The sequence below is a fragment of the Anthonomus grandis genome, chromosome 1 (assembly GCF_022605725.1).
Source record: "Anthonomus grandis grandis chromosome 1, icAntGran1.3, whole genome shotgun sequence".
Lineage (NCBI taxonomy): Eukaryota > Metazoa > Arthropoda > Insecta > Coleoptera > Curculionidae > Anthonomus > Anthonomus grandis.
In genome coordinates this window covers 38,372,118-38,516,296 of record NC_065546.1, presented here as the reverse complement: position 1 = coordinate 38,516,296, position 144,179 = coordinate 38,372,118, and the positions used below count along the sequence as shown (strand labels likewise).

General features: G+C 32.5%; 2 protein-coding genes, 1 long non-coding RNA gene and 1 pseudogene across 5 annotated transcripts; 2 read left to right on the top strand and 2 right to left on the bottom strand.

The window, feature by feature from the left end:
- Nucleotides 1-4,257: 4,257 nt before the first annotated feature.
- Nucleotides 4,258-15,149, bottom strand: LOC126742299 (uncharacterized). 2 transcript variants are annotated; one of them, XM_050448948.1, is made up of 8 exons: nucleotides 14,993-15,149; nucleotides 14,523-14,701; nucleotides 14,241-14,452; nucleotides 14,086-14,182; nucleotides 13,768-14,027; nucleotides 13,448-13,716; nucleotides 4,526-4,732; nucleotides 4,258-4,469 (listed from the first exon to the last, which is right to left on the bottom strand). In XM_050448948.1, exons 5-8 carry the CDS (start codon nucleotides 13,926-13,928, stop codon nucleotides 4,264-4,266), a joined length of 843 nt encoding a protein of 280 aa, XP_050304905.1. In that variant the 5' UTR covers nucleotides 13,929-14,027; nucleotides 14,086-14,182; nucleotides 14,241-14,452; nucleotides 14,523-14,701; nucleotides 14,993-15,149; the 3' UTR covers nucleotides 4,258-4,263. The 2 variants fall into 2 exon arrangements, with proteins under 2 accessions (XP_050304905.1, XP_050304897.1); XM_050448940.1 differs by having other exon boundaries at nucleotides 14,086-14,452.
- A 7,265-nt stretch (nucleotides 15,150-22,414) lies between these two features.
- Nucleotides 22,415-23,906, bottom strand: LOC126743428 (uncharacterized). The gene is made up of 3 exons (XR_007662868.1): nucleotides 23,840-23,906; nucleotides 22,580-22,818; nucleotides 22,415-22,525 (listed from the first exon to the last, which is right to left on the bottom strand). It is a non-coding gene; the product is annotated as an uncharacterized LOC126743428 (long non-coding RNA).
- Nucleotides 23,907-29,635: 5,729 nt separating this feature from the next.
- Nucleotides 29,636-101,328, top strand: LOC126737180 (protein singed). Of its 2 annotated transcripts, none has more exons than XM_050441955.1 (8): nucleotides 29,636-29,895; nucleotides 53,714-53,939; nucleotides 62,325-62,530; nucleotides 62,591-62,822; nucleotides 62,879-63,112; nucleotides 92,206-92,362; nucleotides 92,421-92,722; nucleotides 100,793-101,328. In XM_050441955.1, the coding sequence occupies exons 2-8, from the start codon at nucleotides 53,720-53,722 to the stop codon at nucleotides 100,993-100,995; spliced, it is 1,554 nt and encodes a 517-aa protein (XP_050297912.1). In that variant the 5' UTR covers nucleotides 29,636-29,895; nucleotides 53,714-53,719; the 3' UTR covers nucleotides 100,996-101,328. The 2 variants fall into 2 exon arrangements, with proteins under 2 accessions (XP_050297912.1, XP_050297909.1); XM_050441952.1 differs by lacking the exon at nucleotides 29,636-29,895 and adding an exon at nucleotides 39,627-39,799.
- Nucleotides 101,329-107,702: 6,374 nt separating this feature from the next.
- Nucleotides 107,703-109,047, top strand: LOC126733528 (uncharacterized; annotated as a pseudogene).
- The last annotated feature ends 35,132 nt before the right edge of the window (nucleotides 109,048-144,179 follow it).

Below are 144,179 nucleotides of genomic sequence, written 5' to 3'. Positions count from 1 at the left end.
GTTTACACCTGTGCTAACGGTTTCGAAATCGAGGCATGGTCCTATTTATCATAATGGTTTATTTATTGTAAATTGATAACTATGTTGTAATTTTATTGATAAATAAATTTATTTTCAATTTAATTTTTTACGACTCCAGAACTTTTTAGTAACTTAAATGGTTGAGAAATTAACAATTAGTTATTCCCTAATTTTAATAAAAAACACGCATTTTTTTTTTCGAAAACCGCTAGAGATAAGTATAGGGTCGTATGATTAAAAAAGACTCGAAACAAAACAGAAAATCCAAATATCTAAAAATATATAGGGTATTCTATTTAAAAAATTGCAATTTTCCTATATAAGCGGCAAAGCTGCATAAACGGCTATCGTACCATCGTTGGTCAATCAGCAATTACACATTTATCATATATTACACATTTATCAAAATTTTTATTTCAAACACTACTTATTTCAAAATAATAAGACAGATACATGTTCTTTGTACTTCAAAAACTTTCCAAACTAAATGCAATTTTATCGAGCAAACTTTTTAAGACCATTTATTCATTAGCATAATATCGTAATAACTTTGGAAACACTTGAAATATTTGTATATTTATTCTGTAGTAATGTAGACGAATTCCTGAGGATGAAAACATTATTTTTGAGTTAAGAGTTTTGGTAAAAAGGGTAGTTTTGGTTATGATTTTGTTCTTCAATATATCAAGATTATTCTGACAAGGATTTGACGTTTGACGTATTTCTTATCAGTCATTTTATATACTTAGTTCTTAGTTAAAGACAATTTTGTTAACCAAGGCTGCTATGAGCAGCATTAAATTCTGGGTTAAGGTTTTGGGCATTATTTAGAAGCCACTTTTTTAATTAGCTACTATCATTCAGTAGATACAGAATAATCAATGGAAATATTCATAAAACCTTTCCAAATATTCATATAATGTTAAATCCTTTCTGAAAAATTGGGAAAACTCATGGAACATATTGGAATTTTATTGGGTCAACATCTTGTTATAAAATCATTTTTATAGTAATTGGGATTTGCCTCGATTTTTTTTTATTTCCAAAATGATCAATTAATTTAATTTTCTGGTACTGAATGACCATAGGTCCCACTTTTATGGTATAAGTACAACCTTACAAATCAGTTTAACGTAGTAAAAGTAGTCAACTTTAACTTCATATTCTTAGGCCCAAATGCCACTCGATAGTAACCCGCACGTTTAATTATTCTTCAACTAAACTCTTTTAAATTTAAAAACGTTAGGTCTGTGAGAACCAGAGCGTGATACGTTAATTTTCGAAAAACTATGGTCGTTATTTCATCGCGATGTATAAAATTTGTTTTATCAGATCGTTATGTGCGCGTGCCGTTTTCGCTTTAGCGATTTTTCGTTGGCTTATTTTAATCTGGCATGCGATTCTTCATCTTACACTAATTAGCACTGTATGCTGTAGTATAATTTGTGTTTTTATTATAACATTCTTTTACAATTTATTCCATATCAATATTTAACCTCAGTATCGGGTTCCGCAAAGAGAAATAATTTTTTAAATATCTGCATTTTCTCTATTAAGTATCTTATCAACCAACCAAAATTATACTAATTTGAGATATATAAGAATCGTCAGTTAATGAAGGTGTATTAACCCCTTCTCATTTTTTTTTAATTAGCTAATATAACACACGTATTTAAGATGTTAAAAGATGCGTGTGTTACGCTCTGGTTTTCCTGGTTATACGCGATTTTCTTAATTAGCGTTAATTTTATTTGTAACAGTATTATATGCTTTCTATGTGTTCAGGTGAGAATTATCATAATTTATAAATTTGGGAGACTTAATAGGATAATTTAGGCTCTCTTTTATGAATTTTTAACAGAAAGTAAAAAATCATGTATTTGTCTTTAAATTATATTTCGAGTATTTGATATATTTCTTACTTCAAAATGCCAGTGATGGCAGACTATTACCTAAAAATAGGAATTTAAACAACTAACAAAAGTGAAGACTAAAACATGTGTAGTTCCTAGCGTCATCAATTTTAAATGGAGAAATTGTTTAACATAAACTCCTCAATGCTGCAGAAGGCATTTTTGAGTAGGAGTTAGGACCTATTTTATGGCATTGCTTTAACCTGGTAGTGCCAAGCAGTTTACATGATGATGTGTTTACATGTTCGAGCAACTTGTTGTAAAAGAGTGGAAAGTAATAGTTTATGGACAAACGACTCCTTTGAAATCTTATACTATAGGTCTAAAAAAGTAATTTTAAATAGTAATCCCATATCGCAGTAATTTATTGTAAAAAGTGTGAAATTCGGCCACTTCGTCTAGGGAGTCCAGGACAGATTACAATAATACAATTTAAAAATTTTTAGGGCTTTAAATTATACCTATAGCATCTCCTTATTCAAATATTAACATAATATTTTTAAAATAACATATATTTTTGAAATCCAAAGAAAGAAGGTTTTTGCTTAATATATAAATATAAAAGATACTCCTTTAAAAAATACAAACTGTATTATATTTTAGAACATTTCCTGGCGATTTAAGGTACACTATACAGCTTTTATATTTGAAGTTTACCCCATGTAATAACCGAGTAAGGCTCTGCCTAAATATAAGAAACAACCCTGTATAGCAAACAAATTATTCCTACATGGGATACCTTGCTGCAAAGACAGGTTGAAAAAATACAGGAATAGAATATGTTCGTGAAACCCTCAGGAAATGCATCCTTAAAAATGTCGGACTAAAAACAAGGAGAATGGAATACCTGAAGTCCATGAATTAATCCATGAAACTGGATAAATGAGATGTTGCACTTATAAAGTGCCAGATAAAGACTGAGTAGATTCATCAGCCAAGTGCACAACCAAAGGTTCATCAAATAAAGATAAGCGAATTACTGTAATTTATGGGATAAATAACTGATTTATTATGCCAAATTCTTTAGCAATGTTCGCCAAAAACATAGAAACTTGACTGGTCAATTATTTTACAATCATTCTACATCAGAATTATTTAAAAATTGATTTAAAAATTAATTATTACCCAATCTACCTACAAATAGTGTAATAGTAATAGTAAACGAAAAAGCAATTGCTTAAAATAATAAAGTAATTTTCAAACAAAAATTATTATTACTGTGACAGTTTGGTGGAAGAAATGGGTCATACGGTATTGAGATTGTTTCATTATTGCATGTTTAAACCATATGAATGCATATGGTATGAATTAAAAGTAAAGTATATTTATATACAGTGCATCACAAAAGTTATGTCTAAATTCATTTAAAATTCAGGGGTGTGTTCGAAAATAAAACGCTCGGATCCGTCGATTTTTATTTCAAGTTGCGCATTTTTGTACGTGAAGTTTCTATATACAGGATTGCTCAAAAATAAATTGCGACCATCAACTTAATTTTTTCAAATAAAAGCACCTTTTTTTATTTCATTTTTGAATTCTAGACGTAGAATTCACGTGGAGTTCTACGTATGTATCATATCCTATACCTAAAGTCAACAGTTATCGAAAAAAAGACGATTCATGTAACAAATGAAAAAAGAACAAAAATTAAGTTAAATGTTCAAAATGGTTGCCATTCACGGCTTGACAATATCCAAGGCGATCAATAAAGTCTCGTTGCACATTTTAAATCATTTCCGGAGTTATGGCGCGCACTTCTCTGCAAATTCTCTCTTTCAAGTCGTCTAGATTATTTGGCCTATTAACAAATACCTTCGACTTGAGGTATCTCCACAAAAAAAAGTGCATTGGTGTTAGGTCAAGCGACCTAGCAGGCCATTCGATGGGTCCTCTTTTTCCTATCCACCGATTGGGAAAGGTTTCATCCATGCCACAATTGTTGTTACGTGGGCATCAATTTTTAATTTATTATATACGCTGAATACAGGTATTTAATGATTTAATTTAAAATTAAATGATGAAAATGTAATTATTAAATGATTTTAGTGAAAGCTCCTTGTTTACACGTTTATGTTTTGTAATATGTATTGTTTTTCAAATTGTTTCAATTCTCTCCGTACACCTTCAGTTGGCTTCTTGTTATAGAGTTCGTGCAAAAAGCAGTGGCAACTTTTTGTCAAAAAGAAGAAAGAGATAATAAAAAAGAACAAAGAAAAAAGCAAATGGCATAAAATCCAAACACAATAAAATGGAAAAAAGACCGTAGAAATACCTGCATACAAACAAAATATCCATACTGTCACCTTTAACAAAAAAATACTAATTTCTTTTAATAAATAACTCTATTATGGCTGCTACGAGTATAACCGCATGGCCCGTCATGCGTCTCACCCTGATCACAAAGCAAATTCTTCTTACATGGCAACTTAACTCTACTGCTACGTCCCGGAACAGTCTTTTTCGATTCCCTGACTTTTAATGAGGTAGTCCGTCTTACCTGAGCCTCTTGGTTATAGTAAAAACTAGAATCGGGATCTATAAAGCAATTGTTATTGAGCATGAGCAAGGACTTTAATTTATCTGTGACAAACCTGCGTGATTGTAGTTATTTGGGTCAACGTATTGGCTATATCTAGGAATTGCCGGAGCGAAATTGTTATGGGAAATATTGGAGTATTTGGATAATGGAACTGGCTGCCTTTGGTCGCGGAGACATTGTCCCATTGCCGTTCTGGTTTCCCTTGGAAACCTTACTAATTCCGGATCCGATTCTGGGCTTGAATCTGACCAGCTGTGATCTGAAAATGAAAAAAGTGAGTCGTAAATTATCGGTTTTCTTTGTTCCAGGAATATTTTTAGAATTCATTTCAAAATCTGCCAAGCCATGTCTCATTTTCATGAAGGTCTTATAGAAAGTACATTGTATAATAATTATTGGGTAACTTTGTAATAAAGAGACTCATCAGTTTTCATATGACAAAAAAATCAGTAAAATTGTTACATAAGTTTTTAAGATATTTGAATTTTTGTAAAGCCTCAAGATTTTTGTTCATCGAATCCACTGAAATCCATTGACAAAGTACTCCGTAATTCCAAAATGATTGCATTTACGAAGAAACTTATAAGACCTTTTTGGAAGAGAAACTCATCAGCTGTAAATTAAAAACTAAAAATCTAAAACTAATAAAATATCAATAAGATAAAATAATTACGCGAGTTTTAAAAATATTTAGATTTATGTAAAGCTTTTGACAAAATTCAAGATTTTTTCCATTCCTTTAAGAAACTGCTCAACAGCTCCGATGGTGTTGTGGATACGATTTTTTTGTGAACAAATTCATTAACTTTCAGATAAAAGTAAAATCAACTACAGGAATTTTCAAAATCTTTAGATTTTTGTTAAGCATTTAACGGTTTCAAGAATTTTTCAGACCATAAAAAAAAAATACTTTATACAGGGTGCCTCAGAACTATGGGATCAAACTTCTGGGGGTTGTTCAGTGCAACAGCAGAATCCATTTGAGTATAGGAACCCATGTCCGGAAATGCGTCACAACGCCACTATGGCCCTAAGACGCGTTAAAATTTATAAAAAACATTAATTACCTAAATAGGATCTGCTGCATTTATTTTTACCTTTTGTACATGATACCATAACAACAATTGTTTAAAATCAACGCTTATCAATGTCATGTTTAAAAATGTTATAGCTTACAATTTTTAAACATTTATTGCTAATGGAAAACTTTACCAATCAAGAATTGGCGGATATGCATTTGACATACGGAGCAACAAACTGCAATGCACGAGCAGCATCGCGGTTGTATCATGAACGTTATCCCGAACAACAGCATCCTGGATACAAAAAGTTTATTGCGGTTCATCGGCGGCTCGCTGAGACAGGCATGTTTAAGACCAAGATGCATGGTACTGGTGTTGCTGGAACCGTAAGAACGGTTGAATTTGAAGAAGAGGTGCTTCAGCGAGTTGCCGATGAACCATCAAATAGCACACGTGACGTCGCTAAGAATATGAATACGAGTAACGCTTCTGTCTGGCGGGTACTACACGAGCAACAACTCCATCCTTACCACTTCCAGAAAGTTGAAGGTATGACTGCAGCCGATTATCATCCTAGAGTTCAATTTTGTTGATGGCTTCTGGATCACATCGTTGCACAACCAAATTTTTTACGATATGTTTTGTGGACTGATGAAGCCTCTTTCACAAGAGACGGTATTATTAATAGTAGGAATAGCCATGTTTGGGACGAAGGAAATCCTTATGCAATTTTTCAAGAAAACATCAGAATCGTTGGTCTGTCAACTTATGGGCAGGCATTGTTGATGATTATTTAATTGGGCCATACCTTCTACGGGAACGGTTAACAGGACCTATTTATCTGCGTTTCTTGGAGGAAGTTCTCCCAGAACTCCTTGAAAATGTTCCACTAAACGTTAGACAGCAAATGTGGTTTCAGCATGATGGAGCGCCGGCTCACTTTGCTGTACAAGTACGCGAATATTTGGCTCAGCGGTTTGGGCACTGTTGCCAATTGCCAGAGGTGGAGCAGTTTCTTAGCCTCCTAGGTTTAACCCGATTTAACGTCGCTCGATTTTTTCTTGTGGAGACATGTAAGGTCTTTAGTCTACGAAACTCCAGTAGAATCAGAGCTAGACTAAATTGGACGAATAACAGCAGCATTTGAATTCATTCAAAACGAGGATCAAATTTTTAGTGTAGTCCGCCGAAATCATGTGCGCCGTTTAAATCGGTGTATTGAGGTTGGAGAAAGACATTTTGAACAATTGTTGTGATGGTATCATATACAAAAGGTAAAAATAAATGCATCAGATCCTATTTAGGTGTAATTAATATTTTTTCTAAATTTAAACGCGTCTTAGAGCCGTAGTGGCGTAGTGACACATTTCCGGACATGGGTTCCTATACTCAAATGGATTCTACTGTTGCACTGAACAACCCCTAGAAGTTTGATCCCATAGTTCTGAAACACCCTGTATTTGCAAAAAATTTGTAAAAATCTTTTTGATATAGAAGCTCATCACCTTTTATATGATATAAAACTAATAAATTCGTTACACGAGTTTTCAAAATATTAAAACTTTTGTAAAGCCTTTGACAGTTCAAGATTTTTGTCATTTTATTAAAGAACTACTCCATAACTTCAAAACAGTTGTATTTCAAAGAAACTAGTAACAATATTTTTGGTAAAGAAACTCATCAGCTTTCATGTGACTACGACTATTTTTCAATCCATTCGGAAACTTCTCAATAACTCCAAAACAGGTATATTTACATGAAAGCTTGTAGCGACCTTTTTGGTAAAGAAACTTATCAACTTTCATATGAAATAAAAACCATTAAAATAACTAAAAGTTTTCTTAAAATAGTTAGATTCTTATTGAATGTTTGTCAATATCAACAAACCATTGAAGATTTGTCATTCCATTGAAGAGCTACTCCATAATTCCAAAACATGGTTGTATTTACAAAGAAACTTGTAAGCAAATTTTTGGTAAATAAATTCATGAGCTTTCATTAACTAAAGTTGTTTTTCAACCCGAATTTTCAAAATATTTAGATGTTTGTATTTAGATGCCTTTGGCAGTATTAAGATTATTGTCATTTCATTGAAAACCTACTCCATAATTCCAAATGGTTGTATTAGCAAAGAAACTTATTTTTGTAGAAAGATATTTTTGGTGAAGAAAACTCGTAAGTTTTCATATAAAACTGGAACGAATGAAGTCATTATACAAGTTTTTTAAAATATTAAGATTTTTGTAAAGCCTTTGACAGTAGAAGATGTTTGCCATTTTATTAAAGAACTACTCCATAATTCCAAAACAGTTGTACTTCAAAGAAACTTATCAACTTTCACATGAAATAAAAACCATTAAAATAACTACGTTTGTTTTTTCATAATAGTTTTTACAAAAATCAAAATATTTTTAAATATTTTGATTTTTGTAAAAGCTTATTTTTTAAAACTATTGTCAATATCGAGTTTTCTGCTATTCTTTGACAAACTTCTCAATAACTCCAAACCTGGTGTACTTTCAAGGAATCTTGTTGGTACCTTTTAAGTAAAGAACCTTATCGACTTTTATATAAAACTAGTGTCATTAAAGTTGTTATAGGGGTTTTCAAAACATTTGGATTTTTCTAAAACCTTTGACAATATCGAGATTTTTTCTCAATTCTTTGAGAAACTGTTCAATAAGTCCAAATTTAATGTATTTTGAATTCCATCGACTTTCATATAAAGCAAAAACCTTTAAAATGGTTATAAGGGTTTTCAAACTATTTGCTTAGAGATTTTTTGCTATAGAGCCTTTGACAGTGTAAAGTTTTTTGTCATTCCATTGAAAAACTAGGGGAAGGGTGAACAAAATGACATAGGGTTTTCAAAAATCAAAATTGTCTATGAACAAAAAATATTTTAACTCTACAAAAGTAACAAAAAAAGACAGGCACCTCTGCTCTATTTTCCAAAATAAAAATCACTAAAAAAACTCAAAAAGAAACTCTCATTTTAAAGTATTTAATTTAAAAAGGTAAAAGTTCGTTTTACCCTCCTAAGTGGGTAAAATGACATACCTATTAAATATTACCAAAAATTTCTGTAAAACATTAATTATCGCAACACAGTTCACAAATAAACATCTTAGTTTTTTTGTCGACTCCAGCACACTCAGCGGGTGCCCATTTCGAACAAGCACAACATTGCAGCCAAATTTCCTTTGCCTTTGACCTTTTAAATTTTTCCACACAGTAAATGCAAGTACAATCTTCGTCGTCTTCTATTAAGAATGAGTTGTTTTTCGATTCAGAGTCAGTGTCAAGTTCCCTGACGCTTTCTTGGCTTCCTCTTTCCCTGGCCTGAGATAAATGGTTCTACTGGAATGGGACTCAGATCGGAGACAGTATAACGGCAAGTAAACTTTTATTTTGTTGATCTGATGTACTGGGGATTACTTTTTGAAGATTGGTTACGTCCTTTAAATTGCCCATCCCGCTTGAAGTTTGTAGAGATAGTGCTGCGGAAGGTTCTTCAGTTAGAGTGTTTTTTATATTTATATTACCTTCAGATTCTGGAATATTTGTTGTCTCTGCTGCTTGAAACATGTATTCTGGAAATACATCAGGATTTAGTGGGCATATTCCGGTTTTAGAAAAGCCGTTGGTTGCAATTTTAAATAGTGGCAGCTTTTCCATATGCTTCAGTAAGTAAGGCACCTATTTGAAATTGCGTTACAACTCTGCCTGGGTGTGCCTTAAGCCACTTGGTTATAGCTTGATCGAAATAGGTTTTTAAGGAACCGAAGAATGAAACATCAAGGGACTGCAGTCGGTGGGTGCAGTGAGGAGGCAAGCAGAGCAGAACAATACCATGTTCTTTGGAGAAAATCAGACCATCAAGGTACTTATGGCTGGAATGGCCATCAACAATTAAAAGCACCTTTTCGTCTGATGAGGTCTTCGTAAACTTTTGAAAATGTTTTAACCATTGCAAAAATACTGGTCCAGTCATCCAATTAGACTCCTGAGCAATGCCAAGAGTCCCTGGGGGAGCATTATCAGTAAGTTCGTTCTTCATGTTTTTTCTGGGAAATATTAAGGCTGGTGGGATAAAATTACCATTGGAACTCATGCAGCAAACAACGGTTATATGGGATTCCCTTTCGACACTGGTTATGGCTCCTACTTGCTTACGACCTGTTGTTGCAAATATTTTTTGAAGCTTTTGTACAGTAGAGAGTGCTGATTCATCGACGTTATATATGTTAAGTGGGTTGATATTTTCTTTTTTAATCACCCTTTCTAGAATCTCAAAAAAACGAGCAACTTTTGGTTTGTTGAAAGCCTGGGCTCTAGCAGCAGATGTCGCCTCTGGCTTACGTAATGCTATATTCGGATTTCTTCTTCGGAATTCTCGCAGCCAATCTTTTCCTGCTGTTTTCTTCTCACGGTTAAAGTTGTGTTGAAAGCCATTTTTAAAAGCTAACTGGTAGGCCAAGCTTAACACATCCTTCCTTGTGAGTCCAATAAATCTTGACTCTAGAAGTTTTAGATGTTTAATTAACTGTCGTTCTACTTCTGGTGGAAAAGTAGGCTTAAATCTACTAAGGCGTTTTTCCCCCGTCTTTATTGTTTTATTTGTTTTTAAAGCATGTCTTCGTAGGGTTGCTTGTGGTACCCCGTAAGTCTTAGATGCCTTTAACCAGCCCATTTCACCATTTGTTCTTCTTTCCTATTTGTTCTTCTTTCGTACAATCGGGGCATGACAATCTGCAATAACAAATAAAAAAATTATTTCTATAAATCCGGCAAAATGACATACTATGTCATTTTAGCCGACAACGCACTATGTCATTTTACACGACTAGAGAAAACAAAAAATATATTTTTTTTTAATATTTGCCTTTGTCCTCTTGTAAATCTCTTATTACTAAATGTTAAAAAAATAGTTTAAATAATCAGTTAAAATAAAACAACTTACCTAGCGAAATGTTGTCTAGTATTATAACCAAATTAAACAAAGCGCGAAAAATATTTTTGCACCACAAATTTAGAAATATCGAGCGTACACCTCCGTTAGTGAGCAGAGACAAACTAAAGTGGTTGGAACCTGTTGAGTAAATAATTTATGATCTAATTTAGCGCATGCGTATATTCTTACGACGTTAGCAAGTTACATATAATAAGTATGTCATTTTACCCCAATATGTCGTTTTGTACACCTTTCCCCTACTCCATAATTCCAAAACGTTTGTATTAACAAAGAAACTTGTAAGGATATTTTTGGTAAGTTTTCCTATAAAACTAGTCAATGAAGTTGTTGTACGAGGTTTTCAAAATATTTAGATTTTTGTACAACCTTTGACAGTATCAATATTTTTTCAACCCATTGAGAAATTTCTTAATATCAAAACGGGTGTATTTACAAAGAAGCTTGTACAAATCTTTTTGGTTAAGAAACTCATCAGCTTTCATATGAAACGTGGCATTTCTTATGAATTTATACAGTGAGGACGCGCCAGTTGGAACAAATTCAACAGTTCATAAAAAACACAAAACAAAAAAAAAGTAAAATTCTCAAATTAATGTTCAAATTGTTGACCATTAACTTCCTGAGAGTAAAGTCGATATTCAAATTCTTGTAATATTTTACTTATTGTTTGAGGCCGGATTTATTGTATTTCGGCTCTAATTCTATTTTTTAATTCTTCTAAGCTTTCAGGTTTATCAAAATAAACTTTAGATGAGTACTTAGCAGGTCATCTAGCTATAAGGTCTGATGATGCTTTATTAGCGAAACATGTCACCTGAATAATTAAAAAGACATTTTGAGACTGAGAGGAGTTTTCATCTTTTTATCTATCCATGAGTTAGCCATTGCTAGATCAAAGAAATGGAAAATGACCCTTACAGTCCATTTGTTTGATCTGGCTCGAATTCTATAATAGCTAATCATTCGGTCTATTAAGTCTATTCCTCCCATAAAATCGTTGTATTTAGCAACAACGTAAGGTCTTTTAACCTGAATGTATTTAGAGTCTTTCTTAGACCACCTTTTACACTCATCGCTAGGTTGAATTCCTAGAGCAGTAGATCCAAAAGTACAGATTTTAGATCATACCATTGTACAACTACTATTTCGCCATCTTGTCTTACAATTTGTTCCGAGCTGCCTCTACCTATCTTGGCCATCGTTTTTTCCGAAGTTAAATTTGCTGCCGCTGGTATACGAGATTTCATAATGTATGTCATTCATAATGTAATTGTACTGGAACACAATATTTCTCTTGTTGACGAAGATATTCGAGAAGTGGTTTTGTCGTGAAATATCTATCGCAGTACACATGACTTCCAGGAAATAATGTCCTTCTAAGGCGAACAACAGCAGAAGGTCCAACACCAAGTTGTTTTACAGAATCATCTGGAAAAGTATCTTTTACTTGATATAATTTAAAGTCTACGACAACACCATCAGGGACAGCAACAACAAAATTTTTCAAGCCCTCTGGATTTGGCTTTAACGAACTACTTCATTTTACAAGTCCAACCACTTTCTCTCTAGATAGCTGCAAATACCCCTGCCATACTGCTTTTATAATAGGATATACTTTCCAAAATTTGTCAGACCTGCGTACCTCTTCAGCGATGCTGCCATCAATGACGATTTTAAGGTTACTTCTTATAGCAAAAAATCTATCTCGAGTCATTGTATCTGCAATAGCTAGTGGTTTTTGCCTAGTAAATTCTGATTTTGGGATATTTTAGACAGGACATCAAACAAACTATTCCAAAAAAATTTTTAATCTCATTAAGAGTCAATTTAAGAGATACTCCTTTAAGTTCAAAGTACCTTGCATTGGTGCAATCACACACTTTTTGGAATAACTCATCTTCAAAGTACATGGCTAAATACGATTTTGCAGTCCAATCATACCGGAGCTCTGCGCTGCATTCACTAGAGGGGCCTTCAAAATTTTGAGGTGCAATAGTATCATCTCTTCTCCAAGACTTTCGCTTTACAGGATCCACAGATTGCTTGGGCATTTTTAAGTTTTCTCTCAGGACACTAAGACGAATTCTATCTTCTTCATCCTCCTCACTGCTGCTTACTAGTTTTTCATTAATTATTTCTTCTTCTTTCCCCATTAAATTATGCATAGTTTGAATTTCTTCTTCATCATCAGACATTTCAATGTCAGAGTCATCATTTCCAATGATTTTTAGTATTTGTTCCAATTTTTCGTCATCTTCCCCTGGCCGAAGCACTCTTTGATTGCCAAAAATTCCTAAAATAAATTTTATTAGTTAATTTAAAATGTGCATGAGATAGACCCAATGTGCATTTAAATGGACGCGAATAACTTAGGGTAATACAAAACTTATTTAATTTTTTTATTATTGTAATGTTATTTAAATTTGTCTATTAAACATTTGCAAATAAAAACTTTCACAAAAATTATTACAAAACGTTAAAAAATAGGCTACATACCATCATAACGAGAACCACGTGCAGCCGCCATCACAACAGAAAACAAACAACTCATTCCCAGCACATGTGCACAATTAAAGTCGACCGAATCGGATTGGGCGGCAGCACCGAAATGTCCAACGTAGTGGATGCGAGGTCTAAGATGTCTAAATAATAAATTAACGAAACTGGAAACATAACACTGGCATGTCCGTTTAAATGGACGACGCTAGGTCCCAGGAGGATAAATATAAAAATTGACGTGCCCGAGCGTTTTTTTCGAATTTTAAATGAATTTGTTCCGACTTTCGCGTCCTCATTGTGTAAAAACATCAGTACACGAGTTTTTAAAATATTTAGCTTTTTGTAAAGCCTTTGACCCTATCAAGATTTTTTTGAATACTACTCAATAGCTCCAAGCACTTTGAAAGAAATTTGTATGAAGCTTTTTGGATAAATGAATATAACGATATTCATTTTTTATATAATTTGTCATACTCACCACTCGCAAAGTTTGAATACTTTACAGGCTCTTTGATATGGGGGCAATTGTTCTTCACCCGATCCATTATTTTCATATAACCGCATGTGATCTCGTTTTTTCTCGCATATGCTTGACCACTTTTTTCCACACGACTCTGATAATTACCAGATTTAACTTTGCCTAAAAATTGCGTGGCCTGAGGTGGCTTAGGAGGTACTCTCAGCACCTTATCCAACTTCTCCACTTGAGATTGCACAAAAGTTTTCCCTTTTGGTTTCACAAATGACCTGAAATTAACACCTAGAAGCTCTCATAATAATTTATTTACTTAAACATACTTTTGCGTTCTTTTTGTCGGTTCTATAGTAACATCTTTGGTGGGCGCCTCTTTTAAAAAGCTCTCGGAAGAGAATGAATTTGATTTTCTCCCTTCTTCTTGGATCGTGCTGCAGTTTTTTGGTTTTAGTAATAAATTTCTTTGGGAAGCATAATGAAGCATTTCTTTGGACTTTAGTGGCCACAGCAGCTCTGAGGTGCTGGTTTTCCTATTGACTTTGCCAGGTATGTTGCAGTATGTGGATGAGTTGTCTGGTGATGCCTGGAAAAGTTCATTTTGTTACATAAGTTTTATGTGCTTAATATGTATAGGGCTATACCTTATTACTTGATTGAAAGGATTCTTCAGAAGTGAGTTTTACACCTTCATCGGAATCAGAGGCATTTCTTCTGAATCTGGTTCGTCCAGGATTACTTCTATCCTCAAGGTTATTAAGAAGACTTTTCATTAATTTATGCTTGGGAATGTTCTTACCCAAACGGCAAGCTTTTTTATTTCTGTATAACGTTTGAACTGAGGAAGTGTTCTTTTGTTTCATTATAGGAGTTTCCACCTGGCTGCTGGTTGGAGTGATTTTTTTGAAGTTTTCAATTATTTTTGGAATTATAATAGTGGTTAATGAGGAGTTTTTGGATTTATTGTCTTGTTCAGGAGATGGTGACTTGGGACGTCTTACAGCAAACTCACTTGAAATGAGGAAAATAGATGATTAGGAAATGAGGTAAAAGTGCATTTTATTATACAAAGGGTGTTTACATAATGGATTTTTCAGTACTGCGATTCCTGCAACAGTTTTTACAAGCTTCCTCCGGATAGTTCCGGATTTTATCCTGGATCTCGTAGGACTGTACTGGTTTTTTCAGGTCAAAAGGGGGTCTGTTGTTATACTTGCTTACAACCATTCTTCTTGCGAAATTTTTATCTGTGTTCATAGCCTAAAAAATAAACGACTTTTGGAGTAATGACTCATATTTTGTCCAATTAGTTCGACCATTCACCGATTAAAATTTCAAATTTTAAGATCAACGGTATCGCGCATCTAGTTTTTTACGCTTTAATTCCCGCGGCCGTTTTGTTGTTGCGGAAATGGAGTCCATTCGCGATTTTATCATCTAATCATCGGGTACGATCGCGCTTTTATAACATTTTGAAAGGGAGGCGTTTTTACGGCCGATCGCATCGAAATCTGCATAGCGAATTCTATATATAAAAGATTTACTACGTACCTGCCGAACTGTAAAGGTAACACTAAAACGGGAAGAATTTTAAACACCCATACCCATCTAAAGCTATGGAAAATATTAACTATTCACTGTCATTTGACGGGTTCTGCGTCAGTGTCAATTTAGATGTGATTTGTTAAATATGGGTGGGAACAGGTAATTTTATTTAATTAAAGCTTTTCAGGTTTAAGAGGTTCCACATGCCACTACAGGATCGGCAGACAAATACCAGTGCTGCCTAAAGTATTTGAAAAGATTATTTATAGGCAAATCATTAATTATTTCTGATTATACTGGTTAACAAAATTGAACTCTTTTTTTGCCACATGAACTTTGATGCTAGTTTTTTATTATATGGGAAATTTTCTATCATCCATGGTTTTTATTTGATAAAAAATATGAACTTTAAAGGAAAAATTTGATTATATTTAAGAAACACAAATAATAGTTTAAGTAACAAGGTTTAAATCAAAGATTTTCTAGAATATTTAGCTTCTGGTTGGTCCCTATCAATTGTCTAATAGTAGTCCGCCCACATCCGTGGGTTCCACCTATCCTGGTAGCGTTTTTCCATCTTTGAAATATCTTGATAAAACCTTTGCCCATGTTCAACACTTACAGCCCACAGAAAATGGGTTTTAAGTGACATATTGTAACCCAAATCTTGTAGGCCACTTCCATGGTTTCTCAAAAAATTCGCAACCATGTTTTTAAAGCACAACCAAGCTGATTTTTACAAGATTAATATTTATTATTTAATAATCTTTTATTAATTCTCTGATTTGAGTCCCACAAAGATGAAAAAAAGAAGAATAATAAGAAAAATAAGAAAGAAGAATAAAAGAAATTCATCATTTGAGGGACACAATTATTGGACAAGGCAACCAACACCAACCATAATAGAAGAAGCGCACAATATTACAATATTACAATTACATCAATAGAATCCAAATTTCCATGCCACAAGTTCAAAATAACAAAAAGGATAAAATACCTAGAGACCAACTTAAGCAAAGAGAACCAAAACGTATAAAAACAATTTATACAAATTTTAATCCAGAACATGAATATACACTCACGCATCCGTGAACCCAAATAACTATGCCTGTGGATACAGAATATACTGCAGCAGAACAAAGACAAGCTATAGTGAAAAATTAAACAACTATACACTTATTGCGACAGCGGAAACTATAGGCAACAGGGAAGCAACAGGACTCTTTTCGCAACAGGAAACCCAGTTAGCCATAATAACAGACTCACTGAGTGCGCTAGAAAATATATCAAATATAGGAACCAAAAAAGATGCAGATTACATAACACTAAGCACCAAACAAGAAGTAAGTATTGAGAACAGGAACATCAAGTTAATATGGATGCCGAGCCACGCTGTAATAAATGGAAATGAGATAGCAGACAAACTTGCAGCAGAAGGAAGACAGAATAATACCATAGGTGAACCAAGTAAAATCCAACATTCAAGAGTTCTTAAACTAAAAGAAAACCTATGGAGAAAATAGATTTTCATATACGACCTACACCATAGAAGGCAAATGGTTTAACAACACCAAATACACAAACAGGGCCACTACACTCATAAGAATGAAAACAGGGCACTGCACCACGCCAGAACACTTCTCTCACAAAGAAGACCCACAATGTATTTGTGGACAAAAAAACACTAAATCATCTCCTTATCAGATCTCATTCCACCAGAAAAAAAAATTAATGTAATTTCTAATATTTTGATTTTACCCCAAGTTGAATATTAACAAAACACGCGAGAAAGAAAGTCACAAAAGTCGGAAATTCTAACATCAACTCCTGTCAAAGAGGAAATTGCACAAAAAGAAAATACAAAAATAGACACTACAAGAAAACAGATTGTTAAAAAAAAAATTCGAGTCGACATCGAGCCAAAAAGTAAAATGAACAACGGCGAATGAAAACCCAACAAATAATTATTATTTATTAAGTGATCATAATAACACAATTATTCCATGCTCAGGAAATATCTCTACGGTTAATCATACTTCTTACCTCAAAGTCCTTTTCTTCTGGTACGTGCACCAACATTAGTAACATAAAAGATACAAATTTAAAGATATCAAGACATATGTCAGCTGAAACCCTGTCGCAGCATTTTAGTATTTATTTGTTATTTTTTTATAGTACAAAATAACAACTAGTTTAACAACTAGTCTTTTTAGAATTTCGAGTTTGGATTCGACACCGAGTTCTACATATCTTAAATGTGACTATTGCGGCTTTTTAATTAATAGTCAGTGCCAGAATTATTTGGAACATCAAAGTTTCCAAATATACAGGGCGATTGATGGTTAATGGTACCTTAGACGTTTACGGAGAACGGAAAATAGATTTTTTTTTGAAAATTTGGCATCATGGGTTTTAGCTAATGATCTAACGATTAATATTTTTAGCGATGTAGCGTTGCTGCTTATACCAAAACGTATTGTCTTCACTATAAAAATTTGTTCTACATTATACAGAATCCATCAAAATTAGTGATTTTACCGCTAGTTACTAAAACTGTGAAAAATGCATTTTTTAAATGGAACACCCTGTATATTATAACATATTCTAAAAGAAAATTTAAATCCCTTTCTAATAAGGTATCATATTCCTATATCTAAGTAGTTTCTGAAATAAAACGGTTCCTGAAATAAAAGCAAGTTTCTGTAAACATCGGAATATTTTGACATATTTGCCTTACGCGGCTATGAAAGGTCATGACCAAATAATGCTATGCTATTGACGTTTGACAGTTACATTTAGTTGATCAATAATAATAATACACGAAGGTGTTTCTATAAAATAGTTAACTAAAAATTAATTGAAATGGAAAGAAATAGTTATTCAAATAAAGTTTTATGAATCTATTTATTATGGATAATGTGACAAAATTGTAGCAAAAACATGCCGAAAGTTCAACGAAATGCACCCTAATTTACAAAAAATGGATCAAAGAAAATTTGTGCGAATACAAAATACAAAATTTGTTTCATAACTTAAGAATGATTTAATTAGTTATCCTAAGATTATAAGTAATTTACAATAAATTTTCAAAATGATGTCATTGACTTCTAAGCACTTCAAAATCCTGCGTTGTACAGCATGTGTTATCGCTGCTTGTATTTCAGAAGGATCTTGTTGGCCAATGCAATTGATAAGTCGTTGACGTAGTTCCTGTTTACTTTTCTTTTTTTTTTACATCACTTACTTCCGGTGTCTTGTAATCACATTACCCGCTTCAAATTACCCCGAAAGTAAAAATCAAATGGTGTTAGATCAGGTGATCTCGCAGGCCAATCCCATGCTCCCAAACGCCTTAACCAGCGGTCATCGAATTTCTCAAATAACTCGTCAGTGCAATGAGCGGGTGCCCCATCCAATTGGAACCAACAAGTGCGATAATCTTCTTGCGTTAAATTTTTCAGAAAATCTTCTATTATTGAGCGCAAAATCTTAAGGTATTTATGGGAGTTAATGACCCGTCGTAAATGAAAAGAGCTATTTGATTGGCTTTTAGTAAACAAAAAACATTAAAACTAAATTTTTCTTGAAATCCCATTTCCTTAATTGCATGTGGATTGGCCCAAAAATGTTGATTTTTTCTATTAAAAATACCTTCTCTAGAAAGCTTTATCTGTCCATATTATTTTTTTTAGGAAGTTTGGATCCTCTTGAGTGCATGTCAGAAGTGTCTTCCAATATCGAAAGCGACGTTGGTAATCAACCAGTTTCAGCTGATGCACTTTTGACAATTTAAAGGGATACATATTATTGTTGTCCAAAATTTCTTGCACAGAATAATAAGTTAGGCCTAAATCATCTGCTGCACTCCGGATGGATACTTGTGGATATGCGTGAAAGTATAGACTAAAATATTCACGATGTTGTCCTTATCAGACGTTACAGGCTTGGGTAAACTTGTATTATTTTTAAGTTGTGAACCAAATTGTATAGGTAGTTATTTTGTATTTGCACAAATTTTCTTTTATCCATTTTTTGTAAATTGCGGTACATTTCGTTGAACTTTCTGCATATTCTTGCTACAATTTTGTTACATTGTCCACAAATAATAAATATGTATATTCATCAAAACTTCTCATTTTTGATGTATTTTTAGGTCACTATTTTAAAAAAACAGCCAAGCGTATTTACTATTAATCAACTAAATATAACTGTCAAACATCAATAGCATAGCATTGTTGCGTCATGACCTTGAATTGAATTGAATTGTCGAAACAGTGGGCTGCCAAGGCAGTTATGCATATAGGTCTCCTAATGGACCCGTCATGCCCCACCGGGGGTTACCAGAGCCTAACGGCCTTAGAGAAACCGATAAGATCTCTGGTCTGAAGGACTTAAAGTCACTCGGTACACTGAAAGTGTTACCCAAGTATTTGAACCTGGCGCGCGTGAGTGCTGGGCACTCCCCGACTACATGGTCAACGGTTTCCTCCTCCTCAGAGCACCATCGGCATTCCGGGTTGTCCGCAATACCGATAGTATGGAAATGGCTTCTTAAGTGCCAGTGACCGGTTAAAAGACCTGTCACTAGCCGAATTTCGCGTCTTTTTAGGCGTAGAAGATTTTTGGTGAGACAGGCAGAGGGCCCACCCATGTGCGCTTTGGCCTGTCTCATAGCAGGGGACTCAGTCCATCTTCGGTAGGTCCACTTGTCCAGCAGACCCTTCATTGACGCGACCGCAACGCATTTGGCGATACCAACTATGTGTTCCGGCCCCATCGGCACATTCGCGGATCCCAGTCTGGCAAGAGAGTCCGCTTCCTCTTTACCTGCATGGCCTGCGTGGCCAGGTATCCAGACGAGCTGGACCCTGCAGCCAACCTGCACCAGTTTTTTCAGGACTTTTATGCACTCTAGTACAAGCTTGGAGCTTACCTTTGCGGCCATGATAGCCTTAATGGCAGCTCTGCTGTCCGAGCATATTGATACGACTGTATTGCGGTGTCCGCAGCTTAGGATTTTCTGTCCGCATTTAAATACAGCGAATACTTCGGCCTGGAAGAGAGTGGCGTGCTCCCCCAGCGAGTATGCCCTACTGGTATGTGGGATCCCACCACAAAGCCCTGATCCAGCTCTGTTATTCATTCTGGAGCCATCTGTGTACCAGATGATCCCCCTATTTAGCAATGCAGGTCTGTTGGAATGCTGCCACTCCTCTCTACCTGCAATGTGCGTCACGAATCCCTCGCAGTCCACAGTCACTGGAGCCATGCAGTCAGTGCCCTTCAGAAGGAGAGGACATTCCTGTATGGCCCGTGACCAAATTTTTGCGTGACCGATCTCGCCAGCACGTAGTTCGCCGGGGACGTATAGCCTGTACGCAGTCCTCATTGCCTCGAATTGCACAACGAGGTCCAGAGGCGGAAGACTCAGCAGAGCCTCGAGCGCTCTAGTTGGCGCCGTCCGCATGGAACCCGTTATGCTGAGACATGCAAGACATTGGACTCTGTCCAGTTGAGCACGAATTTTCGCTTTCTCCGTACATGGCCACCAAACGATAGCCCCGTATGTGAGGAGAGGTCTCACAATGCGCGAGTAGATCCAGTGGAGAATCTTAGGAGACAGACCCCAGTTAAAGCCGAAAGCCCGCCTGCAGGCCCATAGCGCGCAGGTGGCCTTCTTCATTCTGGTGTCTGCATGATCGTACCAGGAGAGTTTGGGATCTAACTTGATTTCCAGAAATCGAACTGTCCTGGAGTAATGCAGCTGTCATGACCTTTCATGGCCATCTAAAGCAAATATGTCAAAATATTCCGATTTTTACAGAAAATTGCTTTTATTTTAGAAATTGAATTACTTAGATATAGGAACATGATACCTCGTTAGAAAGGGATTTCAAATTCCTTTCAGAATATGTTATAATATACAGTGTGTTCCATTTAAAAAAATGCACACACCACAATTTTTGTATCTACCGGTAAAATCACTAATTTTGAGCAACCCTGTATAACGGAAAACAAATTTTTATAGTGAAAACTAATGTACAATTTTTCCGTAAATTACGCTTATAATTTCAATTTACTGCACGTTCCAGTGCCGTAGTAATAAAAATTTATTTGGAGATATGTTTTGGTCAAAAAATAAAGAAAATAATTAATTTCTCGAAAACCACTAAAGATAGGTATAGGAATAACTTATATGAAACCAATCATAAAGTGATAACGGATCGTGAAATAAAATAATATACAAAGTATTCTATTTAAAATAACAAAGTTGCTCCTATTTTTTTGTATATCCGGCAACACTGTATCGCTAAAAATATTTTTAATAGTTAGATCACCAGCTAAAATCCATGATGCCAAATTTTGAAATAAAAAAAAACATTTTTCGTTTTCCGTAAACGTCTAAGGTACCATTAACCATCTATCACCCAGTATATGGAGGAAAACCAGGGTTTTACCTTCGAGCTTTGCGCCAATGAGGACAATATTTTAACTTTAGTGGCCAAAAACACAGCAAATTAGATGACGAAATGTTGGTTTTATTAATTTATGTCAGAAAACCTCTATGGGATCCGAGAACTCCTTTACAATTAAGGCATAAAAATAGGTTAAAGCAATTGTGGAAGGTTAACACTGTAAACACTAAAAATTATCTTTCTCTAGCGGATGGGATAAAAGTCACGGATAGGCTTGACAGCCTCATGTATCCGTAATTACGTACCAATGTGGATTAAAAGCCCCCCTAGACGCTCAATTATATTGCACAATATTATATTGGGCAATATTGTATTGATCAATATTTTTTAACCTAGACTATGCAATATATGTCCACATCTGGTTAGTATACATATCAGAAAGCACGAAGAGCAATTGAATTATGTCTAAAAAACAGAAAACCTGTTTGGCAATAGTTTTATATTGTTCTTCTATAAAAGAACCAAAATGGCGGCGTTGGTCTAAAGATTGGTATCTTAAACGAAGTGAATTTACAAGCGAGAATTTACTGTGCGATTTAAAGTTGAGTGAACCGAATGATTACCAAAATTATTTACGTATGAATAACGACTCATTCAATGAGTTGTTGGAAATTATATAACCACTAATTTTAAAACAAAATACGGTGATGAGGAGTGCTATGTCACCTACAGAACGGTTAACCAACACTCCGATTTTTAGCAACAGGACGAAGTTTTGAAGACTTAAAATTTAGCTCTGCGATAGCACCACAAACTATCAGTGGAAATATTTTGGAAACATGTGAAGCTATAATAACAAATTTGCAAAAATACATTCAGGTAAGGAAATATTTTTTATGTTATCAGAAAAATGTAAACAAAGGTATTCTAAATAATTAATGGTAATACATTTTTATTTGGCCGAGTAACTTGAAAAATATGTAGCAACACTGTCAGTTGAACTTGAAAACTGCTCCGTTTGCCCTTGTGGAAATGTCGGTTGCGGTGACAGCGGTGACGAGTGGTGTAGTAGTTACAAATGACCAATTGGACCTTTCTAGCTGCTGAGGTTGGTGTTGAAAAGCTGCAGATGTATTTAAAGGTTCATTGATTTTTACGGAGTTTTAATGTAAAGTACCTAACTGTCCTTCATACAAAATATCGTTGATCGCTTTTTTTGCATAAATTTGTTGCTCCGAATTCATCTTTTTTTAATTCATTCTCCCATGTTATTCCGATGTTTTCATATTCATCTGAGCGTTGTAAATACTCACATGCCAAATTAAGTAAATGTTTTTGAGAGGCCATCGATTGTCTTTTTGCTGGCGGTCGCTCTATAGCTGCTTTTGGCCTCTGGTTAATATGTACATCTTCCTCCTAAAACAAAAATACAACATTTTTATAAAACTAAAATAATTGAAAGCAAAGGGCGAAAAAACAGTCTGCTATTTTCACAGATAATATTTAAATACTTTGGTTGCTTTATGCTACAGCTCCTTCAAATTAAATGCAATTTTACTAATACGATTATTTCTATAATTTTAGATTCCAAAAAATTCTGAAGAATGGGTTACAGTTGCCAAAGGATTTGAAAACAGTAGGAATTTTCCACCTTGCGTTGGGCCATAGACGGCAAGCATATTGCCCTAAAAAAGCCAAAAGGATCTGGGTCTGAATACTACAACTATAAACAATTTTTTAGTATTGTATTAATGGGTATCGTAGATTCAAATTATGAATTCATTATGGTCGATATTGGAGCTAATGGACGCATGTCAGATGGAGCCGTGCTTGCAAATACTAAATTTGGACAGTTGCTGGAAAATGAAGAATTAAATCTCCCTCCTCCAAGAATATTACACAACAGTAATTATCAATTGTCATTTGTTTTTATGGGGAATGAGGCATTTACACTAAAAGATAATTTTATGAAACCTTTTCCACAAAGAAATTTAACACGAGAAGAAAGAGTATTTAATTATAGATTATCTCGTACCCGACGAATTGTGGAAACACATTTGGTATATTAGTGTCGCGTTTTAGATTACTTTTGACGATAATTAATTTATCACCTGAAAAAGTAGAAAGAAGTAGTTTTAGCTTGCTGCTATCTTCACAACTTTCTGAGACGCAAAATGAAATGCCAGTATCCAGATATGTCAAAAAGCAATAATTCCGACAACAGTACAAATATTAATATAGAACAAACCCAGTTACATTCCCTACAGGCCTTACGAGGACGAAACGCATCAATTTCTGCAAAAAATGTGAGACAAAAGTTCTGTGATTACTTCAAAAACGAAGGGAAAGTCTCTTGGCAGGACAATGTTGTTTAAAATTGATATGTAATATGTAATAAATAAATAAATAAATACATAGGACTTTGTCTTTCACTTACCTCTACCTCTGATGTATTTTGCTCATCCACGTCCAAATATCCTTTCTTCTCATTTTACAGGTATTTCTTGGTCTTGCAAAAAATTTAATTCCTTGAAATATCATAAAGAAGGTACATAGGTATCATCAGTGCTAGTTCCAGATCTGAAGGATGCTTTTACCTTTTTAAGCTCTTTTCTGCAATTAGTTCTTAAACTGCTTATTTTTTTTTACAATTTCTTTGTCCGCTTCTGGGTCAACCTCTTTATATTTTTCAACTAATACTTTATATGCATTATTTTTTAGGTTTCTGTCACTGTATTCTGTACTTTTAATTTTCCATAAAGCTGAATATTCACGATATAGTTGCAAAAACTCAATGATAAATTCACGGTCTTTATTACGCTTCGCCATGGTGCCGTTAACTCAAATGAACTGACCAAAATAAATAATTGTACAATCTTCTCCTTACACGCACAAATGATGCAATATTGCGCTATTAATTTCAAACACGTTCAATTTTTTTTCTATACTTGCGCGATTAAGACAATATTGTCTTCAGACGCACAATAATATTGGGCAAACCCCAACATTGTGCAATATAATTGAGCGTCTAGGGGGCCTTTAGGCTCAGGCTGAGGAAAAACTGTATATGTGCCTGGCTTAAGGTACTGCCACAGATGTAAATAGCTCCGCACCAGATAAATATTCGCATAACCGAATTCGGCCCTTCATCAATTTCTGCGACAGGCGGCGCACCAGTCGAAACGCTTAATATTTTGCTTATTTTTGCTATTAAGACGTCGCTATGTTGCCAAACTTAAAACTAAATCTTTAATATATATATATAAAGCGCTTGTATTAATATGTAAAATCGAAAAAAATCTATTGTGTAAGCGTTCTGATTAAAAATATAGAATATCACTGTAGATACAGTGTGAATCATTTTAAATTCAAAATATAGTAATTAATGTTTTAAAAATCTACATTCTAAGGATATATAGTTTTAATAGTTTTTTTTTAATTGGTTTTTTTTAAATAGTTTAAATGCTCAAAAAATTAACACAATTTCCTAATTAAAGGGAATAAGTTTAATGGACATTCAAGTTATATTGTTCAAGTAAAAGTAACAGTAAAATATTTTTAAATGTGTGCTAAACTTTTAACATGTGCACCTTTTAATTTCCAATAGAATTTCTATTTCTAGGAAAAAAAGTAGTCTTATCGCGGCTTTTTCATAGAAAAAGTGACTTAGGTACATCTACTCAGCATAGTATAATAAATATAAAAAAGTAAAAACTGTCTAGATTCTTTTATTTAAATAATACACAGGGGTATATAGATAAGTATAATATATATTTCAATTTTCTGGTCATTAAAACCAGACAAAAATACAAACATGCTTTTATTGTAGGTACAGTATATATTATGAGCTTAAATAACTTAAAAGCAAAACAATATCTATATATACATAATTTCTCAATATCTATAAAAAAATTCGAGTTTATAACTTTCACTAGAAATATTATCCAGTTCCAATTTAATTATAACTTAAATAGTACTATTTTGCAGATTTTTTTTGAAATTAAGGACTTTTTGATTCTAAATAATAGACATAACATAAACATGGTGAATCTTAACTAGAAAATAACAATCAAAACAATGCAAAAACTATAATGTTAAATAAAGTTAACTAAATAAACTTTAGGTATATACAAATTATTACATTAAATTTCCCCAGCAAAGGCATGTAACTTAGTGTCACATATAAGAGTTTTAATCTGTCAAGGTATATTCATTATACAACCGCTAAAACCATAAATTAATAGTAAATTAGAAGATACATACTAGTATTGTTAATAATTTGAAAATAGAGTTGTCATTTTTATCAAGCATAAAATTTAGTTATGTTTTAAATTTTTAATTTTTTGCTGAACATTTTGCACGTTTTTCCCGTGACCACTTACAAAATTTATACAAGTTTGTATGAACAAGTTTTGTTAACAAAAAAAAAATTGTGCACATAGTATTTATGCTGATTAGATCCTAACCATCTTTAATTTTATTCTTTATTTTAGTACCTACAAACTCGTGGTGTTGTATTTTATTAAATTCATTTCGAAAAATCCGTATAGATTTTTCGACAACCAGAGTGACATCTTTGCTTGGGCTAACTAAATATGTTATTTCGTGTCCACCGTAATTCTTATTTAATAAAAATATTTGAGAGGATTCGCTTAGACATTCATTTGACTTCAATAAAGTGGCACAATCGGGACAATTAAAATTTTGTAAAACTTTTTTAACCAAATATCCGGCATAGTACACGTTTGCCAATCTTCCAAAGAGTCTTTTGGATTAATGGGTTGTTCAAGTTCGGAAGTTCTAATTACGACGTCCTTTTCGGCATTTTCATTGTTGTCATCTAGACTATTAGTGAATATTGTCGTTATGGTTTGTTTAGCCGGATCGGGCTGATATCTGTATCTATGATGGGCGAATATCTGTATTTATCTCGGAATTTAAAATGTTCGCATAAGTAAGTCTGTTGTACTTTTAATTCTGAAAAACAGCCGAAAAGATCTGGCTGTTGGATTGAGATTCTATACCCACCACACTGTCGCGCCATAGAAAAAAAGTTTTCTAAAAAATCTTGATTTAATCTATTAGTCAGTAAAAATTGATTATTTTCTTTCTTTTGATCATATAAAGATTTAATTGCACTAATAGATTGAATCATTCCATTAAAACAAGGTGGCCTTTTTCTAACTACTTTGTTGATACCTTTATTCTCATAAAAACTTTATAAGCATTTATCACTGATCCGTTTTCAGAACTACTACCGCAGTTAAAAGGATTTTTAGAATATAATTGTTTGCTATTTAAAGCATCAAACAAATTATTCATATTTTCTATGACTTCTGCAGTATTAGTGCCCACTTGCTGATCAACGAAATCTTTTTCCACACACGTTTTAAAAACTGCAGCCATTCTGTTTGAAAAAATTTTTAAATTCTAATTTGCAGGACATCTTTCCAAATTTATTTAGATTAATATGCTTGTCAGTCAGTTTTAGCAGAACTCTAGCGGATTGAGACGTTCTATCAATTTTATAAGTTTTCTTAAATATATCAAAACTAATTTTTTTATTAAATAATTCAAATGTTCCTGATAGCATAGTATTCCTAATACTTTTTAAAAGATGAGGTACATTGTAAATTAAAAATATCTTTCTGCCTTCACAATAAAAGTAAGGTGTATCTTTCGTAATGCCTAATAATTTCATAGCGCCCCTATTATTGATGCCCTGATCGCAAACCATAGCAAGAGGTGAAAACTCAACTGAATAAAGGGTGTTTAAAATGTATTTTATTATAATTGTTAAATCTTCTTTTGAAACGTAATTATGTAAAAAAAGTAGGCAAGATGAATATATACCCTTAATGGAGAAGAAAGGGGCATGGTTGGCTTTTTTCCCAGTTCGGCCGAGAGGTCCCAAGTCTTGAAATCCTTCTATTAAGTCGAGTTTTCTATGAAATTCCAAGTTTTCTTTGAGGCTTATTTCATCAAACGCGACTAAACATTTTTTTTTCATTTTTTGTCATTACAGCAGATTTATGCTTTAAAAAATTTAAAATTTTATCGTCAATTCCAGTTTTAAAGTTATTTTGTGCAATTCATTTACGAACCGTAGATACAGTCGGAAGCACAACGCCTTTTTTCCTTAAAAAATAATAAGCTGATGGAGACTTGCAGTTAAAAGAAATGTAGAATTCTTTTTCCTTTTGCCTCCAAACTACAGGTCTTTTACCCCTTAATTGCATATTAACTAATATTTTTGCTAGCGGGGACATAAAAGACAAAAACGGCTAATGTGTAAAGGTAGCTAGTTTTGTTTTTTTGAATTTTTTTGTGCAGTCTAGACATTTTTTTTTAAGTTTTATTTTATTTGTTAAAAATCTTACTTTTTTTTTAGTTCTAATTTTCTTGGTGTCGTAACAGCATCCGGCAGTTCTACTAAGTTGTTAATAAATTTATCGGATGTATTTTCATGTTTAAATTAGATGCGTTTCTTAGAAGAGATAAGTGGGCTAGTCTTAAAAGCTGAATTGTTTTCACCTGCAGTATATTTTCTTTTTGGAGTCTGCACAGTTAAAGTTTTCTCCCTATCTGAAGCAAAAGGGCTGCTAAAGAAAGCAGTATAGTTTTAAGGAACTTAATTACTCTTCAGATATTTTTGGTTTTCTGTCCGGAAGTCCTCATTGTTGAAATGGTTTTTACAAATGTATTTACCACGTAAGCTGTCAACTGGAACTCTAGCGAACTTAGCGTTTCCTAAAGTATTTAAAAAATCTTAATAGTTAATAAAGCATAGATGGGTAAATAAAACAATAGTGAAAACTATTTAAATACGTTTTTATAATGAGTTTATTTGTGATAGAAATTAAGAAAAAATCTAAATAATTCAGTTCATAAAGTTTTCAGCCTTGATTCGGGCTTCTGCTATTTTACAAAATATAAAGGGTAAACTGCAAATTGATTGCAGTAATGGTCCATATAGTAAGCTAATAGGTAATATAGCAACAAATAGGTAAATTTTTCATTTAAAGTTTTTGATGTTTTAAAAAGTGCACGTGCACATTGATAGATATTTTACAAAAGTTTTATTTAAGGATATTTGTTGATATTCTAGAAAAGAAATAAATACAATTGTTTTTTAGGAATTGAAAAAGATGTTTATTTAAAAATTAATAGCACAAGAAGCGAACTTGTACTTTTACTTATAATTTTACTTACCCAAATTTAATATCCGTTGATTGCAAATGTCCTTAAGTTTCACTGGAAACCTAAGCATCCTAATGGTAGAATTTCTGCGTAAATTGCCACAATTAAAATATTCACATTTATTTCCATATGGACGTTTTTTAGCATTTATTTTATCCATTATTTTATCCAATTAATAAATTTAAGACTTGTGTCTTTGTTGTGACTTTGTGTAAAGTGTAGCCGAACAAGACACAACTGCGAAAATAATTTTTTTATAATAACACTAAGGAAAAAATAGACCATTCGGGTTTTAGGTATTTTCCTGATCATGCTTATTGTATAATTACTATTGTATAATTAACATTTACAATTTCTACATTGATACACATTTTATGAAACAAAATTAAGGATGCTTTAAATTCATCCTGTTATTATAACTATAAGACGTATTATAGTACTGCTTTTAATTAATAATATAAATTCAATTGACATACATATACATTAAATATGTATCTATAGTTCCCTCCATCAATAATCTATTTTGCAGTTTCTTTCATCAAATATCAATGTAAACTTCGTTAAATGTAAAAACAAAGTAAAATGTAAATTTACACACTAAATGTTTAAATTTAACTAAATAACCAAGATCCAAATCCTTTATTACCCGCCGTAACGTAGAGGCACGCAACGAACCGGGATGCTCGATTTGGCAACATAGACTAATAATTTTGGCTTGGGATGCTAGAGCTCACTCCATAGAGAAATGAATATTAAATACTTTTAATTACTCTATGGCTCACTCAGGCCAGCATCCTTTTAGGGTCCGCAAATTTAACATTGGAGTATTTATCTGGTGCGGAGCTATTTACATCTGTGGTACTGCCTCAAAACATCCAGCGATAGAACCATACCATAGATTATACCATACTACTGACCATTTCAATTTTTTCTCCATTGATTCCTACGTGTAGACCATCATCATCGTCATTACCATCCACGACGGTTCTTTCTTCCATCGCCTTCGGCCCTGCCCGGCTTTTCAGTTCAGTTCAGTTTCAGTCGATAATAGTCGCGGATTCGTCGTAGTTGCGCCAAGTCGAGTTTTGTTGGCGGTATCGAACGGTTTTGCCGGCACAACAGACAGAATAATACCGGAGGGTGGCTCTCTCTATCTCTCTCTCTTTCTCTCTCTCCCACGCTTGGTAATATTTCTATATAGGGGGTGGCATTTTATTATTGTCTCGCGGGCGCAGTCAGTGTTCGTGTGTATTTTTCAAGAGTTTGTTCGATTCGTTGTTGGGATAATTTTTGGTAAGTTTAAAAAAAAATGATTTTAAGGGATGATTTGGGACTGTAATATTTTGAAAACACTTTTTTTTTAAAATCCAACCCTAGGGAAAGTAGTAACTGATATAACTGATATAGGTGTGCCCAACCAATGGGTTTTTTATGAATCATCCCTGCATATTTATTCCAGAAAAGACTATTAGAAATATTATTAAGTATACACATATAGGGATCCCTATCAGATCCCTCTTTAATAAGCATTTGAAGCTGAACACCAGATTTCAGATTTTGGAATAAATTTTTTAGATATTTTATTCAACAATTTCTATCATTTTTGTGATATATTTTTAATTTTTTTACTTGCTTTTTAGAAAACACTATAGATCTACAGGGTGGCGTTCCGATATTTTGTAAATAATCTAAAAACGCTCGCATCCATCGATTTTTGATTTTAGGGGGATAAAGTTATCTCCCATTTATAAATCTTTACTATTAACCACTAAGCCGGTTGATAGCTGCCTTTAAAATTTTAAGTAGGCAAGACCCTCTTATTGATTTGATTAGATACTTATTTCAGCATTTCTCAAAATATCAATGAATTAAGAAAAATTGTCAAAAAATATAATTTTTTTTTAAAGAATTTTTTCTCTGGAAATGTTCACAAAATGCCCATAATTATTGAAAAATCCAATGACACAAGGCTTTAACTCAAAAATCGAATGACAAAAAGACTTTGAAAATTTGTATACACATTCTAGTTGATTTAATTAGACACCTATTTTAGCATTTCATCAAAATATCAATGAATTAAGAAAAATTGTGAAAAAATTTGATTTTTTTGTAAGAATTTTTTCTCTGAAAATGTTCGCAAAATACCCATAATTGAAAAATCCAATGACACAAGGCTTTAAAAATTTGACTACAGATTCTCCAGTTGATTTGATTAGACACCTATTTCAGCATTTTTAAAAATGATAATGAATTATAAAAAAATGTTAAAAAATGTAATAGACACCTATTTCAGCATTTCTCAAAATAATAATGAATTATAAAAAACTATTAAAAAATTTAATAATTTTTTTTCTTTGAAAATGTTCACAAAATGCTCATAATTCAAAAATCAAATGACATAGGCATTTGAAAATTTGTATACAGATGCTCTTATTGATTTAATCAGACACCTATTTCAGCATTTTTAAAAATAATCAAGAATTATAAAAAATTGTTAAAAAAATATATTTTTTTTAAGAATTTTTTTCTCTGAAAACTTTCTCAAAACCCCTACGCGGGTTGATAGCTGCCTTTAAAATTTTACGTGGTCGAGTGATACCTCATTTTAAAGGTCATTTTATTCTGATTATAATACCCAAGATTTAAGTTGCTACTGTCATCTTCTTTAATATGACAGCATGTTAAAATCTTTAAAAAGCTACTTTAAACTTAAGAAAATATGAACACATTTTTCCAATTAAAATGCTTATAATTTAATTCTGTTATCTGGATTGGTGTTACTTAGTGAATTAAAGCCTGTTTTTTTTAGAAAAAAAGCCGTTAGTAGGCGCAATACCCAAAACAACACAAATATTATTACAATAGTACTTTGGAATGTTACCATGCTGTACAAAATATTGCTAGTTATTAGTCTATGTTTGGTATCCCTTAAGTTGGCTGTTCAAGTATTTTAAGTTTTGCCATATTTTCGTTATGTCAGTTCAACAGGAGAAATCTACCTGAGTTAGTGGAAACTACTATTGAGTCAGCTTTGGTTACCGCCATTGAAGAAGGTGAGTTCCATCAGTCAAAAAATTTCATTTTTAGCAAAATGGTACACCTGTCCGTTGTGCGTTTGCTGTAAGGCAATTTTTGGATGAAAATTTTTATGGAAGATGGATTGAACGGAGAGATCCAACTGAATGGCCTGTCAGATTTCCTGATTTGTCACCCCTTGACTTTTTTTTGTAGGGTCATTTAAAATTCAAAACGTATGCTATTATACAGCTCAATTCTTTACAAGCTTTGCGACACCGAATAGGGCACGAGTGCCAGCAAATTACACCTGTAATGCATAAGGAGTGCGCGAGCATTTCGAACAGTGTCTCTATTTTTGTATGGAAGTTGGAGGAGGGCATTTTTAACATTTAATTGGTTGGAAATAAATTAAATATAAATATTAGAACATTTTTATTGGTAATTTGATTTTTTAAGTATATGACACTCTTTTTATTTAGTCATTCATTGAAAGAAAATTAAATACACAATTTTTCCTTCCTATTCTGTATGGTATTATTTTGTAATGAAAGTGATAATATGAAATGGCTATTAAAATCAGGATTAAAAAATATTTGAAACTTTTATTATTTAATAATCAAAAAAAAATCGAAAATCGTCGGGTGCAAGCGTTTTTTGATTTTTTACGAAATCTCGGAGAAATTCTGGGTGGAAAGTTTTGCGTGCGTAAAAAACTTGATTTTATATTAAAAATTGTCTTAACTAGGGCAATTATTTGAGTGACATTTTTTCAGTAGATTTTTGCAGTTTTTCAGAAATAACTTAAAAGTTTTTTGAGGTACTTGAACGAGGTTTTCATAGTTTTCTAAAGAATAATTTAGTATATGAAGCATTTGTTTGACTAATAAAAGCTAGAGCCAGTTTTGTTCTCCAATTAAGTCCTAGTGTCTCCAATTTAATTAAGATATTCTTGTAATTCTTTTACTATGTTGTAAAAGATACTCTGTAAGTAAATTCTATGCAAATAATGCATGAAAAAAATACGCTCAAGTTTTTCAAGGATAACTTGAATTTTTTTAAGATACTCAAGTAGAGTTTTCTTTTTTGAGCCTATTACGAAACTTAATACTTTCAACTTTCAGTATTCTTGGACATTTTTTCCTATAACTTTCAACCTGTTTAAGATATTACCGTATTGTAAAAAACATTCCATAGAAAAAACAGTATAAGTAATTAGTTTATAGGTTAAAAATTGCCTTAACTATAGCCATTTTAGTGTAATTTCTTTACTAAAGTTCTTCAATGATGTTTTGAAAATTTCTTGAGGTATGTACTTTAACAGAGTTTTCATTCAAAGGGAAGACGTCTTCCATGAAAAAAATTTGTATACAGTAGACTCGTGATATAGTGAACTAATTAATGCACATTAATGCACACCAGTTCACTATATCGATTTGTTTACTCTATAAAATTTTTTTTTAAGTACGTATTAAAGCAACGTTTGTCTTTAGAAAACTAACTTTATTAATGCGAAACAGAAAAAATATTACATATGTAATTAATATAAAATAAAAAAACGGCAATCTAATCTATTTTTTCAAAAAATGAAGTAATTTTTGTTTGCTTTTTTGTTTTTAGTCCTGTTTGCACCGTATTCCTTAAGTTTTGTAAAACGAGTATACTAGAATATTCCACTTCTTTCATCTCATCCACTATCCACTATCTTCATTTTCTTCGGCTCATTAAAGGATGTTGTTAATCGACTTTATTGTCGAATTTGTTGTCACTCGTTCCTTATTTACTACCATTTCTTCTTGTACTCCATCATCTTGATCGTTTCCATCACTTTCACTTTGGTCATTAGTTTCTTTTGTGTCAGGTAAGTTATCTTTATTCCAATCGTCTACATCAATAGGTTGAATATGAACTTCTGGATTAAAAGTCTGCAATAAAGTAATGATTTCTGATCTCACTGTGTCAATGTCTTCATTTCTTATTCGGCTCCGCAAAACACTTAAGGGGATGTTATCTTCCTCATCGTCAACTTCGTCGGCTAATGGTGAAAGTAAATTATGCCAGCATTTTTCTATAACTTCAGGGCTTAAATTTCTCCACGCCAAAGCCAAATTTAGAATGGCGTCCTTTAACAAAATATGTTTTAGAGCATCTCCGATATCCTGGTTAGTTCCAATAATTTGTGATAACAAATTTTTTCGATAAAATAGTTTTGTCACACGAATAGCGTTTTGGTCCATTGGCTGGATTAGCGGAGTAACGTTAGGTGGCATATAAACAGTGAAAATGGAACCATCATCACTTTTTAGCTGTTCTGCAGGTGGATGGCTTGCTGCGTTGTCCAACAAAAGCATGGCTTTAACTGGAAGGTTTTGGCTCTGTAGGAATTCCGTAACCCAAGACAAGAACAAATGCTAGAATAATGTGCAGTTTAAATTCTTAAAAGGAATAAAAAAGGGCGTAAATTTGTCAAAAACGTAGTCCCAAAGGACTGAAACCATTTTTTCTAATTCTTGAGATACAAAGATGGTAAAATTTAAAACGTCTTCCTATGACAAAACTTACCTCAGGAATAAACATTCGGTGAAACGTGAAACCATTCTTTGAAAATTGCTGCCGTCATCCAAGCAGTTTTGAAGTTTCTATAATGGACGGGACAGTTAAAATTTTGAAACGAACGTGGATTTTTTGCTTTCCCAATAATTAATGGTTTAACTTTGTGAGTACCTGCATGCTAGAAAAGTCACTCTTTGTTTCTCGGTTTTCCTACCTGGGGCAGTTTTTTCTTCGCGAGCTACATATGTCTTTCCGGGCAGAAGTTTCCAATAGAAACCAGTTTCATCGGCATTGTAAATCTGTTCTTTTGTTAGCTGAAGCTCATTTATTTTTAGGCGTAAAGTTCTTTTAAAAGGACCAACAAGCTCGGGTTCTGACGATAATTTTTCTCCTGAAATCGTTAGGAAGCGTATTCCAAAACGTTTTTTATACTTTTGCATCCAACCACTGCTCGCATTAGAAGAAAGAGATTCCTTGTATTGACTGTTAAGTAACTTGGCCTTCTCTTGGATCATTAAACCAGTTACCGGAAAATTTCTCTCCCTTGTTTTTAAGAACCACTTATATAAAGCTTTTTCTATTCTAGGACACTCTGATTGTCTCAAAGTTCTCGCTTTTCCAGGTCCTGTGAAAGTACTATTGACTCGTTTCAAAATCTTTATCCTTCTGTGACGAATCGCGCATATAGTGGATTTAGCAACACCATATTGTCTAGACAAAACGGTCACTCCGACACCTTTCTTTAATTCTTCTAATATTTTGGCTTTATCGCTTAGTGTTAAATGCTTTATAATTTTTGCCATAATTATTCTGGCGGCGTGACGCGACCTACTGCACCCAAATACTAAAGAAAACTAATTGCCCGAAAAGAAACAAACCGTTTAATATCTTTTTCTTGTCTTAACTTGTTTGTTTACCTAATAAAACTATTGGGTTTACTATTTCGAGAATCAATTTGTTCACTTGACAGAATACATTAAGGAAAAAAGTCTGTTCACTATTTAGAATAGTTCACTAGACAGTGTGTTCAGTATAACGCGAGTCTACTGTATTATTATGAACCGCTTTTTGAGTTTAATACTTTCTGAGCTAAAGCGAACTTTCCCAGAAGATGGAAATCCTGGGAAACCAGATTTGAGGCTTTAGGAACAAACTGAATACTTTTAATATTTCAATAATTCTTACGTATTTTTTCTACTTCCAACTATTTCAGAAATTTCTCTATTACCTTTACTATATTGTAAAAGACACTCTCTACATAACTTCTATCTAAAAAATTAGCTAGAGCAATTTTAGACTTTGTATAATTTTTTTCATTCGTGTTTTTCAAGAAAAACTTTAAAAATTTTCGAGGTTCCTACCCAAATCGAGTTTTTACTCAAAGAAACAATTTAGTATATAAAACACTTGCAACTTGAGTTTATTATTCAATTCTCCTAAAAAGAATGCATGTAGATAAATCCTAGGTAAACAATTTAATTGACTTAATTAGAGCAATTTTAGTCTTTTATAATTTTTTCACTTTAGCTTTTTAAGGACAACTTGAAACTTAATAATTTTTTAAGCTCTTTTAACGGGATTTTTACTCATCTTCCGTTGAATAATTTCATATATGAAACATGAACTTTTATTTATCGAGTTTTTAGTCTTGTGTTCTATCCTAGTCCTATAAATAATTGACGATCGCCATCTGACTTTATTATATAGTATAGCTTGTCTAAAGAAGTAAGAAAATAGTATTTTTCAAGGTAGACGTTACTCTCCATCTCAGATCCAGAAATGATTGACAATCGCTGTTAGATGGGCGCGCCTTGTCTAAAGAAAACATTACTAAGTAAGAAAAAAAACTTAAAAAAAAATTAGTCTTTTTTTCTTTTTTTGGCGTTATTTGGTGCATCTCAGTCCCCCAAATGATAATCTATTGCAATTAAATGGTGTTTAATGCAATAGATATATAGAGATGCAATGATAGAGATTTTAATGGTCTTTCTCTAAGGAGCATCAATATGTAAGGACGTTAGTGAGGAGCGAGATGAGGTAGAAACCCAAAAAAACTGAGCGTTTTTTCTTTTTTTTTAGCACTATTCCCATTTCAGTCCCAAACATTTTTGACTATCATTATTATAGGGTGTTCTTATCTAAAGGGAGTATATCCTACTACGGAGCTAAACCCAATTTTGCCCTATAAAATGGGGAAATTTTTAAATGAACATCAAATATTATGAATGTACAACAAAATGCTATTTTAACTAACATGGCAACTTTTATATTTCTGTATATCAAATAAATTTATTGGTGAACAAACTTAAGGCATCATTATATTTTTAATCTGCCAACAAAAGCAGGCACAAAAAAAACCACCACAAAGCTTACAAAAAATCTAAATGAGCTTCTAATTTTCAAAACCAGTTTACCAAAATACCAACTAAACATTTGAACTAAAATATTATATAATCATCAATTTTTTTTCTTAAAAGTTTTTATTTTGCATTCGGCAACAGCTTTCGTTAATGAATTACAAAAAAATCCGGCAACGTGCGTTTATATTGGAGCGACAGTTAACTGCGTTTGGGATTCCCATATACGTTTATTGGTTATGGTGTATATAATATTTCAGTAGTATAAACAGTTGTTTTATGCACCGTTTTATTCGTTTTAAACATTAAATAATCATGGAACTCGATACTGTTTTACCCGGGAATAGTTCTGATGACAATATTCAAATGGAGAATGAAATAGAAATTCCTTCATATCGTTCGGACAGTGAAGAATTAGAAACAAAAACAAACGAGGTAAGCAGTGGCTGTTTGTAAGAAAATTTGCATGTGTTAAAGAAGCGGAGGAAGTTGTTCGTGCAGAAAATACTTGGTCTATTTTAATAACACATATGACTGAAGAAGGAAAGAAAAGGTTTTATCGCTGTAACAAAGTAAAACGTCGTGGCTTTCAGTGTGCGGCACAAATTTATTTACTGTTTGAAGCTACATCAAATGCTGTTTTGCTCTATCGAGTAGAGGCTGCCCATAACCACGAGTCTATTGGAATTCGTTCTGATTACGGAATAAGTCAGGAAGTTAAGACAGAAATAAATAAACTATTTGATTTACATTTGAAGCCTAAAGCTATTTTAAAAAGTCTTAGTAAGATGGAGGGAGTAAAATTACCATCAATGAAAAAATTGAACAATTATCTATCAAGTCGTAGACGTGTTAAATACGGTTCCTCAACTATAAGTCTAGGAGAACTGGAGCGATGGATATTAAATCATACAACAGTTCCCGAGGACATACACCAAGTGTTTGTACTTTCTTATTATATATTCGAGAATGACCCAATGTCCTTTCGCTTTGCATTGTCTACAAGAATATAATGGGGTTAGCAGAACGTCATGCAAATATTATCCATGCTGCTGCGACATACAAGTTGATTTGGCAAGGGTTCCCGGTATTAGTTGTAGGAACTACAGATAAACATAGAAAATTTCATCCGATATGTCTAGGAGTTTCGACAAACGAGCGTCAGGAAGATTTTACCATGTTATTTAATAGTTTAAAAGAACAGGTTTTGTTTGTATACGGACATTCTCTACAACCATCGGTATTAGTTTGTGATGCCGCAAAGAGCATCCAAAATGCTTTTACAGAAGTCTTTGGTCCTGAACCCATTGTGAGAATATGTTGGGCACATGCAAAAACAAAAATGCAAACCAGGGTTGAACAAACTTGCTCAGACAAAAACGCCCGAAAGAATATATTCCAAGACATTGATGCTTTACAGTCCGTTACTTCTCCTGAACATTTTACTAGCGCATCACGGCTTTTTATGAGGAAATGGAAAACCCAAATTAATTTTATTAAATACTTTAAAGAAGAGTGGTTAACTCAAAATCGCAATTGGTACCTTGGTGCTGCCCCAGGATCACCAGCCACAAACAACGCACTGGAATCGTTTAATAGAACCATAAAAGATAGCAGTACATTACGCGAAAGATTTCCTTTGTCTCGTTTTCTGGTTATCGCATCGGAGATGGTTAACGAATGGTCCTGCAAAACTACAGAGGAGTCCTTTTCAATTACTCCGCTTATTAAATTTCTTGATTGGATAAAAGCATATCAATGGGCAAAATTAGACAAAGAAATAAAGGTGTTAGATGCTGACACGAAGAACAACGTCTATATGGTACCAGAAGGTCAAGTATTGGGTGTTCAGGCTGAATAACCTTGGAAAACTTTTGATGAATTCAAAGAATTTTTTTTCCACTTGGAGAGTAACAATTCCCAAAGAAAAAGATGATTGGATGAATGGTAGCTGCAATTGTCCACAGTTTTTTAAGATGTATATGTGCAAACATCTTCTGGGCCTAGCAATTAGATTAAAATATACAGTTCCGCCTGTAGAGGCAAAAAATATCCATATTGGACAAAAAAGAAAGCGTGGACGTCCATCAAAATCCAAACCTGCTTTGGTAATTCAGTGATGTTTTTAATTTATTGAAGTCTTATTAATAATTTGTTTAATGATCACTCTTTTTTGTTTTGTGGTTCAAATACTGTTTTAAAAATGGCATTTTTTGTTCTTTTTGTTTTATAAATAGAAGACAATAAACTATATTTTTGATGCCTATTTTTGTTTTATTTTATGCTCACTAGCTTTTGTCATATTATAAAGTATGAAGTTCAAGCAGTTTTTAGAAGCTTTATTATTTAAATAGCTATCCAGATTAGTATAAAACAGTTGACAATATTAACTTTACTAGATGCTAAAGATTAGATGCTCAATAAGTATTTTTGTTGCTCCACCCAGTTTTTAAACATGCTAAAAAGTATAAAAACTGATGTTCGATTAAATACTATCCTATAAAATGTGCCCACTGGGTTTGAGCTTTTAGGAACAAACTCGACACTTTCAATATTTTAATTATATTCCTGCAATTCTTTCATAATATTCTAGGCGACTCTATACATAAATTCTAAGCAAAGCATTTGACTTTAGGCTAACAATTGCCTTAACAAAACAAAAATTTTCTTTAATTTTTCGCCTTCTAAAATGAATTTAATTGGAAATGACTTTTGAAAATTGGATGAAAAAATATCAGATGAATAATACACATTTATGTATGTATGTACTTAAACCACCCTAAATAGTTTAACGGCATAATAATTGGAAAAATGTGGTTAATCCTTCACCTTCGGACATATTTTTATATATTTGTGGTTTTTCTATACAATAAAGGTTTTTTTCTCAACAGTATTTTAAAACGTTTAAATCAGATTTAACGTTTACATATAAAATTTGATTTTCGTTTCTTTTCCGTGGCATTGATGTTAGAAGAATTAGAAATTCCAGTTCAACTCTTAACCACTTTATAATAAAATATCCCAAATGCTCATGCCGATTTTATCAGAAACAAATGAATCAAACATTCCTCTCCACAACAGAAAACATTAGTTTCGCGAATTCGTTCTCTTTGCGGTCCGTGTTGTGTGTAAAATTCCCTTTTGTTTCGTTATAAAATAAATTAATAAATTCACAGTTATTTCATGCTATTTTCGTATTCAATTTGCTTAAATCCAGTTTATTGTCGCGAAATAATTTAAAAATTCTTATTATAAATATTGATTAAGTTATGGTAAGTAAAAGCCAACCAAACCAACTGGTTTTAACTCCCCTTTATAACCGTATCAGCCAATTGAAGAAAACTATTTATCGAAAAGTGACCTACTATATATACAGTCAATACTATACAATCAATTTGATATTTAACATTTTGAAAAATCTATGCAGTCTTTGTTTTTCTGTCCATAAGGAATGTGTATTCCTTGGTTTTTTTGAGAAACTCTAAATTATTTGGTTTCCTAGCTAAACCATTAGTCCTACAGAAAAATAGAGCACAAATATCAAGATAATTAAGGAGGAAGGCCTTTATAAGTAACGAGAACAATGTTAGGCCTGGCCAAAATCACTGAAAATTTTCTATTAAAAAAAAATCATATTTATCGAAGAATGACCCACTGTGTACGGACTGTAAACCGACTCCTATGGCATTAAATAGCTTTCTGATATATTTTTAGACCCTCATGGCGGTCTGCCGGCCTTGAACTTGTTAGAGGACACTTTCCGTGTGTCTTTGTTAGGAGGATTTTTCAATTCACAAACACATTTTCGCCATTTATTTCTTGTCAAATTCATGCGAGTGTGTGCGCCAAACAGATTTCATTTAAAAGGTTTTATTTTAAATTTTCGGGAAAATCTGGCAAATGTTTCTTTATCGGTGGGTAAAAATAAGAGGGTCATTAAAATTAGGTAAATGTTCCCGGAGTTTTATTGAAAATTAAAACATTTTAATGTTATAAAATTCTTCAACATGCCTAGTGTATAGAAAAATTAAAATAAAATTGTATTTTTTAACTTTTCTTGTTTTATATAAGTTATAGTATTAGCTTATTAAGTTATACCGGGTGTCTATTTAATATCGCGGGCTAAACCGTAAAACGAAAAAAAACTTTAATAGTGGGAATGTTGATTGAGTTAGAGGGACCACTTTTTAAAATTAGTTTGGTTGATACAGGGTGTCCCAAAAAAGCGTAATACATACTTTTTTTTAAATGGAATTACCTATATTTTTTTTCTGAAATGGGAGTATCGTTTGACTCTCTCTTTAACCCTAAAATTGTTTTGCCCTAAAGTGCGACGTTGCCTAGTTATTAACAATTTAAAGAAATTTTCACGAAAATCAATGTTTCACTTAAATATTAATATTTACCACCGACGTTGTTTATCTTTTTGAAAAATCTATGTACATTCCTTGCCTAAGTTCATTTTATCTTATGAAATTCCAAAATTTATTTATTTTTGTACAGGGTGATCGAAATCGTTACCCAAATAATGATATTTTCAATTACATTTTGCGCTATTTTTTTAAATAGAACACTCTATATCTAGTAACGCATTTTAATAGAGCATTCTTTTATCTTCAATTTGATACTAACAAGTTTGCGTTTGTCTCTAACCGTTTTCTCAAAATTTGTTCTTAAAGGAAAAGTGACACTTATTTTTCATAGGCATTACACTTACGATGGAAAACAATTAATAGATATTTTATAGAATCAGATCTCTGTTCAATTCTATTTCGAACACTTTTTAGTAAGAAAAAAAGTCAATAGTTGTAATAACCGTGCTCGCTCGTGCCTGTTTACTCTCACATTTTTCAAGCTAAATTTTTTCTTTTTTTTTGTGGGTAGACAATGGCTAAATTTACTAATCTATAGAAATAGATTTTTTTTTTAAATTTTTGAGCCTTTTATGCCTGTGTCAAAGTAACCAATTTTCAAGCAATGATATGGCTTATTTAGAGTAAATTTAAAAAAAAAAAATATTTTTATAGAATTTAAATTGCATTAATAGGTTAATAATTAACATCTTAAATATTCGGAAATTCTAAATGATTTTTGAGCCTATAATCTATCATTTATGGTTATTATAAATAAATTTTTTACATAATTTAAATATGAATTATTAGCTAATTGCAATAAACTACCACATTATAAACACTACTATAATGCTATCTACGTTAATATTGAAGATATACAACATTAAATAAATTAGTAAACTATACGTAAACCGTAATAGATCTTACTAAAATAAAAAAAATATAGACATAATTTAAAAACTAATCTTAACAAAAATGAAAATAACACTTTAAAGAAATTTAAATTGCGCTTTCTGCTAAACATACATATGAAAATAAATATTAGGTATAAGATCTAGATTTGATACAGTAAAAAAAAATCGACGTTAGTTATAATTTTTATTACCTACAATATTTTAAATATCTGGGTCCCAGATAAAAGCAACTACATGAGGATTTTGGAAACAGTAAGAGATATAATTTCGGTAAAATGGGAAAAGTTGCGCTATTTAGAGCCCAATCAGATGCTGTATTAAAATCAAAAATAGAAAAAAAAATACAATTTGAAATATGACTAAATGGGTTCATTGAACAAATATTTTGTAAAAATCCATTAAATATTTAAACTTTGTTATGAAAATTTTGGCGACAAATTTTTTTGTCGTATTATTTGATTCAAATTTTATAATGAAATAAATTATAAATTTAGTTTGATTTAATTTAAAATTTATTTATTTTTTACTTTTAGAACATTTAAATAAAAGCTCTCGTCTTTAAAAACAAAAAAACAGCTATCACAAAAGTAAGTATATCATTGAAAAGCATATTAAATGCAGTAGTTTTTGTTGAAAAAAAACATGTTCCTATTTACCAAATTTTAGAATAATGACAACGAAGAAGATACCACTAATTTTGCACATTTCCCAAATATTACATTTAACTTCTGATAACACCCGGTATAAAAAATTACTCAAAAACTTAAATATACCCATCTTATAGCAAATTTAATTCTCTTTCAGACGGTATATCTAAATTTTATGTGGTGGTAAGAATAACGGAGATATTCTTGTTTATATGAAAAAAACAAAGATATTTGATAAAATCAAAAAATGGTAAATACCAGAAGAACTAACAACTTTTCGAAAAAATGTTATACGACTTTTTTGTTGCAAATGTTTGGCGGTTTTTATAGACACCTTGTATATTATACTTCGACCTCTCGGAGACGTTTGACATCACTGCTACCGAAAAAGCTAGGAAGCAAAAGGGGTAGCATGCCTCACTCACAAAAAAAGACTTAAAAACGTAAATTTATAAATTAACAATTTATTCATCAGGCCATGTATAGGGACGTCCCACAATCACTCAGACTCTCTGGAGAGTGGTCTGCTTGTGATGTTGCTGCTGATGGAATGCTCATAGTAGATAACATAGCCAACTGGTGCTTTGACAATAAACTGTATTTGAATACTGATAAGACAGGTCTAATGTTATTTCATATAAGTACAAACTCTACTGAATCTCTTTATGTTTACTATTCAACCAAATCCATTCCACATATTAATAGGATCAAATTTCTGGGAGTCTTCATTGACTCTGTTTTAAGTAGGGAGCCACACAGCTCCAGTTTTCAATGGTATTTCATAGTGCTTGTTTCATGATCAGGATCAGAAGACTTAGAGAGGTTATTACAGGGCCTAAAGGCTTATAAATTCTCATATATGTAATCAAGAACTTCATGCCTGGACATCTTGTATACCGTATTTTGTTGAAATGATCATTCCTACGAATCCAGCTTATACTTCTTGGCATTGCTACTGCTTTTAAAAAAAAATCTCAAACAGCTATCCGGGCGGGCAATAACCTGAGAGCTCCCTTGCAGGTTTCTAGTTTCTATCATAGAGAAACACTCATAGAGCCCCAAAGACTTTTCAAATTTTATCACCTGAAACTAAAAACATTGAGGGGCTAAATAGATTTAAAAGGACGTTGTGTGCATTTACAAAAGAGAAATTCTTTTATTCTTTAATATTATTTAATCACTAATTAAATTAAATTAAATTTTTTTTTCTACAACTTGTATGTACATATATATAGTGTTGTGACGTTGCTTTTTTTATTTGTATTGTATTTTGATGGAAATAAATAAATAAATAATAAGTGAAGTTTCATATCACTTATCAGTTCAAAATCACCCAACTAACAACGCGCATCACCCAAGAATACACACATCAAAATGGTCTAGGGAACACATATTTTTGAGAAGATTGGAAAAAAGTTAATTATTGCAATTTTTTTACATTATTCGAATAAAATAACAATATAATTGTTAACTTTTTTTTGTAGATTATAATTTACTCATAATTTAGGGCCCAAATAAAAATAAAGAACAAAATCCCATTTATTACCGTTTATTAAAAAAATTATAAAAATAAAAATTTACCAACCACAAATTAAACTAGTAGCCAGATGGTCCACCTCTATTATTAATAACACTTTGGCATCGCCTAGGCATACTTAAAATTAAATTATTAATTAATTCTTGGGGCAACTCCTCCCAAACATGTGTCACAGCAAGACGAAGCTCCAGAGCGCTTTGAAAAAAGTCAAATCGTTGAAGAAGTTGCCTTTTTAACGAATCCCAAACATGCTCAATTGGATTAAGGTCCGGTGAGGTAGAGGGCCAGGGTAGAAGATTGATTTGATTTTCCTGCGATTCGTACAAGCCGTGCTCGATGTGGTGGGGCATTATCTTGTTGCAACAACGAATTTGGGCCCACTTCGCGTAAATATGGAACAATTATAGGCAGTAGTATATTATCCCTATAACTTATTCCAGTCATTGTATTTTCCACAAAAATGAGGTTCGTTTTTCCGTCAAGTCTAATGCCACCCCAAAACATTAGTGATCCACCACGTTGCCTTACTACTTCCCGGGCATGACGCAAACGACTTTCATTTCCTTCCTCTCTCCAGACACGAATTCTACCAGAATCAGGATAAAATGAAAATCGAGACTCATCCGTAAAAAGTACTGTGGCCCATCTTTCTTGATTCCAATTAACATGTTGTTGGCACCACGTTAATCTTGCACCTTGATTTCCTAAAGTTAACCGAGGAACCCTTAGGGGTCTTCTGGCAAGTCCTCTCTCATGCAAACGGTTTCTAATAGTTTGACCTGAAACCTCGACGTTATGCACTCGTGAGAGCTGCTGAACCAAAACAGAGGCTGTTACCGTGGGATTTCTTTGAGCTTGCAAAGTTATAAGACGGTCTTGGGCAGGTGTGGTAACTCGCGACGGGCCTTGATGCTGTTCTCTAACATCATTTGTCTCTCTATATCTTGTCCACAAACGGTTAATTACACTGGGAGATGTATCCAAAGCTCTTGCAACGTCTCTGTGACTTGTTCCTGCCTCAAGCATTCCGACTGCACTTAGCATTTCCTCTCGAGTTAAATGTCGTCTTTCCATTTTTATTGAATAAAAACTAAATCACAATTGTTCGGTTGGAACCACAGAAAATGCGATATTGCGTTAGAATTTAAAAATTATAATCTGCGTTATTTCGACAAAATGTGCAAGTAGCAAAAAACGCTGTTCTGGCATGATTTTTTGTATTCAAATATTTATTTTACTTCGTTGGTATCTTAATATTAAAGGTAGTATCTATTCCGTATGAAAATATAAATTTATAAGGCGAAAAAAACTATTTTTCTAAGTGTTACTTAGACCATTTTGATGTGTATATGAATTTAATCCAAACTATAAATATTTAATTTTTTAGTTTTACAGGTAGCGCAAACTTAATATCCTTAGATATTTCTATTACTTGCTCCTATAGCAACAATATTGTCACGTAGTATAAACTGCATTTGTCCGGTTTGCATAAATAAATTACAAATTTTTATAAAATATCGATTCTATTTTTATTATTTTTCACTTGTTATTGAAAAATCTAACTTCTCGAACGTATATATAAAAAGTAATTTTCTTAGTACTTAGACTCGTCTTGTTATTGTTATTAAAAAATGTGCAGGCAGCGTTAATTTGTTGCAAAACGACAATGGTGCCATTTTGTGTTAACAAAGGCACATTTAGATTTCTTGAAATTACTTTTACAAACAAAGAAACGCTTAAGTAGATCTGCTGAACTATTGCTTAAAACATCACAAATGGAGAACTTGCTTGGTATAGCTTTTCTTGTAATTAGTTGATTAAAGAGAGGGAGGAGTGTACAAGTCGGTTGAAACTTTTAATAACAAATAGTTCTTTCAGTGCTTATTACAAATATTTTATTAACCAATGTTTTTTTCCAAAAAGATTTTAATTTTCGTTAATTCGCTCTTTACCCTGAATAAATATAATTTATATTTAAAAAAAAACCATGCGTTTATGTTTTAGTCCTTTATTAAAATTAATTTATTAAGATGGTGACACATGTTTTATTATGATCGCCATCTTAAGATAAATATATAATTAAATCAAAAATTATTTGAAGACAACATCCATAATGCAGAATAAATGTAATTTAAACGACACTTTTTTTTTTCAAATTTACGATGGTATGTGTTTCATCGCTACCGATACGTTCAGGTAAATTCATAATAAGGTAAATACTTGTTTTCAAAAAAATGTGAAAAAAAATCAAAATTTAAAAAAAAAATTATCTTATTAATAAAAAAATGCGTTTCTGCAGTCTTTTTTTCTCTTATTAAAAGTATTTTATTAAAACTGTGGCAGGTGTTTTATCATGATCGACATTCTCAGATGAAGATCCATAATAAAATCAATAGTATTTTTTTATAAAATGCTAAAAAACCATAGTTTCTCTATTTTTTTCTCGAAAATTGCTCAGAATAAATGTAATTTCAATGAAAAAAAGCTCCTTTTCAGTCTCTTGTCATAAATTTATTTTATTTATTTATTTGCATTCTTCATACAAAGTTTTCACAGGAAACATTAGTGTAGTAAAAAACGGGGCAAAAGTCGCTTCCTTCTCGATTAATTTTTTTTTTACCTTAGAACAAAACGATATATGTCATTTTATTAGATAGGTCATTGTTCATTAGAAATTACAAAATATGACCTTTTATTACGGTCCCGATTTTTTTTATTTACAAAAAACTGGGAATTCGTACATTTTTTTAAATCGTGTTTTTTTATACATTCCCTCTAATATCTACTTAACTAACCTGAGCTATTGACATGATTTTTTAAAAATTTTAACACACATACTTAGGCGCTTCTTTCCAAGTATAAAATGATTTGAATTTTTTATTCTAAATATGCCCAAAACATGGATGACCCTTTTCAGTTCAGAAATTATGCAGGCAAATTTTGACTAATCGAAAAAAAATTTTGTTTTTGGGAATTTCATATAACATGCTGCAAAGAAAATGTGTACAAATGATTAAGAAAGTTAGTACCATACTCATTCTTGTCACTTTTGTAGTTTATGTGCTATGATTTTTTACAGCGCGTGGAATTTAAACTCGGCGCCTTGCAGAAACTGATAAAGCAATCAAGCGATGTTTATCTTGCTTAATATAGTTATACTCACTACGTTTTTGAGCATTTTATACGTATAAAAGGTTGCAAAAAAAACATTAAAAGTATGGAAAAAATCATAATATGCGGTTATTATATTAGGCTTCTTCGTTTTCTGATTCTAAAATATCGACATTAAAACTTAAACTATTATTGCATAATATGCATTTACATTATATCATACATTTTAATCCCAACAAAACAGTTGATAAACATATGCACAGGAAAAGTTGCAAGTGACGAAGTAGAAAAAAGTCTAAGTAGTTTCTTGGAAACAGCTACAGTAAAAGTTAAAACATTATTGGAAAAACCTCCTGAAATTAGTTTTTGGAAACCAATGAAAAGAGATAAAGTCTTAACGTTCAAAAATACAAAAGCAACCCAAAACTGCCTCACAAAAATCACTTATCGGCACCGAATTTATGTTTCGGAGGATCATATGTGCCGCTCGTTTCCAAGAAATGGATTTGCCAAACATTTTATCTTATGAACTTGCGGCTTCTATGTTCCATGAAGATGGTGCAATGCGCCAATCAACAAAATCTCATCTTCCGATTCATTAAATAGTCATGAAAAATTAGTAGTAGCTGGAGGATTCGAAAATACAAAGCAAGCGTTTCAAATTACGTGCGATAGAGAACCCGAAAACTTGATATCTCTGAACAGCAGTCAAGAGGAAGCAGACACTAGGATCATTCTTCACGTTTTGTCAGAAACTTCACATAGCAAATCCATTTTAGTAAAATCGGTAGATACTGATGTCTTGCTATTACTCTTACACTTTTATAGTATAACACTAGAACTTGAAAAATGTAAATTGTTTATGGAGCTGAGACCCAGCAAGAATAGGCGCTTCGTTGCCATCCACGAAATAGTTAAGAAACTTGGCCCTCTAGTAACCAAAAACCTATTAGCTATCCATTGCTTAACTGGTGGCGATAATACCAGTGCATTATATAAAATAGGCAAAAAAACCGCTTTTGATACGTTACACAAAAACATTGAGAGCCTTTCACAATTAAAAATGCTTCCAATTTTATCCGAAGATGAAGCCATGGATGTTGCCAGTAAATTTATTTTTTTGCTGCATAAATACAAAGATGAAAATATTAAAAACTTAAACGGATTAAGATTCCACCTAAGAACAACCTCAAACAAACCTGCTTCTGAACTTCCGCCGACCGTAGATGCTTTTGGACTACACCTAAAAAGGTATTATATTTCGCACTTTAGCACTCTAAAAAGGTTATTAATATTAAATTTTTGTAGGTGTATTTACCAATTAAAAACTTGGTGTAACAGTTATTTACCAGAACCTGTATATGAAAATCCCACCAAGTTTGGATGGGTGTTAAAACAAGATGTGTGGGTACCACAGTTCACTATTAAAGACCCAGTGCCAGTAGAACTAAGAAAACTTTTATTCATAAAATGTTCCGACAAAAATTGCAATAGTACTAGATGTGTTTGCGTAAAACAGGGATTAAAATGTATGATAGAATGTAGATGCAGATTATGCAATAATAGTTTAAGTTTTAATGACGATATTTCAGAATCAGAAAACGAAGAAGCCTAATATAATAGCCGCATATTATGATTTTTTTCATACTTTTCTTTTAATGTTTTTTTTCGCCAACTTTTATACGTATAAAATGCTCAAAAACGTAGTGAGTATTACTATATTAAGCAAGATAAACATCGCTTGATTGCTTTATCAGTTTCTGCAAGGCGCCGAGTTTAAATTCCGCGCGCTATAAAAAATCATACCGCATAAACTACAAAAGTGACAAGAATGATTATGGTACCAAAAATTTTCTTAATCATTTGTGCACATTTTCTTTGCAGCATGTTATATGAAATTCCCAAAAACAAAATTTTTTTTCGATTAGTCAAAATTTGCCTGCATAATTTCTGAACTGCCAAGGTCATCCATGTTTTGGGCATATTTAAAATAAAAAATTCCAATCATTTTATACTTTGAAAGAAGCGCCTAAGTGTGTGTGTTAAAATAAAAAATAAAAATCATGTCAATAGCTCAATTAGTTAAGTAGATATTAGAGGGGATGTATAAAAAAACATGATTTTTAAAAAAGGGAAGTTTTCACAGTTTTTTGAAAATAAAAAAAGTCGTAACCGCAAAAAGAGGTCATATTTTTTGGTTTCATATGTAGAATCATATTCTTGAGAATACCCAATAGGTTTGATCTTGTTCTAAGCTCATAAAAAAATACGACACAATTTTACTCATTATTTACTCCCCTACATAGAATGCGTGGTAACATCTGAACTGTTACTAGTTATACAGGTCTTTATTTTATTATTGCGACAAAATTCAGGGGCATATTCTTTGGACAAAAACGAGCAAAGAAATTTCTATGATCATATGTCCTAAACGTCTTACATTTTATACTAGAGGATAGTAAAGTTGAAACAAAAAACTTACTTTTTTTGATACCCCTGTAGAAATTTATACTTTTAATTTATTTTTGTACTTGAAAGACATTTTAATAGAATTTTTATATAAATCTTTAATAGGGCGGTGTACGCATTTCGTCATCATCGGTTGTTGTATCATTTCTTTGTATGCTTTTTATCAAGAAAAATGCAAAAAAAATTACATAATTAAAAGAAATTGTTTAAATAAAAAAAATGCGATTTTTCTGTCTTTCGTCAAATTTACATTAGTAAAATAACATGTATTATATTACCAGATAAAACATCGGGCATCATCAGATAAAATCATATTAATTTCTTATAAGATGAATAATTTAAAAAAAAACAGAAGAAAATCAAATTATTTGATTTTTTTAAATAAAATCAATAATAATTTTTTAAAAATGATAAAAAAGCTATAATATCTAGATTTTTTTTAAATTTCCCATAATTCTGAAAAAAAATTGAAATAAAGAAGAATGCATGTTTTTAGTCTTTTATCAAAAATATTTTATTAGAACGATATTGATATTTTGATATTTTGATGAGATGTGTTCAATACGTGAACGACACGTGTTTCATTATCATCGCCATCCTCAAATGTAATTGTAATTTAGATGAAACAAATACGGTTTTTCAGCCTTCAAACAAAATTATCATATGACATTATTGAAATTCTTAAAAAAATGTATAATAAAATTACTTTTTTTTCAAAAAAATTGCAAAAGGTATCACGATTTTTCAAATTTTTCTCGAAAAGTGTCCATAGTTCTAAAATTTAAAAAAAATGCGTCTTTTCAATTTTTTATCACAAATATTTTTTATTAAAACGGCCAGTTTCGTCATTATCGGGATCCTTAAAACTTTAAAACATGTTTTCTCAGTCTTTAATCAATCAAAATTATTTGATTAAAATGATGACACATGTTTCAGACAAATTTATATTAAAATAATTTTTTTCTCAAGAATCGCAGTTCCTAATTCTGAAAAAAATTGGTTCAAATTAAAAAGAAATGCCTTTTTTGTAGTCTCTAATCAAAAATATTTTATAAAATCTATACAGTGCTTTCATTTCAAAACGATCCACCTTAATAACTTTCTTAAAAAAAAAACACGTCAAATTAGATATACACGGGGTTTAATTATGCATTTACTGAAGTTCTGTCAATCACCTCCTCACCTCCAGTTAACCTCACTTTAATATGTCAAATGGGAACCCCCATCGTGTGATCCATCATAGTAAGCAGCGTAAAATTCTTTATTCAACGGTACCAAAAAAAATCGGTAAATGTGTTTCTTACATTTTTTATAATAGATCATCAAAAAAAAATACAAGCAATTTAGAAGTTAAAATGTGTGGTAACAAACAGTACATTTAGTTCAAGCAAATTATTTATTTTTTTAAGTAAAGAATGTGTACCGTTATTTGCGAGAAAAAAGAGTGTCTTGTTTGCAAAAATCTTTGCAGACAAGACAAGATCTTGCAATTTTTTGCAAAAATCTTTGCAGTCTTATAACTTTGTATGTGTATTTATTTCACTTATATTTTTTGCGAAACCTACTTAATAGGTACAAAAAAACACTGCAATACCTAACATTTTTAAGGCGTTTAAAAAGCAGGCGATTTATTATTGTTAAAACTGTCAGTTTGACGCGTGCAATTTGTCAATTTTAGTTAAAACAGTGAGTTAATAAAATGGTGTATACGCTAGCCGAAAGAATAGAAATAATTTTCCTTTATGTGCTCAAGATCGGTGTGCTCGCAGAACCGCGAGAGCATTTAATGAAAGGTATCAAGAGACGGGATCGATTTGCAATAGGAAACAATATGAAAATAGAGTTGTCGATGAAGCATGCCAAGTTGAAGTACTAGGACAATTTGCTATGGATCCAACTTTGTCTATACCAAAGGCCGCAAAACTAACAAATATTTCCACAGGTTCCGTACATAAAGTTAGTTCTTTCCTTATAAAATTCATATAATTTCAATATATTCAAATAAGTTCTTTCCTTATAAAATTCATATTCTTCATGAACTCGGAGAAGATGATTTTGATAGAATTCAATTTTTTGAAGTGATGTGCCAGCGAATTGACGACGATCCCCATTTATTGAAGAACATTTGCTTCAGTGACGAATCGACCTTTTTTTTAAATGGCCTGTTGAACAGACATATCTGTAAATACTGGGATAATGAAAATCCGCATGTTTTTCGGGAAGGCCATACCCAATATCCCCAAAAAATTAATGTTTGGGCAGGAATTTATAGGAATGAAATAATGGGGCCATTTTTTTTGGAAGAAAATTTGACTGGCGAAATTTATTTAAACCTTTTAGAAAATGCAATATACCCTTCATCATCCAGTGTATGGAAAATCAAGTATATCAACATGGTGCTATATTATTGAATGAAAATAATATACATTTTCAGCAGGATGGAGCTCCCGCGCACTATACTTTGGTAGTTCGAGACTGGCTTGATGAAAATTTTCGAGAAAAGTGGATTAGCAGACGTGGTGCAATCGAATGGCCTGCGCGGTCTCCGGACCTAACCCCACTAGACTTTTTTCTTCGGGGCTACTTAAAAAGCAAAGTTTATAAAACTTCACCTGAGAGTATTGAGGATTTAAAAAATAGAATATTTCAAGAATGCAGAGAAATTAGCGGGCAGACCCTTGCCAATGTTCGTAAGGAGTTTGAAAATAGGCTTTTTTATTATCTTGCTAATAACTGCGCGCATTTTGAACATTTAATAACATACATTTGTTAAACTAATTAAATTTTTATTGTTTTTCTACCCTACCGATTTACACTTTAATTGCTTCTTGGTCAATCAATTTTATTTTTGTTTACAACCATTGATAGCATAATGAATGCCCTTTAAAATAATGTATCACACCATGGGGTAGCCATTTGACATACCAAAGTTAGGCGTAAATAAAATATTCATTATTTCTAGACATTTTCGCTAACTATTTGCTTACACATTTACCGATTTAATTTTTGGTACCGTTGAATAGAGAATTTTACGCTCCTTACTATAATGTATCACACGATGGGGGTTCCCATTTGACATATTAAAGTGCTATATTAGCTGGAGGTGAGGAGGTGATTTACAGAACTTTAGTAAATGCATAATTAAACGTCCCCCTGTATATCTAATTTGACGTGTTAATAAATTGTATAACTCAGTATTGCAGAGTTAAACCCCGTTGCCGCTCGATTATAAATAAACAAAAAACATCATTTGACTATCTTATAAATAAATTAAATCCTGGGTGCATTATATGCGATAAAAAAATAATGTAAGAAAAAGTTAATGCTAAATAAACATGTTTCGTAAATTTAAAATGAACTTAATTTGTTTTTAATTACTTTTAAGTTAACCTGTCCGCATTAATCATTATGACGGGAATCCCTCAGATTAAATGTTTAATTTGATTGTTTTAAAAAAACATTGTTAATTAACTGATATTTGATATTTATTTCAATTTTAATTTATTCTTATAGAAATCTCGCCTTTTAAACCCAGGAGTGTAATTTTTTGTTGGAGTGGTAATATCTAATCTGTGAAAGAACATTACCAAATGGTCTTTACATTTAGGGAAATTCATATAAAAAAAGCCATTATCTTAACAAGTTAAGAGAGATGAAGAAGACATAATTTTCTGATGGAATTCATCTCTCTTATATGATTAAATCTTTCACTTTTGGAAGGTATGTAATTCAATCAGCTGCTCCAACCAAAATAACATTTTAACACCGCATGCTAATTTAATTGTCCCACATCTAATTAGAATTCTTTTCACACTTCAAAGAGGTAAACGACCAATGGTTGTTTAACAAGGTCAATAAAATGACACTATATACGATTTGCAGTAGTAGATGATGACGATACCATAACCATGAAACGAAACAAAAAAAATGGTCATTTACGAGTTTTCGCCGCATGAAAGTGAAAATCAAGTAAAGAATCTTAATCGGTCCGAGAGGAATTTCGCGTTTTATGTCCGATCATTTGTCACAGCTAGGAATGACGCTTGGCGACAGCGAAAGAAAGAGCGAACCCGTCTCCAAACGTCATTAAAGAACGTCAAAGGGCTTAATAAATAAATGAAAAATGTTCTCGAAAAAACTGATATTTCTTTTGCAGCTAAAAATGAACGGTTTGAACGGCCACCAGAATGGAGAAAGCAACGGGTGCGGCGACATCATCTCCCAGAACCAGCTAAAGGGATGCTGGACCATCGGGTTGATCAACTCGAAATTTCGGTACTTAACCGCCGAAACTTTCGGGTTTAAGATTAACGCCAACGGTACGTCTTTGAAGAAGAAACAGATATGGACTTTGGAACCTGATAGTACCTCGCCAGGTGAAAGTAAGTACAAGAATTTCATATGATTTTTTCCTGCTTGAGGGTTCATTAAGCCCTCTCAAACTTAAGTGGGAATATAACACTATAGTCGTCGCAGCAAACATATAGAGTTATAAAAGTCCGCGAATAATCCGTATGGCGATACACTAGTTTCGGCCGGATTACACTAATGGAGTTTGCTTCTATTTTGATCAGACTAAATATTAAAAAAAAAAAAAATTATATGAGTAATGACGGCAGACCAAAAGTTGTTGTTGATTTGAAATACCTTTATATTTTCGACGTCAGATAAACAGGTTAAATTGATAATTATAGATAAAAATGTATTTTAGTTTTAAAATACTATAGGCACCTGGTAAAGAATTTTTCCTATTCCTTGTGATACTATGACCTAAGACCCAAGCAGCATAAATGTGCTTAAAATTATCATATAGCCACGCTATATAACATTATAATAAAATTTAATTGTCGTTAAACTTGCTCTTATAAGCATTTATATATCGTGTATAAGCTAAAAAAGGGCCCACGCTAATAAAATATTTTTATTTCATTAAACTCGTTTAATAGTTTTATATATAAGATTATAAAATCTATTCCAGTCCATAATAAAAGTTTATTTTATTATTGTTATATTATTGTTTAATTACTAACTAAAAAGACTATATAATAATAATAATAATAATAATAATAATAACGTTTATTAATCCACACATACATATGTTTACAAAGCTGTAAAAAAAATCATTGTAACAAAAAAATAACAGACAAAATGCGGATTAAAAGTCATAGTTTCAGCTTCTCAACGCAGTTAAGGGCTGTTGTAGCCTACAAAGTAGAATAATTTATCCAAGAAAAGTATCTAATAGTAAGTACCCAAAGAAAAATAAATAAATAGTGCACAAAAACCGAGGAAACACGTTTAAAACATTTTTACATAAATAAAATGAAAAAGAGAATATACAAAAATAAAAACCTATAACAAAACAAAAAATTCATATTTTTAATTGCATTGCTCTGCTTTTAAATAATATTCTGGAGCATAGATTTCATGCATTTTTGGAAGCTGTTTGTCGTTAGCGAAAGATCAGTAATATATTTATTTACTACAGATGCAATATTATAAGAAAATGATCATTTAAAAATTTCTTTTCGATGTCGTGGAATATCTAAACGCCGTCTATTTCTAACATTAGCCTGATGATAAATATCAGCTTTAAATACCACCCTATCCAAAAGATATTGTGGGCACCTCATCTTAAGAATATTGTAGCCAAATACTACATAATGTAACTTTCTCCTCGATGACATATTAAGACATACGGCCTGTGAATACCAAAAATAAACCTTATACATGCATTTTGCAACTTTTGTATACGCTTTTTATCTCGGTTGTCTAAACAAGGGCCGTCCACAGTATCACAAAAGTTAAAATGAGAAAGAATGAGAGAGTCGCACGGCATTCGCTTAGTATCCACATTTAACTCATGGCGCTGCGGATATAAAGTTTTCAACATTGAATAGGCTTTCTGCAATTTTGATGTCACATGATATGGGAATCTCAATCCTACATCAATGTACAAACCGAGGTTTTTGCAAATATCTCGAAATGCAATAGGCTTGTTATTAATTTGTATCTTCAAATTTTCCAATAGGTGCTGCCATAAATTTTGTTTGGTAAATAACATCGCAACAGATTTCTTAGGGTTTAACTGTAAGCCATGTTTTACAGATAAGTTATATAGACCTGACAAGTCTTCATTTAAACAGTCACCAGCATTGCCCAGATTCGACGAATCAAAAGATCAACTGAGTGTCATCAGCATAACTATGATGTTTAGTATAATTTAAACAAATCGCACATATAAATCAAAAAAATAAGAGAACCAAAAACACTACCCTGAGGAACTCCCATAACTACAGCCATGTCTCCCGAAAAATTGTCATTTAAACAAACTCTTTGCTTTCGATGTGTGATAAAGCTCATACAAATCCTACAATGCCAAGTATCGACAATAAAAGCTCGTGGTTAAGCATATCGAAAGCTTTGCCATAATCTAGCATCACTAGTACAACGGATTCGTTTTCATCTAAAGATCGAATAATATTATCCGTCACATCACATAGAGCGGTCGCACAGCTATGATTAGAACGGAATCCAGACTGCTTCAAAGGAAGGATAGAATTGCTGTTTAAAAACAACGTAATTTGCTGCTCAAGACATTTCTCTAGAACCTTCGATAATATAAGCAGAATCGAAATTAAACGTAAGTCGCTAAATTCTTTTGGATTTTTTACTTTGGGGAATGGAAGTTTATTAGCTAGTTTCCAACTGGTCGGAAATATATTTGATGTTATACATGAATTTATCAAATGAGTAATATGTGGTATTATAAATAGACAACAGAGCAATATAAGCTCCAAGTTTAAATTATCACAACCAATTGCTTTTGATTTAATTTTTCCTAAAATTTTCATGATGGTATTTTGTGACTGAACATTAAACGTAAATGAATTATGCGTTAGACTATTAGTACGGTAATAATTAGGAAGCCCTGTATCGATGTTAAGTGGCTTGACAGAAATATTGGAAAAATGTGAATTTGCGTCATTCAATTTTTTTGATAAATTCTCGGGTAACGTAGAGTTTTTGGATTTACAAATTTCTATTTTTCTCATTAAATTCCACTTTTCTTAGTATTACTATGTTTTAGTTTATGGTTAAGAAATGCCTTTTTTTCAGCACGAATAGCAGAAGTAGTATAATTATAAATAAAAATATAAATACAATTATAAAATATAAATATTTTTATCAACATAATTTGTATTCAGCTGAGATTATTTTACCACACTCACAGAGATTAATAAGATTAACAAAGTTTATAAGCTCCATAGCATTTGTAAAATGAAAAGATAAATGGTTAAATTAAAAATGACACCACGCCTATCATGGGGACTTAGCTAATAATACCTGTACTGATTATTATATAGAAAACATTATTTTAGGATTTTCCGGGTAAATATTTTTTTGCGCAACGAATTTTACTGATATTATAGGTGCATATTCTAAGGTAATAAGTCTTTTCCTAAGCAAACACTAATATAGAGGGGTGGGTTATCTTGCTACTTACCAGAGAACCGTTATTAAGATAATTGGCATAATCAGTCTCATTAAAGTCACCCAGTAGCAAGACATTCTTACCATGTAGATATTCTTGTGAGATCAGATCGTCACACTCCGATTCAAGATTAGTGGATTGACTAGGAGAAGGAATTTAGACAACAAATTTATAGACGGTCCTATGTGTTAATGATAATTTAGCACCAGTGACATCTATTTTACAGAAGCCGTAAGTTATCTACGGCTGATTGTATGTTTTGGACCTTGTTACTAAGTTTACTGAAACTGGATCTGTTGCAAATAAAAAACGTGATCATCGGCGAATTTTGGATGAAGCCGCTCAAGTTGAAGTTTTGGGTCATTTTAGAATAAATCCTAAAACTTCATTACACAAAATTGTTGCTGCCACTGGTATTTCATTAGGCTTTATTCACGCAGTTACCAAACTTCATAAATTTCATCCATTCAAAATGAAAATTATGCAAGAGTTAACCGAAGACGATTTCGATAGGCGAGTTGAGTTTTGTGAAAAAATGACTGAAGCGATTAATGATAATACTAAAGTCGAAATTATACCCATTTGTAGTTACGTCATCCAGGTGAGAAAAAACGTATGGCGTAGATATTTTACCAATCAATATTAGGTTAGAAACTTTACTATCGCCTTCAGAAATCAATAGTCTGCTATGCATTTTTATACGTTCAGAAATTAACAAATGATTTATTTTAGCAGCATATTATTATATTTCTATATTCGTGTATATACTTTCATTCCCAAAAAAAATTAAAAAAATCTTGTAGTATTTATTGTATTATTAACAATTAACAAATATTATTATAATTAATCATAAATAATGGGACATAAACAACACGTCCGAAACGGAATTGCATTTCAAATTGAAAATGTGATAGAGCGAGCCGCAAATGCAACAAAATTGAGCACAACAACGATCGCAAATATAAAGAAGAATGGGATAAAATCAGATCAGGATTACGCTGCTCATATATTTTCCAAGCAAAAGACCACAAAAACCAAATCTACAACATATTTAAAAAGTAGAATTCGGCACGAGCAGTAGACGTAACAAAACCGAGCTTACAAAAATTGTGAATAATGGTATAAAATTATTTTAACTCACTGGGAAAAATTTAAATACTGACAATTTAATTTACTTGTTCATGAAAAAAAATGCTGCTTGAAGGAATATGTTAACACATTAAAATGAAAATACCATTCCAAAAAATAAAACATACAAACTAAAAAAAAACACGCCATATTGCATTACCAAGTTAATGAAATTGCAACGATATGATTGAATACTTAAACGACGATCATAAAATAAAATTTGCTAGAACAAAAAAAGCTTAATCAATCTCGTCAGTATTGTCAAAGATATTGTCTTCGTCATCGTCGTCTTCGTCAGTCGTAATCACAAGTGGCAGAATGTCATAGGCATCACACACTTGTATTGCCTCCCAAGCCTTTTCAATTATCTTTTCTGTATGAAAAACATATTTTTGCCAATGATCTATAGAAATTTCGTCAAAACTTCTAAAGGTGACCCCTTAAAATTAGAAATATATTGATCATATTTTCGTTTACATTCCGACCATACCATTTTAATTGCATTAAACTGGCAATGATATGGTGGCAGTCGCAAAATTTTGTGTTCTAAAGGTTTAACATATTCATCAAGGAAGTACTTTTTTTTCACTAGGGCAGTTTTTGCGTGCAATACTCCATATTTTATCTTTCATGGCTTTTTTTGGAAAGCCAATATTCTTTTTCTTCAACAATTCGGTCAGTCTCTGCTTTGTCCAAGATTTTCTCGGGATTTCTTCTAATAAACCAGAATGGTAACTTGCATTGTCCATGATTATAAATGACTTTGAGGGAAGATTTGAAACCAGCTGAATTTTAAATCAGTTTTCGAAGTTTTTCCTGTTCGTATTATCTCCCGTCTTTAATCCACTCTTGAATATTAAATTTGCACCCTTGATGAAGCCATCTTTGGTTCCGGCGTGGACCACGATATAACGATTACCTTAAAAATAAAAGATAATTCAATTCTCTTCTTTTAGAAATCATTCTTCCAGAACATAAATTTAATATAATTAATAAGTAATGTTCCATGCACATACGAGTAGTGTATGGAGTTAAATTCCCTCATATTGTCTTAGAGAGAAATTATATGAAACTATGAAACAGATGAAATTATGAAGTTAGAGGGCCCTTACAAGGGCAATAGTTTTTATTAAAAAAAAAATCTAAAAAGATAACCAGATAATTTTTACCTTCACTGTTTTTCCTTGAATCCGTGTGCTTGGTGTCATCTTGCCAGCTACTACGAAATGATCCCTTGATAAAAATCCAGGTCTCGTCAATGAAAACTGGACTAAAACCTTCCGGACCTACATTTCTATATTTGATATACTCCCTTAAAAAATTGATTCTTTTATGAACAATATTTGGCAAGTCCATCAAATATTTTCTGTTATTTGATTTTTTCCACTTGAAGCCTATACTATTGATCCATCTTCTTAAGGAGTCGATGGAAAACTCAAAATATTCAATTTCTTCCCTGAACTTTTCTCTTATTGTTGCCAATATTACATATTCTTTTCTGGCGTACATAGAATAAATTGTGTCCCGAATTCTATGTTTCAAATATGTTGTAATTTTGGTTTTTGCTGTCTTTTGCTTGGAAGATATACGGGCTGCGTAATCCTGATCTGATTTTATCCCATTCTTCTTTATATTTGCGATCGTTGTTGTGCTCAATTTTGTTGCATCTGCGGCTCGCTGTATCACATTCTCAATTTGAAGTGCAATTCCGTTTCGGACTTGTTCCTTTTCCAGTTGAAAAAAAGTCAATATATTTAAAATCATCAGCTTTTTTAGGCATTATCCAACACTTTTCGAAATAACTTTCAAGAACAAGTTGACAAACCAATATTTTTGATTGACAGTGACGGATATTTCACATAACCTAGTATATAAAAGATGAATAATCATCAGACACCAATTTTTTTCAAAATTTTGTTGTCGCCGCTGTTTGGAATATGCTAAACAAAGATAAACAAAAATGACGTCATTACAAATGGGTATAATTTCGACTTTATTCATGTAAAGAATATCTGCTTCAGCGATGAATGCACATTTTATCTAAATGGATTTGTTAATAAGCATAACTGTAGATATTGGAGCAATGAAAATCCTCATGCATTTGTAGAAGGGCATACCCAGTACCCTCAAAATATTAATGTATGGGCAGGCATTTTAGGAAATAAAGTGATTGGGCCATTATTTATTAACGGAAATGTAAATGGAGACATTTATTTGGATATGTTGGAAAATGCCATCAATCCGCTTATTACTGAATCCATTGAAAACCAAATCGATGATGATGGAAACCCTATACTTGATGAGGCTGAAATATATTTCCAGCAAGACGGCGCTCCTCCTCACTATATTCTTCCCGTTCAGCAATGGCTAGACGACGAGTTTCCAGATAAATGGATAGGGCGAAGGAGGCCTATAGAATGGCCTGCTAGATCTGATATAACGCCGTTAGACTTTTTTCTATGGGGTCATTTGAAATCTATTGTGTTTACTCCCCAACCTGAAAGTTTGGATGAACTTTATCATCGACAGCTGCCATGATATCCCACAACATGTTTTTGAAAATGTCCGTCAGGAATTTGAACATCGCCCTTATCATTGTTTGGCCAAAAACGGGCAACATTTTGAACCCTTATTGAAATAAAAACTGATATTTTCATGTTTTTGTTTCCTATCTGAACAAATTAAGATAAACAAAGATTTTTCTAATTTTCTCGAAAACGAATCGACCGATTTAAAAAATCAAACGTCAAAATAAAAGACTTCGAAAGACCTTTTAAGCAAGCTATTACTCGATACCCCTTGCCATTTAAAATTTTTAAGGTGATGACCCTGGTGGGGAGAGGGTAAAAGGGGATGAAGTAATTTTAGGTTAGAAAGTTGTCCCCCTTGACAAACCTTTTGACGTATTTCGGGGTTTTTTTTTTAAACAGTGGTTTTTGATAAATCCGTGGTGGGAAGTTTTCAAATGAACACCCTGTATATACACTACTCTGAAACTATACATCGTTAAGACTGTCCCTCCTAACACTTGATTTTACCTTGGAGCTTAATTTGGCCTATTTCAGACTTTCATAAATACTAAGCATATATTATTTATTTTTTTATATTGTTCAAGTCATAAAAGTCAATATTAATAACAATGATAATGTCAACAATCTGGTTTGTCATTTTTTTATAAACCATGGCCTCAAGTTATAAGTTGCTTCATGGTTGCAAATCACAATCCAGGTACTTGACAGATAAGTGCATGCCTTAAAGTCTGGGAAAAATTAACAAACCTATTTTTAATAAGTCATTCTGTATCTGGTTATACGACAGATAATTTCGCTTAGTGCGGATGTGAAAAGGTAGACCCTATCTTGGCCTAACTTTGTTTTGTGGCTACTAGTATGTGCCAGGTTAGCTTATTTGCTGATTTACTATGTAGGCCTAAGGGTTTATCATTCCTCCCTGTTTTTTTTTGTATTTAATAAACCCAAGAGAAGGCCATTTCATCTTTGGTAAGTTAGCATATGTCACATTCCTAAGTTATTTTCCTATTTTTCCATTTAATTAATTTTTTATTTGCATGGTTTTCGGTTTAATTTAAAAGAACATATAAAGTACAGATTTTACATTTTTTTTATATTCTTAATTTAATAATTGTAAATTAAGTATTATTGTTTCTTTTTAATCCAGTTGATAGGTTAAATTAGTTTGTCAATTGTGACATTTATTTATCCTTCGGTATTAAAGCTAGGTTTATCCGATGTAAAGCTGCGTGCCCTAATAAAGGCTAGTAATAGACTTGGAACCCACATTTAGGTGATTAAGCTTTTAACGAAACGCAGGGTAAAACCCTTATCGGAAGCGATAGTGGTATGTTTCCCCGCTTTTTTGATCATATTGCACGGATCATCAGCCATACTTTATTTCAAAATAATTCTTCCCAAATCACTCATAATTATATAACTGCAAAATTATGAACTAAAATAACAATCCATTCCGCTCGACTAAATAAATAAGGATTCCAGGCCAAAAATTACCGCTCTTTACCTTGTGCGTAAAGCAGGCATGAGTACTCTACCTGTTCGGCGTAACGACTATAGGACCTTTTACCCTCAACCTCATTACTATTTAGCAAAAAAAATTATCCCAAATTCAGGCCTCATCTACCTAAGATCCCACATGGACAAATACTTAGCAGTAGACTCCTTTGGCAACGTAACCTGTGAAAGTGAAGAAAAAGACCCCGGGAGTAAGTTCCAAATCAGCGTCGCCGAAGACGGCACCGGAAGATGGGCTTTGCGTAACGTCGTCAGGGGTTACTTCTTAGGCGCCTCAGCTGACAAACTGACTTGCACCGCTAAGGTAACAAAAACTACTAAATACTTTATAATATATTAAGCAACTTTTTGTTTGTTTAAAAAGGTTCCAGGTGATGCAGAATTCTGGTTTGTCCATTTGGCCGCCAGACCTCAAATGAACTTGCGATCAGTAGGTCGTAAACGGTTTGCCCATCTATCAGAGAGCCAAGACGAGATTTATGTTGATGCCAATATTCCTTGGGGTGAAGACACTTTGTTCACTTTGGAGTTTAGGCTTGAGGAAGGCGGAAAGTATGCCATCCACACATGCAACAATAAATATCTCTCTATGAACGGTACAAAATTTAAAAAACTGAGTTTAATCCTTTGTTAAAATATTGTTTACTTTCAGGCAAACTGGTAGATACTTGCAGCAAGGACTGCTTATTCTCAGCTGAGTATCACAGTGGGCAATTGGCCCTTAGGGACTCACAGGGGCAATATTTGAGCCCCATAGGGTCCAAAGCGGTCTTAAAAAGCCGATCCAATACCGTTACTAAAGATGAATTGTTTTCTTTGGAAGATTCGTTGCCGCAGGCCAGTTTCGTTGCTGCGTTAAATTCCAGATTTGTCAGTGTTAAACAAGGTAAGTTATTCTTAGAAATTTGAATAAAAGTACAGACTCTTCATTTAAAACTAACGTTAAACAGATGGTAGGCGTAATAACTAACTATTCGGTTGGTAAATACTTGCATGTTTAAGTCGTACTCATTAGGATTTTTGTTTTGACTATCTAACATTTTTATTTGCCAATTTGAATATTTTATTCTTTTTAAGTATTAAGCGACAATTTACATCTATAAACCGTAACGGAACTCATAAAATAACATGTTGGAAACGGTTATTTCAAGGCGAAAATCGTATGCTGGTATTCAATTGAAGATAAACCATATGTGGTTTACGGTTTTATTGACTCTCGGTTAATGATTAATTGGTTTCGGTTGCTTTGGTGCAATATGGGTCTTTGATTTGTTTAAATAACTGCATTTATTCATTTTAAATTATGATTTGGAATTTTTTTATTATAGCCCACATTTCTCCTTTATTCTGTAGGCTGCATAATTTTACTTCTAAATAGTGCATATAGATTTTACTTTCTCTCTGTACGCAGTTAAACTCATTAAAAAATTAAAAATAAAATTTAGAAACAGAAGAAAATGCTAGAAAAGCTGAATTCAGTAAGTAAAAGTAACCAAAGGAGGGAGAGAGTAAACTCAAAGTCTAAGTCTCATAAATCAAGCGTCTATTTTAGGTTACGCTTTTCGCCGTATTAGGGCATCATCAGACCTAAATACAATTATTAAATTTAAATGATACAGAACAGAACGCCAATTAACAGAAAAGACATACCTATCTAAATACAAAAGCCACACACTGACTCACACTAACATAAATAAAAAAATGAGTTTACACCATCGTGTATCGTTATTGACTAAAATATGGACTTTAAAACGCCAAATATCACATCCAGTACATATTATACATATTATCTTAAAAGGAATGAAAACAAATACAATTATGAAAGGACAAAAAATATAAAAAAGCTTTTTTCGGCTAACCAGAGATCACTCACTGGATCCGAAGTCCGAAGCATATACCTTGTCGCCAAATCGGGGTAATGATGTAGTATGCGAATAATTATATGAGACAAGATTAAAATTTTATTGGAGATTATTGAAAATGAGATTAGGCTCGAAATTAAAGATATCATTGACACAATTTAATACTGGGCTTCTCTTAGCTCTTGTAATCTCCAGCTTTTCAATGAGATCTAGTTTTTTACCTTTTCCAATAACGATACACGATGGTGTAAACTCATTTTATTTTATATTTTTTTATTTATGTTAGAGTGAGTCAGTGTGTGGCTTTTGTATTTAGATAGGTATGTCTTTTCTGTTAATTGGCGTTCTGTTCTGTATCATTTAATTTTGATAATTTTATTTAGGTCTGATGATCCCCTAATACGGCGAAACGCGTAACCTAAAATAGACGCTTGATTTATGAGACTTAGACTTTAAGTTTACTTTCTCCCTCCTTTGGTCATATACTTAAGTCTCTTTGAGAGTAATGGATGATTATTTTGAATTAAGTAAAAGTAACACTGGAAATACCCGACTTTAGGATATACTAAAGTCGGGAATACCCGTTATAATAGGATAAATGGAAAAATATACAAAAAAGATGAAGAGTGGATCAAGATTTCAAAAAATCTAAAGACTTTAAAGATTAGTATTATTATGTTTGAAATAATTGACTTCTCATAGAGAGTTGAGATTCTATTTGTTCCAGGTAGATAAAAAATAGAAAATGCCGCGAAATCTAATATAAAATTTAAAAAGAGAAGAAAATATGGTAGAAACGATTTGAATTCTTAATGTTAAACTGAAAATACCATTTTTATAAAAATCGAGGAGAAATGGAAAAAGTAAAAAAGACAAAGTCAAGATTATAAAAATAACGACTAAGAAATAATAATTTATGGCCTTAACTCAATTAATAATGATCCTGACATTATTGATTTCTTCCTCTATATCTTTCAGGTGGTCGAATACATTCAAAGTAAAAAAATCAGGAAAATCTAAAAAACTTCAATTAAATTTGAAAATAATAGAAAATGAAATTGTAAAAAGTAAAACTGAAAATACCTCCCTTCCAAAAACCAAGAAAAGAATCTGAGAATATGGAAAAACTAGAAAAGGCAAAGAGTGAATTAAGGACTAACCAATTGTATAAAATGAATAATTCTAGGCTGTTAATATTCTATTCCTTTTACCTACTTCAACTCTCAAACAAATTGCTAAAAAAGGTTAAACTTTAGAAAACATTATGAAATTTCAATAATTTGTACAAATTTTATGACAAATTTAAAATATATTCTCGACTGCCTATAAGAAAATAATAATTTCTTAAGCAGTTCCAATGTTTTTCCAGAGCAATTAAAATTATGAAACACCAAGGAAAATAATACAGTAAGAATGAATAATTATAGGTATTACAGTTTTCTTTAAATTTATTGCATGTGGTTAAAGTAATTAGAAATAAGTTCAAGAAAAAGACAACATTTCAAAAGGAAAGCTGGAAATTGAAGGGTAAGAATCTTCTTAATTAAAATTTATGGAAATGAAGGTACAGGGTGTCCCATTTTGGGTACTTTTGCGGGGTATCTCCGTTGTTTTTAACGTTAGCGTGATGCGGTTTTCGCGACAGTGTGCTACTTTTTCGTGAAAATAACCATGCCGTTAACAAAAATTCCAAAGCCCTCTTAGTTTTTAAGATATAGATCATTTGAAAATTCGACATTTTGGGACCCCCCTTGTATTTCGGTTATTCTTTAACTTATGTAAAAAAACAGTTTTATAGATTTTTTCCGTAAAATGCAGTGGCGTAGATAATTTTTTTTTGATATTTACTGTTTTTCAGTTAAGCCAAACTTATGTTTTTTTTAATATATATGCACTAATAAATTTGTTTTCTTTTCACCTTTTCAAAAATATATAATGGTATGCACTTTTTTTACTATAATTACGATTATAAGTTTGTGTTTGTTAGATATCCAGAGAGGCAACAACCCTTTATTGAGATATTTGCTCGCTTAAAAGCAAATTTAGTTGAAAACGGAACCTTTGTTCGCCCGCATCCGAAAACCTATAACAAGGAGAATAGGGAAAGAAAAGAAATAAATATTTTGGGATATATTGAAGCAACACCTTCGTCCTCATGCAGAAAAATTGAGAAAGATATTGGTGTGTCAAAAACTAATGCTCAAAGAATCCTAAAAAAATATTATCCGTATAAATTTAGTATTGTGCAACAGTTGCATCCTGGCGATGCTGAGCGCCGAGCACTGTTTTGCCGGTGCTATCTACAACAAATCGAAGCTAATAATTTGTTCGGCAGACTTGTTATTTGGTCAAATGAATGTTTTTTTTCAAGTGCGGGCATTTTTAATCGTCACAATACCAGGAATTGGAAAACAGAAAATCAGCATTTATTGTTCCAAAGGGCACAACAGGGACGTTTTGGAGTTGGGGTGTCTTGTTTTATTTTGCAGAAAAATAGTTTATCGGATTTTTGAAGGAGGTCTTACAGCACGTAGATACCTAGAAATCCTTGAGGAAGTTATTCCTGAACTGCTAGAAGATATTCCGCTAGCACAATATAATGCAGTTTACTTACAACAAGATGGTGCTCCTAGTCATAATTCAAGGCTAGTAAGGGAATTTCTTCAGAATAATTTTCCGCAAAGATGGATAGGTACCAACGGACCTGTAAGATGGCCCCCGCGATCTCCAGATCTTTCAATTTTGGATTTTTTTTTTTGGGGGTATCTACAAAATGAAGTGTATAAAACACGTTATGATGGAATTGCCGAACTTAAAGAGACTCATTTTGTATTTAGTTTCGCTGAAGTCGCGATTAGTTTAATTTCTGTTTATTAGTTTGAGAATATCATTAGCAATGCCTCGTGGTAAACATTATTCCATAGACCTAAAAGAAAAAATTATAGAAGCCTATAACTCAGGTCGCTCACAAAAATTAATAAAAGAGCAATTCAACGTCAGTAAACAAATGGTTTCCAGAACAATAAAAAATTATCAGCTCCGTGGAAGAGTGACAAACCTTAAAAGAGGTGGCCGCAAGAGAAAAACCTCAGTACTGCTGGACAGGAGAATTAAACGACTAAGTCAGAATAATCCGCGTCTATCTTCAACACAGATTTTGGCTGAATTGGAGGCGCCTGGGGTTTCATCCAGGACTGTGCAGCGGCGATTAGTGGAGGCGGGGCTTCGTGGAAGGAGACCAGCAAAAAAACCCCATCTATCAAAAAAAAATGTAGCTGCTAGAATGTTATTTGCAACACGTCACCGTTACTGGACAGCTAAGGACTGGAATAAGGTTTTGTTTAGTGACGAGTCTAAATATAATATTTTTGGAAGTGATGGAGCGCAGTTCGTACATCGCCCAGCAAACAAAAGGCTTGATCCAAAATATGTTTCTGGTACTGTGAAGCACGGAGGTGGCAATTTAATGGTTTGGGGTTGTTTTTCGGGTTATGGAATGGGTCCTATCCACAAAATTGAGGGCACTATGGATAGATTTATGTATCGGACTATACTGGAAGATGTAATGTTGCCTTACGCCGAATGGGAAATGCCGCTAAGATTTACGTTCCAACACGATAACGACCCCAAACATACGGCCAAACTTGTGAAGGAATGGTTTTTGACTAACAAAATTCAAGTTTTAAAATGGCCACCGCAATCGCCGGACTTGAACCCAATTGAAAATCTTTGGGAGATTATAGAGAAAAAGATTCGCACTAAAAACATCGGGAATCGTGCTCAATTATTTGAAGAAATCGAGAATGCCTGGAAATCAATGGATCCGGCTGTAATTTCGAATCTCATTGGATCGATGCCGAATAGATGTGAAAAAGTTATCCAGGATAAAGGGTACTGGACAAAGTATTAGGTTAGTTTCATTAGTATAGGGTACAAATGTACTTTAAGGATAAGTCTCTTTAATTTTGTCGCACAGAATTTTTTGCATTTTTTTATTTTTCCTAATAAATCTTGAGAAATGTTTTTTTTTTTTAAATTTATTTTAGTGCCTTTTTAAACTACTTCAAAACATAACATCCTTCAGCACAAAAAGAGGAATTTAATCATTTTTATCTTACATAAAAGACGTAAGTAGTCGAGTCTCTCTAATGCCAAAATGTCGAATTTTCAAAAATGGCCTATATCTTAAAAACTAAGATGGCTTTGGAATTTTTGTTAACGGCATCGTTATTTTCACGAAAAAGTAGCACACTGGCGCAAAAACCGCATCACGCTAACGTTAAAAATAACGGACATACCCCGCAAAAGTCCCAAAATGGGACACCCTGCACATACTATTTATATTTATTTTTTTTTTAAAAAAATAATTTAAGAAATTGAAAAGAATCCAGAAATAATGGCAAAACTAAAATAGATAAAGAGTGAATCATTATAAAAATAAAAACTTTTAAGTATCTAATAAAATATAAACTCTCTGCTTTGTAAAAAAATGAATTGTTCTAGGAAGCCCAAGTTTAAAAAAATCTTTTCCAGGATATTTTAAATGACAAACATCAAAGAAAAGTTCAAAAATATGAGGTTATAATAAAGACATTAGGATAAGAATAATTAGAAAGTGAATACCTTGATCCCTGATCTAAACTTTGACTCCCCACCCTGATCTAAACTGCCTTAAAAAATCAATAATTACATGTATCTGAGGTTTTTTAAAGTTTAATAAAATTACCTCTTTAAAAAAAATAATAATCCATAAAATATATAAAAATTAAATAGGACAAAGAGTTAAGTAAGTCAAATTTAAAAAAAATTAGTAATATTTATTACTTTTAAACAAGCAGTAAAATGTCACTGTATGTAACAAATCAAATCAATAATTCCAGGCAGTTCAGATTATATTTCTTGCAGTAGTTGCTCCCTGAAACCAAAAAAAAAGTCAGCAAAAGCCATCGTTTTACAAAAAAATTTAAATAAAAAATCGACCAAAAATTATGACTCTGAAGTTATAAAATGTATACTCAACTGTTTATAAGGGATCAATAATACCAGGCATTCCAAGTTTTTTTCCCATTTCTTGCAAAGTAATTAACATTAGAAAACATTAGCAAAAAGCAAACATTGCAAGTAATAATTAAGAAACGTGGAACACTAGATTTCGCCTAGAAAATTCAAAAAGTGATGCCTAGAAATTCTAAGTACTTGGACTGTTAACTGCCCTGATTTTAATTTAAAATCTTAAACTACAGCCAGTTAAAATTCAATTTCTTGCCGTAGTTGAACTCTGAAATATAAGAAAATGCCTGCAAAGGCTTAAGTTTCGAAATTAAATTTAGACTTGGTCTTTAAATTATAAAACTTAGAAGACAATGAATTAATAAATTTTCAAAAAGTTCTATACTTTATATTTAACTAGTTGTAATAATACCCATAAGTTCAAGTTTTTTCCCAATTTTTTGCAGGGTAACTAACATTATAAAACTTTAGAAAAGGGCAAACATTTCAAAAAATAATCAACAAATTTCAGATAATAGATGACTAGAAATTCCAACTACTTGGACTAATAATTGCCTTAATCTTAATTCCCTGTAAAAATTCATTATTACAGGTAGTTAAGATTCTATTTCTTGCATGTAGTTAAACTACAAAAACAAAAGAAAATTCCAGTAAAGGCCAAAATTTTCCAAATGAAATTCGGGTTTCTTCTTCAAATTATGAAACTTGGACCAAAAATGAATAAGTTTCCAAAAAGTTCTAAACGACTTTTAAGAAACAAGATTTAATTTCAAATGCTTGTAAGGAATCAATAATACTAGGCAGTCCAAATTATTTTCTTTACCCATTTCTTGCAGGTTAATCAATATTAGAAAACATTAGCAAAGAGCAAAAATTTCAAGTAATAATGAAGAAATGTGGGATACTAGATTTAGCATAGAAAATTCAAAAAGTGATGCCTAGAAAGTACTTGGACTATTAACTGCTCTGATCTTAATTGCCTGTAAAAATCAATAATTACAGACAGTTGAGATTCTATTTCTTGCGGTAGTTAAACTTTGAAACACAAAAAATCTATGAAAAGGGCAAACATTTCATGTAATAACGAAGAAATTTGAAAAATAAATTTGGTCAAGAAAACCAAAAAGTAATGTAAAAAAATAAAAAACTATAAATTTCTACAAAAGCACCTCGATTGTTAGAATTAATAATTACTTGTTTAAATTTCTTCTAGATAGTTGAAAAAAGAACAGAGATATTCATGAAAAGAACACAAAACTCAAAGTAAAACTAAAAAACTATAGAAGAAATTGTATGGAATCAGAAGAAAATGCTACAAAACTGTAATTTTACGGAAAATCTGTTAAAAATGCCTTTATTCAAAAAAAAACAAGGAAAGAACCCAGAAGTCATGAAAAAACTAAGAAAGATAAAGAGAGTCGAGATTCTAATAATTAGGACAAATGACCTCAACTACTGGTAAAAAAATCTACAATTCCAGACCGTTCATATTGTAAATTATGCAACTTAGAAGACCGAAGAATGAATAAAATTTCGACGAAATTAGCGGCTTTTAAAGAAGTAATAAAATATAATTATTGCAACTGCATGTAAGGAATAAATGATTTCAGGCTAGGAAGGAAACATAATAGGAAAATCCAAAATAGGAAACATAAGAAAATCCAAGTACCAAAAAAATTGATAATTCTAGGTATAGTAATAACTAAAAATAAATTTTTGGATATTAAGAAAGCTATAAAATTTGACTCTCAACTACTTGTATCAAATTTATGGCAAGAAGCTAGTAAATAATTTAAAAAAATAGAAGAAAACTAAAGAAACCGAAAAAATGTACGAAATGAAAGTCAAGAAAATCGAAATGTAAAACTGGAAAATTTATGAATATTAATGATTATCCTTTTCTAATAAAAGTCCTAAAAGAAGAAGGTTTAAGAACGATAGAAAAATTCGTGGAAGGTCAAAGAGGACTGTATTCAGGAATCCTGGAACATTGAAGAAAGTTAAGGAAGCACAAGAGTAATAAACTAGCTTAACTCTCTGTAAGAAATCAATCAAAAAAACTACAGGTTAAACTTAATTATATAATAATATTCAGTTATTAAAAATAAAAAAACTTGTGGCAACATCATGAAAAAAATAACTGACAAATTGTCATCATGAAGAAAACCTTTGAAAATATATATAATTGTTTTTATATGAAGATTTGTGGATTTCTTTAAAAACCTCTCCATAAATTATCGTCCAACGATTCTTAAATAAAGGTTTGTATGTAAAACTGTTACAAGCCTAAATTCCTAAATAAAACCCTTATCTTGTTTGTGTCTATTTTTAAGTTAAAAATAATCATCCACTTCCTGAGGAAGTGTCGGTCGGTCGATTTGGTACGCATAAGGAATCAGCCATTATATTCTGAATCACGCGAACACCTCTTATGAATTATTTAACCAATTTTTTATAAATTCCTATGTTGTTTTCTATACAGAGGCGTAGTTCCATAAAGAAACAAAAATACGATATTTTTAAAACCATCTCAAGTGTAAAACCTCTTTAACAACACAACAAGCCTGTTTAAACAAAAAAGTAATTATTTGACTTCAATGATGTCCCAAGTCCAAAATCAACCAAATTTGGTCAAAAAATTAACCCTGATTAGCCACTTAGAACCAGTTTAAAGTCTCTCTTTGAACAAAAAAGTGGTTAATCGACTCCAATGATGTTTACAATGCAAACAAATGTGTATTTGTCGCGGAATCATATAATCGCCATCATTATCCAAAGCGTGACGCTATCGGTTCTTGTGGTTCAGACGTTGACCCTCTCCGCATTGTTCTTGCTTTGTTATATTGCATAAAGTCTGGTTGCTTATTTGTTTTTTACGTTTGTGGGTATATGTATGGGATTTTGAGCGGTTTAAAATGGATCTAGAAGAACGGACTATTATCCATTCTATAGTCCGTTTAATTCCGTTCTAATTATCCACTATTATCTTTGATTATATTAGTGGTAAATTCAATCACCTAAAAATAAAACAATGATAAAATTAGTAGGTTTTAACTATTTTTAAGTACTTTTATCTGTGTCAACAACATTTCAAGTTTATTTTCTTAAACCAATAAAATTACTTTAGGCGAGAATTTTAAAATAAATAAAAGTTAAGCCTTCACATCCTAACAGTCTAATGCCATTAACGGTACATCAGAGGGGCATTAATACACCCTTTATATATGCAAGTAACAGAAGACGTCCCAATAAATTTAAGAGATCTCTTTCTCATATGGATTTTAAATGTAAGAAGCACTCAAGGACGTCTGGTCGATCTTAGGAGGGCGTGGCACTACTTTAAATAGAATTAATTACAATGAACGTACCTCTAGTTGGCCGTATGGTAATCTCTTATAAAAGGGTCTTCAGTGGCGTAGAAGTATTAGGGCTATTTAAATGTACTGTAACATACTGAGAACGGGTATTTGTATTAAGTATTAAGTCATTTCTATTAAGTAAAAAATTTTGTTTTGAATAAGATTTAAACTGTTATTTCGTTTAATTTTTTTGCATTTAGTCAAGGTAATTTTTAACAAACTATTTGCTTTTATTTATTTTTTTACGAACTACTTTTCACGAAAAAAAGTTTCTACATTACAATAAAAGTTAAAATATCCATAAAAATTAAATTCTCAGAACTTATATTTTTTAGAAGAAGATAATAAAAATAATAAAAAATGATAAGAAAATAAAAATTGCTCTGAATACATCTGGTTTGATTGATTTGTATTATATTTTTTACACAATTTTCATAGTTTTCCTTTATCTTGTGATGGTTGTAAATTCCAAGAACTATTAACTACCCTGATTGTAGTTGCATATAAGATTAAATTTTTACATAAATATGAGATTTTTTAAAATTAAAATTCAAATATCTCTTTTCTATGTAAAGAATCAAAAAAAAATTCCAGAAAATAAAAAAAATTATGAATGTAAAAATAACTTTTAAGAAAGTTAAATTAAAAAAAAAAAATCCTTAACTGTCTGTAAAAAATCAATAATTCGAGGAAGTTGAAGTTTTATTTCTTGCAGGTACTCAAACTGTGAAATCCACGAAAATCCGAATTTTAACATATTGTTTAAAAATTAAAATTCAAATATCTCTATTTTTATATAAGTAAAAATGGAATCCGGAATTAATGAGAAAACTGAAAAAAGATAAAAAGTGAATTAAAATTCTTATCTATGTCTTGCAAATAGTTAAACTCCTATTAAAGTCCAAGAAATGGGCAAACATGTTACTTAATATTGAAAAAGTTTGGGAAACTAGATTTGGCCTAGAAAATCCATGGATTGATTGGATTGGATCCATGGATTGATCCATGATGGTCAAAAATTCCAAAAACTTGGACTATTGAAGGCCGTGGTCTAAACTGCTTGCAAAAATCAATAATGACATGTATATGAAGTTTATAAAAAGGAAACTTTTTAAATAAGAAAAAAAGAATGCAGAAATTATGGAAAAACTAAAAAACGTAAAGAATGAATTGGGATTCTAAAAATACGGACTTTTAAGCAAGTAATAAATTATCACCTCAACTGCGTGTAAGAATCAATAACATAATTAAGGAAGTTGAGATTCTAGCAAGAAGTTGAAGTTATTTCTTGCAGGTAGTTGAACTCTGTAATCCATCAAAATCCAAGAAAAGGGCAAATATTTTACTTATGATGACGAAATTTGGAAAACTAAGTTTGGACTAGATAATTTAGAGATTCAGGAAATTCCAAAAAATTGGACTGTTAACGGCCTTGATCTAAACTGCCTGTAAGAATCAATAATTACATGTATATGAGGTTTTTTAAAATTAAAATGCAAATGCCTCTTATTTAAATAAATAATAAAAACATTCAGAGATCATATAGAAATAGATAAAATAAACAGTGAAATAATTAATGAATGTGAGGAAAATGCACGAAATAAAAGTCAAAAAACGTCACAAAAATAACGATAATTGAAATTTGAAACTAAAAAATTTTCTGAAAGATTTTTATTATTGTTTATTTTTTTATAACTAGAAATAAAAAAAAATTAAATGCCAATACAGGCCAAGAACATTCAAAATTGGCAGAAGATTCAGAGTCTCTTGCAGAGTCCAACAATTTGATCAAAATGTTTTTTCTTTAAATTGAATTCTAAATTTTGGTTAAAAATATATATTTTAGTCAAAAAATACTAAAATTTGCGTGTTTTAAATTTTCAATATTTGTGAAAATTAAGTTAAAAGTTCTTAGATTTAATAAAAAACCACTAAACACTATTTCAAAATATACTTTTTTTTGAGCCTTAAATTTACTTTTTAAAATATCTTCCTATAATGTTTTTTTTTCTACTTCTACGAATGAATTAAAGTATATAAATTAAATAACAAAATATTTTTAAATTAAAAATTAAAATAGTAATATTCAATTTTTTAAATTATTAGTTTTTCTTCAACTGTAAAAAGGTTTTTTTTATTTATGATTTTAAATACTTATAAAAATATCAAATATGTTTCTAGATTTAAAAACTCACAATTATTCAAGTCAAAATTTTTAAAATTTACATTTTTTAGATAATTTTCTTTAACTCTTATTTTTTTAATTCTTTCTAATAATCTCCTAAAGCAGTTTTTTTTCCAAAATAAATTTGAAAAAAAAATATTTCTAGAGTTTCTCCGAAGTTAATATAACAATTTTTGAATATGCAATAGAAATATAAAAAAAAGAAGTTTATATTTTATTTATATTAATTTTATTTATATGTAATAATTAAAAATATTGTTAGATAAATTAAAATTTACGTTTTTTATTTATTAAAAAAAAAATAGATTCATATTTTTAAATCTTTGTCACTTATGAAATGTGTTCCTATATATAAAAATAAGTCAAAATATTTATGTTTTTACTTTTTCTTCAACTGTTCAACTGTAACAATCTTCAAAAGCTTATGATTAAAAAAAAAAAAGATTTATAATTTAATATGAAATTTCTCAAAATTAATATAACTTATTTGTAATATGTACTAAAAGTTTCTAAATTCGAAAATTATTCATTAAAAAAAATTAAAATTCTCGATTTTTAAATAATTTTTTATTTTTAATATTTAATTTTAAATATTTATAAGAATCCCTAAAAAGCTTCTATTTCTAATGAAGAATAAACAGTTTTTCAAAATATACTTATATCTTTCTTATTTATTTCTTCTCATTATATTTATTTTATATATACTATATTTATTTTTCTCATTATATTTTATTTAATTTTTTTAGAACTAAATTAAAGGTCTTAGAATTATTAACTAAATATTTTTAAATTAAAATATCCAAATTCAATATTTTAAATAGTTTTTGTTCAACTCTAAGAACGTTTTTATTTATTTATTTTTAATTAAATTTAGGTTAGTACATTTAAAATTAAATCAAAATCATTCATATTTTATTTAATATTCTTAGTTTTTCTTTAACATTGATTTTTTTAAATCATTATAACACTCATAAAAAATCATAATTATTTCTAAAATGTATAATTAAAAAATTAATTTTAAATAAATTAATTAAATTTCTAAATTCGAAAAATATTTATGGAAAAATTTAAAATTCACATTTTTTGCCAAGCGGTTTATTGTGCGGTACATACATTATGTTGTAATTTTTCTATACTAGACGTAGGGAAAAATAAAACAAACAATAACGAAGAAAACAAAACACCTGCCTGGAAAAGACAATTGCAACAAAAAATTGACAGAATTCAAAAAGAAATCGGTGTTTTCTACATGTACATTAATGTGCGCAACAGCAGCAAAAAACCCTAGACAATAGACTCAAACGATATCGCAAGCGAAATACTAGATACCACCAAAACATGCTTTTTAGTCAGAACGAAAAGCAGTTCTACAGAAAACTAAAAGAACCTTCAAAAATCAACCTAAATGAAACAGCAACAAAACAACATATATGGTACCTCTGGGCTAACATTTGGGAAAACGAGGTAAAGCATGAGGATGAAGCATATTTGATTAAAAACGAAGAAGAAGCAATGGAGGAAATTAATATACTACAGAAGACATCCAAATCGTGCAAAAAAGTTGCAGGTGTAGATTTACTCCATTTTTGATGGAAAATAATATTTACCTATTCTGCACTCCAAGCTAGCAGTTATGTTTCAGATAGCTATAAATGTCCCGATCATAATCCCAAAGTTCCTTATATTAGGTAAGACATATATGCACCTTAAGGCTGGAAATCACAAAGCGCCCAAAAATTACACAATTACATGCTTGCCTGCTACCTACAAGATATTAACATTTATCGTTGGCATCAAAATTTCAATACCTATAAAACGAAATCAAACCTTGGCATGGGAACATATTGGATGCAAAAAAAGATCTAGAGGATGTAAACACCTGCTTGTTATTGATACCATTATAACTAGGAAAGCAAAAATCAAAACGAGAAATCTGTTGATGGACTGGACCAATCACAAAAAAGCTTTTGACTTAGTCTCACTTTCTTGTTTCAAACAAATGTTCTTAAAAAGAGTTAATACTGTATTAAAAACCTACCTGAATGCTAAAAACAAACTGCAAGCAATTAACACTTGGGTAGTACCAATAATAGCATATACTTTCGGTGTATCCAACCTAACATCAAATACAGAGCTGCAAGCCTTAAATATATTACTTCATACAATGCTAACGAAACATTGAATGCACCACCTAAAGTCAGCAATAGAACGACTGTATTTATCTAGAAAAGGAAGCGGGAAGGAACTTTCATGCCTTGAACATATTTGTCTCAATGAAACCTAAAATCTACATAAATATTTCATTAGCAAAAAGTTTCTGTTCTACCGCCACCTGGTTGTTCTGGACATCCATTTGCATCTCTGAAAAGCTTTTCCCGAAACAGAAAATACTATAAGACAAATTTAGGAAAACTGGCAGCTGCAGTTCTTGAAAATAATGGTTGAGAACGAGACGAGACATCAAAAACTTATGTAATGCATCTTATGTATGCATCAATACAAATTGATACGAGAATTGTATCAGTCAGATCTAATAATCCTAGACAAAAAGAACCAAAAGGCCAGAATAATTGATTGCCCCTTGATAAAAAGATAGGTAGGGCACACAATGAAAAACCATCAAAAATACAGACCACTGGCTGACGAACTGAAGGAAACTTGGGGATTAAAATTAGTTGAAATGAAACTGATGTACTTTCCTGTAATGGTAATTTTCATGCTAAAAAAATAATAGGAATAAAAAAGCATTTACTTATTTTCAGAGCTACATAAAAGTACAAGAAGAAATATTTGCATTAGAACAATAAAAGTGAAAATGTCTATATATGTAAAATAAATAATGTGCAGTACACACAGAGTGCAAAGTAAAGCGAATTATACCTTTAAATTAATAAAACAAAACAAAACGTAAGCCTAACTTTTCTAATATAAAACGTTTATAAATAGAGTGATAAAGATATTCAAAAATAAAATAACCTGTTATACTAGTACTTATCTAAAACAACTTTCTTAAGAGCTAACCCTTTGAATTGGCTTAGGTTATCAGAGTTCTTTACCATTATTGGTAACTTGTTAAAATCAGATAGTCCTTTGTGCAAAATCGAGGTAAGCATTTGAACTGAATTGCACCGATTTAATAAAATAAAATCTGTACGATTTTTTGTTGGATACTTTGTACTTTTTAAATAGCTCTATAATGTATCACATAAATAAGTGGGTAATAAACTATGTGTATCAAATACTCAAATATTATTCTTTGATTTATAGATCACATATTTCAAACACTTTTTAATTAACAACAAATTTTTTAATTAATTTTTTTATTTATTTAAAAATTCAATTTTTTAATGAATTTTCCTATTTTTGTCTAAAACTTGATTAATTTTTAAATTAAATTAAACATATTTTTTTTACGAAAGCCATTAAAAGCTAAATTCCATAGTTATTTATGTAAGAAGTGTGTAAAATTTTTTTTTTCCTATAAAGGGGAAACTTGTCGAAAACGACAATTTTTGACAAATTATAAATTTAAAGGTCAAATTTTCCTGTACTTTTTCAACACGCAATTCATTTTTCTAATTTTCGGTAATTCGTATTTTTTTAACTCCCTTGTTTAATTATTTTAGTTGAAATGAAAAATTTAATTTTATACATATTTTAATTAAAAACTATTAATATACTAAAATTAAACATTCTGATTTAAAAAAAAAATGTTTTTTTTTAATTTCTTTTTTAAGTCTTTTTTAAAAAATTATAATATTAAGTTTAAACAATTTGCCCAATTACTTGTAAAACATATTTTTTAACCCATTAAATATAATTATTAAACTCTTGTACCCTGTAATATTTAACTAACAGTGTACTGATCATTCAAAGCTGTATACAACATTGATGGAATATCCCAAGAATGCTATTAAGAAAAAACTGTAAAATGTATTTCACCAAAGTGGACTTTTTGTGCCAATTAAACGGTCCGCATGAAAAACAAATAGTTGATCGGTAAAAGTGCAAAAAGTGCCGTTTTATCGGAGAGTTCTCTCGCTCCGCAGATGTCTTCTCGTTTTCCGGTTTTCTTTCTCGCTGGACAGTTCGATACCATTCTGACCCAAACAAGTGAAAAAACTGGCCAAAAATCAGTTATAATAAATCCAACTTTAATTATATGGAATTTCTGGAAAATTTACAGTAATACATTCCTACATTAATCGTAACCCTGTTCTCTCATCAAACTTAAAAGCAACTTTTGTCCGATATTTTTGCCCATTCGGCTCGAAATATTGTAACCAACGGAACCACGTTTCGCACCTTGACCCCGGCCAAGAAATTCCTCGGCTCAGATATGAAATTACCCACCGAGAGAGTTGGTTTTATGAGAACCGCACGCGAATGTTCTTTTTGCCCAAGTAATTACCTTTTGGGAACGGAAATATTACTAAAACATTCCCCTCTGTTTTATTCGTTTTACGCCTAGAATATCATCTTTGGCATGATTTTTTACAATTCCTTAATAGTGAAGACGTTACTTGTATCACAGTCTAACAAATTGAAAAAAGTTGAAATCTATATACTTTGCTTGTATGGACATTTCGTTCCTTAATTGGAACATCAGCTCTAGTTGTCGACAGACCAGTCGCATAAAATGTCTTTATCGCATCTTTCAATAATACGTGTACCGTACATGAAGTTGATTTTGATATAAGTTTGTTACGTAAATGTATTTAGTAATGAATGAATAGATTTTATGGCAAAAAAATATAGTTAATATTTCCCTCAATTAAGCCTAAGTGGCTTGTACTGAAGCATGATTGAGATTTACATAAGTCTTATAATAGCATAGAAGAGCTTATTCCAAGCGCGCTTAAATTTATATCGCTATAAATATATGCAGATTTTTCAATATTTTCAATATTATAACTTATTTTGTTTTTCATCGATATCTCGTAATTTATTAATATTTTAGAAATTTCAAAAAAATGTTTTCAAAAGTAGCAATTTTCCCATAAAAAATTCTTGATTCTCGGAGTTCGATTTCCGCAAACTAAGAATATAGCTTGGCAAAGCTTGTTTTAAAATATTTTAATTTAAAAAAAAATTATCAAAATCTATTTGAATAGTTATTATGAGCTTTGGCAGAATATTAGGTAGACAATTACCATAAATAATTTGTCTACCGGGGTTGCAGTTGCTATCTGCCTAACATCAGCTCCACCTGCTTCCTCTGCGTCGAATGACCTGGACGTTCCATGCGACCTGCACTATCGCCAGAGAAGGTCTAATAACATTTTGATTTTTAATTTTGAACTGAAAGACGAAAGGAAATAATATCTAGATAAGTTATTCTGCTGGTTCTCCTAAGGTTGCCGCAGAACTGAAAAAACTGCCGTCGCTTTTGTTAACATTAGTCAACACTAGTACTGTAACCTATTTTTATCAAAATTTTCGTGGTCTTAACACTGGTCTAAACTGCGTCCTTCCTTCTTACCGTCACTGTACATGATTTTATCATTGTGCACATCACAAATACCTGGCTAAGGCTACAAGTATCCACTACAAAACTACGTCTTGATACCTATAATAGATTTGTTCTCACTGCATATTTCTAACAAGTTTGAAACTATTTCCAAACTATTTCTTGATGCGCATGCGTAAAATATTATAACTTCTGGCCGATTTGAAACCGTCTTTGTGAACGTCACACACGAGTTGAGTGGAGTCCAATTTCAAAGAAAAACAAGAGAAATAACCTTACTTTTATATCACAAAAACATAATGTCGGGGGGTTAAATTCCCATAGAGTCCCGCCTGTTGTTTAAAAATATTGTTTGCTACTTCGAGGCTTACTCTAAAATGGCCGAGAAATTCGATTCTATTAAATTGGGACGCAGTTTCATCTAAATAGTTTTGATTTTTGGGCCTTATCCGTTCTTCAGGTAAATCTTCTAAGTCTGTGTCGGAATCAGAAAATTCTTATATTTATTTTTTTTGATTTTACTAGCTACACGAATGCTTTGACACTTTGCTTAAAATAAATTCCGAAAATAAGTCTGACTATCAGAAATTTATGGAAAAACATCAAACTAATGATTTGAAACCGATCAGAAGTTTCTGTACGAACGCATTTTATTCTATTGCGCATGTTTATTTGTCGAAAACTTGTTTCCTACTGCTGTGAGAATGAAACTAATGGCTTCTGTTCCCACCGTATATTTGAGGCTGTGGGCGCTACTCATGGCGGTGGCATACTTTAAGGAGTTTCTAGCAGGTTTATGTCGGAGAAAAAGAATTTAATAGATTTTTATAGTAGTGTTTCAACGTTTTATTGATATTCTTTGTTACATATCTTTGTACGATACATTCTACCAAAAATCACGTTCGAAAATTTTGAATTTTGTTTTGATCAGTTTACCCTGTTCGTTTCAGGATTCGTTCATAAGATAATCGTGCTGGGTGATTTTAACGTATCTGATTTTTATTTGAATTCACCCACAGCAAAGTGCACTACAGTAAGTACCTTTGCTACCTGATTTAATATTTTTCAGTATGTTCAGATAGGTAATTGTAATAATAGATTATTGGACCTAGTTCTATCGAATTTTAGTTGCACTGTTTCTTCTAGCTAAGTATCTTACATCATGAAAGACTTGCATCATCGGTCACTTGAAATTGATCTTACCATTTTCAGCCAGCCTGTTAATAATTTTTAACCTAATAAAAGCTTACCCCTCACCTTCAATTTCAGAAAAGCTAACTTTCATCTTTCCTAAAACATGATTCTTCAGACAGGACCAGTCTTTCATTCCGAAAGAATCATGTTTTAGTCTGGTCCTCTGCATGTTTATCCTCCAATGTTAACAATGCATGTAATGCTCTATATGATACATTAAATGAGATATTTGTTGCCTGCGAAATGCCCTTAAAAACCTTAAATTGAAAAGATCCGATCCATATCGCATTAAATTTTATTTCCTGAGATCCCTTGTTAAGCTACAAATACGTAAGCCCAAGTTCATGCATCTACATTATTCTTTGAGAATAATTTTATAATGTCGACTAATATCGAGCCTTCCTCTACTCCTGAAAACCTGCCTCTTTATGAGTTATCCCGTGTTAAACTTTTCCAAGTGGTTTCAGCTGGTAGAACACTCAAGAACAAGTTGACATCTGGGGTCGATGGAATACATAGCTTTTTAATTAAAGATTGTATTTCTGTTTTATCCGATTCGTCGATTTGGATATTTAACTTAATCCTATCTATAGAGCATATTTCAGATATATCAAAGGTTTCCAAAATATTACCCTTAGATAAAAAATGAGTATTCTGACCAAGTAGCCAACTACAGGCCAATCTCAGTTCTCGAAAATATTTGAAATTATAATGAACTCTCGAATAACTATCGAACTATCGAAACTCTCTTTGTTCAACTATGTCGAACAAAGGCCTTATTTTCGTTTATCATGGTTTTTTTTCAAAGGTCGATCTATTACTAATATTATGTCTTGCCTTTTCAGTCATACTTTTGAAACTATTGATGCCCAGTCTCACGCTGATGCTATATATCCCAATTTTCAAAAACGACAGGGTTGATCACTACAGTTTGTTAAATAAATTGAATCGCTATGGCTTTTCATCCAGGCAAATTAATTTGTCTCCTTCGTACCTACTTGGTAGATTGCAGTTTGTGAAGCAGGGAGGCTATAGACCCCAATTCTCTAATACTACCTTGGGTGTATCTTAAGGTTCAAACCTCGGTCCGTTAGTAGTTATTTTGTTTATCAACGCTTTGGTTAGCTGATTCAAGTGTTATAGACCAACTTTCGCCGATGACTTAAAGGAAACATAAAAAGTATTCATGAGTGCCCATTTGTTCAGAATTGTGTGGACTTCTTTCTTATTATGTAACTACTCTATCAGCAATATCGTTTAAGCAGACTTAGGCAGACTCGTTATTACAAAGTCATTACTGATCTCAGTATCACCTTCGATTCCCAATTTACCTTTATATTAAATTTTAATAGTGTTCTGCTGTTAGCCATGAAGAAACTTGGGAAAAAACACTGGGTTTTTAGCTGATTTTTCAGGTCAAAATTGGGATATTGCTGCATCGTTTCCAAATCCAATTTACTAGTGCCACATTGGTCTGTTCAGTACAGGTTTGCGAAGTACCTAGCTTATAGACTTGATGCTATTCTATGAGGGGTTTTCACCACCGCCAACTATTAGGCCGCTTTAATCAGTATTCGTTGCGTCTAACAAGAAGTATCTTTTTTTTTGTAATATTTTTATATGGTTTAATGCACAGTCCTGTTTTTCTCTTTTATTTTTTTTCCTGGTATTTACTTAGGGTTAATTGCCAGTAATTGACCGGAAGCCAGTGCTTGACCATTTTTATAATTTACCGCCTAAAATAAGAAAACGTCGTTCTTTTTATCCATTTTGATTGGTCTAATAGGACGGTCAATCATACAACTCTTATTGTCAACTGCAATTTTCTAGCAGTGCCCAGTTTCTAGTGTGTTTTTAATTTTACAAAGTAAGGGTGTTTCGCGCGTGTGCATTTTCTGACTTAAATAAGAAGCAAGGTAAGTAGACACTGACCCTAAAATCTCTTCATATCTTCGCCATCACGCTAGGTGTAAAAACATTGTTAGTATTAACATGCTCAGTAAAGATTAGTGATTATCGTAAAGTACGTGACGCGGGAAGAAAATATAATGTGCCCCATTTCACAATTATAAATAAACTCAAGAATAACAATATTTCTGGTACAAGAAAAATGTCCACAACCATGTTTAACCACTGGTGTAACACTTATTGTTAAATGGGTTATAAGCAATGCAAAAAAAGGAATTTCGTTAAGTAAAAATGCCCTTTGTCAAACAGTTGCCGATATTGTCCGCGCGGATGGGCACGAAACTCCATTTAAGGATGGTGTTCCAGGCGATAAATGGTTCCAGCTTTTTCTTAAACGTCACCCTCAACTAAGTCAACGACATGCTGAATCTATTAATCTTGCTAGGGCAGCTGTCACCGAGCAAAGCATTAGAAAGTGGCACAATGAAATAAAAGAGTACCTAGAACCAGAAAATTGCCTGGATATATTTGAAGATTCAAGAAGAGTCCTTAATTCCGACGAATCCGGTTTCGAGTCAAATCCCAAGTCCGGAATAGTGCTTGGACCTAGAGGAATGAAAAATTTTTATCAAATAAAATCGGGTTCTGAGAAGGAACAAATAACAGTCCTTTTTACTATATTAGCAGATGGTAACCTTTATCCCCCAATGTTGGTTTATGAAAGTTTCCTTATGAAAGGATACCGGCCGAAGTTTGTCGCAACACACCACCAGACTGGATAATTGGACGGTCAAAAAAAGGTTGGATGACTTCCAAGACGTTTCACAATAATTATGTATGTAACAATTTGTTACCAAAACTAAAAGAAATGGGGGTGAAATTACCAGTACTCCATCTAGTTGATGGTCACAAATCGCACTTTACTTATAACGTTTCCAAATTCTTTAAGGATAATGGTATTTTGTTATTTGCTTTATACCCTAATGCAACTCACATTTTACAGCCGGTAGATGTCTCCTTATTTAGACCTTTAAAAAATAATTGAAAAAATACTGTTATTAGCTGGAAACGAAAAAACTATAACAGTCCAGTTACAAAGGCAGTCTTTCCAGCTTTGCTGAATGTTGCAGTGGCTGATATCTCCGCAGAAACAATCAAAAATGGGTTTAGAACATGTGGGCTGTTCCCATTTAATGCTGATGCAATTGATTTTGCAAAATGCATGAACGATGAATCACGAAGTCAGAAAATAATGGATTCAAATGAAGAACCTGATAAAGCTAGTAAAGCTTCTGAATTCGACGTGCCGCATTTATTATACTTAGAATCAACAATGTTACCTAAAAGAGCTAATGAATTTAGGGAAGCTTTAGCTGCCACAGGAAAGCGGAGAGGTCAAGAATCTGCTAAGGAGTTATTTTATGTTTGGAAAAAACTGAGATTGCGTTGTAAAAATGCCGAAATCAAAGAAAACAAAAACGGTAACCAAAATACCTTACCATTGCCATCTTTTCCCATTGCTAAAATAGTTGAAATTCAACAAAAAACTCCAATGAATCAAATTTACATCAACATCAAAGAGATTCTTCACCACATTCAATTAGTGCAACACCAAGTACATCACATTCTCAAAAAAAAAAACTCTCAATAAAATCAATTCTGAGGGATATAAGCAGTCATCCTATTATTTCTCTCCTTCTAAGCCTAGTTCTTCAACACCTAACAACTTGTCTTTGTTAAAACCTCAAAGTCCTGTTTTAGGTTCAGATTTAAGCGGTACTATTGATGTCGATTTACGAAATATTAGTTCGGCATTTTTAGATTATATTTTATGGCCCGAGGAAACTTCTGAAAAAAATGAGTCCATGGCTAAAACAAAATATAGAGAAAGGTTACCATATGCTGCGACATCAAAAAAATGGATTTCATTTGATGAAGAAAAGGAAAAAATTAAAAGAGAAAAGAAGGAAGCAAAGACACAAAGAGCACTTATAAGAAAAAGAAACATTAGAAAAAGCAGTAAAAGCACCTCCAAAACAAACAAAAATTAAAAAGGTAAGCTCACATTCAGAAAGTGAAATTGAAGAATGGAGTTCTTCGAGAGATTGTAAGACTATTTTTTCTGTTATTGAAAATGATGTGAATGCTATTGATAAGTCTCAAATAGTATGTGTATTGGAAACCCCAGAACTAATTGGTACTGGGGATAGAATTAAATATAAGTTTTCTAAACATATTTCTGTTTAAAACAAAACTTAATTATTTATAATCACCTTTAATAAAAATCTTCGAAATTTGTCTTGTGTTTTCTTGCAAGTGCCATTTGGCTTGTATGAATTTGTTCAATAATTATTCAATAAAAGAATGGTCAATTACTGGAAAATATAGTGGTCAAGTATTAGAATCAATTGGTCAATTACTAGAAATTGTGGGTCTTTTCAATCTTTTATTTTTTTCTTTTCATTTTGCAAAGCAAGATCGATTTATTTTTTACTTAGCATGAATCCTAATAGTGCAAAAAGCTGAGAAAAATTACTAAACTTGTATAAAATGGTAAAGCGAAAATACATTAAATATCTATTTCTCAAAGTTTTCCTTAACTGTTCAATAACTGGACAATTGACCCTAATTCTAGATACCAACAAACCTTGCTGTTGAGTTTTTTCTTTTTTTCTTTGTTTTTATTTTTTTAATTAAGTTCATGTATACAATATTACCTATTATTGGGCAAGTTGCCTGTTGTAAACTAAGGCTTAAATTAAAATAAAAATTATAATGTTACTAAGTATATAATTAATTATTTTAGGCAGGTTGGGAAATCTATCATTATGCATAGAGAGGTGCGAACTATGGCCATACGCACGTACGCATTTCGTGCTTTATTTTCGAAAAATAAAGGGTTATTCTAATGAAAATAAAATGTAAACTCTGATAAGAGTAAAACAAACGAAACACTATACAAGAATAAAATAAAAGGTCTTAAAAATAAACTTAACAAAAATTAATCACAACAATTTTCTACTAAATTCGTATATGGAATAATAGTCTTCTTAAAATGGCACTAAAAATAAAAGTGATTTACGGACAAAGCTATAATAAGTTGAGAAATAAAATAACGCATTAAAATTTAACTATTAATATTATTGTTATTCTGTTAAAAAATAAAAACCGGAAATATGTATCAGATGACCGAACGCAGCCGCTCTTCAAAAAGAGGAAGCGGTGTTGTCAATATTTTGGAGAAACCGTTCAAATGCAATTTGCGATTCCCCAACCTGTAATTTATAACCTAACGTATGTTTGATTTTGAAAAAAAATTACTAAAACTAAAATACATACAAAAATTCAAATAGTTATGAAAATAATACGTGTCCTTTTCCACTGTAGACATTCAAGACATTCCTAAATTTTGCTGGGGTTTTTTAAATGCCTAGTATGCAGGTTAATAAATAAATTAGTAGAGAGAAGTTTTTCAATTTTTTGGAGTATAAAGAAGATATTATTTTAAGCTAAAGAGCATTTTTCTTGGTTTACAATGATGTCCAATTGATTGAAAATGAGAGAGCAGTTTTGTACAAAAAAGAAGAGATTTTTTTGCGACAATTTGTTGGTAGGGAGAAGATGCTGGCAATAAGAATAAAACACATCCAATTAGAGCTTATTTCTAAAAATTGGGTATAGAACGTACTAGGAATAATTGTATGCGATTATATACAAAATTTAATTTACTTAAAGTTTGTTCAAAAATTAATAACAAAAAACTTTGCGATATAGTAGCTAAGTAGTTAATCTGAAGATATCCAGTTATGCCATTTCCCCAAACGTTCATTACACTTCATTTATTGCATTTATTAGTGTTATTTAAGGAGTTGAAATTGAAACTCGTCCAATATCTCAAAGAGAAGAATAAAAAACTCCAAGTCTCAGTCTCAAAACATCTTTTTATGTGTCAATCAGGTTACACGTTTCGCTAATAAAGCATCATCAGACCTACAATAAACAGAAAAACACACGTAATTACAATAAAACCTTACACTAAAACAAAATCAAGTACTGAGAAATAAAATTTAAATCGGAGAATACCCACATATTTTATAATAAACAACAATAACATGGCACAAAAATTTGACAAAAATTTTGAAGGAAAAACGTGACTAGTGTAGTATTTGAACCCACGCTCTAAAGTTGATCTCGGTAAAACCAGACCGTTAACCACTCGGCCAGCCCTGCTTATTTTTTTTTAGGGAGTGATTTTCCTATAAATTTAACTTTGCAAACGTATCAAAAGTAACTTTCAATGCGTTTAAAACATAAAGATACTGGTCACTAATATATTGCTTTGTTTATTTATCATCAAGTTTGTGTTTTAACGGCTAATATATTTTACATTAGTGTAATTGAATGGGACATACTTTGTATGCTAGAGACTTACAACTAGGATACATGAAAGATGCTCCTCAGAAGTAGTGTAAACAAGGAAGATTCATAGAAGCTATACTGCAACTCACAACTAAAGGTCAATTCTGTCAAAGGATGCCATGCTGCTAGAGGGATTAAAGGTTGGAGTGACGTTCTTTCTGGATCATGGGCCTTGGTATTGGCAGTATGGCTACTACAGGGTCTTTTTTTATACAAAAATAAGTAACAACTTTACTCAGATATATTGGATCTCTTGCTTCTTACTTTCAATAGGACAATTTTTAAAATGTCTTTAAATTCAGATAGTTCACGCGGAATTTTGATAATTTGGGCTAGAGTTTGGATAGGTTTTCGGAGTAATCTGGTTCCCATTAAAGTGTTTTTAACTGAAAACGAATATCAGAATCAAATTCTGGAACAGATAGAACACATCCACCCTGCAGAATTTTCTCAAAATCTTATTGACTATAAGCATGAGTGGCTTAAATTCAAGCTCACTTTAAATCGTTACAAACCTGCATCGGCTTAACAAACCTTAAATTGGTGCAACAAAATCAATTAAATGACCCCGTGGTCATCCAGTTCTAACTCAATTAGTTTTATTTAAAATGAATCCTGTTTTCTGTTGCGCCTAGTAAAAATTCAATTTCATTCATAATTCAATCCGCCCCCAAGGGTTCCATTAAGTGAGTCAGTAAAAATCTTTACAGGGGGGCAGAATAACTCGCCCCACGTTACGGTAGGACTTGCAAGATTATATAGGGGAGCGCCCCTTTTATTATAAGAAATTCGAGGGTGTGATGAGTCAACGCTTTATATCTGAGAGACATTTTATGGGTGTTTGCATGATTTTTAAATATGTTTACATAATTAAATTTTAAGTTAAATGTATTTGCCCATTCTTGCATATTGGTGCAGACAATCTTGTTTGTTGCCTGGCTTGTTACCATATGTTCCTAACAGCTGCATGCAACGCATTTAAAACGTACGTTTTTTGCAATTTTTGACTCTGAGAGTTTTACAAGAATAATCAAAATAAAAAAAACGTTGTTTTTGGTCCTCCGAGTCGGAAATCGTTTTCAACTGCCACTGTTATCTGGCTTAAACACAATCAAGCTGATTATGTGGCATGCCCATTATTGTAAATATGAATACATTCTTTGAATGTTATCGTTTTGTTGTTCATGGTGACTTAAACGCATTACCAGATAAGGGCATTAGTAACTTATTATTATACAAGATTGTATATACTTTTAGTAGTTTAGGAACTTGTTGTAGTCTAGGAAACCGCTTGATAATATGTTTTTTGACTATATATATTTCTAGCAAGTTGTTCGGTTCGGATTTAATATAAATTATAGTTCAGATTCACACACAGACAGATGTAGACACTCATTTGACACTCTTTTTGATTCCTGGCTCTAAGTCACTTAAGCTCGTTATGTCCATCTATTCCTTCTTTTAAGTGCCTGTAAGTGGGTTTAGATATATCATATTTCTTAAATTTTCTTGGGCTCTACTGTATTTTATTTTATCATCCTAAAATTTCATTTTTATTACAAACCTAACATTTCACATACTTATTATTATGCTTATCCTCGTGACACGTGGGTCTAATAGACGTTATTATGAAAATACCTTTGTTTTTTAAATCCTTTTTCATCTTTCCAAAGTTTCCAGAAACATTCAGGAAAATTCTGAAGAGTTCTTTATTATTCATCCACCATTTAGAACAAGAAAAAGGGCAAATAGTCCTAGAAAAATAAATTTTTCACCGTGTCTAATATATGCAATAAGGCAGTAATTTTTAGGGAACCCAAAGCTAAGAGCAATGATATATTTGGATTCCCCTATGATCATTGCAAAAAAGGTCATTTGTCAATATTATGGTGACATCACTGGCCCCAAATTATCCAAGAGAGCCGTTCCCTTCTATTGTAAGAATTGTTTAAATAATGTGAAGCAGATCTGTAGTCCCACCGTAAGGCCTTAGATGTTCTTTATAAATCAGTGAATGATGCTATTTCCAGCATAAAAGACATGATCTCTAGCTTGCAACATTATCAAGTAAATCTAATCCATCTAGTAAAAATATTCTTCAGATGTTAAATTGTTTATTGAACTGCATGATCGACAGAACATAGCGCACATTTTGCTCTTTAATTTTCCTGAGTTTGAGAATGATAATAAGTCCGCTCTCTTCTTCAGAATGTTATGGGTACTGCAGTAATAATAATTACGCTATCATACTTTAGAAAGCCCAAAAGTTGGAATGCTTGGCCCTTCAGAATAGTTTTAAGATCTCCATATGAAGTTCAGAATGCAATACAAAACTGCCACAAGCTTAAAGGTAAACATTATTATTTAACATCTGATTTAACCCGAAAGCCAAGAGAGCTATAAAAATTAGTGCTGGAAGATTTAAACAAACAAAGATGGTGGGGAAGTGACATTATGATGGAGTATGTCAGGGTACTATCTCGAATTCTGTAAAAAAACTCGCGAATGGATCAAGTTCTTTTAGAATATCACTAGCAAAATCACAATAAAAACTGAATGCGTTATCAAAATGTTCTTGCTCCTAGACAGGCTGATTCCTTTACAATGCAATGTTTTAACATCCTGTTTTGATGCAATTGCTCTGTCCAAAGCGGACCTTAACGATAGTTTCCACGATGGTGAACTGGATTTTTAATCTTCTATTTATATCCTGGACAGTTGCAACAAGTAATGCTGGCCGTCTTGGAGGCATCTTAATAGCACTTTACACGTCAATAGCAAGCTGTCTTATTCCATCATAGGGCAACATTGAATAGGTCGTTGTAAAAATATGAAGAAGAAAGCATTAGATGCTTCTAGGAGGTCCTTATCTACTACCTAACTCGCCATTAGAGAAAAGTTTAGGTCATAATCTAGGCGAGATTATGCTATTTTCCAGAGATCTACATTTGGGTGACTTAGAAATTCCTAAAGCCTCATGGACCATTGATGATCTTTGCTCTACTACATATCCAACAGTTAACAGCTATGTGCCATCAGCTGAAATTAATAAGATCTGCACATGTCTGAAACTTGATCATTGTACAACCTGTTTCAGCTTAATAATATTGCAAATTTAAACATTATTATCCTTTAGCTTGGCCTACATCAATCGAAAAGTTATGTCTTAAAACTAAATATTGGCGAGTGCTGGGTTCTTATAGACCATACCCATCCTTCACTGCAGTTTAAAATATCATTGCGCAACTGCAACAATAGTAATCCACTGTAGGAACTGGTTACTATTATGGCTTCAAAACAGCACAAACTTTACTATCATAAATGAACATTTTGTATGTGTATCATGGGAAACCCTCTAATGCAATATTGAGGAAATGCTAAATACTTTTTATGATAATATTTAAAAGATTTGCAGTAGGCAGTTCTCCAAATGGTTTTCTAGAAAAAGGTTGCCTACAAAAAATACAAAGAAACTAGACTGCCCCTGATTAGTAAAATTCTTTCCATTTGCGCACACAATAAAGGCTTTGTTATAAGGATTATGTTAGACACTGAGGCAGCATTGTATCAAAATTTACAGATACATCATACATTGTATCAAATACTACAGATTTCACAGTGATCGAGAAATTCATAATAAGACTCTTAAATGCTCAATATTGAAGGCTTCTTATTTCTTTAATTTCTTCTATGCATCTACTTCTATGAATCGCTTTAAATTTTTTGTTCTTCAAATTCAAACAAAATCTGAAAATGTTCAGACTTGATGATGATACAGGATGACCTAAATTGAAAAACACTAAAAATCTCGAATATTTCCGGATGTTCTAGATAACTCTTTTAGATGAATAAAAAAAAGTCTGAAGACAAACTACACATTTTTCAGTATGTATGTACCAGATAGGTACTAGAATACCCTGTATACAGCTTTTTGGAATGTTTAAGAAAATTAGGATTTTTCACAGGCATTCCTTGAATTTTTTTTTGCAGAAATATTAAGATAGTGTTTATGGTACACTATTACTATTTTTGGTACCAAATACCTGCGATTATGTAAAAAAATATTTCAATAATTTTAAAAATGAACATTTCCCAAAAATTCGAGAGGGGGAACATCTGGAATAGTTTAAAAAATACCTCAACTGTCTCGAATGAAAGAAAAATTATAACTTGGAGAAACCAAAATATTACGAATTTTTCATGCAGTTAAAAGGTATAGCTGAACTGAAATAAGAAAATGATTATCATGTCCACATAAAAGAGACATATCGAATTGTTTAACTTGTCATATTAACCCATTTGTTTCTCTATTATTACCTGAGTTATCTAATATGGCTCTTTAAGAATAATATCCATTACTGCAAGACGATTTTTCTCAAAATTGTCATTTTTTCTTACATCGTTTGCAACCTAAGGTACAATACCTAACCCAAGCCTCCTACACAGTTAAAAAAGCATTTTAACCAATTATATACGAGTACTATTACCAGGTGCCAACACTATAAAAAACAGAAAATACATCAACACTACCTTAATTTCATCACTAAATAATAATATTTTTGCCTTTTACAGGAGTGGATGTAACGGCCAACCAGGACGAAATCTCCGATCACGAGACTTTCCAGCTGGAATTCGATTGGTCCACCAAGAGATGGTACATCCGCACCATGCAAGACAAATATTGGACTTTGGAGACCGGAGGGGGTATCCAGGCTGCTGGAGATAAAAGGTTTGTTTATTAAAACATACCAGTGTGTAACCATTACAAAGAAGTTTTGGATTTTCAGGTCATCAAACGCTTTATTCGATCTTATCTGGCAAAAAGATGGTTCGGTCGCTTTCAGAGCGAACAACGGACGTTACGTGATGACCAAACGTAGTGGACATCTATTCGCCAACAGTGACGTAATCGACGATGATACTTGCAAATACTTCTTTTATCTGGTTAATCGGCCCATTTTGGTTTTGAAGTGTGAACAAGGGTTTGTCGGTTATAAGGCTGCCGGGAGCACCAAGTTGGAATGTAATAAGGCTACATATGAGACCATCCGGGTGGAGAGGGGAGATAAGGGAATAGTTTACTTTAAAGGTGAGTACACTTCTGTCACCGGCAGGGTTATGGTTTTCCTGACAATCGATTTTAAAAGACTTTAATAAAGGTTCAGAGTAGTTGAGGAGAAAACACTGTCACATTTATTCAGAAACTAGTTTAAACTAAAAGACAGGTAGAAAGAACCCTAGTAGAAAAGTAGATTTAGGAAACTTAACTTCAACAGGAAAATTGGAATAAATCAAAAACAGATTCAATTGCTTCAAAGAAAAAAATCACAAATTTCATAAGTACTATAGAATTCCTTAAAAGACTTTTATAGTGACTTCATATGCCTGGAGGAAAACAACATACGAATATTCTTAGATTCATCTTTCAGGTGATTATTCTTACTTTAATTTATTTTTTCAGGCATTTTATTATTAATATCTCTGAAAAATATTGAGTGTTTTTGGCCCTAGAACTCCTGCAATATTTTCTTTTTTAATATTTTAAATGCTTCGAAATAACAAGCACTGCCTGGAATGTTTAAGGATATTCCAGGTTGTTGGAGTATATCTTCACTTTCAGTTTGGAATCAATAAACAAAAATATTATATATATAACAATGAGCACAATAGGGATCTAGTTCACTCATAGACTCTACCTGCAATTTAAAGGGTTCTAAAATTGGTTTGATTTGTCCGGAATTTAAAGATAAATTGAAAAGTTGATAATTGGAAAAAGTGCCTTAAATATGAACTGCGTTTAAAAATAGAGAGAGCAAAAGCTTCGTCCTTCAATGACTACTTTCGACTAGAAAATGGACGATTATAAACTCAAACCTTTTATCATTATTACGAGACTTTGAAAAAGCAATATATGCGCTTTCATTTTTCAGGACTAGACTCAATTTAGGTAACTTGCTCATACTGAATGTTTGTTGAATGAAGTTTACTTTAAAGGCGAGTACACTTCACCGGTAGTTAGAGTTTTCCCGACAATCAATTTTAAAAGATTTTAATAAAGGTAGTTGAGGAGAGAACACTGTCACATTTATTCAGAAACTAGTTTAAACTAAAAGACAGGAAAAAAGAAACCTAGTACTACAGTAGATTTATGAAATTTAACTTCAATAGGAAAATCGGAAAAAACTCTCTGGCATAAATCAACAGCAAGTTCAATTGCTTTAAAGAAATAAATCACAAATTTCATAAATATTGTAGAATCCCTTAAAACACTTCCATAGTGACCAACATGTTACGAGTATTCTTGAATATTCGAGAATATAGGTGAATCTAATCACCTAACTATTTTTTAAGGTGATTATACTTACTTTAATTTTTTTTTCAGGCATTTTATTCATAATATATCTGAAAAATATTAAGTGTTTTCTGGATTGTTTAGGAAATTTAGGTTTATTTCTATCAAATAGTTAACTAGTTAGGCTTTAAACTTTCTTTTGAAGACAGGTATCGATAAAGAAAAGTCCATTATTTTGTATATATTAATTACAGAGGCAATTTGATAGGTAAATGTCTTTTTAAATGTTTGAGTTTTATGAGGTGGTATAGTTAAAAGGTTTAATTTTCGGATATTGATATTATGAACATCGGTGCGATATTTAATTTTGCGGTGGAGATATGGAGGACATTAAAATTTAATAATTTTATAAAAAAATACCGCTGAATGTAAATTGCACCGCCCACTCACATTAAGCCATCCTATTTCGGACAATTTGTGAGATATTCTTTGTCTACGCCTAATACCAAATATGCGTCTCAGACAACAATTTTGCACTTTTTGAACTCTTTTTATGTCCAGGCTGTCCAAAAAAGGCCCATATACGTGATCAGCAAAGTTGAGAAATGATAAAACGAGTGTTTTACAGAGCATAGCCTTAGTTTTTTTGCGAGAAATAATATCTACATATGTGAATAATTTAGTTTCAATCAGTAATATGCTTTTTCTAAACAAAAAGTAATATGTTCTTTAAATTTTAATTTATAATCCAATATTAAGCCTAGATTTTTAACTGAGTCCTTAAATTCTATTATATTGTTGCCTAGTTTAAGTTTTATACTATTCTGTAAGGTTTTTATAAGTTTCATTGCTGAATAAAATAGCTGTCGGTTTGCCAGGATTTATTTTCAGTAGGTAAATGATCTTCCGAAGATTTCAGTAATACCCCTAAGTCACTATTTATTTGTTCTGTTGATATCGCAGCTAAACTAGGTATACATGACGAATAAATTTGAGTATCGTTTGCATAGAGATGATATTTACAAGATTTTAAGGAATTTGCAATGTTAAAGGTATATATGCTATATAGAAGTGAACCAAGTATACTACTCTGAGGTACTCCTGATTTGACCCTCAAAATTTCTGATTTTTTCCCTCAAGGCAAACTCGCTGTTTTCTGTCTGACAAAAATGAATTAATTAAAGAAGACGAAGCCTCCCCAAAGCCTATATATCTTAAAATCACAATCAAGATATTATGGTCCAACATATCAAATGTTTTGGAATAATCTAATAGTATCAAGGCAGTTGCATTTCCAGAATTTTGAGAAGTGACAATATCGTCGACTATGTCACACAGTACTGTCGAACCACTATATCGGGGTCTAAATTCCGACTTTGGAAGGAATGTCAACATAGTTGATTATCTGAGCTTCCATAGCTTTTTCCAAAATTTTTGAGAAATATGGCAAAGTTGATATTGATCTTAGTTGACTTAATTCAGTAGGGTTCTTAACTTTAGGCAGAGGCAAAACGTTGGCTATTTTCCAGTTTTTTGGAAAGTATGGGTTTTCAATACAGCTATAAATACGTTTATGAACTTTAAAACAGACAAAAAAATGACTAAAGACTTCCTTGCATTTGCGAGGAACAAACTCAAAATACTTATAGGTATTAGAACGGGACACATGGCCGTTAAAGAACACCGGAACAGAATTGATGTATATATCTTAATTGCCGATTGTGCGAGAAGCAATCAAAAACAATCCGACATGTAATTTGCAATTACCTGGCATTGTGCCGCAAAAGGCAACACATATTTTGGAGAGACACACTGGACACAGAAGCACTAAGTATCATAGCAGCAAAAGACCTGTGAGGTGCTAGGCTGCGTAGTAAAATGGACGAATCCAAAAAGAAAAAAAAAATACTCTAATTGTAAAAAAGTGGATTTTATTTTTCAACTGCCCGGAAAACTGAAAAATTACTATAACTAAAAGACTAGAGGTCATAAATCATAGACACTGTCTAGAGGTCATAAATCATGACATATAAGAAAATAATGATCAAAATATTGTTCCAGGCAGTTGATTTTGATTTATATTTTTATTTATTTATTCATTTAATATACGGGATTAATGCTATTACAAAGAAAATTATACTATAATAAAAATAAAAATAAATAAATGAACACTCTTTCTCTACTCTACTCTATTTATGGTTACTTAACCATAAATATTTCATAAATTTTAAATATAGAAAATATAATTGAGATAACATTACTATTAATGCATTAATAAACATATAATATTACATCAACTAGGCCTATCCTAAGTTAGTTCTCTAATAATATTTTTAAACTGACTTAAAGGAATGCTTAAAATTACCATACCTCTATCTTTCATCAGTCTTAAAGTTCTTTCAATAGGTAGGTACATTGCGTAATAACACAATGCTATGATGGGGCAATAAGAACAAATTTTATAATCTAATAAGGTTGCGATCTCGTAATAGTATTACGATAGGGAATATCAAGCGGTATCCTACTTAGAAGGTTAGGATAAACCAGCTGTTGTTCCTAAATAAAGTTTATAAAGACAAAACCTAAAAAAATATTTTGTACTCTTTCAGAATCTAAAGACTTGTTTCTATAATATGAAGACTAGATCATCGAACTATATTCTAATACTGAGATCACCAAGGACAGGTATACCCTTTTACAAGTTGGAAAAGAGAATTCCCTAAAATTACGCAAGACTAAGACTTTTGATGCCTTAAGAACAATATTGCTGACATGTGAATTAAAATTTAGCTGTTCATCAGAATATATATCTATATCTTTAACAATGGTAGTATATCTAAAGCTAACACCATTCATATCCAAGTACACAAGCCTATGATTTGGCATTAATACCCTCTGAAAAAAAAACTAAGAAAAGTATATGTTCCAAAATGAACCCACTTCAATTATCATCATATAAACAATCACCCCAGAATCATAATTCTTCCAAAGGCATCCGGGACATCAAAATCATCAAAAATATAAATGTGAAGAGTACACAAAGCATATTGTTGTGTAAGAATGTCTACAGTGTGACAAAGTATTTCATACAAATTAACATTTGAATTTGGGGGAATGCATATCCCTCCTATAATAAAGTCATTGCAACCTATTCTACAGAGTAAAAACAACTGCTCTACTGAATGTAATCACTAAAATAATTTTTTACACAAATAATTACACCTTGTCCTTGAGATAGTAGCTCTTGACCTATCACCGCGAAAGAAGTTAGCCTAAGGCATCAGTAAATTGCTCTGAACGCTAACTCTCAACAAACACAAGAGCCTAATTACAGCCTAATATTGAACTATTCAGTTTATCAATGTTTGTTCTAAAGTCACCTACATTGAAACTCTCAAGCCAACTACATTGAAACCTGCATTAGGGCAAGATTCGGACTCTTCGTTGGAATGATAAAATTAGTTTTATAAGGAATATAATTATTATACTTAATTATCAAGTTAACTTTTCCTTCTTCCTTTTGTTTATTAAGTTCATTAACCACCTTCTTTAAAACATTTTTCTGCACAATGGTAAGATCACTCTTCACTTCCTATGAACGACCTGAAGACTAATTTGCCGCCTCCAGTACATTTCTAGCAATCGCAAAATTCGAAAAGATAGCCTAAACAGGACGAGAGTTTCTGTCTGGTTACACAATCTAACCACCCTATCAATGCCCTCAGCTGCTGCTTATTATTAATCCTTGTCTTAATTAAAATAGAAGCAGACTCAGGTAGGGGAAACTGGGTAACAGTGAGACACTTTTTTTCTTTTTCTATAAAATCATTACTTTTAAATGTATAACCAAAATTTTTTGATGACTGTATTTTGACATCCTTTTATTAACACAATATGTATAGCATTTGGCAGTACCTGTTTTAAGATCTCTATATTTGACACATAAAATTCAGACAATATATGTAATTGCCCTGATAATATTAGTGATTAAAACAAAATAAAAACTCCAACTTAATTTATTTCAATTTTGATTTTAAAAAGAATATCAAAGGCAATTGTGGCTTTAAGCTTACTTTAATTTTTAAAGTAAGAAAACATGTTTTAAAAGAAGATTAACGCATAATCATTAAATTAAACTTTAATTCAAACAAAAAAACTGAATTTTGTCGCTTAGTATGACCGTAATTAAGGGGTCTTGGTAAAATCATTTTAACGTCCTTAACTGGGTATTGTGGCAATGTCTGGGATAACGGGAAAGTAAAATTTTGAATCAGTCTTTTGGCTTTTCCTCATAAAACTAATATTCGCTTCATTTGTCTCAGTCAACACAAGAAAGCACCTTTCCTATGTAGTAAACAGGCTTTGATTTTGTGTTTTCTGGTTTAAATTCAACCAGAACATAATCCCCAACCTCTGGAAATTTTGACAGATATTCAAATGCTGGGGGTCCACTCTTGGATCCACTTCAGGTTCAAGATGTTCCGATGATGCATCAGAATGCCATTTTTCATCATCTTCATCACTGTCCTGAATCTTTCGCTTTACACTTTTCTTTTTCTGTACATCTATTGAGCTTGAATTGTTTTTTTAGTCTGTCTTTCTTCCAGCTCAAGTTTTTCGAGAGTATCGGTGGGTTTCATGCTTTTTCCCTTTCGTCTACCTTTGGATGTCTCTTTTCTGGGCTCAGCTTTAGGAAACTGGCGAAATTCTTCCGGGGTTATAAATCTATTTGCGTTTAGTTTAGTTTGATCATCAATTGGTTCCCGAGGAGGAGTTTGATTACCCAGTTCTAGTTGAGGTCTATCAGTGACTGAGCTTGGCAAAAAGTCAATATCTGTCATGTAATTTCTCTGTCAAAGGGAAATATTCCGCATTTTTTAAAAGCGAAGGTAATATTTGCTGAAGTCATTGCTTTTTGATATGCTTCCCCCACACAACCTGCAACTTGATAAATGGTAACTGGCTTTCCAGGATGATGCATCAGCCAGCTATCTATAGCAGTATTATAAGCAATACTCAAAGGCTTAAAAATGCCAACGTTTTAAGGTTGCATCTTATTGGTCGAGTGTGGTGGAAATGTCACAATAGTGACGCAATTTTCCTTATCAAGATTGATAACCTGGATGGATAGATGACTCTCATGATTGTCATAAAGTAAAAGACTTGGATTTTCTTTCGAACTATAGATGTGTTTAATAAAGTGCTCCAATACTTTTAAAAACAAGTGGGCATTCATCCAACTAGACGGAGACGCCAGACCTAAAGTACCAGGCGGAGCACCAACAACCATGTGTTCTTTGAAGTGAACCCGTGGAAAAAATCATAGCAGGAGGGAGATGATTTCCTGCAGCACTTACTATTGCACGTGTTATTACAAGAACGCCCTTTTCTGCACTTGTAACTTTTTTGACTTGTTTTGCTCCTTTTTCGGCTAAAACTTTAGCCGATTTTTGAACAGTCACTGTAGCCGTTTCATCAAGATTAAAAATACGCGTTCTGTCGCTAAATCTTTTATTGCGTTTCATTGCTTTGCATAAGTTGTTAAAAAACCTATTAATGTTATGCCTATTAAAGGATGTGGCCCGTGATATCCTTCTGGAGTTCTTAAAGAAACATTTGGATTTCTTCTTATGAAATTTCTCATCCAGTCCTCTCCTGCCAGTTTATTAACGGACCATTTCGGAGGCATCTTAAAATAGTTTATGAATGCTAGCTCATAAGCCAATTTACGGCAATCATGAAGAGAAAGCCCATAAAATATCTGAGAGCATTTAATAATATAATCAGTCAGCATTTTTTCTTGCTCGGTATTAAATACTTTATTTACTGCATAATTAGGTGTATACCGAATCAATTCATCCTGACTGGATTTTCTCTTTCGCACATATCTAAAAATAGATATTGTATGTATTTGGTAAGTATGATTAAACTAAGTTTTTTTACCGAGATAAGGTCTGGAAACTTACATTTTCTTGTGTTGCAACAGATCTAGTGCTACGTCCGCTAAGCACAGCTTCAACTGCCCTTTTCATAGTTTCCTCGGAAAATGTTCCATAGTTGGTTTTCCTTGGTGGATTCCTTGCATTTCTGAACAGTTTTTTTATAAAATTCTAAAAAAAAGAAGCGAGTTCTCATCATAACCCTAACCTCAAATTTCTTTTGCTCTATTAAGCTGCCTTATTCTGTTAGCTAATCTACACATAACTTTATGGTAATACTAACAAACTGCTAAATATTCAACTTAATTTTACAAAAATGTCTCCACTTACCTGTTGATCTTTTTTGCACACGCGGTAGGTGAGTGAGGTAAGGTACGTGAACGCGACAGAATTTAAATCAAACACGAATGAAAATCAAACGGATAGGAAATCGGTAACTGTCAATGTAGCTAAGATACACAAATGACATCTTTTGACTGGACAAAGAACCGGAGCAATTTCGAATGTCTTACTGTTCCCCGTGTCTCACTGTTACCCAATTTCCCCTATACTACGGATAATGATATTGTTTGCTCTTTCTGGTCTGTCTTTGGTCTCAATCAATACAGAATCCACATTTCAACCAGAGATATCTTCACCGAGAAAATTTTAATTTTGAGCTAATTTTTTTTAGGGTCGGGTCTTTATTTAAGGTTTCAAAATCATCATCATTCAAAAAGTCCAAGACCTTATCCGCATTTTAAGCCCTATCACCACCAAACAAGAATCCTTGTCCGCTTTTGTGAAAATAAGTTGTTTCATTTCCTTCTTTATAGTCTTTAAAGTCTGGTTACAATTAGAATTAAAAAAAAACTATTGAATCAAATTGAAATCATGATAAGTCACTTTACCTAAAAAACAAACTTTAATTTTTTTAAAAATTTTTCAGGTCAGAACAACAAATATTGGCACGCCGACAGCGAATCAGTTACAGAAGACTCAGACACTCCGGAGGGCTTCTATCTGGAACTAAGAGAACCAACTCGATTGTGCATTAAGGACACCTCGGGACACTACTTAACTGCCAACAAAAACGGCTGTTTTAGACTGGGCGACACCTCGATAGAGAACGCCACCCAGTGGGAATATTAAGAAGAAAAAACAAAGAAATATTTTTTTACTATCTATGGTGTAAGAATTTTTTTTTGGTCCACTGTGTACTAATGAATCATCATTGCCAAACTTTTTTGAAGGGTGAAACTGAACCTTTTATGATATTTATTTTATGTTTATTTATATAGGTTTAAGGCTTTCCTATTTTGTGTTACTAAAAGTGAGTGGCCTTATTGCAGATTTTTTCCTAATAAATACGTACTTATAATAATAATGTTTCTTGAGACTGCAATAATATTTAAACAGTTTTTGGCCTGTGTTATTCGTTTTTTATGTATATGTATATAATACATTCTTCGTCCTTATACCGGATGTTGTGCATTTATTAGCTCAAAATATACCTTTTTTTAAACACATATCTAACTTTTATAAGGTATATATTATATTTTTAAGGTTTTTTTATAGCTTTTTTTTAGCGCGTGGGTATATAAGGCGTCTTTTGTATGATACAATAGTAAGTTATATTATTAATAATTATTTGTATTGAAATATAGGTAATCATGGTATATAATTGAAGTTTTATTTACGATTTACTCAATTTAACTATCTGAACTATGATTTTTGTTAACCTTAAAAGGTTATACCTATATAGCTAAATATTGCCTATTTGTGTAAGTCTGTTGGCTAATTGGGAGAAGGTAAGCATTCACAGGCTTGAATATACTACCACCAAAAAAATAAAAAAAAAATAAAAATACAATTATAAGGGAAATAAAAAAACTACTTAAGAATTAAATTGAGATAAAAAAACATCAAAAGCTTAATTTTTTTATCAAAAGTGTCATTTATTTCTCAAAACCGTAAGATACATATGGGGGGTCTAGTATCAAAGATGGCAATCTCCATCATTTTGACTTTTGAGCAAAGCACAAAATTTTGCTATACTTTTATTCTTCCTGATATTAAAGCAAAAAGGCTTCATATAACAGAAAATGGCAAACTACGGCAAATTGTAAAGAAAGTTTAGCTAAATACCTAACCATTTTAAGAAAAAATAGGAAAAACTGATGGAGAATGCCGTTTTTGATACTGAAAGCTGGATATTGCCGGTTTTGATACCAAAACTAGTTGAAATGAAATGCTAAATCTTATATAATATTTTGAAGAGTTTTTACAAATAATTTCATTGGTTATATAATTAAAGAAAACATATTATTATCAAAATGATGTAACTAGAAAACATTTTGAAACATGAATGGATAAATTATATCAAAATAGAAGGAACTTCTTCAATAAATTCACAGGTGGCTTCTTCAGTTTCTTCATCAACTGTTAACGTAATGTTATCTTCTCCTTTAACTACTAGCTCCTCTTGTTCAATATCATTAGAGAGAACATCTTCATAAAATCTAAGCTCTTCCAGGCTCCAATTATTACCAAAGTGCTTAGTAAGTAGTTTATCGACATTTTTAAGTTTCAGCGAATTAACTTTTTGCAGACCACTTTCTATAATAACAGGGTCAATCATATTATGAAGACTACATCCTTTCTTTAAAACACCTTTAAATGTTTGCAAATTATTTTTGTAATGTAATTCTCCTCTGATGGTAACATTTCCAGTTTTAAATTTTCGTAGGATGAACCGTTTTGTATTTTTGAAAGAAAAATGCCATGTAAAAACTTCCAACTTTTTTATCTCTTTTTCAATATTGCCAAAGACTCTATCAGCTGGCAAGAAGGAATGACCAACTACCGGAAAAATTACCTCTATGATCTCAACATGTTTTGGCCCTTTTGACGAAAGCCATTTGCAACATATACCGATAATAGTATGCTTGTTTTGGCCACTACAACCATCTGCCATTAATCTAATGGTGGTGACCTCAGGTTTAAATTTAATTTTGTTAAGTCTGTCGAATACTGCTGAAGAAATTTCGTTGGAACGTTTGCCGAACTTGTTCTTTGTCCAATGATACGAAAAGACATTTTTTTGAGTAAGCTTCGATTTAGATGTCCCCTGGACTATGCTAAAATTATACAAATAGAGTTGCCTGGAATAATACGCACTTTAATCTGGCACCTTTGGAAGCACAAGGTTTTTTTGGCAATCGAAAGATAGTATTATTAAATCATCCCGTGACTCCTTAAGCAATTCAAAAAAAGGCATTAGCTCTTAGCTTATGAATTTTTTCGCAGTAGCTAATTTTTTTTCCTCTTCGTCTGTAGATCTCCTAATCTTTTCTGTTAGCTCAATACATACCGAGCAGACATCAGTGCGCGGTGTATTAAAGCTAAGGTTATACCTAGTATTAAAAATCATTCTAAAGTATGAGGGTTTTACTCTCTCATCTGGAGAGCACTCAATATTATACATTAGGTACATTTTATGTATTGACAAATGGGATGAAAGATTTTCTTTGAAATCGGATGAAAGAAAGAAAGAAACTCTTTTTTCCGAAAGAGCTTTTCCTGTTTTTAGAAAAGATTTCATAACGTATAGGTTAGACGATGTTTCGTAATATTTAATATGTTTAAGAATGTTTTTTGGCACACTGGAATATCTTGTTTTGATATACTGTTCCTTACAAAGCATTTTACAGAAGTTGGACGGCGACGTTTAGGTAATTGAACTTTTATTTTATAGCTACTTTAAAATAGCTTTTATTTTAAAGTATAAAACTTTAAAATAAAAGCATCTTGGCGAATTTTGTCCTTAACTACATAAAAGGCGTCATAGAAACTCTTAATATCTTTCATTGTTAGAGATGTGCATTGATAGGCCTTCGTTTTCTGTCCGCAAGTCGGAAATTGTGGTAACTGTGATGAGTATCTAAAAAGAAAAATTTTGACAAAATTATTGCTTTTCAAATAAATAGACCTTATGAGATGAAGGGTAAGCTTAAAACAACTATTTTTTTATATTTTTGATTTTGTTTCAATTTAATGGTGAAAACATGAACTTAATTGGCAGTTTTCCAACTCTTTTTTCCTTTCATTTTGCTTCCAAGTGGACGGATTCCGAATTCGTTTACGAGCCTTCTTGTTCTTAACGGGAGCTGTATCCATTTCTATTTTAAAATATAAACAATAAAACGTATAACACTTAGAAAATGATCAAAACAAACTTTAACGTCAAATGATATGTCACAATATGGAACAAAGTGGAGATAGCCGACTTTGATACTTAACGACTTATGGAGATTGCCGCGTTTGATTCTTATACCATAATTGCATGCTATTTTATATGCGGATAATGCCGCTTTTGATTCTTATGACCACCTTTTTTTGTAGAAAGCTTTAAAAAACGAAGAGTTTGATGTAACTAACTCATTTTTGGTAAAAAGTGGAGACTGCCGACTTTGATACTATAGACCCCTCATATAATTGCTGCGTCAAAGTACAATAAGACTTAATTCCATTAATGAAATTATGAAGAAATTAATCATTAAATAAAACATCTATACATGGAAATACAATAAAACTAATCTAAGACTAAACTAGGAAAAAGAAAGGATGGCAAAACTGAGGTTGAACTGGTGCTGCTTGAAAATTGTCACGCAAATTAAAAAGGGTCAGGAAATAATCATTATGTGAGTATAGCACATTTCTGGTTAATGAAAAGGTCCGATTTATAATGAGTCTGAATTACTTTGTTAAAATAAGCATTATTCCTTAAATAGTTTTCATGAATATCAGTAATTTGTCGAAGTGCAGCCAGAAGATGATATTGAACTTAGTAAATATGGGAGCGGCAAGAGTTCTCCGTTTCGCACCACTAATTGTACATTTTTGCAATTGTTGTCTATCTGTCCCGGAGGATGATCTCCACAATATAATATCGTAAGAGAGTCGACGCATAACATGTGCATCCACATGAAGAACTATGTTAAAATTTATCCGAAATAGATATTTGTAATATCGGCCATCCGATTGGTAGCAATGCCCGTTATGTTGATATAAAATTTGAAAAAAGTATGTTGTAATAAACAGATTTTTTATATTCTCGGCGAATGCTGTGTAAATTCTTACCGTTTCTTATTTACTGCTCTTACCGTGTATCCAAATTTGTGTGACTATTGCCAATGGACTAATACTTACCTATGGAGAGTGCCGAAGTGCAACCGCAGCATGCAGGTTGTATGCCGAATGGTTTGCTTTAAGAAATCACATGGGGCCACATATGTTTGTACATTTAGTTATTAGACTTCGTGACGCAAGGTATTTAAAAGAACAACGAGGAATTCATGCAGGAAGAGCTGCTCAACCTGAAATGTTACAAAATATATTTTAAAAATGGCCGAAGACGACCCACCAATAAATACTAGCAGCTCAAGAGTAAAGTGTAGAAGACAATATGACTACAATATTATTATCCTTATCATTGGGTACAAGCGTTATAACCTAAAGATCTTGACCTTGAAGATTCAGCTGTCGTGGTAAATGTAATGCCTATTGGATACAACTTTTTTCCACCTCGACTTATCGGTGAAATTTATTTAAATTTTCTTCGACACAATATGCCGCAATTATTAGAAGGTTGATCACCTATAAGAGTGAGACAGAATGTGGTTCCTACATCATGGGGAACTCCGCCATATTTTAGTTCGTGAGCCTTAAGATTTTATTTTTGAAGCTGGTAAAGAGTCATGACAAAGAAATAATTGGGAACAATTTTAAGCAATTTTTGTAAAATTTTGATTTAAAGAAAACATCTGTTGGCGAGTTTCACAAGGCGTCCAACACAACTATTCTTAAGATTCTGGTGCTTCACAATTTCTGGAAAAATTGTCTTAGAGCAATATCCTGTATCGAATTCAATTCACATTTTCCCCCTTACTTAAACCAGTGTTTTAATCCAAAAATATCAGAAAAACTTATTATACAATACCACTGGTCCACGAACTTAATAAATATACCTGGACTGCTAATGCATATGGCCACGATACCTAAAAATGACCACTGCTTGTTGCCCGTCATTTTTCTAGTAGTTGTTTCCTTTTGATGTTGGTCACTCTGATCATTTTTAGTGTATATAGAATATTCAGGAGAAAACTGTGAAAAGTAAGTGGAGCAACCAGAATTTGATGAACCAGGGTCGGGTGAAGTGATTGGGGTTGAGACATAACGCATAATTGCTTATATTTTCCAAATACACCAAGTCTGTTCCAGTTGTTGTATTTTGTACCTGAATTCTATGAGAGCCATGCTGAGGTAAAGAGTGCCGAGATTGTGGCATTGGCATCAAATATTTGGCCTCCATCTGCGATACTGCATTAAATCTTTGGCCCTTATTCGATGCTGATCTATAGGAGAAAAGGTTTTCAGCATTGATTCAAAAAAGAGCTCCAAGGAATCCTTTTGTGGCGTTTTGTCCGCACTTTCTTTTTTTTCAATTAAATATTTCATTACGGTTGAGGAAGCTGTCTCTTGTGGGTTCTTAGATCTAATAAATCTTGGTTTAGATTGTCTGTGGTCCAGAGATCGCTTGGAGGATCCAGATATTGGTTGAGATTCCATACTTAGAGCTGTTTTTCCAGTTCCCCCTTTTGAGTACTGTCTGTCTCTTCTTCACTTTATTTAACGTTTTTCTCTTGTTCCTCCAAATCTACTGATGACAATCGCTTTGTCCTTCATGTAGGGCTCCAAAAATGACATAATATCTTCAAATTTCCATTTTCGATAATTCACAGCTGCTTGGCCACTTACAGTAGTATATTTCTGACGAACCTTGCGATGCTGACTTCGCAAACTCATCCATCTCTGCTTGCATTCATCGGCTAAAAAAAAGCATGCTTCAGAATATAGGTTAAACCCAAACAGCTATATTCGCGCTTTTAAAACCTTTCATTGTCTTAGTCAATTTTTGTTTGACATGTAAACAAAAATTGAAAAAAACAAATTTTTAGAAGCGCTTTTAATTAAAAGAGGTGTAAAAACGGTTGCTGAATATGTCTGTTTGTATTTCTATTTTTGTTTACATGTCAAATAAAGACAAACTGATTTTAAAAGCGCTTTTTAGCTAAAAGAGGTTTAATACAGATAAAGATGCCGAATACGGCTGTAAAACTTTTTAATTTCTAATGTTTTAAGCTCTTTAAATATTACACGGGTTACTTAGAAAAATAAAATATGTTTTTATTTCCAGTGGTGATTCATTCAGGACAATAGCGTTCAGTTATCGCCTGGGAACTTCTACAGTACAACAAACAGTCAATGAAGTTTGCGATGTTATTATAAAAATTATGATGAAGCAGGTTATGTCAATACCAACCAAACAAGAATGGGAAAAAATTGCCCAAGAATATTGGCAACAATGGCAGTTTCCCAATGGTATAGGAGCTTTGGATGGCAAACATGTTGTTACCGAAGCTCCCCACAATACGGGTTCCCTTTACTTCAATTATAAGAAGTCCTTTTCAATAGTTTTATTGGCACTTGTCGATGCGAATTATAGATTTATCGTTGTCGATGTCGATTTATCGTTATCGATCTTATGGACGAAGTAGAGATGGAGGGATCTGCGCAAATTCAAATCTCGGAAAGCGCTTAGAAAGAAATACACTTGATATTCCGGATGATGCAAACCTACCAGGGACTCAGCAACTTGCCCCATACGTTATCATTAAGGTGGGTTCAGACTACTCGTGCTCGCGCTCGCACTCCGGCTTTTACTTGTACTTTTTGAACTTGATCTACTTGTGCCACCATTTACTTGGACCGTCCACATAGACTTATTTATTTGCTAAATTGCTTGTACTCCGGCTGTTCCAATGAGCGACGACGAGCTTGTGGCGGCTAGTGCGGCTTTTAGTGTAATTTATTGTTTATTAAATAAACAAAAAACAAAAATGAGAAAGAAGAGACGGTGGTGGGTTACGTCGTTATTTAAAAGTCAAAGCAAATGCAGTGAAAGCAATTTACTTAGCGACCTTAATATTGAAAACCTCCACTTCCATACATTCTGTAGAATGTCGCCTACTAATTTTGAGGAAATCATAATTTTAATCGGCCCAAAAATTATGAAGAAAAACACAACATTTCGAAAAGCAATTCTTGTAAAAGAACGATTAGCTGTAACACTAAGATATTTAGCGGGAAAGATTTTATTCGGGTGATTCGTACACTAGCTTAAGCTTTTTGTTTAAGTTTTCCAAGCAGTCAATTTCGCTGATTGTGCCAGAGGTATGCAGTGCTTTATGTGAAGTTTTTCAAGATTTTATAAAGGTAGGTAAACAATAATTCGTTCAAAACTTTATTAATAATAATTCACAAATTTTAATATTGATTAGTGTTGAGAGTGTTAATCCATGGCGTTAATGAATAGTTGTTATCGTTGGTTTGTTCAGGCTGAGAGGTTGTAGGTGTAGGTGTTAGTTGTGACGGTTGTAATAGTGTTTGATGTTCCGTGTTTATTGCATGAGGCGAGGGAAAAGGACTTTGAACCGTAGAATCTGATTCAGTGGTTGAAGGGGAAGCCGTACTCCAGTACGCCTGTAGTGTTTGGGCCCTATAATTTCCTAGATTGGGTCTTTGCATAGGGTATTCCCCTAACTCTGCCTTAAACAGGATGTCATTAAAACCTTTCTGTTGTTATTATCTTCTTGTGTATGTCCTTCTTCACTTTCTACTTCTTCCTCTTCTAGGTTTTGTGTTGAAGTTTCCTAAAAAATTGACTTATTAAATTAATAAAATCTGTCCAAGAAAATCTACAATATTTAAATATTATTAATAAATGTTTCTTTTTTTCAGATGCCTCAAACAGAGAATGAGTGGCTTCAAGTAGCAGCTCAATATGAAAGACTATGGAACTTCCCACATTGCATGGGGGCAATGGATGGCAAACACGTTGTTCTTCAGTGTCCAGTAAATACAGGCAGTGACTATTTTAATTACAAAGGAACTTTTAGTATTGTTCTTTTTGCTGTTGTTGATGCCGATTATTGTTTTCTCTACGCTGACGTGGGCTGTCAAGGTCGAATATCAGACGGCGGTGTTTTTCGCAATACAACCTTTTACAAAAAACTGGAGGATGGCTCTTTAAATCTTCCAAGTAGTAGAAAACTTCCTGGTAGGGAAATGTTGGTCCCGTAAGTTTTTGTTGCGGATGATGCATTTCCGTTGCATAATAATATAATGAAACCATACTTAGGACAGCAAGAAAAGGGATCAAGCAAAATGGTTTTTAATTACAGGATGAGTAGAGCCAGAAGAATAGTAGAGAATGTTTTTGGCATAGTCTCAGCAGTATTTCGGGTTCTTAGGAAACCCTTACTTTTGGAGCCCCAAAAAGCTCAAGTAATTGTTATGGCTTGTGTTTATTTACACAATTATTTAAGACATAATGCAAGGAATACATATACACCAACCTTAACATTTGACTGTGAGCAAAATGGAGAAATTGTTCCAGGAAATTGGAGAAATGAACCAGAGCCGAACTCTACATTCCGGGCTTTAAGAAACATACCTCGTAAATCTTCTCAGAATTCCCAAAGCATAAGAAATGAATTTGCAGATTATTTCGTCAATCAAGGAAAAGTACCGGCAAGATAATTATCAATAAATTAAAAATAATTTTGTCAGAATTTTTTTAAAGTGTAATTACAATTTATTCTTAAAAGATTTTTAATTTTTTTAATCGGTGTTTAAATGAGGATAATATTTTGAAGAGCAGTTTATTTAAATGGCACTTATAATTAGATAAAAAAATATAGGTACGTACCTCTGTATTTATTGTTTCCTTGGGTTGATATTTCGTGTGCAAGAAATGAAAATGTTTAAAGGCAAACCAAGGAGAATATAATTCATCTGTGCCCATTCCAGATCTGTTATTTTGTGCAACTTTTTGCCTAGCTTTTCTGTATGTTGCCAGTAGTGACGTAATTTTGCGTTTTATCTCCTGTACATCTAAATTTAATTCTTGTGATATTTCTTTCCAAGCATCGTTCTTTTTATTATTAATTTTGTAAAATTTATTTGTACTGTCCCACAAAACTACATGCTTTTCGTATAATTTAATTAAATCAATAACGCGATCGTTCGTCCACTCCATTTTGATAAAAATTAAACGTTTAAAATACGTTTGACCGTAAACAACACAACACAAGTCACAAGTATACGAAATTCGAAAAATTTCCGTCCAATAAACTTACAAGTCCGTGCGAGCTTCCTTTGATGTACCGACACCGGTCGGAACCTCACGAGTAACGTACTTGCCTGGCTTGCGCTGCTCCCACTCCGACTTGTCGCCACATCCACATATAGGCAAGTCGCAAGTAAAAGCCGGAGTACGAGCACGAGCACGAGTAGTCTGGACCCACCTTAAGAGGTCCGGCTTTTCCCTTAAAAAAGTTTTTAATGAGACCTTTTCCTGGAACTCATATTGAAAATCAAATTGAAAACCGTATTTTTAACTACCGATTATCTCGCGCCCGCAGGGTAGTTGAAAATGCATTTGGAATTCTCACCCAAAAATTTAGATTTTATGGCAGAAGATTGAAATTAGTGCCTAAATGTGCCGAAAAATTGATTTTAACAACGTGTATCTTACACAACTTCATTCGTCATGGAACGGTTTCGGCCATTTCAAACACTGATGAAGTTATAGAAAACAACTTAAGACATTTAGACAGGAAGGAAACTCAGCGGACATAGCTTTTCAAACAAGAGAAATATTTACAAGATTTTTTATCTCAGAGGAAGGTGCAGTCAAAATGATATGATTTAAATGTCAAACGTAACATCTAACTTAATATCTTAAAATTGTTTATACATTTATTTCTAGATTAATAAAATAAATCTCTAGTATTTACCTGTTCTGTTTAATGCCTTCCCTATTTCTGACCATATATTTTTTTGTGGACATTATCACTGTATAATTTGTTCGATTGATCATACAGCTCGGGTTTATTACGAACAATTTCTATTAATTTCTCGTCCACGTTGTCCATTTTTGGTAAAAACACTAGCGCTCAAGTCTTGACACGATAAAATCCAACGCTTTGTATATTACAATTTGTATATTACTTAAAATTTGGACTTTATTTCCTAATTTTCTTCTTAGTACTTTCATTTTTCATAATCAGTAGAAATCTAAAAAAAGCGTTTTTATTTCTGTGACTTTTTGGCCATGATAGTAATGAATATTTGGGCAATTTGAAGCCGCATACCTTCGTTTACTGCTGGTATATCACACATGATCTTATCACCATAGACACATCTAGTTACAAATATAAGGACCAGACAGTAGTTTACAGTTAAAATGCAACAATCTTCCATCACCGCATTCACGAATTCCCGGCAGCCTTACCAACCATATCTCTCCCCCAGATTCATGAGGATCATCATTAATTAAGTCAACGCAAAACCGAAAGGCATCTGGAGCGGACCGCATCTCCAGCCCAGCTCTAAAGCACCTCCCTGAAGATAAGAACACAGATAAGCAATGGAATTCTCCGTTTTTCTCCTTCTAAAACCAGGTGAACCAGCCACATTGCAAGCAGCTACCACCATGCCTTCTCTCTGCCCTGGGAAAGGTCACAGAGAAAAACTTGAACATGTTAAAAACTGAACTGAAAATTATTTTTAGTGATTGAACAGTTTTCAGGCTATATCTCGCAACAAATATTTCATATTTTCACAAACGACCTTAAAGAAGTTTTTCCATATACATGAGTGACTAGGTTTTGTCGAACATTTAAAGAAGTTGTTACTTTTAACTGCTCCTTTGTTCTTAGGCAAGTGAAGCGACAATCACCCATAAACTATCCACCAACGTCTAAATACTCTAATGCAGTGTTACTTAAACCTTTATCGTGATGAAACCCTTTTAAAAGACTAAATTTTTAACGGAATTCTAAACTCTAAACCAAATGCAAAAGCAGTTATATGTGAATTGTTTATTAATAATCATACAAAAAAAGATAGATACAGTAAGTAGTGAGTTAGTAAGCAAATGATAACACTAAGTTCATTTAATGCGAGGCATGTAATTGTTTTTTATTCCTCATTAACTGGGTAATGTCAGGCTTGATAGAAGAAAGTTGAATTCTCATTTCTGGTTCGGCATCCAGTCTATTGCGGTATTTTGTTTTTGTAGCTGTATATGCGAAACATCCCGTTTCACACAAATACGTTGTTGGGAACATTCAAAGCTTCTGTGGCAAGTTGTGGATATTCATCACTAACCCTGCACCAAAAATCATTTAGTGAAATTGTTTTGAACAATGATTCCATGCTTGTATCCGATGTCATTTCTAGAAATGATTCATAGATCTGATTTGACATATTTTCAGGCTTCTGCAATTAAGATGAAAAAGGGTTTTGAATCCTTGAGTTTGTTTTCAGTTTTGTATTCTGTTCTTCAGGAAAGTAAGATTCAAAAGTCTCTTGCAGATCATTGAGATATTGCACCAATTCAACAAATATTTCATTTTTAAATATTTCTGTATCACTAAGACTATGGTGACTAAGGAACTCACTTAGCAATGAAAAGCTTTCGATTTCTCTTTTACCAAAACAAGTATTCCAAAAATCTAATTTTCTTTTAAAGGCAGTTATTTTGTTGTTAGCATTGAAAACTGTTGTCTGTTTTCCTTGTAGTGACAGGTTTAATTCGTTAAGTTTTCCAAACATGTCTGCTAAAAACGGTCTTTTAAATTAAAAGGAACATCTGTAAGAAAAGCTTCTAATTCTGTTTTTAGTTCAAAAAGTAATCTCACTTCAGTATGGAGCAATAGTGTTTTATGATCGCTACCATAATCTTCACATAATATTGAAAACAATCGGGATTGTACTGGAGGTCACTTGACAAAATTAATTATTTTTACTGACTCATCAAGAACCAATTTTAGATTTGGTGGCATTTTCTTTACCGCGAGTGATTGTCTATGCAGGATGCAGTGGCTGGAACTACAATTTGGCGCTTTCATTTTTATTCGTGATATTGCTCATGTTATTCTACCTGTCATTGCCTCGGCTCCATCGGTACAAATATCAATTTAATCATTCCAATCGAGTTGGTTTTCTTCAAAAAATATGTTAATCGTGTTAAAAATTTCTTCATCGGTTGCGTTAGTAGGCAGCGATGAGCACATAAGCAAGTCTTCTTCGAGTTAATGTTTATATGGATATCGCACAATTACTAGCAAGATGGCCAGTCCAGCAACATCAGTCGACTCATCCATTTGCAAGACGAATTTGTTATTTTGAAGCCGTGAAACCAGTTCTTGTTTTATGTTTGCTGCGATATCGTTGGAAAGCGGCACTGTAGAAAGATGCTTTACAGAATTTTCTTCGAGCATAAATTTTGTTATGTCGAACACATATGGTTTTATTAGCTTCTCAGCGATAGTGCGCTTCTCCTGCTTGGGCAATGCGGTAACTAACCAAATACGATGGCCTTTTCATTCACAGTCTGAGTCGCATACTTCATAGTTTTTTGGTTTCTTAATAATTGTTCTTTTTTACGTAGAAAAAATTCTTTACTTTTGTTTTTGAAGTCGGGATGTAGGTACAGTTCCTTAATGTCGGCGCATCTTAGCAGGTACCATCGAGCTATTAGAAAGGAGTTTGCTGCGCAACATACAAAGAGGTGAGCCGTTGGAATGAACAAATCCGAGATTAATGTATGATTCGTCATACTTTCGTTTTTTCACCTTCAGTGTGTCATTAGATGTTTTACTACTTGAACTTGAAACCATAAAACTAGAGCTTGACGCTGTCATATCACCTTGATTTGAATTTGACGCATCATCCAAGCGAACCACATTTTTTTCAAACACCTTTAAGCCAGCGCTCCATTCTTCTTTAACACTAGTTTGATTTGGTCAATTTTATGATAAATAGTATCTCTTGACGCACGAAATACAAGATTTTACAACCATTGCTTACGAACAACAACAAGACAAGCGAACATAAAATACTGAGCGCGGTGTGAGTAAATTTTGCGGTACGTTTTCTTAATTCAATAAATTCTCGAATTAATAAATTCTCCGCGCCGAACAATCCTCCTTTATATTATACCAGCAACCATCGAATCATCTCGAATACCTCAAAAACTTCGGAGAGCCAGACGATTTTCTCCGAAGTACGCGTCGACGCATGAGCACGAGAAACAGCGCGACGAACCGAGGTCATTCGATTGCTTAGTCCGGGGACGAATGGTGGCGTACGAGTAACGCTGTAACATTTCGATGTAATAGGTCGGGCATTTACTTAATTATACATATTATATTAAATTTTCGTATATGTACCAGTAACATCTATAAGTAGACGTTTTGTTTTGGTTGTTTATTTTTATCTTAGGTAACTTTATTCTTATAGGGTCCACTTTAATACATGCATTCATTTATTATAACTGCTGGCGGAGCCTTACCGGAGGTACTCAAAGTGTGCTTCGCGGAGCGCCGGGGCTCCGCGAAGCACACTTTGAGTAACACTGCTCTAATGTATAAAAGGACAATTCAAATTTCACCCCAAGCATTCAGCCACCCATCAAACTACATGCCTCGCATACACCATTATCCAGGGAGTCAACAGGAGATTTTATACCGGAACAGTGTTTCTGGATATCAGCAAAACATTTGCCAAAATGTGACATGACGGCTTGCTTGATATGATTAATGCACATTACCCACATTACCAAACACCGCTAGTGTCCTGCTTTCTAACTAGTCACTTCTTTAGGGACACTGCTGATGACTTTCCTTCCATTAGCCGCCTTATTAGAGAAGCAGTACCTGTGGTACATTTTTCCTGATGACGAGGTACCTCGCGACAGTCTTGTATTACGACAACTTATCTTATTATATACTCCATTTCAGCTACTCCCTACACGCTTCCTAGTCACAACCTTTGTAGGGACTAACGCACCTAGATTCCAACAACTAAATGATGTAGGCAGATAAGAGCTTATACATTTAAATTTTAACAAATATGTTATTTATTTTATTTCTGGCGACAATCAGTTAAGAATAAGAGTTAGTAAGTGGCTTATTTTATTAACTAGGGGATACCCTCAGAGCCTTTCAGAATACCTGATTGGGCTGGCAAACTCTGAAGAATAAAATCAATTTTAATTATTTCTTATTTTAAAACTATAAGCAAATGTAAAAAGATGACATTACCAATTTCTACCGAATAAAAGCTTATTTGAATCATGACACACATTTTTTAAGGTTTTGTTATTAAAATCAAACTCAACTTATAAAAAAATATTCATAATTAATAATATATCACATAATCAATTTACTGGCATTCTATTCAAATGTGTAAGAAGAAGTTTTAATTGCTTATGGTTAGCCTGATTTTTTGAGTGATTGAAAAGATCTCAATCATATACTTTTCATCGGTACTCGTCACTCGAAACTATTAGGCAAGATTAAAATTAAGACGTCTAAAGATTGAATCACATCGATAAGTTTATTTATTTACCGGTAATAATGAGTAAAAATAATATTTGACAGTAATGAGAAAATGTGACATGTATAATGAGGAAAAAACATGACTAATGAATTTTATTTATTCTTGAATTCTTAATCATTAACGAAATTATTATATTTAAATGATTAGCGACCGATTATCTGATTCACAACCATTTTGTAAATTTTTTAGGATTCATCAGTTTAGGCTTATTTGAATCATAGGAACTTTTAGGTTGATGCTCTTTGCGGTTGATTCCCCTCATTCTCTCAGTATTTCAATTTCACGAAAAAAAGTATTATAATTTCACGAAACGCACATATTTTTTTTTCATAAATTTAAAAAATTTAATAGAAAACACTAAACATGTTTCGCCTCTATCCTTTAAGGAAAAAACAAAAATAAAATGGGCGGATTGCACTATATCTCATTAAATTCCAGTTTACCTACAGATAATTCCTCAAAGATAATAAATATCCTAGGCGGGTAAAGTTTCTTTGACAAACCCGGGCGCTTTTCCGGATATAAATTACCCGGAAGTTAATCCGACACCTGCGGGCCTTATTGTTTGTTTTTGACGCCATCTTCTGCATGTTGCTACTCCACTTTCCCCTGGAAAACCGTAAGTTTTGCTGTACTGAAGCCTGGATGTGACAGCCCAGTGTGGACGGAACGATTTTATTACCATAAAAGAACAAAGAGATTGTCTAATCTATCAACGAGAAAATCTACTAATCCAATTTTCTTCTCTTTAAATATTCCTATTAGGAAAACAGGGTTTTGCTAACAAATAAATTTTTTCGGTTCTTAATCCCTGCCACTAACAGAAGTTTTCCTTTTATAATATAAATGGCATCCGTACAGTTATTTTATGCTCGATAAAATACTAAAAACGGCAAAAGCGCCCCTTTCGGCTTCGAGTTTAATCTCTTAAGAACTGGGGATTTCGTCCCTTTTTTGGATAATAATTAACAGTCTTAAAAGTAAAATTTTATATCCGTTTGTAGATCTGCGAATATACTAATACTTAATCCTTTTTAATCTTGTCGATTCCATTGCCATGATCTTTAGAATAATGATCCTATTAACATGAATTTCATAATTCTGATCTTGATCTGATATTTATGAATCAGGTTAAATACGATTGATTGTTTTAGTTTAGATCCTTCTGGTTACTCAGAAATGTCCTTAAAATAATATTTTTATTGATTATGTATTGTATATATTGATTATCATTATCTATATTATCATTGATTTCATTTAATGATAAAAACTTTAACCATTAATAAAGTTTAACGTTCTTAGTGTGAAATGGAAAAACAAAAATTCGCAGGTTTAGGACTTAAACTAAATAAAACTGAATTCATTTCGGAAGAAATGTTTACGTTTCGGCCTTTATCAGGCCTTTCTTATGGCTGGAAATGACACGTTACAGTTAACAATAATTTCAAACTAAAAAAAACAAATAAATAAATAAATTAAAATACTAAATAAGAAACACCATAAAACCGGAAGCTTATTTTCTTTTCTTAAGTTCATATTATATTTTTATGGGTTATAATTTACAAAAAAAGGAGAAAAGCATATAATACAATAAAGAATAGTGTTGAGATGTACATCATATTTTTGTTTAAAAAGTCAGCTCATGTCCAGTGATGAATAAGCAAACATTATCTTATGTTATAAAATGCAAATTTAATATTAAATTCAAATTAACATTAAGAAGAGATTTTTTAATTTAATTTCCTTCTACGGAGATATGAATAATTACGATATCAGCTGTCCTGATACAGCAGGTAATACGCTTATTAGTGTAATAACTGGAGGATATAGTATTATTAGTTTATTATAATTATAGTATTATAGTATTATAACTTTTATTAAGGGTTTCAACAAAAAAATAAAAATCAAAGTAATGACAAATGTTGGGGTAATGGACATAATTGACTAAGTAATGGACACATTTTATTCAAAATTTAGCCACTTCCGGCACACTGTAATGCCCTCTACTATTTTTTTGCACTGGGTTGCTGATTACTGCTTTAATCATCTTTGAAATAGTATAGCTCATCTTCCTTTACTGGCCGTTTCCAAGAACCTACTCCAGCTCTAACCATTTAGCTTACATAAGCTTCATGATCCTTTTTTAAGATCAATCCTAAAATAAAATAGTTATGTTAACCAACTCGCAAAGGTAAGTATTCTCTAGATTTACATAGGATGGTAAAATAAATGGATTGAGAAATAAAATGTCTGTGTGTAAATGTAAGTAGTACTTGCCTGAGTAATATTCTTCCTCGTACTTGACAATATTATATTTTTCTTCCTTCAAATCGAGTTCTGTTTCTGTATCACTGGGGTCATTATCTTCGTTATCATAGGGATCTTCAATGTCTGACTCAGAAGAACTATCATTTTCCGGTACAGCTCCTTTTTTTGCTTTTGTTTTTGGTAGATTTTTTAAAAACTTCTTTGAGGCATAAAAGTCTCGATATGCCGCACTTGATACCACAGCAGGAAAAATAGTGACCTTTCTTTTAGGCCTAATTCTCTTTTCTAGTGTTTTCGGAAATGATAGACACTTTTTGAAGGGCGTTGGCACTTTGAAACCTTAATTTTTTTTCTTTATATGTGTACCGATTCACATCTTCTGGTGTATTCCATCCTACGTTTTGCATGGCAGGTAAAAACTTAGTCGGGGAAACATGAACTGGGATTTTACTTGTAGATGCTACTGGAGAATTCGAAATTTGTGAAAAATCATTAGTTTGTTTTGGCATTTCTTGTGGTTTATCTTCATCTAAATTAATATTTGGAATAGGTGAATGTATTTCAAGCAAATCAATTTCATCTTCAGTTGTAATAGGGAGCCTTGGAGCCGAATCCTCTTTTAGAGAATACCACAGTTTGCATAAATTGTGAATGAATTTTTTTGTTTTTATAAGTTTCCAGACATTGTTAAGGTTCTTCGGAAGATTTTCTGTTTTCTTAGAAAATGTTATTAATTGACTCGGAATACACTTTGAATAGTCAACATTATTTTTGTTAAAAGGGTACAAACCGCATTTCCTGAAACCATTTACTATTGTTGTAGCTATTTATCAAGAACACCTTTAAGGATTTGACCAAATGTGTATCTAGTTACCTCTTTTAGAAAATTTTCAAATTTCCAATCTCTGACACCAGATTTTCATCCAGATTTTAAAGGTTTGAACACTGAAACATCGGCAGGTTGTGTTATGTGTGTCGTATTTGGAAAAAGAGCTATAAGAACTATCCCATTATCATCACAAAGGCTAGTCACTTGATGAGTAAAATGAGTTCTGTGACCATCAATGAAAAGGATGACGGATTTAGTAATATTATTGTCTTTTAAATAATGGAAAAAAATTATTGGAAATATATTCAAAGAACACCTCCGAGTTTATCCAGCCAGAATCTGAACGCCCAAGTGCTCAGTTTGTAGAAACAGACTCCACTATAGCTTTTGGCTTTACCATTCGCAGAAGACGTTTACGAGTTAAAGTATCTTGATTAAAAAATCGTACACTTTTATTGTGTTCTAGCAAATAATTTTTCACGGACTGTATTAAGGTTTCTTTTTGGACTGGGAACCCTTTTTGATCCATTGCTAATATCCCATCTACAAAAATAGTTTCCTCTGCCTCAGAAAGCTCAGTTAAGGATCCCATTTTTCCTTGAATTGGAACATTTTTTTTTGACAATTTTCTTATAAGGGTGGTGCGAGGAATCTATTGAAGCTCTCTTTTTGGTCATTCCATTTTTTACAGCCTCTGTCGCTTCATGCATGTTTTCTTCAGAATATGAAAAAAAATCGTTTCCTGGCCTTTATTCTTCCCGACAATTTTCCCATGTTAACCCTAAAATATTTCCAAAGGGTTATTAAAGAATATAAGGGAGGTCAGGTAGATCTGCTTCACTTATTATCTTTCAGTATAATGAGTCAAGCAGAATAACTTGTAGTGTTGGTGTTCTGCTTCGCTTAGCGGCTTTATCTACCGGATTACCCCCTTTGTATTTTTGGTAATGGTGCCAAAAGGCTATTTTTATTTTAGTGCTTTAGGAAAAATATTACATACACACTTGCGTAGTCCTGCTGACTATCTACAGGGGCTAAGACATTTCGGTAGTGACTTACTTTTTTGCTAAAGTAATTTAAATTATGTTTTTTTTCTTAAAAGACCAAACTAAGGGCCACACCAAACGTCAAATTCCGTCCCTTTCTTTAACTAACTTTAACAAAAAACTAAAAAAAAAAACACAATACTAAGAAAACACTATTTGGCATAATTTACTGTATTTTTTACAGTTCGTTCTAATTTTATCTTGTTATTAAATGAGATGACCATTACTGAAATTTACTTGATTAGTAATGGACAGCCACTGTGTCCATTATTAGAACATTTACAAAAACGTTTGAACCAGTAATGGTTACCCCAAAAACACCTTTGTAATCAACAAATGTGATAACAGCCATCAACAATCCTTAAGTTTCACTTACCTGCTGGCCAATAATATACAAAAATTATTTTCTACACTAATGTAGTAATTATACAGAATTATTTAACAAAACCTAACAAAACTTTCTAACTTTCATCAACTAATTTATGTGCGGCCATTTATACTTTCTTTGACATTTGACAGCCGAGTAATACTGGTTGTCTAATTTTTTAGGAGAGGTAGAGGCGTACCCAAGGGAACATAATTAGTGGAAAATCAAATAATTTAAAGTTATGGTTTGAAGATTTAGGGGTTTTTAAAGACGGAGATGTCCATTACTGGATCAGTGTCGATTACTCCCCCAACTACCCTATTTTAAGAAAACCCCTGTTTCTTCTTCTTCTTCTTAGTCATATCTTCATTCTTGAAGAGTTGTGAGGTCATGTCTATGAACACTGATGGGTCGATTGTCTCCACTGTTGTCGATCTTCTGCTACTCTTACATTTGTCTGCAAGGCTTGCCTTGTAATTTCTTTAATTTGGTCTATCCACCGTGATGGGGATCTTCCTCTTGATCTTTTACCTTTTACTTTGCCCTGCACGATAAGTTTTTCTAGATTGCCTTGGTCTCTCCTGGTGATGTGTCCGAAGTAACCAAGAATGCGGAATGCAATAAGTGTAACCATCTCATCTTTATCTCTTGTTATTAGGGTAGTGTCGTCCGCGTATCTGAGATTACATATCTTTCTACCATTGATTGACACACCTCCTTCAACATTTTCCAGGGCTCGTCTCATTATGAATTCACCGTAGACATTGAAGAGTCTCGGTGATAGGATACATCCTTCACGGACGCCTCTATGTACTTTGAAAATGTTTGATGTTTTATTGTTGAGACTAACTATGGCATTGTTATTTTCATATAGGTTGGTTATTAGAGATATGAAATGCGGAGGGACTCCCATTTCTTTCAATACATTCCAGACACTACTCCATCGAACACAGTCGAAAGCCTTTTTGTAATCTATAAAGCACAAGAGCATGGGGGTATTGAACACCCGGGCTTTCTCAATTAATTGGCGGATGTTGAATATTTGGTCCCTAGTCCCTCGTCCCTTAACGAAGCCTGCTTGTTCTGGAGGGATTTGACTCTCTAAGTAGTTTTCCAATCGTCTATCTATTATTTTAAGCAGGATTTTGCTGGCATGTCTGATTAGAGATATCGTTCGATAATTTTTGCATTTTTTGGTGGATCCCTTTTTGTGAATAGGTATAAATGCAGACGTTGTCCAGTCTTTAGGCCATTGACAACTTTGCCAAATCTTATTACATATATCATGTAGGATTTTGGTTCCCGGGTCTCCTAGTACTTTTATGAGCTTAGCACGAACTCCGTCTGTTCCTGGGGATTTGTTTAGCTTTAGGTTTTTTATAGCTTCTTTCAGACATAAGAATATTGGGCTCCATTTCAAATTGTGTGTTTTCTTTCTGTTGTTCGATCGCTATTTTGGTTTCTTTGGTGTATAATTCCTCACAATATTGTCTCCATCGTTCGATCACTTTTTCATCTTCCCATACTATCTTTCCGTCCTTGTCTTCAATTGTGAAAGTCTTTGATTTGAATTTGCGTGTTATTTCCCTTACTTTCATTTCTTTTCGTTTGTTAATTGTTTCTATGGTCACTTGTGTGATCCAGGGTTTGTTTGGCCGATTTATGGGGTTATGTGTTAGTTGAAGGTGATCTTCTGTCGTCTTAATAACATTTCTCAATGCTTCCCATTCTTGGTCTGGGTCTTGTTTATTCATTATGTCATGTTTTTCGGCCTCCAATTTGTTTTGTATTTCTTCTTGAAATTGCCGTTTGGCTGTTTCCGTCATGTTGATCCTGTTGCGTTGGTGGTAGATTTTTTTTAGACGTAGGCTGAACTTCATTAGTAATAAATTATGATCTGAACCACAGACAGCTCCAGGGTACGTCTTGCAGTTAACGACGGAGGATTTCCAGCGAGATTTGACCATAATGTAGTCAATTTGATTTCTGTATCTATCTCCTGGTGATGTCCATGTGTATAGGCGTCTTTTATGATGTGCAAATAATGTGTTTGCGATAGTGAGATTTTGTTCTTGGCAGAATTGAAGCATTCGTTCACTTCGTTCGTTTCTTGTCCCTAAGCCGAACGAACCAATTATTCCTTTGAGTTGTTCATCTATATCTTTTGTTTTGCCAATTTTAGCATTCATGTCTCCAGTAACAACGAGAATCTCATTTTTAGGAAGTTCATTTGTGGTAGCATTCAGCTGCTCATAAAACTCCTCAATAGCTTCGTCCGAGGAGTCACTAGTTGGGGCATAGGCTTGTATGACGTTGACGTTGAAAGGTTGCGATTTGATCTTTATTGTTATGATGCGATCGTTAACAGCATTGTATGCTAAGACAGCTTTCGCGGTTGATCTGGGCAGTAAGAAAGCAACTCCATTGCGGCTTTCTGTATCATTTCCTGAAAAGTATAATTTGTTTCCTGAGTCTGTGGTGTAATGCCCGGATCCTTTCCAGTGTGTTTCCGACATGCCTAGCAGATGTATTTTGTTTGCGCGGGCTTCTTTTTTGATGATGTACAGTTTTCCTGCTTGGATGTTCCATGAGCCGATTCGTGTAATGTAGCGGGTATTAATTCCTTCTCGTATGACGTTGTCCAAGACCGCTCCTCCCGGAGATCCGAATGGGGAGCTATTTAAACCTCCGGAAATTTTCGTATTGAACATAGTCATGATGTTCTCTTGGGAAAAATAATGAAGGTGGTTTAATTATTAATTACCCCTGTTTATTTATATTAAAATTGGAAAAAACTTCACAAAAGCTTCGCTTGCCGACCCCGGTAGCACCGAGGGCAAAGTGTTCACGATGCCATCGTATGGTCTTAGGTTCGAATCCTGGCATGGCTGTTTGTGTTTGTCTTACAAAAACAAAACACTCGTGGTTCGGAACCCACGTTAAACTGTAGGCCCATAAAGCGGAGAACACACATAGGCGATAGCGATGCAAATCGTGATCGCTGGTGTAAGTGAACAGACATATTGCGATTACGATCCAGTTTATACCAAAAGTAAAAAATGTCTAGTTTAGAGGAAGAGGCACTCATTCTTGCTATATTATTAGAGGAAGAAAATTGTACTAATGAAACAAGAAAGTAAGTACATAATCTTTTATGTGTTTTTTTTTTGAAGTAGTGCATATTTTACAACCGTTTAAAATAGACGTCATACGCTAAATAATATAATTTAAATTATAGAAGAAAGCGGAAACGAAGCGGAACGAAGAAGGAGAATTTCATAACCTATATCCTGAACTCCGTATTTCAGAACGACTTTTAATAGTTTTGATGAAATACTAGATTTTATTAGAAAAGATATTACTAAAGATCAAACTACATTTAGGGAACCTATTGGACCAACAGAACGGCTAGCAGTTACATTAAGGTAATTGAATGAGCATTTATATTTTATTCTTATTCTCTATTAAGGTGTTTTACAACAGCTAGATTACATAGTAATAAAAAATACATAATAATTAATTAGTCAATATTGTTCGTACAGAATTCCTCATACCAGGTTGTTGTAGAACTTTCTTCAGAGACTTCCTGAGCAGTACAACTGTTTGTGAAATATGAACGCTGTGGGGGGGAGTTTGGCATCTTTGATACTTTCATGGAATTAAAAGAGGAACTATTGCTTGGTTGGTTTTGTCTTTGCATCCGGATTTCACTTAATTCTTGCCCTTCCGTCGACAACTTTTTTACACTTGCTGCGTATCCTTGAAATGTTATATCAATGTCATCTGTAATGTTAGTTTTCTGATTTGCAATATGTCTCTCATCTAGGAATTTGATAACTTTATCAACAGATGAAGCTTGTGGGTTGGATAAGTCTTCCATTGATTTTCTCTTTTTTTCTTGATTTCGTTTAAATTAATTTTTTGATATTTTTCGATGATTAGCTTCACTTCTTAGTATACTTTCACTTTGTAAATCTTCGTTTGTATCGCTACGTTCTTCGCTTGCAAACTCATGAATTTCTGTTTCGTCAGTTACATTAGTATCAGTCTAAGCAAATTGTAAAAAAGGCCTGAAAACTTCCATCTGTTGCGCCCAAGGCCAGGTTTTGTAGCGGCAGATAGATTTAGCGGCTTGTCCAGTTTTGTCTTTTCGGTGCGGAAATATTTTGAGTAAGAATCTGTTAGGTTTTTCCAGCGGTGAATAGTTTATGATTACTGCGAAATCGTTGATGCTAATATGTGACACTTTTGTGAACCTCAATGTCCATTTTCAGGCGGAAAATACAACAGAATTACATTTGTTTTCTACTAGCGATATGTATTTCTTAGCAAAATAAACTTTATTACTTTGAATAGAACATGCTATTTTTTATATTCATTATTTTAAAATATTTTAATTTTAGATTTTTAGCGACAGGCGATTCATATAAAACAATTGGTCATAGTTTTCGGATGGGATTCTCAACAGTTGCTTCAATTGTTGAAGAAGTTTGTGAAGCAATTTGGAAGAGATTGCAACCAATTTATATGCCAGAGGCTACAGCAGAAATATGGGAAAAATCAATTTTGGGTTATAAAAATTTATGGCAATTTTCTAATTGTTTGGGTAGTATAGACGGGAAGCATATAACTATCAAGTGTCCACAAAACAGTGGATTAAATTACTTTTCTTATTTGAAAAAGTTTTCAATTGTTCTAATGGCGATTGTTGATCCTGAATACAAATTTATTACCATAGATGTAGGTGGATATGGTAAAAACAGTGACGGAGGTATATTTCAAGTATCGGCTATGGGTGGAAAATTTGCAAATGGCACTTTTAATGTACCACCGAATAGGTCTATATCAGATGAAGAGCATGAAGAAATTCCGTGTGTTTTAATAGGCGATGAAGCTTTTACATTAAGTACTTATTTAATGAGACCATTTTCATACAGAGAATTCCGATTTGATCGAAATAAAGAAACATTTAATTATCGCTTGTGTAGAGCATGTCGCGTCGGGTTGTCGAAAATGCATTTGGCATATTGGCACACAAATGGATACTGTTTTTTAGGCCATTAGAAGTTAAAGTAGATACAGCTAAAAAACTGGTCAAAGTAGCTTGATGGAATGTTGATCAACAGTTTGTATACTTACAAGAGAATAATGATAGACCCCTAGTTTTATTTAACAGCTTGCCGGTTGATGGAGGAAGAGCAGTAAATTTGGATTTTGACATACGTGAGAAATTTGTTACTTATTTTAGTACTTTACAATAATTTCATTAAACTTTTCATTACTTAACTAATTATATAATAAACAAAATGCTTACCTGTGTGTTTTAATCCCATATTTTTTGCAATTTCGTCTTATATTTTGTTCTTTATACGCATATTTTTGTAATCTGGATGGGATAAATCAAATAAAACATGATACATTTTACATTTTCAATCAATAATTCCGTAAAATCAGTCATTTTATCTAACCTCAACTCAGTGCGACCTGCGATTAACGTAACCTGTTGCGTTTGATCGCGAATGTTCTTGTATCGCGTTGGACACTGCGATCGGTCGCTGCACAAACGCGAACAGGTCGCAGCATGTATGTGCTGATGTATTCGTTTACGTTTGCTAAATCGGATCGCTATCGCTATCGCCATCGCGATCGTGGTCGCGATCGCGTATGTGTATTCTCCGCTTAAAGGTCGAGGCACACATATCCGTACCGAGACCGCACCGTGCCCGCAGCGTAGCTCGGCCGTGTCTCGGTGCGTTATCTCGCAAAACACACATCTCCGACACACGGCCGCATCCCGCATCGCATTGGACGGTCACGACGCACTTCAAAGTATTCAGTTGGATCGAAAGTTATAATTGGGTTGGTACATTAAATTTATTTCAAAGAAAAATGTTCTCGAAATTTGGCAATAGTGAATTAGCAATGCTAGTTATTGCATTGGATGAAGAGGAAGAAAACAAAGTCAGAAATAAAAAGAAATATTTGAGAAGAAAATGGATACACGGTGCTTGGAAAGCAAGAACTACAGAAGGAGAATTCAGCACACTATTTCCTCATCTGATGAATGACGAGACAAAATTCCATCAGTATTTTAGAATGACACAATCCATGTTTCATAAGCTACTGAAAAAATTGAAAAAAAAACCTTTTATGTTCAATTCCAAAGAAATGTTATTCCACAATCTGTCCTTATAATCTGTATTCCTATATTTTTAATTTTTTTGATCATACAGTGATGGAAACTTCCTCTATTAACCTTTCAATTTCCATTTTGAATAGCTATATTTTATTGCTCGTTCGAGATCGTACAACGCACCGTCACCGTTGAAAATTAAACAAAACTATTCCCACTCGTCACGGATGCGGTGCGCGCTACATCCTCGGGCACGGTGCGCGCTATGTTGTTAAGACTTCGCTATTTTATTACTATAGTGTTGTTGACAACCGAGACACGGCCGAGCTGCGCTGTGGGCACGGTGCGTCCTCGGTACGGATTTGTGTGCCCCGACCTTTATAAACAACAAGATTGGGCGACCGTCGAAATGCGACGCGAGTCTATTGGAATAAGGAAAAGAGGAAGAAGAAAAAAAGCTTCGCATGGCACTGCTTTTCTTCAATAAATTTTTAATTATAAAATATTATTAACTTCCTGAAATTCAAGACTACTAATATGACATAATCTGTGAAGTAAACCCTTGACTATTACAGACTTGTGGATTGTGGCCTGAGAAGACAGTTTCCCATAAGCAGTCGGTTTGTTATAGTACTATTAGAAATTAAACCAGTGTTATTATGAAAAAGCATAATATCAAAAAATTATATTTTATTATTCTGTTCTAGTTCTATAGTAAATTGAAGACGTGGATGATCATTATTAATTAGACAGTTAAAAGGTTGTGATTTTCTTGAGAACAAACTAAAATAGTGTCATCTACGTATAATTTTATGAATTCCACCAATCTAAATGGCCGAGATTTTAACACTTAATTTTTAGCTAAATTTCTTATTACTGAGCCATCAAAACTCACCATTAAATTGGAGCTAACAAGTTTCAACTATTTCACAGAATAATTCACGTGGCATGGTAGTATAAGCAGAGATATAACGCCATTCAGATTTCATAATATCAATTATTAAGTTTATAAAGTTAAACTGAAAAGATGAGGAAACTTGTGACAGAATAGAATAAGCAAATCTAACTAGAAGGTAAGCAGGCTCGTTAATACAACTAACAGGGCATAAACTTATATTCGTGTTATAGATTTTTCTTGATCATACAACTATGCAGACACACCATTATGTGCAGGATGACTCTTATAAGTATTTTGATCTACATACTAACATGCTATTAATCTCTTAGTAAGACTGTTGATTTTTGTTTGATTTTTTTATTTAAAAGTTGGGTTGGGTTTTATTGGGGGTTTACAGGTTTGTACAACTCCTAAAGAACAATTTTTTTAATTTGATTTACAAAATTTGCAATCTTGCCGTCTTGCAATCGTGGTAAGAGTTATATTGGACAAACTATACAATACATCAAATGCAGAATGAGTCAGTACAAGTACAATTTGTCATTATTTCGATTTTTCGAAAGCTATGCTCTTGGATAGAGAAATACTTTTTTTCAAGCAAAATGTCTCTGAAATCTTATTATATCATATAAACGACACAGTAAACTGTAGAACAGACACTCTAAATCTTAACACCTAATATAATAAGTGTACTATAATCAGTGCATCTATAAACATTACATCCATAGACATTAAGCTACCAATGTAGGAACATAATTTTTATTACACAATAAAACAAAATCTTCTATCTTAAAGAATCTTGCTTATAACATTCCAGCAGTTATTGGTATCACTGATCCATAGCTCAGCTGCTTATTTCTAATTTCTAAACAGAAATAGGTTGTACATCTTAACACTATCCTTTACTGTATATTTTTGGAATTGAAATACATGCTTTCTTCTCCTATTTTCTGTACGAAGATCTTCCAATAAATATCTTCTGCGAGGCATATTCACTAAAAAAGTATTAAGAGATATCACGTAAAGCGAAATAAATATTAAATATGGTTAATACTTATGTGAGTTTCTCTATTTATCTCCAGCCTAAAATTTTTGGATTCATGCTTATTTTTGGCCCTGAATACGTACATGAATTTGTATGTACGCATTGAACATCTCCTGCATTTGTACCTGAAGTATTGACATTTTCTCATGAATCACCCTGTATATTAAAAACCAATTAAAAAGCATGTGAGTATCTTAACTTGTTACATCCTTTCATCCCTTCTGACGACAAATATTGAAACGTTTATTTCAGCACTAGTGTTAAAGGCTAAACTGTTCAGAATATTTTTCAATATACTGTAAAAAACTTTTTTATTACATTGACCTCATTACCCTCTAATGTACTTCGCTTGGACCAACCCTTTGAAACAGTAAAAAAAGTCGAAATGTGTTTTCCCTTGTTAATTAGCGCTGTTTCCCTCATTTTAAATCGAAAACCATCCATCAAAACAGTATTAATGTTTGAATATATTGCGCCTTTCAATCTAAATTAATAAGCCCGACAAGAACATGAAACGTAATTTAGTTTTTCCTTTAATTAACTAATTAACAAAGAATTTTAAAAAATGTTTAAATATGTTACAACAGGTAGGAAAACCCCCGGTTCGTAAATAGGCTTTCTCGAAACAATCCATACAGGTTGTATAGATTACCGCCTTCTAGACGGACCATAAGAGCGCACGCTCCCCATCGAAAACAAGGACAAACTCCGGGAAAATTGGTGGGCGCGACCGAGAGGGAAAACTCAAAAATATTCAGATGTACCCACAAGTTTCAGTCGGGACTCAAACGCGACACCGGTGTCAAGGCGCAACTTGTTTTTTTTTCGAGGAAATTCTCTCGGGAAACTCGAGATTTTCTATTTTCGCGTCGAGTTGTGCGATAGTGAGTTTTCCTTTTTTTGTGACAGGAGTGATTTTTGATAAGGATAAAAGAAAGAGAGACTTGGAGGCGGCTTAGGTGAGTTTGAGGGGGTTTTAGGAAGTTTTTTGGTAGTCGGCCACTTGTTGAATCTTGATTTTTTAAAACTTGCTAAATGATAATACATAAGTTTTAAAAAACATTTATAAGTAAGCAGTTATGTAAAGAAGTAGTCTTTAAAAGTAAGAGTCTTATTTTTAAGTTGTTTCCACCAGTACTTTTTAATTTATTAATTTTACATAAATATTTATATGTTTCCGAGACCTTAGTCCGGTCCTCGAATGTCATCTGTCAAATTGCAGTTGACGTTTAAGGTGTGGCTTACCTTTAAAGTTTATGTGACTTTTGACGTTTGATTGTGAGATTAGGATAGACGTTAAAATTTCTACAGTTGACAGCTGCAATTTAAAGCATGGCTTATATGTCAAAATTGAGGTCTCTTTTTACGTTTAATGGCTTATTTGTCAAAAATCAGTTGACAGATAACGTTTTAGGTGTGGCTTCTAAGGTTTGAAGCTTCTAAGGTTGACAGCTGCAATTTAAAGCATGGCTCATATGTCAAAATTGAGGTCTCTTTTGACGTTTAATGGCTCATTTGTCAAAAATCAGTTGACAGATAACGTTTCAGGTGTGGCTTCTAAGATTTCAAAGTGGAGGCTCAACTACAGGGGTAGATATACAATTTTTTTGAGAAACTTAATAAATTTAAGAAAAATTAGTTTTAAAATCTTATTCTTTTAGGTACTAACAGGATTAAATACCTAAAACAAAACAATACTTTTAAGGCTTTAGTTCTACCCCATACTACCGTTACTTGTCCAATTAGTTAGTTGACACTTCAGATTTAAGGCGTGGCTTAGATGTCAAAATTTATTTAATTTTTGTCGTTAGATGGCCTCAAACTTACAGATACTTATCATAAAGCCTTCTTACTACGTTGACTCAAATGTCACTTGTCAAAGAGAGACAAAATGTGAAAATCAGAGGACAGTTGACGTGTAGCATAAGTAGCATTATAAGTAGTATTGTAACAAGGGTCTTTTACCAAAATTCATTTGACTTTTGATGCCGGACAGGAATTTATTCTTTTTTCTGTTCCATGATTTTCAATTAATAAATAAGCAGTAAAGAAATTCTTTTTATTTGTTAAACTTACATAAGAGAAAATAATCCTTATAAGGACTTAATACTGCCCGGACTCTCGTGTCTCTTGTCAAAAAATCGCTTGACAGCTGACGTTTAAACGTATGGCTCATCTTGAGAATTGATGGTGAGGACAGAGTTATCCTCAAAAGTTTAATTCCGTTTATTAGAAAATCAGTCCACAGATGACGTTTTAGGTTTAAATTAAGACTTGGTACGTGTCATAGGAACGGTCCTACTAGACCAGAAAAAAAAATAGGCTTAGTCTGAGGTTTTTGCGGGTATTTTTTTAACATTAGTTCTTTTATCATAGAATCCAAATCTAAAAATCTCAAAAACTCCACTTCTATAAAGATAATTTTTCCACTTTACTAAGCTGCAGTTCATTACAAAACATGAGGTAATTAAAATAAGGTATGCCGCCTAGTTAACTTACGCTTGGAGCGAGATAGGGCAATATCTAATGGGATCAATAAAGACCTCGAGCGGACTAACTCATTCACAAATAAAGTTGTATTTTTATTATATACATTAAGATCTATTTTATGTTATCAAAATCTTTCAGATGGTTTCACTTGTTTTTGTTGTGCTAACATGCTCAAAGTAAGCCCTTTTAACAATACCCATGCCAATTCTAACAAGGTTTCTAATTTCTTTGTAAGATTTGCAATGAGCTTGAGTCTTCGTAGTTTTAAATGTAATGTGTGACTAACTTATCTCGCTGCGTGAAATCCACTTACTTACTATGGATCATTTTTCTTAGATATTCTTACGATTCTATAGGGAGTACGGAGGTTAAACAGGTCAATAATATGTGAATTGTTTATTAAAAATCGTACAAAAAAAAATAGATACAGTAAGTAGTGAGTAAGTAAGCAAATGATATCACTAAGTCCATTTAATGCGAGGCATGTAATTGTTTTTTATTCCTCATCAACTGGGTAATGTCAGGCTTGATACAAGAAAGTTGAGTTCTCATGTCTGGTTCGGCATCCAGTCTATTGCGGTATTTTGTTTTTGTAGCTGTATATGCTAAAAATCCCGTTTCACACAAATACGTTGTTGGGAATGGCAGAAGAACATTCAAAGCTTCTGTGGCAAGTTGTGGATATTCATCACGAACCCTGCACCAACAATCATTTAGTGAAATTGTTTTGAACAATGATTCCATGCTTGTATCCGATGTCATTTCTAGAAATGATTCATATCTGATTTAACATATTTTCAGGCTTCTGCAATTAAGATGAAAAAAGGTTTTGAATCCATGAGTTTATTTTCAGTTTTGTATTCTGTTCTTCAGGAAAGTAAGATTCAAAAGTCCCTTGCAGATCATTAAGATATTGCACCAATTTAACAAATATTTTATTTTGAAATATTTCTGTATTACTAAGACTCTGGTGACTAAGGAACTCACTTAGCAATGAAAAGCTTTCGATTTCTCTCTTACCAAAACAAGTAATCCAAAATTTTAATTTTCTTTTAAAGGTAGTTATTTTGTTTTTAACATTGAAAACTGTTGTCTGTTTTCCTTGTAGTGATAGGTTTAATTCGTTGAGTTTTCCAAACATGTCTGCTAAAAATGCTAGTCTAAATAACCAGCTTTTATCGGACAAACGGTCTTTTAAATTAGAAGGAACATCTGTTAGAAAAGCTTCTAATTCTGTTCTTAGTTCAAAAAGCCTTGTCAAAGTTTTACCCCAAGACAACCATCTCACTTCAGTATGGAGCAATAGTGTTTTATGATCGCTACCACAATCTTCACATAATCTTCACAGAATAATCGGGATTGTAGTGGACGTGACTTGACAAAATTAATTATTTTTACTGACTCATCAAGAACCAATTTTAGATTTGGTGGCATTTTCTTAACCGCGAGTGATTGTCTATGCAGAATGCAGTGGCTAGAACTACAATTTGACGCTTTCATTTTTATTCATGATATTGCTCCTGCTGTTCTACCTGTCATTGCCTTGGCTCCATCGGTACAAATATCAATGCAATCATTCCAATCGAATTGGTTTTCTTCAAAAAATATGTTAATCGTGTTAAAAATTTCTTCTCCGGTTGTGTTAGTAGACAGCAATGAGCACATAAGCAAGTATTCTTCGAGTGAATGTTTATATGGATATCGCACAATTACTAGCAAGATGGCCAGTCTAGCAACATCAGTCGACTTATCCATTTGCAAGACGATTTTGTTATTTTGAAGCCGTGAAACCAGTACTTGTTTTATGTTTGCTACGATATCCCCAATTCGGCGCGTAACTGTATCGTTCGAAAGCGGCACTGTAGAAATATGCTTTACAGATTTTTCGTCGAGCATACATTTTGTTATGTCTACCACACATGGTTTTATTAGCTTTTCAGCGATAGTGTGCGCTTCTCCTGCTTGGGCAATGTGGTAACTAACCAAATACGATGCCTCCGTGGCCTTTTCATTCACAGTCTGAGTCGCATACGTCATAGTTTTTTGGCTTCTTAATAATTATTCTTTTTTACGTAGAAAACTTCTTCTTTTACTTCAAAAACAAAAGTAAAATTCTTTACTTTTGTTTTTGAAGTCGGGATGTACAGTAATTACGTGGTGGCCAAAACAAAAATCGTTTTTAAAAAACAATTTTATTTAATACAGAAATAGCGACTACTAAGGTTACAAGACAACTCTCTCAGATAAGCTAAGGGACACATATTTATAGGCTTCTATTAAGAACCTGAATAAGCAAAGTATAAAAATAGTTAAATACTAAATAGACATTTTAAAGTGCTAAATAGACATCTTAGAGGGATGTAACTCCTCTGCCCTAAAATAAAAGCATACCCTTTAGGGTGTGGTTTTTCATAACCAATAAGCTAAAATATAAAAAATAATACAAATCAATAAAATATAGTTATACAAATATTTCGTCATGATCGGAAGTGTTATGTTGGATAATTTTGCGTTTTCTTAAAAACAATGAGTATAGCCATTTTCCTTAAAAGAAGAAAATTAATTATATTATTATTATATACAATAAAATTGTCCAAAAATTAGTTGAACGAAAGTTTACTGGATTCTTGATATCTTTAAGGCGTTTTCTTTCTTATTGAAGTTCTATGGAGATCTTCTTTGTTTCTTCCAGGTTTATGGAATTAAGGTCCAAAGTCAACGGGTTGAATATCTTCTTGTCATCGTGGAAATGGAAGCTCATATTTAGTCTTGGCAGGGAGACCTCGTCATAATTGAGTTTGCTTGGTTTGTAAGTCCTCAGGACGAATGATTTGATTTGAACAACACATTCATTGGTGGCTTCAACCAAGTAGGATCTATGAAGTGGAACATTATCTTTTGAATTGGGACATGAAACAGGAACGATGAGTTGTTTAGGAATGGTCAGCAACCATTTTCCATCTTGGATTTTGATACGAAAAGGGCGAAATGTTGTAGCATTTTGTTGGTATTTGATTGACTGGACAGCACAAGGAGGGTCCTTGTCGATATAAGCTGTATGTGTATCTTTACATAGATATTCATTACTTTGTAATTCTGTACACAATTGATCCATGTAGGAAAATTTACTATCGCTAAGTGCAAGGAAGGGTTTTTGTGGTAGATTTAGGTAGAATTGTTTTTCTTGGTCTTCGGGGATTGGTAAAGGAAATAATTGGTAATAATAATATACATCTGATTCAACCAATGGCAATTCCAGTATGAAAGTTATGATTCCATTTTTTGAGTAAGATTTGATCTCCATTCTTTTTTCAAAATTAAGAATATTTTCAATGTTAGCTTCTAATGTCAATTTATCAATAGTCAATTGATTTTTAAATAACTGTATTTCTTTAATTAATTCAATTGGATCGATTATAGAATTATGCAAGGTGTTTGACTTAGCGAATGATATGGCTACTTCTGTTTTTTCTAATACATCGTAAATAGCTTGATACATCATGGATATTTGATTAATCATCAAGTGTTATCCGAGATATTGATTACTGTTTGTTTGGTTAAGAGCTACTTCTTTTATTGTCGCTTCTAATTGTAAAATTCGGCTTTTAAGAATATATTGATTAGCAGAAATATTTGATATAATACTTTGAAATTGATTAATTGATTTTTTTATTAATGTTACTTGATTTTTTAAAGCTTCTTTTAACTTATTTTGATTTTATTGTAATTGACTAATTAGATTATCATATAATAAAATTCTTTTATAATTGGGTTTAAATTTTGTATTTAAATTAATGACCAATGGTTTGTAAATATTTTGGCTGTACCTAATTTATAGGGTAGCATTCCAGGGTTTCCGTTTAATTCGTGAAATTTTATTCTTGTTGCGTTGATATAGATGATCCATCTGCAACAATGGGTATTATTTTAGTTTCGTTAAGATGTACAATTTCTTTTTTGTTGTTATTAAGATTTTGTATTTCAATTTTGTTATTTTCTAAAATTTTAGTTAAAATAAAAGGACCTTTAAATTTAGGATTAAGTTTCCCTAAACGTTTTTCTTGTTTTTTATAGATATAACATCCTATTTGTAATTCTTCGGGTTTTTTATTTTGATTGTGTTTGGTAACTGTTTTTCTTTTAATTTAATTGTATCTTCTTTTACTTTATTATACAAGGCGTCAGTTTTAGTTCTGTGCGTATGTATATATTCCGCGTAAATTGTTGCAGGCATTAATTTCATGGGATTTTGTGAGTCTGTATGTCCTAATACAAGTTCGTAGGGAGTAAAATGCGTACTTGAATGTATAGTACTAATATACGCGATAATTGCATAAGGCATTAATTGTACAATGTCTTCATTGGGATCTTTTTCTTTTAAAAGTCTTATATGTTCTATTAAAGTAGAATTTAAACGTTCAACGGGACTATTAGAATCATGATGATGGGGAGTTATGAAATGTATTTTAATATTATGTGCAGTTAAAAGTTCTTTAACGGTTTCATTTTTAAACTCAGTACCATTATCTGAAACGATTAATTTCGGGATACCGTAAAAAGAAAAGTATTGTACGAGAGTTTGTACTACTGAGATAGCAGTTCCAAAATATGGTAGTGCTTGTCCATATTTAGAAAATTTATCGATTATTACTAGAAATTTTTCTTTTCCAATAAGAAGGGTATCAATATGAATTATTTCGAAAGGTTTCGAGGGTGTTTCCGTTAGTATTAAAGGAACATTAGGAGGTCTCCGATTATATTTTGCTCGTTAGCAAATTTCACAATTGTTAATATAATTGGTTATAGCAGTTTTTATAGATTGCCAGTAATAATTTAATTTAATTCGAGTAAGTGTTTCTTAAATACCACGATGGTTACTCGGAACATAGGAAATCCCAAAAAAGGTAAATTTTAAGGGGATCAATTATTGGCTTCCCTGTACATTTTACAAAAAAAAATTAAGATAACTTTTTGAAGAGACCAATCTGGCAAACCCTCGTGCAAAGTTTCAAAAAATTTTAATATGCGAATCTTGAATTATTCAATTAAATGTAATTGCAAAATTACCAAATTTTCTGTTCAAGTAAAACCAGACACCAGCCACCAGCAAACAATTTGTTATAAGGCTTTGTCAAATCTGACGTACAGCCGAATACAAGAAATGTTTTTTTTTTTTCGTTTTATCAATCTCACAACCATACATTCAAAGTAAGACACGTTAACATTACTTTTTTATCTAAACTTTTATTTAATATAACGATAAAGTTATATTAAATATTTATATCTATTTTTTCGTCGATTAAATAATTCATACTTGTTTTCAAATATTGACTGTCACTGATTTATTGATACTTTTCCCCACGTCAGTGATAATATTCATTTTACTTGTGCCCGTTTGGTTTTACCTGAACCGGAAATTTGCTAATTTTGCAAGTACATTTAATTGAATAATTCAAGATTCGCTTATTAAAATTTTTTGAAACTTTGCACAAGGGTTTGTCAGATTGGTCTCTTCAAAAAGTTATCCTACATTTTTCTATAAAATGTACAGGGAAGCCAATAATTGACCCCCGTAAAATTTACATGGGTTTTCCTATGTTCCGCTCGGCGACGCACCACCCGATATATATTTTTTTTGTTATCTAATAATTAATGTTTTTAATATATTTTCTGTGTAATAAAAAAACCAATGAATTAATAGTGTAGTAGTTTACGTAAACTTTGGATATTTTTTATTTTAGTTAAGCTAATAGATATATCTAAAATATCATTATAGTGTTTATGTCTGGTTTAGTTGAGTAGCTATAAGCTAGACTTGCGCCAGACGTAACCTGCATTAAAACAGAAATGAGATATGTAGATTTTTGTTTTAATAAAAGTCATTGTTTATTTATTTTATTTATTTAATGCAAAAAAGGAAGTAAACCCAGAAAATACTGTTACTAATTAAAATTTGCAGAAATAATTATGAGTGAAAGGACTTATGTTGTTGATGGAGGATGGCTGCTACATCAAGTTATATGGCCAAAACTGTATATTCTTGCACAAATGGCAATGCTATATGTATCTTCCGTATTTAAACATTTTGGCAAAAATACAATAATTGTATGTGATATATGTATATATGTATATACTTATATGATATATGTATATATATGTATTGTATATGATATTGTCATACCTAAAGGTCAATCATATTTTTTAGGTCGTGATAATGACCTGATTATAAATTGATACAACTGCTTAGAGAAGTATTGGAAGAATAGTATTTCAAGCTAGTGAAGACACGGATTTAATCGTTTTGTTCATTGCTTTCGGAGGTATATCAAATCTTTACTTCAAGCAAATATGTCACAGCGACAACGAAGATCAACTTTTCCCTTTAAAAAAAGTGCGTGAGGATTTTGGATCTTTTGTTAACATGCTTTTGACTCATGCCATAAGTGGTTGTGATACTACTTATTACATTTTCTTCTTAGAAATCGCCAGAGCTTAAGGTATTTAGGAAACATGAAATAATGTATATAATGTGTATATGCATAAATAGTTATGAATTATTTAACTCACCATCAAATAATAAATACACACCAATAGGGATTCGTTCCCAAAAGATCAACGGAAATGATCATTCATAGTGCAATACAATATATCATCGAGAATCCTGAAAGAAGGGCCAGTGTATCTGGACTTTACTTCGATTGTTCTAAGGGGTTTGACACGGTTGACCATTCATTACTGCTGGACATCCTGGAACGGTATGGCATCAGGGGTGCAGCATCTAAATTACTAGTTCTTATCTAGAGCAAAGAGAACAAATAGTTTGTGTGACACATTCCGGCTCACCAACGTTTTCCCGCCCTCAAATTATAGGAAGAGGTGTGCCTCAGGGTTCAATACTGGAACCTGTGCTCTTCCTATTATATGTCAATGGTTTGCCTGAGCTGTTCCCTTCTGATGTGATTTGTCAATTCGCCGACGACAATGGCAGATCTTTTACGGGGCTGCACAACCGCAGTAAAGCGCATGAGGACCTGGTGCCAGGACAGTAAGTTGTCTTTGAACTCGAGTAAAACAGGGTTGATTAACTTTTCAAAGGCAACAGTGGCCTCAGAATTTCTACTTGTGTGGTCTGGTGGGCAGTCAATTCCTGTAGCCAATAGCTAGCTTGTGCGGATTGATTAGAAGATTAAGGGATGTAGTGTCTGAGGTATCTCTTCGCCTATTTTATTTCGGACAGGTACAGCCAATCTTGCAATATGGTATTTGTTTCTGGGGATCAGCCAGAAGAGCTCTAAAAATATTTAGAATACAAAAGCCTATCATTCGTTGTTTATTGGACCTGACCTACAGAACTTCCTGTAGGCCTTACTTCAGCAAACTAAAAATACTCACCCTTCCCTCCTTATACTTTTCTTCCTTGGTGTTATTCGTGAAAAAACACAATCATTTGTTTGTTGAGAATAGGGCAATGTACGCTAAGGATGTCACTATGATTTCACGACATAGAAGCGATTTCCGCATTCTATTGCATAATTCAGCTTTCTATGAAAGGGGTTCTCATTATATGGCCATCAGGGCTTATAGAATGCTACCTGCTGATATTAAAAGCATTGAATCTACCGTCCAATTTAAAAAGGCTGTTTACCACTGGTTGCAGATTAAATATTTTTATAATTTTACTTTTATATAATAATTGTAACTTATGTTAGAAATTTAGAATATTTTTTTTGAATTTTGTTATTTTGTTTATATGAGGCTATTGCTTCTATGAATTCTAGATAAGCAAAATTAATGTATCCTATGGGAGCTAGACCCTCCTTTGTATGACGTTGCTTTGTCGTCCTGTATACGATTTTGTTGGAAAATAAAGGATACTATTATTATTATTATTATTATAAATTGTTAATCTGCAGTGATAATATTGCAAACGTAGATGAATTACTAAACGCTGGTTTTAAATTTGTCTCCTATATGTATGGATTATATGGGTCCCAAGATATATATAAAGAACGATATACACTACAATATTGGCAAAGCTAATTAATCGGTCGAAAATTCTTAAAAGTTTCAACGATGGTTGTTTTAAGATAGTGTTATTAGCTCACAGTGGATTTTTTGGCATTTTTAAATTTTTTTTTCTCAACATAAAACACATCGATTTCCGTTAAAAAAAAGTCCTCTTACACTTCATTGAAAAAACAATATCTCTAACTATAGTTGGTTTCTCAATTAATTAGTTGACAGTTGACGTTTAAGGTATGACCTATCTGTCAAAATTCATTTAATTTTTGTCGTTAGATGGCCAGGACCAGCGCTTTATTTTTTTCGCTTCTGTGCTTGTTAACTGGAAAAATACATTTTTTAATTTTTTTTAATTTTAGGTATTACAATCAGTAAAAAGTTGCTTTTATTTGTTGGATTTATTTAAGAGAAAATATTTATAAGTTCTTATTACTGCCCTGTTTCACATGCCACTGACGTTTGAGGCATAAGTCATTTGACGTTCAATGGTCAGAACCGAACTGAGCTTAATTTTATTTACATTCTGTAATGTCCAACCCAGTAAAAACAGTTTTTTATAAAAAAAGAAGCATTCCTAAGACAAACGAGTATTTCGAAGGCTTTAATACTGACCTAACTCACGTGTCACATATCAAACTCCTTGATAACTGACGTTTAAGGCACGACTCATTATCAATATAAATTTGACGTTAAGTATCGGGCTTCACTTTAAATTGCTTTTTTAACAGCGTTCCCTGGAGTTCTTTCAGTTGGATTCAAATAAACGCCCACAATCCCATGTTTACTTCTATCGAGAGTGTAGTAGTATATCGATTGCATATAGCACGAAATATGAATAATTTCTGGAAGCACGTTTAGTGTCTAACTTCATTATTACTGATTTTTAATTTATTTTCAATTCAAAAGCCAATTGATAGATAAAATATCTTTTCGCACTAATATAAGCGAGTTTCCATTTCCTTTTGAAAAAGTAGTTACAGGACCCTGAGCGTTAAATAAATCACTCGTAATGGATGAAACTTTTCAACAAATTTCGCAGATGCCGGTAATTCCTTTTTTAAACTTCCTTTTGTCATGAAAGGGAACCGTTTCCTAGTTTTCCCTTCAATTTTTTATGATTCTTTTAAACAAGTTTTTACTCCTATTAAAACTTTAGAAAAATCATGTTATAAATCAGAGGAAGGCTCTAAATTATATTCTCCATGTAACAGTATGAAAAGGCTTTTGTTACAGCCGTACGTACATTCAGACCTACAGTATAATAACAGATTTGGTTATTATCAGAAACAACAACTCGCATTTCGTCGGACATATTGTACTATATTATGGGTATTGTTTAAGCTGGACACCAGAATCAATAAGATAATTCAATTAAAATACGTCAAATTAATAAATAATATTATGTATTTAAATAAATATGACTGTTTCTTTATTAAGACTTAAAAGTTATAAGAAGCCGCTGAAACACCAGATATAATCTAATTTTTACATATGTACGATGTACGCGAGCAACCTGACAGATGTAAACTTAAGGGACGTTTATATTTCGTACAATTCTCGGTACGGTGTTAATCGGTAAAGATCTAATCTACATCCATGTTTTCTAACCCTACCAAACCTTCAGACCCTAGAACTAGCCTTAGAAGTAGACGTTCGAACTTTTGGTGTATTAACGTCAATTGTTGCGAATGAACATTTACTAACCTTAGCGATACAGAAGTAGAAGGTAACTCAACACTTTGTGCTCGAGTAGTACTTGCAATGACCATTTATCTTTATGTCATTATTTGCACTTAACAACACAGGATTTTCATTGCTCATATTCGGTAAGGAGCTATTTTTACAGGCTGTTCCGTTAATCATAATGCAAACTTCTAGGGTAGATGAAAAACATAAAAAAAAAGAAAAGTTAATATGAACATGGGTCCTGAAATGCTTCCTCAGCTAATGTCTTTGAAGATATAACCTTTAAAAATTATAGTTTTCATTTTATAGCTTCGGAACTACTTTAGCTGCCGCAACCAATTTTGAGACATAAAATTTGATATTGAAAAAGTTTCTTTGCCTTCCGAGATTATTTTGACCCTCTTTGAGTGTCATGCTCCAATAATTAAAAAAAGAGTTACTAGAGCTTCTTGTCCTTGGTTTACTGATGCCCTGCGTGAAATAAAAAAGCATTGTAATAACTTAATTTCTAAATATAAAAAGACTAAGCGTACGGGACTGGGAAACATATAGGGAAATTAAAAATCTTTTTAGTTCAGCCGTTCGGGCGGAAATTGGGATCTCAAAAACCGTAAGAGTTACGGGCTCGGTTAAATAGAGACAAAGTTGCGCAATTTAGAGCTTAATAAAATGAAGTTTAAAAAATTTTAAAATACCGGATACTCTCGGAGATACCTTAACACAAAATACATCAGATCAGAATTTGAACTCGAACTCATAAACGAGGATGAAGTCGTCTGGGCTCTCTCGCAAATAAAATCCAATGCGACTAGTGCAGATGGAAGAATCGCTTCTAATGCTGCGGCTGCGTTGTCCAACAATTGTACTTATTCTTACTAATATATTTAATACATGCATAAAAAAAACATTTTTCTCTCACAGTAGAAGGTAGCGGAAGTTATACAGTTGTCAAAAGTAAGTTGCCCTAAAACAGTCACGGAACTTCGACCCATTAGCCTGTTACCGGTGCTTTCTAAAGTGCTTAAAAAGCTTATTTACAAACAAACCATCGATTATATCTCTGAAAACAATCTGCTAACCAAAACGCAGTTAGGTTTCCGTAAATGATATAGCATAGCTACTGCCTTACTAAAAGTACTGGATGAGATCTGCTCTAGTATTGCTAGATTACAGCAAAACATTCGATACCCTCAACCACTCTCTGCTTTGTGCCAAACTAAACTATTTTGGATTCAAATCTAAAACCATCCAGCTTATCCTTAGTTATTTGGACAACAGATCCCAACTAGTGATACTTTATAATATTAGATCAGTGCCTCTAGAAGTTGATAAGGGTCACTCTTGGGTCCTCTTTTCTTTATCATTTTTACAGCTGGCATGTCAAATTGTTTTAGAGAGAGTAGTGGTCACAGATACGCAGATGACACGCAGATCGATATTTCATTTTTTCGATCTGATGCAGTGGAGGCATCGAGGAGACTTGACAAATGTTTAGCGCGCGTCTATAATATTCGCAAAATCACGGCTTAAAACTTTACCCAAATAAGTCTACTATTATTTACTTTGAACCGGCCAAGAATTGGGCAGCTGAAAATTTGAATGTTTTAATACATATTGTTAAAATCTCTATTGTTGCCGAGTATAAAAATTTGGGTGATTCGATAACACTCTTCGTTTTCGTAACCAAGTATCTAAAATACTCCAAAAAGCCTATATTAGTCTCCGCAATATGTATAAAAGCAAAGATATTCTGAACTTTGGGTTAAAAAAAAGTCATTTAAATTATTGTAATTTTGTATAAGCACCTTGTTTAGATATTTTAACTAAATTTAAATTACAGAAGGACAAGACCTTCTGTATTCGCCTCATTTATAACCTGAAACGTAGTGATCATGTGAGCAATAAACTTCAAGATCTTAAGTGGCTAAATATATCCGATCGACAAAAACTACATCTGGCTTGCTTCCTGCATAAGTTAATTAAATCTAAGAACCCTTCTTACTTATCTGAAAACTAACACGTAGAGATAATATTCATCTCCGCGAAACTAGTTTCAATACGCACTATGAACTACCCAAAATTAACAAAGCCATGACTCAGAACTGCTTTTCTTACACATCAGTTAAACTTCTTAATCAACATCCAATTATCAGTCAAATTAAAGATAATACCTCATGCACGTTTATATCAAAATTTAAAAAGCAACTGTTACGTTGAAATGACTTATATCCTGTTTTATGCTAAATTTATATGTTTATAAGTTTAGACTTTCTTCTCTTCTATTTCTTTTTAATTCTATATTATGTGTATAATAGTTTTGATAGGTAAATGATACTGTGAAACTTTTTTTAAAAATCTTATTTGTAATTTTATAATTGTATCTTTTTTTAAATGCTCAGTTAAACCAACAGCTTAGCTGAATTTTTCCGAGTTGAAAATAAGGACGCTTTTATTTATTTATTTATTACATAAATTATTGTTAGTACGTTTATTCTTTTTAACTGATTGAACATCAATTATTTTAGCCAGGGGCATGCGACCCAAGATTATGAAAAAAGAACTGTCTTAAAAAAGTTTAGGTAGCACTTGATTCATTTGATAATAAATTAAGTTAAGGCATTTTTAAAAGGTTAAGGTTTAAATGTAATAAGGTTTAAATAAAATAAAAACTCAGCAATTTTATAAACGTAAGCAAATTCTTATAAAAATTGGAATCACAAAAAAAACTAGTATAAAGTAATAATTGTTCAAAATTCTGGGAACCATGCTGGATACATTTATTGTATAATCGTTAAAGTTTACAGAATATTAGATATGTCGGTTATGCGTATTTTTCTAAGAATATTAAGATAAGGATTTGTTTTGATTAGTAATAGGCTTGGTATTAAGTTACTGTCAACGATCGTCCATTAATTATTTTTATGAGTCTGGGTTCATGTTGATTTTTAGTGAAGTTTATTTAGAAATAAAATAAAGGACATGACTCAATATCTTTTTAGAGATATCGAGAGAGTGGAACGAAGCCGGGAATGAATGCTTGAAGAAGCATAAAGGAACAGAAAAGGCAGTCTTTTGAGCGAACTGATGATCCGGCTTTGGATCACTAGATCTTTTATTTTATTCGCGACGGTACTTTATACTGACGGTACGTTAGTTTACTCGTTTATTTAGTGTAATTGTGTGTACAGTGAAAGCTCTCCTTGCGGACAGCTCCTATAAGCGGAAATCTCTTTTAACCGGACAAAGTTCCTGGAACCGAATTTCAGCATATCATTTTCAATGTTAAATGTATTCTGATAAGCGGACGCTTTTATAAATGGACGCGGACACTAGATTTTTCTGTATGTGATCAAAAAATCTCGAATAAATTAGGTGATTCCCCATTTACGCATTTCGTTGGCTAGCCAGTATGTAATTTTGTGGTTTATCTTCAGTTTAGGCAAATTCGTAGTTGATTGAGATATTTTATTAGATTAGATATTCTATTGTAACTGTAAAATGGCACCAAAAAAAAGGATGCTCTCGTTAAAGAAAAAGATGGAAGTTGTTAACGTATTAGACAGAGAAAGTGTTTCAGTTCGTCATTTGGCAAAGAGGTTTAATATTGGGAAAACGCAAGCAGGTGAAATTGCCAAAAATAAGGAAGATATCAGGAGTAAATGGCAATCAGGAACTAATATAAATCAAAAGAAAGATTTTTTAAAAAAGGAAGGTTTTGCTATAGACAAAACATGTTTTGAGTGGTTTGTGACAGCTAGAAGTCAGAACATTTTAATCTCAGGGCCGTTAGTGAAAATGAAAGCTAAAGAAATCACCATTACTTGGGGATATAATAATTTCATTGGACTTTTTTTTCACGCATTGCCCGACAAAACTCTGTCACTTAAAGGAGAAACATGTGTGGGTGGTAAGTTCTTTAAAGATAGACTAACCATTTTATTCTGTGCAAATATGGCCGGTGAAAAATGCGATTTGATTGTGATCGGGAAAGCAGCTCGTCCCCGTGCTTTAAAAGTTG

Excerpts from the sequence above, each read along its gene's own strand:
- LOC126742299 (XM_050448940.1), bottom strand. The coding sequence starts at position 14,698 with ATGAACACAGATAAAAATTTCGCAAGAAGAATGGTTGTAAGCAAGTAT. Across the intron at positions 14,028-14,085 it reads CCTTTCAATCAAGTAATAAG|GCATCACCAGACAACTCATC; the intron begins GTATAGCCCTAT and ends GAACTTTTCCAG. Across the intron at positions 4,470-4,525 it reads AAATAACTACAATCACGCAG|ATCCCGATTCTAGTTTTTAC; the intron begins GTTTGTCACAGA and ends ATTGCTTTATAG.
- LOC126737180 (XM_050441952.1), top strand. Across the intron at positions 53,940-62,324 it reads TAGTACCTCGCCAGGTGAAA|GCCTCATCTACCTAAGATCC; the intron begins GTAAGTACAAGA and ends TCCCAAATTCAG. Across the intron at positions 62,531-62,590 it reads AACTGACTTGCACCGCTAAG|GTTCCAGGTGATGCAGAATT; the intron begins GTAACAAAAACT and ends TTGTTTAAAAAG.